We start from the raw sequence: 144,179 nt of genomic DNA, 5'->3' as shown, positions 1-144,179 counted from the left end.
CATCGTAAGAAAGTTTTAAGACATCTATCGTTAATCCATGTATTTGGTTGTGTATTTCTAGCCATGAACAGCTTTAATAAGACAAGTCACTCTCATTAAAACATGGTTGACCTTGTGTTGTTTAATAAAACGAACTCGTACTGTACATTCGCGAAATTAACTTCATTTGAGGAACGTCGAGTATAAACACTTCCCTCCCACTGTGAACTTCTGAACAAAAACTTATGATTCTAAAGGTACTTGAGCATTCACATATAAATTTAACGACGACACTCACCCTACCTCTTCATCCTCCATCACTGCACAGCGTCACCATTAATCTGTTGTTGTCCCCGAGGTCTGACAAGTTGCGTTACTACCGCCATCTTTGCTTTCTCACACTAAGAGAACATTTCCTCCTCCGCTTAATAATTGAACGGGTCAAGTCCCTTATCTCACATTTTAAGAGTTACAGGAGGCAATATTGTTAAAACAGAAGAATAATCAATATAATCAGAAAACAGTATTGAACACATACGTATAAAGACTCGGTGCGTTCGTCAGCCAGAAATGTGAAGAGGCGGATTCACGAACGACTCTGAATGGATTTTGACTTTGATTACCTCCGAGTTACTCTATTTCCGCTATTCACTGCATAAATAACTCGTATATCTATGAAACATTAACGTGATTATTCTTTGATTATTTATAGCTTAGATTAAATTAACTTAACCTGGAAGTTATTTCAGGTTAATTTAAACTTAACTAGAGTGTTTATACCAGTGAGCTCATTAACTTTAGTATAATCAACTCATCCAAATAGTTAAAGCTAATAACTATCCTTGTCATTTGTGATTTAATTAATTAACTAAATTAAAAATAAAATAAATAATAATACGTACAGAATTGTGTCGTGTTTATATCCTGTACGAGTCATATTAAGTGTTGAGAGAGTCGTGTTTTGGACGGAGTTATGACGTCATATAGTACAGGAGATATTTATTTTGTGTATGTTATATTAACTTGTATATTGTAGGTGTTTTTGTTGTGACAGTGACAACAAAGTTTATTATTGTATAGATCTTCCTTTGGGCTGTGTGTGTGTGTGTGTGTGTGTGTGTGTGTGTGTGTGTGTGTGTGTGTGTGTGTGTGTGTGTGTGTGTGTGTGTGTGTTTTGTTCTTCTTATCTCTCTTTCTTTCTCTCCATTCCTTTTGTTTTTCCTTCTTGCTTTTCTCTATCTTTATTTATTTATCTTCAGTTTACATTAATTTTCTCTTTCTTACTTTCTTTTATTTCACTTTATTTTTTTCCTTCCATCTATCTCTCTTATTTATTCCATCGCTCCTCTCCTTCCTCGCCTCTCCTCTCCCTCCCCTTTTCCTCCCTTCCCTTTCTTTTCCTCCCTTTCTTCCTTTCCTTCCCTCCCTCTCCCTCACCTTTTCCTGCCCTCCTCCTTTCCTTCCTCATCTCCTCTTTCACCTCTTCTTACCCTCTCCTTCTTGTCCCTTCCTCCTCTCTTCCTTCTTCCCTTCTCTTTCTCTTCTTCCCTCCCCCCCCTCCTCCTATTTCCTCTCTTCCTTCCTTTTCTCCCTCCACTCATTTCCTTTCTCCCCTCCCATTCATTCCTCCTTCCGTCCTCCCCTCTAATTCTTTCCTTCTCCCCTTCTCTTTCTCTTTTCCTTCCATAATTCCTCTCATATGTCAACAACAACAACAACAACAACAACCTTTCGTCATTGACCATCACATACTGAAATATCTCTTCCTTCCTTCCTTCCTTCTTCCTTCCTTCCTTCCTTCCCTTTTCATCCCCTCCCAGGAAATCAACAGAGTTCCTCAAGTAGAAAATCAAGACATTTATCTTTCTCCTTTCCTTCATTCCCCCCTCGTTTCTTTCCTCCTATCCTCCCCCTCTCTCTCTTACCTCCGGTTTCCTCCTACTTTCCTCCTCCCTCCTCTACCCCTCAGAGAGACAACACCAGCCTCAGAAAATCCAACAAAACCAAAATATTGGTATCTAATTCTCCCTTCCTTTTCCACTTTTCCCTCTCTCATTTCTTCCCCATTCTCTCTAACCTGTTTCACCCCTCCTCTCCCTTCCCTCCTCTCCCTTCCTCCTCTCTACCCCTCAGAGGACAACGACAACATCAGGAAGGCAACGACCAACACGTCTGGCCTCCGGTGTTCCAAATTATCTGGAGTAGATTAAAATGGCGTCGTTGTCATCGGAGACATAAGGCGCTCAGTGGGGAAGCCTCGAGTTGTCGCGACCACAAATCTTCCTCGTCTTCCTCCTCTCCTCTTCCTCCTCTCCTCTTCTTCCTCTCCTCCTCCATTTCCTCTTCGTTGTTTGCTTCCTTCTCTCTTCTCTCTCTCTCTCTCTCTCGTTCTCATACTTAATTTATTTTTTGTATTCTTCTACGTTTTATTATTTATTTATTTGGTTTTTATTTGGTTTTTTTTATCTTATTTTTTTTCGAATCGCTACAGCCATAAGTCTCTTCTTATTCTTCCCTCCTCTTCCTTATTCATTCCTCTTCCTTTTCCTCTTCTTTCCACTATCCTTTGTATTATCCCCGATTTCGCCTCTCTCTCTCTCTCTCTCTCTCTCTCTCTCTCTCTCTCTCTCTCTCTCTCCCCTTAACACAACAACCACCTGTGCCTCACCCCCTTAGCACCTCGACCCAGGAGCCATCCACCCCTCCTACCTCCTCTCCCATCTACCCTCCCCTCCTCTCCCCCCTTTCCTATCCTCCTCTCCCCTTCCCTCTCCCCCTTTCCCTCCCATCCCAACCCCTACCTCCCCCTTCTCTTTTCTAACCCTCCTCTCCCAGCCTCTCACTTTCCTCTCCTCCCCCCCCACAGGAAAGTCAAGCGGTCAGAAAAGTGTTCAGTAGACAAGGTTGGGGAGAAACTTTTGTCTACTGTGTGTACTCTTGTGGGTCAGTGTGTGTGTGTGTGTGTGTGTGTGTGTGTGTGTGTGTGTGTGTGTGTGTGTGTGTGTTGTGAATAGTTTTCCAAATACTTAAATAGAAATGTATGCATATTTACGCGACACACACACACACACACACACAAACATATTCATGTATATACCTGTATGCATATATTAACAATAATTAACTAAATAAACAATATTCGTAAACAATTTACCTCCACATAAACAAACAAAGAACAACAAAAGAAATAAATAAATAAATAAATAAATAAATAAATAAATGAGACATTACGAAAGCGTCCAATTCGATCAGGTTTCATAGAGCTTCCACCACCCCATCACTGAGGCTTCCATACCCATCACAGAGGCTTCCATACCCCCATCAGGGCTTCCATACCCCATCACTGGGCTTCCATACCCCATCACTGAGGCTTCATACCCCATCACTGAGGGCTTCATACCCCCATCACTGGGCTTCCATACCCCATCACTGGGGCTTCCATACCCCTTCTCAGAGGCTTCATACCCCATCACTGGGGCTTCCATACCCCATCACTGGGGCTTCCATACCCATCACTGAGGCTTCCACCCCATCACTGGGCTTCCATACCCCATCACTGAGGCTTCCATACCCCATCACTGAGGCTTCCATACCCCATCTGGGGCTTCCATACCCCCATCACTGGGGCTTCCCATACCATCCTGAGGCTTCCATACCCCATCACTGAGGCTTCCATACCCCATCACTGAGGCTTCCACTCACTGAGGCTTCCATACCCCATCACTGAGGGCTTCCATACCCCATCACTGAGGCTTCCATACCCCATCACTGAGGCTTCCATACCCCATCACTGAGGCTTCCATCCCCATCACTGAGGCTTCCATACCCCATCACTGAGGCTTCATACCCCCCCATCACTGACCCCCATCTGGGCTTCCATACCCCACCAGAGGCTTCCATACCCCCATCACTGAGGCTTCACACCCACCATCACTGAGGGCTTCCATACCCCATCACTGAGGCTTCCATACCCCATCACTGAGACTTCCATACCCCTCACTGAGGCTTCCATACATCACTGAGGCTTCCATACCCCATCACTGGGAGCTTCCATACATCATGAGGCTTCCATACCCCATCACTGATGCTTCCTACCCATCACAAGGATACTTCCCTACTCACTGAGGCTTCCATACCCCATTACCGAATTATCATGTTTTTGCTGTTGTTCCGTGAAGCAAATAAAGTCATCCTTACCTGACAAGTACTCACCTGAAGTAAATCACCTTGTCTTTGTTGAAGTGAACCAGTTAATACAGACACACAACTCACAGGACGACAAACACAGTGGATCGCTAGTGCTGGGGCCTCGTCTTCCACCTGTTGCGGGGAATAATAAGGTAAATGTAGTAAAGATAATTAGAAGAATATTGATGATGAAAGAATAACAAGTAAGAGGAGAGGAGGACGACTTTACTCCCCTCTTCCTCCTCCTTCTCCCCTCTTCCTCCTCCTTCTCCCTCCTCCTTCTCCCTTCCTCCTCCTTCTCCCTCTTCCTCCTCCTTCTCCCCTCTTCCTCCTCCTTCTCCCTCTGTGATGTTTGCGGAGAGAAAAAGAGGAGAGAAGGAGGAAAGAAAGAAAGAAAAAGGGAGGAAGAAGGAGGAGAAGGAGGAAAAGTCTGCTGGACACACACACACACACACACACACACACACACACACACACACACACAGGGGGAGAAGGAGAAGGGGGATAGGGAGAGGAAGAGGAGGATAAATAAAAGGAAAAATAGGAGGACCAGAAAAGGAATAAGTAGGGAGGAAAAAAATGAGTGGAGGAAGAGGGAAGAAGAACAAGAGGAGGTATTAAGAGGAACATTAAAACCTTCACTTCCTAAAAAAAAAAGTCAAAATTAAGTAAAAAAAAAAAAATAATAATAATATCAGGGACACAGAAGACATTCTCTCATGCCCCCTCCCTGACCCTGTCAACCCCCTCCCCACCCCCCCCTCCCACACCCCCCTACCCCTCCCCGCCTGGCTCTCCTCCTGACAAGATCCAAGACAAGATGCAGGGAGCAGATAGCGACTGTCATCTTAGATAAGCGGGCTACAAATGCGGCCATTCCAGCGGGTCTTACTTATCATTGGGTCTTTCTCTTGCTGGACAAACACCATAAACTCGCCTTTATGACCTTTACATGTCGCTATCTCAGGCAATGTACGCTTAAAACACCGCTGCCGCCACCACTAGTTTACCGAGACCATTCCGTGGACATAACCTTGGCTGTCGGGAGGAGGAGCTCCTGCTGTCGGGGAGGGAGGAGCTGCCTGCTGTCAGGGAGGAGGCCTGCTGTCGGGGAGGAGGCTGCCTGCTGTCGGGGAGGGAGGCTGCCTGCTGTCAGGGGAGGCTGCCTGCTGTCGGGGGAGGAGGAGGCTGCCTGCTGTCGGGGAGGGGGAGGCTGCCTGCTGTCGGGGGAGGAGGGGCTGCCTGCTGTCAGGAGGAGGCTGCCTGCTGTCAGGGGAGGGGGAGGGGGAGGCTGCCTGCTGTCGGGGGGAGGGAGGGCTGCCTGCTGTCGGGGAGGGAGGAGGCTGCCTGCTGTCAGGGGAGGAGGAGGAGGCTGCCTGCTGTCGGGGAGGAGGCTGAGGCGCTGCTTATAGTGAGGAGGAAGGGGTTAGGAGGTGGGGGAAGTGGAAGGTAGGTAGGTGGATGATTCTGGTGAGTGGGAATGAGAGGGATGGGAGACGGAAGGGGAGGGGGGAGGGGGGAGGAAGGGGAAGGGGAGGAAGAAGGAGATAGGAAGACAGGGGTAGAGGTGCTGAGCGAGCATATTGGCAAATAAAAATAATTAAGAGAGTAAATTTTGAAGAGAGAGAGAGTCATGCAGTAACACCTCCTTCCCAAGTAGAGAACATGGAGGAGGAGGAGAAGAGGAGATGAAGGGGAAGAGAAGAGGAGGAAGAAGAGTGAGAAAGAGGAGGGAAGAAGAGGGAATGGGAGAACGGTGGTGAACAGGGAGGAAGGAATTAAAAGGAGGGATGGAGATGAGGGCCAAGGTGGAGGGATAGAGGCCAGGGATGGAGGGATAGAGGCCAGGGATGGAGAGATGAAGGCCAGAGGTGGAGGGATAGAGGGATAGGGGGTGGGAGGGGAGGGAGGGTTGCCAGTTGACACTTTAATTAACAAATGGTAATATGTGAGGCAGGTATCAGCTGTGACTCTGTTTTGTTGTTGTTTACTTCCTGTGTTTGTTTATTTGGGCGTATTTGTTGTTTACGTGTGTGTGTGTGTGTGTGTGTGTGTGTACGTGTGTGTGTGTGTGTGTGTGTAACGTGTGTGTGTGTGTCCGTAAATCTATTTGTTTACAAACACACACAAGTCTTCATCCTGCATATTCTCACCCCCCCTCTCCCACCATCACCCTCCTCCCCCTTCCATCTCCCCCACCTCCCTACCCCTATCCTACCTACCCCATCATCCCTCCCACCTCCTCACACCAACCCTCACCCTATCCCCCCACCCACCCCTCCCACCTCCCCCCATACACAAAGTTGTATGACTGAGAACACAGGAACGGAAGGATAAACAGGGACACGTTATACCATTCACGTCAACATAACACGGAAATAAAGTAACCTGAAATTGCCCATTATAATTATCTTTTATGTGAGTGTTAAATAGTGGGTAGATTCAGAATATATATATAGTATATTATTTAGGATTGCTGGGGTTATGTTGTGATATGTTATGATATACTAACATACAGGAATGGTATTGATATTATATTGAGAAGTGTATCGTGGTGTGATAGTTATTATTCCACTGAGTATAATTGTTATGATACAAGATAGGTATATTAAACTACCTGTACATCATCATTATCCACTACTACTAACTACCACCACTACCAGCACCTACCACTATTACCACCGACCCTACCACCATCACTACTACCACCCATCACCCTCCTACCTTCTCACCATCACCCATTACTACCACCCATAACTTCCCTCCTACCACCTCCCCCATCCTCCCTACCACCTCTCCTACCACCTCTCACACCTCCTCTACCTCCCCCCATCCCTCCTACCACCTCTCCACCACCTCCCCTACCACCTCTCCCTACCACCTCCCCTACAACCTCCCCTACCACCTCCCCTACCTCCCCTACCACCTCCCCCTACCACCTCCCCCTACCCACCTCCCCCTACCACCTCCTCCCTACCCACCTCCCCCACCTCCCCTGCCACCTCCCCTACCACCACCCCCTACCACCTCCCCTACCACCTCCCCTACCACCATCTCCGGGACGCTACAATGGAGGTGTTGAATAATATACTGATTTATATATACGTAGAAACAATAGATGCGGCCCTTTACTTTACCTACCTCCTCCTCCTCCTTCCCCCTACTCCTCTCTCCCTCACCTCCTCTTCTTCTTCTGCCTCCATCCTCCTTCTTTGTCACGCACCTCCTCCTTCCTCCGCCTCTCTCCTTCCTCCTCCTCGTCCCTCTCCCTACTTCCTCTTCTGCCTCTTCCTCCTTCCCTCCCACCCTCCCTCTTTCCTCCCTCCTCTTTCCTCTTCCTCCTCCACCTCCCTCCACCATTCGTTCCTTCTCACCTCCTCTCCTTCCTCCCTCTCTTTCCTCTTCCTCCTCCACCTCACCTCCACCATTCGTTCCTTCTCCACCCCCTCCTCTCCTTCCTCCCTCCTCTTTCACTCTTCCTCCTCCACCTCACCTCCACCATTCGTTCCTTCTCCACCCTCTCCTCTCCTTCCTCCCTCCTCTCTCCATTCTCTCCTCACCCTCACTGAGCCTCTACCGTAAAAACATTGAAATTGGACCAATACTGCACCAATATGGCGTCGAAATTACCCTGTGACTCTTTATTTGTAGCGTAATTAACACAATACTACCTGCCTGTCTACCTGTCTGTCTATCTATCTGTCTACCTGTCTGTCTATCTATCTGTCTACCTGTCTGTCTATCTATCTATCCATCTATCTCTGGCTCGTGATTGGTGACTCAGGCCTACACAACACCGTACCTTACCTCTGATTGGAGAAGTCACTGCTACCTGGTCTAGGATTGGTGAATCATATAACAGTGATTAATATCCTAGTGGTGATTGGCTATTCAGTGTCAGCGTTATAAAGGTGATAGAGCTGTTGTTTTAAGTAATGAATAGTTGTTTTTATGTTAATACTAAAAAAAAATCGGTACGAATCTCATTAAAGTAATCGGAAATATCTCTTGATTAATATTCCTAATGATAGGTAATACAGGTAAAATAATAACACCGTTTTATAGTAATTAGTTATGGTATTAATATCTCACCTGGCAGCTAAAATACCAAGCGTAACGACAGGTAAACAAAACACGCTCGTATCTCAACAGTGGAGGTATGACGTAATACCACCATGACGTAATCCCACCATGACGTAATGCCACCATGACGTAATACCACCATGACGTAATACCACCATGACGTAATACCACCATGACGTAATACCACCATGATGTAATACCACCATGACGTAATACCACCATGACGTAATACCACCATGACGTAATACCACCATGACGTAATACCACGACGTAATACCACCGCGACGTAATACCACCATGACGTAATACACCATGACGTAATACCACCATGACGTAATACCACCATGACGTAATGCCACATGACGTAATACCATCATGACGTATTAACACATGATGTAATGCCACCATGACGTAATACCACCATGACGTAATACCACCAGGCGTAATACCACCATGACGCAATACCACAGGACGTAATACCACCATGACGTAATACCACAATGACGTAATACCACAATGACGTAATACCACCATGACGTAATACCACCATGACGTAATACCACCATGACGTAATACCACCATGACGTAATACCACCATGACGTATTAACACAATGACGTAATACCACCATGATGTAATACCACCATGACGTAATACCACCATGACGTAATACCACCATGACATACCTCCATGACGTAATACCTCCATGACGTAATACCACCATGACGTAATACCACCATGACGTAATACCACCATGACGTAACACCAAGACGTAATCCTGTCACTTTGATATTAATGGTTCTTACGTCAGAAGTTGTTATCAGTTGTTTGGTGTTAATCTTCCTCACTCGTCTCTAAGATAAAGATGAGACATAATCTTATCTTTTATCTGTGTGAGTCAGGTTTATATATTTGTAACACTCGTATATTGTCTAATCCTTCCCTTACTCCTCACTTCTCCCTCATACTTCCTCATACTTCTCATACTCCTCCTTCCCTCATTCTTCCTCATACTCCCTCATTACTTCCTCATACTTCCTCCTTCTCCCTCTACTTCCCTCCTTCTCCTCCACCTCCCTCACACTCCCCTCATACTTCTCCTTACTTCCTCATACTCCTCACACTTCCCTCATACTCCCTCCTTACTCCCCTCACACTCCCTCACACCTCCCTCACACACTAATAACACCTTTCCTTACCCTTCTTACACTCTCCTTATCCATACACCACTAGCATCACCCTCTCCCTCCCTGACACACCTCTCCTTCCCTCCTTCCCTGACACACCTCTCCCTCCCTCCCTCCCTCCATCCTTCCCTCCCTCCCTCCATCCCTCCCTCCCCTCCATCACCTTCCCTCCCTCCCTCCATCCTCCATCCTTCCCTCCCTCCTCCTCCCTCCTCCCCTCCCTCCATCCCTCCCTCCCTCCACCCTCCATCATCCCTACATCCTTCCCTCCTCCCTCCCTCCCTCCCTCCCCCCAATACCAACCCTTAACAATAGCAAAATACACAAGTTTTATCACATAGTAAAATAGATCAGCTGAAATGACGTAACCAACAGTATTTTACTTTGGTCATAAAGGGGTGGGGAGAGGTCAGGGGTCACAGTGGGGGCAGGGGAGGGTCAGGGATCATAGGGGCGGGAGGTCAGGCATCTGTGGGGGGCAGGGGAGGTCAGGATCATAGGGGCAGGAGAGGTCAGGGGTCACAGTTATGGGCAGGGAAGTCAGGGTGCAGTTGGGGGCAGGGAGAATCAGGGATCATAGGAGAGGTCAGGGGTCAGGGCAGGGGGAGGTCAGGGCATAGGGGCAGGAGGAGGTGGGGTCCCAGTTGTGGGCAGGGGAGGTCCAGGGGTCTAGTTGGGGGCAGGGGAGAGGTCAGGGGTCTGATTAGGCAGGGAGGTCAGGGGGTCTAGTTGGGGCAGGGAGGTCAGGATCATAGGGGGCAGGAGGTCAGGGTCTGAGTTGGGGCAGGGAGAAGTCGAGGTCATAGTTGGGGCAGGGGAGAGGTCAGGGGTCAGAGTTGGGGGCAGGGGGAGGTCAGGGGTCATAGTTGGGGGCAGGGGAGGTCAGGGGTCTGATTGGGGGCAGGGGAGGGTCAAGGGTCACAGTTGGGGCAGGGGAGGTCAGGGGTCATAGTTGGGGCAGGGAGGTCAGGGTCATAGGGGGCAGGGGAGGTCAGGGGTCATGGGGCAGGGAGGTCAGGGGTCACAGTTGGGGGCAGGAAGGTCAGGGGTCATAGGGGGCAGGGGAGGTCCAGGGTCAAGTTGGGGGCAGAGGAGGTCAGGGGTCACAGTTGGGGCAGGGGGAGGTCAGGGGTCATAGGGGCAGGGAGGTCAGGGGTCTAGTTAGGGGCAGGGGAGGTCAATGGGTCAGGGGTCAGGGGTCAGGGGTACTCATAGACACAAACATCTCCGTAATTTGGCTAAATTTGTTCCCATTGACCATGTTTATACCAGTACTCTCTCTCTCTCTCTCTCTCTCTCTCTCTCTCTCTCTCTCTCTCTCTCTCTCTCTCTCTCTCTCTCTCTTCTGTTCATTTTTACTTTTTTTTATTTCTCTCTTCTTTTTATATTTCTGATTCTCTCTCTATTTCTCTCTTTAACCCTCTTTCTTTCTTTCACTATATCCCCCTCTCTTTCCCTCTCTATCCCTCTCTCTGGCTCTTTATCTCTCTACTTTCTTACTTTCCACAGTGCACCCTCTCCAACCACCTCCCTATCTACTTCTCCAAGCCTCCTCCTCTCTCCTCCTCCTCCCTCCTCCTCCTCCTCCTCCTCCTCCTCCCCTACTTCTCCTCCTTCTCCTACTTTTCCTCCTCCTGTTGAGATGCCCCTTCTCTCCCCTTCCTCCTTCTCCGCCTCCCTCTACAATGACACCCAGTTCTCCTCCTCCTCCTCCTCCTGCTCCTCCTCCTCTTCCTCCCTCTACAACGACACCCCGTTCTTCCTCCCCCCTCCTCCTCCTTCTCTCCCCCCTCCTCGTCTTCCCACACTTTCTCCCCTCCTCTCCCCTCTCTGTACACTTGACACCCAGTTGGCAAAGGTGTCACGAGTAATTGGTGTCACGGCTGACAGGTGTTGGGCATATACCTTGAGGAAGTGAGAGATGAGGGGAGATGCTACCTAAGTGAGGAGAGATGCTACCTGAGAATGAGGGGAGATGTTACCTAGGTGATGAGGCGAGGGGAGACAGACAGACAGACACACACACACACACACACACACACACACACACACACACACACACACACACACACACACACACACACACACACACACACACACACACACACACTCACACCATCTGCAAATTTGGTCAGAACCTTCTGCGCCATCCTCGACACCATCCTACTACCACCGAGATCCCTCGTCCGAGAATTGCTGTTCGCCACAACCGCATCCAGCCCATACGAGCACAAGACGAGTCGCTGTAGAACAGCCCAGTCCCAACCATTGTAAAAATTATCAACAACTTGTAATCAACCAGTGTATTCACTCCCAGTCAATCTTACTTTTTGCACTGTCACTTTGTTGAAATGCCCTGTAGTATAACCTTCTCCCCACCTAGTTATTATATATCATATTTATAGTATAGTATAGTATAGTATATATCATAGTATAGTATATTATTTGTAAATCAAGAGACCCATTCCCCAATTATGTAACTGTATATTTTCAGCCTTCCGGATGCCATGCTCTTTCAATAAACCGTTCATCATTTATTATTATTACACACACACTCACACACACACTCACACACACACACACACACACACACACACACACACACACACACACACACACACACACACACACACACACACACACACACACACACATTCATATTCGTGTGCCTCTCCCTGACCAGCGATTCGATTATATGCACTAAATTATGGCATAGATTCTCTCTCTCTCTCTCTCTCTCACTCTCTCTCTTGCTGCAGCGACTGGAAGAAGGCAGGGAAAGAAGAGCCAAGTTGATATGTGTAAAGTGTTTCCTCCTTCTCCCTCACCTCCCTCCTCTCTTCACCTCCTCCCCCTCCCCTCCCCTCCCTCTCCCTCCTCCTTCCTCACCCCTCCCCCTTCTCACCCCCCTCCCCTCCCTTTCCTCCCCTCCCCCTCCCCTTGGCAAACGTGTAACTTAAGAACAATGCAAAATAATTTCAAAGTCAGTTCATCCTATCTCCCTTGAAACTCAGGAGGCCTCGAAGTCTTTAACATTCACTCATTCCCAAATAGTTTCGTTCACTTCCGACATCACCCAACAGAGGAGAGGAAGGAGGAGGAGGAGAGGAAGGAAGAGAGGAGGAGGTGAGGAGGAGGAGGAGAGAGAGAGAAGGCCTTAGAGGGGAGGGAGGAAATCTGAACAACGAAGGTTAATGCAACGAACGAAACATTACGACACGCCACTATAACCACGAGGCATATTTGTTATAATTTGCTTCCTTTGCCCGACTGCATGTAAATCGAAAAGTGGACAGCATCAGTGAGTCGATGTAGAAGATTCAACAGCAGGAGAGTTTTTTTTATGTTCGTGATTATCATTTTTTGTTGTGTGTGTGTGTGTGTGTCAATATCTTCAAATTCTACAAGGTGAGATATATTTCTCTCTCTCTCTCTCTCTCTCTCTCTCTCTCTCTCTCTCTCTCTCTCTCTCTCTCTCTCTCTCATTATTTCCTTTGACACACACGCCTATGAAGACCAGTGTTGTCGCATTTGTTAATGGAAGTTCGGTCGAAGTCAGTGATTCCTAAACCGCAGGGGGGAGAGGATGAATGAGGAGGGGGTAGAGGAAGAGAAGAAGGAGAGAAGGAGGAAATAGAAACGGAGGAAGGACGCTAAAGAATGGAACGAGTGGGACAGGGGGGAATGAATGAGAAGGAGTGGGAACGAGGGGAACGGATCTAGCCACGAACGCTGCCATCTGGGAATTTCCTACCACCGCCCCCACCTGCCCACCTCTCGGTCTCAGCTGCATTGTTGCGATGTTGAGAGAAGCCTTTAATTATTCTCACTATTAATATATCACCTCCTCACTCCATTTCACTCCATTTCACTCCATTTCACGGCCAATCGCACCTGTGGACAAGCGGGGAGGAGGTGTGACGGCAGTGTTCGGCTCAGGTGGCCAGTGGTGATATGATGACGACCAAGGGTGAAGGATTGTTGGTGTAGTGTGATGGAGGATGTACAGTAGCTTCCTTCCTTCCTTCCTTCCTTCCTTCCTTCCTTCCCCTTCTTCCTTCCTTCCTTCCTTCCTTCCTTCCTTCCTTCCTTCCTTCTTCCTGCCTTCCTTCCTTCCCTCCTGCCTTCCTCCTTCCTTCCTTCCTTCCTTCCTTCCTTCCTTCCTGCATTCATTCCTTCTACATTTCCTCTAATCCTTCAATTCTTATTTATATTCTTCCTTCTACTTATCTATTCTTTTACTCCTTCCCTCCTTCCTACCTCTCTTCCTTCACTCCTTCGCCAGCAGCTAAAGTTACGGGTCCTTAACTTCCTCCGTCAGCTAACTCCAGTATGGTGGTGGAGAGTTGAACCTTGTACCCCTCCGTTGAGTTGAACCTTGTAGCCTCCAGTTGAATTGAACCTCGCCTCCTCCTCCAGGTTGAACCTTGTAGCCTCCTCCTTGAGTTGAACCTTGTGCCCTCCCGTTGAGTCGAACCTCAGTAGCCTCCTCCTTGAGTTGAACCTTGTAGCCTCCCCTTGAATTGAATCTCGTAGCCTCTCCTGAATTGAACTTCGTAGCCTCCTCCTTGAGTTGAACCTCGTAGCCTCCTCCTTCAGTTGAACCTTGTGGCCTCTCCTTCAGTTGAACCTTGTAGCCTCCTTGAGTTAAACCTCATAGCCTCCCCTTGAATTGAACTTCATGCCTCCCCCTTGAGTTGAACCTCGTAGCCTCCTCATTGAGTTGAACCTCGTAGCCTCCTCATTGAGTTGAACCTTGTAGCCTCCCCCTTGAGCTGTACCTCCAAGAGCTAAAATCCTGTAGAAACGTTGCAGAAGACAAGGTCAGCTAATCTCCCTCACTCCTTCGGCAGTAGCTGTGGTGTATCAAGAGGCACAGGGTAGAGTAGTCCTTGATAGCTTTCCTTCAGCTAACTCCGCCAGCTGTATGGTAGACGGGGGGGGCAGAGGGGGCGTTCAATCCTTCCTCCCTCTGCCCCCCATCTCCCCCTCTTCAGTAGATGGACGTCCTTTCAGTCGTTCTCATTTTCAGCCGTTCTTTTAGGATTTTATTTATTATTTATTTTTTGCTACAGGAGAACACCCATCCGTTTAGCTTTTTCCTACAGCTACAAAAGGAAACCAATAAGTAAAAAAAACTTTCCAATCAAAATCACTTAACTTTCTCCTCCAGCTAAACATCATCCTTTCAACAAGAACAAAAGCTATCAAATCATCCTTCAGCTAAACCCTCCCCATCACCTCCTACCTTACAGCTGATCACCGTTCCTTCACCTATTATGAGAGAACGTCTGACTCAGCCTCTCCTTGAACTAAATGCTGTGAGAATGATCAAAGAATTACGGGTGCGGATGGGTGGGTGGGTGCGGCTTGAGCAGCAACTGCGGTGTGTATTAATAACCAGTTGCTATTTGCATTTATATGGTGGGTAAATGAACGGGTTTCTGGTACAAGACCGTACGTACGTCAACACCCGGGTGATTTACCACGCCTGTCTGGGGTGGTAGGGTGTGGTGGAGGTGGATGGGAGGGGAGGGAGAGATAGGGGGGGTGTAGTAGTAGTGGTAAGGGGATGGAAGGAAGGGAAGGAGGGAGGAAGAAGGAGGGAAAAGGAAGGAGAGGGAGAGGGAAGGATAAAGAGAGGGAGTAGTAGTGTTAGTGGTGGTAGAGGGTGAAGGGGAGAGGGAGGAAAGAATGGAGGAAAGGAAGGAAAAGATAGGATTAGAGAAAGAAAGGAGAGAGAGAGAGAGAGAGAGAGAGAAAGAAAGAGAGGAGAGAGGGAGAGAGAGAGAGAGATAATATCAACGTTATTTTGACAGGACAACCAGAGACGGAAAGACAGACAGAGACAGACAGACAGACAGACAGACGGACAGACAGACAGACAGACAAACTGAAAGAAGAAAAACACATACCTAAACTATACCTCATTACTCGTAAGCTTTTCTGTCTTTCTGTCTGTCTGTCTGTCTGAGGGTCCAAGGGTTCAACTTAAGAGGTTCACACACAAACACACAAACAAACCAGACACACATACACACATACACACACACACACACACACACACACACACACACAACATCTAAGGGTCAACTTAGGGGGTCACACACACAACACACAAACACACAAACACAAACACAAACACAGACAAACACACACAAACACACCCCAAAACAGCCTCACACATATATTAAACTCTTGAACTGACTGGCTGACTGGCTGACCACTACCGCCTCTCTACTCTAGTGTTGGCTGTGGGCAATTAGTGGCGCGAGCGACTGATACTCCACGTAATTGACTGTGTTAATGGCGTCTGAATTTTGATCCGCCGTCTCCATATTGATGATGGTTTAATGTCACCACCGAGTCGCTAGGTGGAGCATTACTATTTTGTGTGTGTGTGTGCGTGTGTGTGCGTGTGTGTGTGTGCGTGACAGGTGTACCCCCCTTGCCTGGCTTATACTAGTCTATCTGGCTTATTCAGTGCTACCTGGCTTATTCAGTGGCACTGGTTATCAATGTCTATCTTGGCTTATACAGTGTACACTGTTATTCAGTGTCTACCTGGCCATGCAGTGACTACTCTTTATTCAGTGTCTACCTGGCCTATGCAGTGGCTACCTGGCTTATTCAATGTCTACCTGGCTTATACAGTGGCTACCTGGCTTATTCAGTGTCTACCTGGCCTATACAGTGACTACCTGGCTTATGCTGTTAAGTGGATTAATTTTACTTTATTTTTTGCAAGTTTAGAAAATCCTGTAGATGTGAATTATGGTTTTACTTCTTATAAATGAAAATAAACCTTTATTTACCCCATGAGGATTTATTTTTGCCAGTTAGAATAAATGGAATAAATCCTGACAGATTACTAAAAAATCTGATAAATTTACCTGGATTTAGATGGTCAAATGAGCAACTGACTTGATGGTAGATGACAAATGGATTTTTTTTTTGACCGTCACAGAATTTGTTTTTGTCCATAACCATTTCAAAGTTACTATTAAAATTGACCCCCCAATTAAAAAAACCAATTAATTCTTTGAAAAAAAAAAAAATGGTTAAAAATGAAAAAAGAAATATACCAGAAATAATGTCATCAGGAGGCGGAAAATTATTATTCAGGATTTTTAAATTAAATCATTTGGGCTGAATATAATATTAAAATGAAGGCTTAGGGCATGGTTAGTTCTGTACTGTGTTTGTAGAGAGGGAGGAGGAGAGAGAGAGAGAGAGAGAGGAGAGAGAGAGAGAGAGAGAGAGAGAGAGAGAGAGACATAAATTAAGTAGAACAGGAAGAAAATAAAAGAGATAAAGGAGGAAGGGCACACACCAGCTCACAGTGGTGGACAGACTGACTGGAAACCGATTGGGTATTGGTTGTGGCCGAGTGGCTCCAGTGGAAGAGAGAGAGAGAGAGAGAGATGTAGGAATATAGATAAAAAAGAGAAGAGACAGACAGACAGACAGACAGACAGACAGACAGACAGACAGACAGACAGAGAGAGTAATAGTGAGGAATACACAAATTTAATGTAATTTATCTTGCTCTATTTATCTAGTAACTGGAGTAATATTTCTCTTTGTACTAGGAAGACAGCTATTAATTCATGGATGCTAGTAGGGGCGTCTCTCTCTCTCTCTCTCTCTCTCTTCTTCTCTCTCGTATCATTATCTCCTCCTCCTCCTCCTCCTCCTCCTCCTCCTCATTCCCCTCTCTTCTTCTCCTTATACACCTCTTCCTACCCTCTCTTCTTGTTTACCTCCACCTCTTTCTCCTTTCTTTCTTCCTTTCATCCTCTGTCTTGTTATCCTCTTATTCCTTCCCTTCCTTCCTGTCTCTCTCTCTTAATTTTTCCCAATTCCATTCTTTTGCTTTCTCCTCCTTCATCCAGTTTCTCCCCTTCTACTTCTTCATTTTCTTCTTCTTCTCCTTTCCCTCTTTCTTTTTTATCTTATCTCCTTCCCTTCCTTCCCTTCTCTCCTTCCCTTCCCCTCAATCTCTTCCTCATTTATTGTCTCCTTGACTTCCCTGTCTCCTTTCCTTCCTTCTCACCCTCTTCCTCATCTCTTTCTAGTTCTCTTCTTTTTTCTCGTCTCCCCTTTCTCTCACCCACATACGATAAGGCGAACAAGAAACGTTTTCCTCCTACTCCTACTTCATTCTTCTACTCTTCTTTCTCCTCCTCCTTCGCCTCTTTCCTCCCTCTTACCTCTTTCCTCCCTTCTCCTTCTACCTCTCCCTCTTCTTTCCTCCCTCCCTACTGCCTCTAGCATCAACATGTACCTTACTCTACCCCCCACCATACACACTTCCCCTACACATACCCACATGCACATATAAGCACCCCCCACACACAGGACCATCATGGGTCACTATGCCTTGACCAGAACAGGAACTTGATTTCCCCAGAGAGTTCTTACACTAAGATACAACCACAGCCCCGGGGTCACCTGTATCTCCTGCAGGTGAACTAGAGCGCCCTACCTGTACACTTACCTGGGGATCACTCGGGGGTTAACAGGTTCCCGGAGCCATTAACACCTGTTTATCCCCAGACAGGTGAATCTTGCAGGTGTGTTTCGCTACGGTCTACCATCGTCTGGTAATGCCCCCACTTGTGCCTGTTAGTACGACGGCTGAAGGAACGACCACCTGGTGAAATGGTCGTGGTTGTTGTCTCCTGCTGATACGACTGCGTAGTTTGGCTGTAGTTCTGGAGAGTTGTAGGGGTGTTTGGTCTCTGGTCACTCGGTATTTTCGACGTCTAGGTCCTGGGGAGATATAATAGAAATTGGTCTCTGATTTTACGAATTGGTCTTTATGATCTTGAGATTTTTCGACGCCAAGACCTAAAGACTTATGGATTGGTCTTTAAATAATTGTTTTATTTTGTATTTTCTTTTTTTTTAATTGTTTGAGACCTGAAAAAAAGACGTCTTGAATTGGTCTGTAATTTCAGGGTTTGTGCTTGACTTCACACTAAGAAATATCAATTAATTTCTTATTTCCCAGAGTTTTTTTTTTATCTCATCCCCAAAGTGGAAATAATACCAATTGATTTCTTCCTATTGTCCCTCTCTCTCTTCCTATCTCCAGCCCTTCTATTCTTATTTCTCTTCCCTCCTTCTCCCTCTCCCCCACCCCCCTCTCCTCTAACCACCCTTCCTCCTCCTACCCCTCCTCTCCCCCTACCAAACCACTATGTATATTGAGGGTAAATTGGAATTCCTTCGTTCTGTTGTATATCTCCCTACAGTCTTAGGCTCCTACAGTAATTAATAAATAACTCGAATATTCTGAAAAAAAAGTTTGATAAATTTTGGTGAGTGAAAAAAAAAGGTGTTTGAGAAATAAATGAAAAGGAATTATTTGTTGTTTTATTAATGGTATAGTTTAGTAGAAATAGAAAAACACACACACACACACACACACACACACACACACACACACACACACACACACACACACACACATACACACACACACACACACACACACACACACATACACACACACACCACACACACAGAGGGGAGGACTTGTTTAGTGTATAAGAAAATGAAGGCATATTCATTTAAGCCTTCCCTCTCAATCCCCTCTCCCCCTCTCACTTCCTTCTCCTTCTCTTACTCTTCACTACCTTTTCCACCTACTCCCTCTCCCTCTTCCACTTCCCCTCTTCCCTCTCATCCTCCCTTCTCTCTCTTACCTCTTCCTCACCTCCTCCCTCTCATTCCTCCCACACACCCTCCCTCCACTCCCTCTCCCTCTCCCACTCGCCCCTCTCCCTGCAGCAAGTCACCACCTTTATGACGCAGCTCCAACATTCTTCAGCAGCTAAAATATGTGGCAGGTTATTAAGGTGACAGCCAGGGGAGGGTCCTAGAAGGTCACCTTCACCTGTGTTACGTCACCTTCACCTGTGTTACGTCACCTTCACCTGTGTTACATCACCTTCACCTGTGTTACATCACCTTCACCTGTGTTACGTCACCTTCACCTGTGTTACATCACCTTCACCTGTGTTACATCACCTTCACCTGTGTTACGTCACCTTCACCTGTGTTACATCACCTTCACCTGTGTTACATCTTCACCTGTGTTACGTCACCTTCACCTGTGTTACAGTCACCTTCACCTGTGTTGTCACCCTGTGTTACATCACCTTCACCTGTGTTACGTCACCTTCACCTGTGTTACATCACCTTCACCTGTGTTACGTCACCTTCACCTGTTACTCACCTTCACCTGTGTTACGTCACCTTCACCTGTGTTATATCACCTTCACCTGTGTTACGTCACCTTCACCTGTGTTACATCACCTTCACCTGTGTTATCACCTTCACCTGTGTTACGTCACCTTCTGTGTTACGTCACCTTCTGTGTTATCACCTTCACCTGTGTTACATCACCTTCACCTGTGTTACATCACCTTCACCTGTGTTGTCACCTTCACCTGTGTAACATCACCTTCACCTGTGTTACGTCACTTCACCTGTGTTACGTCACCTTCACCTGTGTTACATCACCTTCACCTGTGTTATCACCTTCACCTGTGTTATATCACCTTCACCTGTGTTACGTCACCTTCACCTGTGTTACATCACCTTCACCTGTGTTACATCACCTTCACCTGTGTTACGTCACCTTCACCTGTGTTACATCACCTTCTGTGTTACATCACCTTCACCTGTGTTACGTCACCTTCACCTGTGTTACATCACCTTCCATCACCTTCACCTGTGTTACGTCACCTTCACCTGTGTTGTCACCTTCTATGTTACATCACCTTCACCTGTGTTACGTCACCTTCACCTGTGTTACGTCACCTTCACCTGTGTTACATCACCTTCACCTGTGTTACATCACCTTCACTGTGTTACATCACCCTTCACCTGTGTTACATCACCTTCACCTGTGTTACATCACCTTCACCTGTGTTACGTCACCTTCACCTGTGTTACGTCACCTTCACCTGTGTTACATCACCTTCACCTGTGTTACATCACCTTCACCTGTGTTACATCACCTTCACCTGTGTTACGCCACACCTTCACCTGTGTTATCACCTTCACCTGTGTTACATCACCTTCACCTGTGTTACATCACCTTCACCTGTGTTACATCACCTTCACCTGTGTTACGCCACCTTCACCTGTGTTCATCACCTTCACCTGTGTTACATCACCTTCACCTGTGTTACGTCACCTTCACCTGTGTTACGTCACCTTCACCTGTGTTACGTCACCTTCACCTGTGTTACATCACCTTCACCTGTGTTACATCACCTTCACCTGTGTTACATCACCTTCACCTGTGTTACGCCACCTTCACCTGTGTTACATCACCTTCACCTGTGTTACATCACCTTCACCTGTGTTACATCACCTTCACCTGTGTTACACCACCTTCACCTGTGTTACATCACCTTCACCTGTGTTACATCACCTTCACCTGTGTTACATCACCTTCACCTGTGTTACATCACCCACCTGTGTTACGCCACCTTCACCTGTGTTACATCACCTTCACCTGTGTTACATCACCTTCCTGTGTTACATCACCTTCACCTGTGTTACATCACCTTCACCTGTGTTACATCACCTTCACCTGTGTTACGTCACCTTCACCTGTGTTACATCACCTTCACCTGTGTTACGCCACCTTCACCTGTGTTACATCACCTTCACCTGTGTTACGTCACCTTCACCTGTGTTACGTCACCTTCACCTGTGTTACGCCACCTTCACCTGTGTTACGTCACCTTCACCTGTGTTACGTCACTTCTTCACCTGTGTTACGTCACCTTCACCTGTGTTACGTCACCTTCACCTGTGTTACGTCCCTTCACCTGTGTTGTCACCTTCACCTGTGTTACGTCACCTTCACCTGTGTTACGTCACCTTCACCTGTGTTACGTACCTTCTGTGTTTGTCACCTTCCCTGTTACGTCATCTTCACCTGTGTTACGTCACCTTCACCTGTGTTACGTCACCTTCACCTGTGTTACGTCACCTTCACCTGTGTTACGTCACCTTCACCTGTGTTACGTCACCTTCACCTGTGTTACGCCACTCCTGTGTTGTCACCTTCACCTGTGTAACGTCACCTTCACCATTGTTACGTCACCTTCACCTGTGTTACATCACCTTCACCTGTGTTACGTCACCTTCACCTGTGTTACGTCACCTTCACCTGTGTTACGTCACCTTCACCTGTGCGTCACCTTCCCATGTTACATCACCTTCACCTGGGTTACATCACCTTCACCTGTGTTACGTCACCTTCACATGTGTTACATCACCTTCACCTGGGTTATCTTTACCTGTGTTACGTCACCTTCATGTGTTACGTCACCTTCACCTGTGTACATCCACCTTCACCTGTGTTACATCACCTTCACCTGTGTTACATCACCTTCACCTGTGTTACGTCACCTTCACCTGTGTTACATCACCTTCACCTGTGTTACATCACCTTCACCTGTGTTGTCACCTTCCTGTGTTACGTCACCTTCACATGTGTTACATCACCTTCACCTGGGTTACATCACCTTCACCTGTGTTACGTCACCTTCACATGTGTTACGTCACCTTCACCTGTGTAACGTCACCTTCACCTGTTACGTCACCTATACCTGTGTTACGTCACCTTCACATGTGTTATCACCTTCCCTAGGTTTACATCACCTTCACCTGTGTTACATCACCTTCACATGTGTTACGTCACCTTCACATGTGTTACATCACCTTCACCTGGGTTACATCACCTTCACCTGTGTTACGTCACTACATGTGTTACATCACCTTCACCTGTGTTACATCACCTTCACCTGTGTTACGTCACTACATGTGTTAATCACCTTCACCTGGGTTACATCACCTTCACCTGGGTTACATCACCTTCACCTGGGTTACATCACCTTCACCTGTGTTACGTCACCTTCATGTTACATCACCTTCACCTGGGTTACATCACCTTCACCTGTACATCACCTTCACCTGGGTTATCACCTTCACCTGTTACGTCCTTCATGTGTTACATCACCTTCACCTGTGTTACATCACCTTCACCTGTGTTGTCACCTTCATGTGTTACATCACCTTCACCTGGGTTACATCACCTTCACCTGTGTTACGTCACCTTCACCTGTGTTACGTCACCTTCACCTGTACATCACCTTCACCTGTGTTACGTCACCTTCACATGTGTTACGTCACCTATACCTATGCTACACAAACATACACATACAGACATACACACAAACAAACCTACACATGGACACATACAAAGACGAACTCAGCCACCTCCCCCCCCCTCCAACACACACACACACACACACACACACACACACACACACACACACACACACACACACACACACACACACACACACACACACACACACACACACACACACACACACACACACACATATATTTCTAATAGACTGTACAGTATATCAGGTTAGGGCAGCAGCGGGTCTGGTGTGGGTCAGGAGGAGGAGGGAGGGAGGAGGAGAGTTAGTTTACCTGCCACGACATGAACCGCTAAAGGGGTGCCAGGTGGTGATACAGCACCACTGTCCAGGCCAGGTATTTCTTGTTGGGTGTGTGTGTCTGTGTGTGTGTGTGTGTGTGTGTGTGTGTGTGTGTGTGTGTGTGTGTGTGTGTGTGTGTGTGTGCGTGTGTGCGTGTGTGTGTGTGTGTGTGTGTGTAGTTATATTTCTTCATTAGGGTCATTAGGCTACCTGGCTGGCACTGTACTCGACCGTCTTCACTCCTAAAACTGCAAAGTTAGGCACCAATTTACACCTAACCTACCCTAACCTAACCCAACCTAACCCAACCTAACCTAACCTAACCCAACCTAACCTAACCTAACCTAACCTAACCTAAGAGTAACATTGATTTATAAAGTGACGCAACATGCAAGAGTTAAAGGAACACTAACAACTGAAATTATATACAGTAAAATTTTCCTTCGAGTTGAACATATTTAAGCAATGAAAAAAATTAAATATTATTACAAATTCCCCAAAACAGAAGAATGAACCATCTTAGATTTTTTTTTGGGGGGGCGATCCATAATGTCAACAATAACAACAACAACAACAACAACAACAACAACAACAACAACAACAACAACAACAACAACAACAACAACAAAAACAAACATCAATTACAACAACCACCACCAATAAATAACAACAACAATAACAATAACAATAACAACATTACTCAATTAATAACAATAACAACAACAACAACAACAACAACATTCACCACCACCATCACCACTCAATTAATAAATAACAACAACAACAACAACAACATTCACTACCACTACTACTCACTGCCACTAATAATAATAACAATAATAATAACAATAATAACAATAATATCGTTAATTACCACTACTCACTGTTTTACTACTCACCACTCACTATTCAATAAATAAATAACAACAACAACAACAATAGTTTTATTTATAGGAGATGAGGGTGATGACTGGATATTAACCTGACCCACACAGCAGCTTTGGTTTAATATTTCCTAACACACAAACAACTTCTTGAAATAGTAATACTAGTGTGTGTGTGTGTGTGTGTGTGTGTGTGTGTGTGTGTGTGTGTGTGTGTGTGTGTGTGTGTGTGTGTGTCTGTATGTGTGTGTGTTGTGTGTGTGTTGTATGTGTGTGTGTGTCTGTGCATGTGTGTGTGTGTGTGTGTGTGTGTGTAAGTAGTGTTGTGTGTGTGTTGTATGTGTGTGTGTGTGTGTCTGTGTATGTGTGTTTGTGTGTGTGTTGTGTGTGTGTGTGTGCTGTGTTGTGTGTGTGTGTCTGTGTATGTGTGTGTGTGTGTGTGTTGAGTGTGTGTGTGTGTGTGTGTGTTGAGTGTGTGTGTGTGTGTATGTGTTGTGTGTGTGTCCGCCCGTGCATGGAATTGTCTAAGTTAAGTCTATCTATATTCAACTCTCTGAACAACACACACACACACGCACACACACACACACGCGCGCGCACACACACACACACACACACGCACACACACACACACACACAGGGTATATAATATACAAATATTTATTGATTAACTCACTTCATTGTCACTTTAACTAACTCAAAACACAAGAAAGACTTAGCCCACACAATAGAACAACTACCAAAACGACCCTTAATACCTCCTCTCATAAGGTCTTCTTCCTATCCCTTACCCATCATGCTAAGCGGAACTAATAACACTATGTTAACTTCTGCGGCCCCAATTTCGTGTAAGAAAGCCATAAGCAGCATTAAGGGGTTTTAAGCCTTATGGTGTATGACCTAGAAGGGTTGTTTTTGCTCGGGTATTGTGGGTGTTGGTTGGTCTTATGTTGACCCGGTGAAGCTGTTCATAAGGGCGTAATAAATCAGAGAGAAATTACTGAAATAATCAAATAGTTTAGTTTTTATCAGTAATTTATCTCATAAGTTGTAATAATATCGTAAGGTGAATAAAAGGGAATTATTGCTATGGCAGATCACTTGTTACCTGTCCACATACCTGGTCCTGGGAGAGCTGAGAGACGTGCAGGTGAAGTGATGCTGAGGAGAGAGGCAGGAGGGAGTGGCTTTATTTGTCGTGTACTTGTTAATATTATTATAAACATACAAGTATCTCCACCAGGTAAATAAGGTAAATTGTCACCATCATCACCATCATCACCATCACCATCATCACCATCATCACCATCATCACCATCACCACCACCATCATCATCACCACCACCACCACCATCACCACCACCATCATCGCCACCACCACCATCACCACCACCACCATCACCACCACCACCATCACCACCACCACCACCATCACCACCACCATCACCACCACCATCATCATCACCACCACCCATCATCGCCACCACCACCACCACCATCACCACCACCATCACCACCACCATCACCACACCACCACCATCACCACACCATCACCCACCATCATCGCCACCACCAATTGCCAATTACATCACCACCACCATCACCACCACCATCATCGCCACCACCACCACCACCACCTCACCCATCATCGCCAACATCATCACTACTCATCACCACCACCATCACCACCACACCACCACCACATCGCTCACACCACCATCACCATGCTCACCACCACCACCATCATCACCACCACCACCACCATCACCACCACCACCACCATCACCACCACCATCACCACCACCATCATCGCCTCCATCATCGCCTCCACCTTACATCCGCCGCCGCTCATCAACAACAAAACTTACCTGCCAGTGACCTCGTTAACCTGACCTCACTCACACCTTTTGTCACGCCACCTGACGAAGGAACTCGACCACCGCCTATCCAACCAGCGGATAAGTGCGTCCTTTCACCTGGCTAGACCCACTACTGACGGTGAATAGAGGATAGAGAGACAGTGGTTGGTAGTCTTGTAAACATATTCTTGGTCTTTGTCAACAGAAAATATACAGAGCGTAATTTCCTGGATCTGTAAGGGGGTGAATGGTTGTATCTAGGAGGGAGGTTTTCGACCGTAAGAAATATGTGTGTTAGGGATGTTTTTTTTTTTGGGGGGGGAGAGTGGTATGTGTAGGTATTTTTTTGTAGTGTGTAGAGGGGTGTAGGGTGGGTGAGGTGGTGTGGAGGTGTGGGTGTGGTGAGGGTGTGGTGAGGTGGTGTGGGGTGTGGTGAGGGGTGTGGTGAGGTGGTGTGGATGTGGTGTATGGTGAGTAGGAACGTCATTAATGGAATTCCCCAAGGCTCAGTACTTGGACCATTATTATTCATTATATACATAAACGACATTGATATCGGCATAGACAGCAACATAAGTCAATTTGCTGATGACACTAAATTAGGACGTGTAATTAAATCTGACGAGGACTCCGCAAAACTACAGGAAGATCTAAAAAAAAATTTCGAATGGTCCGAAAAATGGCAGATGAAATTCAATGTGGACAAATGTAAAGTACTCAGTATAGGAGATGTAAACAGGGAAACCAGTTACCAGATGAACAACGATGTTATTGAGAAATCCGACTGCGAGAAAGATTTAGGAGTAATGATAAGTAGGAACCTTAAGCCAAGTAAACAATGTGTATTTGCTCGAAACAAGGCGAATAAAGTACTTGGGTTCATACAAAGGAGTGTTAGTTACAAGACTAGCGAGTTCATCAAAAAACTACTATATCTTGCGCTTGTGAGACCCCTCTTGGATTACGCAGTTCAATTCTGGTCACCGTATTACAGAATGGATATAAAATCCTTGGAAAAAATTCAGAAGAAAATGACAAGACTAATCCCGGGCATTAGGAACCTTGAGTATAGAGACAGGTTAAAGCATCTTAATTTGCACTCCCTCGAGAGACGTAGAGTGAGGGGCGATATGATCGAGGTGTATAAATGGAAGTCAGGGTTAAACAAAGGGGACATTACAAAGGTACTCAAACTATCCAACCAGGCGTAACAATGGTTTTAAATTAGACAAATTTAGATTTAGGCGCGAAATAGGTAAACGTTGGTTTGGAAATAGAGTAGTGGGTGAGTGGAAAAAGTTACCAAACATCATCATTAACTCGAATATGCTGGATAACTTCAAACATAGGTTGGGTGGATATATGAGCGATAGGGGTTGGGTGTAAACGAGACTGTCCAGTATGGGCCAATAGGCCCGCTGCAGTTTCCTCCATTCTTATGTTCTTATGGTGTGGGATGTGGTGATAGTGAGGGGTGTGGTGGTGAGGTGTGTACTGTGTAATGTGTGGTGAGGTAGTGTGGTGTGTGGTGAGGGGTGTGGTGGTAGTACAGAGTGTAGTGTGTGGTGAGGTGTGTAATGTGTGGTGAGGTGTGTAGTGTGTGGTGAGGTGTGTAGTGTGTGGTGAGGTGTGTAATGTGTGGTGAGGTGATGTGGTGTGTGGTGAGGTGTGTAATGTGTGGTGAGGTGATGTGGTGTGTGGTGAGGTGATGTGGTATGTGGTAAGGTGTCGAGAGGCAGATCAAGAGAGAGAGACACAAACAACAGCAATTGACTCTATCCAAACAGCCATCAAACACTCCCCAGCGAACAGCACCAGCCTTTAGGAGAACAGTCACACGCACGGGCACACTAACATACGGACACACGAACACGAATGAACGAATGCAGAGATCCACGGTAAGTAAACAAAGAGAGAGAGAGAGAGGAGAGAGAGAGAGAGAGAGAGAGAGAGAGAGAGAGAGAGAGAGTACTTGAGAATCTCTCCCTCGTGTGTGTGTGTGTGTGTGTGTGTGTGTGTGTGTAGATCGGTGGTGACGGGACGGCATCATACACGTACACACAAGGTCAATGGCACTCTCAATGGCACTGAGACGTGGGCCATTGTCTTAAGGTAATGGCTTTTTGGGGGGTCGTATAGTGAGGTTGGAACTGGGTATAAGCTCTCTCTCTCTCCGCCTCCAATTCAACGTTCTCTCTCTATTTTCTCACAATTCTCTCTCATCTGTCTTTCCTCTTATCCATCTTTTTCTTCTTTACTAAACCTCATTGTCTCTCTCCTTCCTTATCTCTTCCTCGTTCCTCTTCCTCTCCCCTCCCTGTTCCATTAATTATCTCACATTCTCTTTTTCTTCTCTTTCAATCTCTCCCAATTGTGTTCTCTTGGTAAAAATTAATCTCTCTCTCTTCACTACCAGCCATCTATCCTCGTCCTCTCCCTCCAACACTCACTCATTCCATACTCTTTTACCATCCATCCTCTTTCTCCCCTCCTTCCCTCCCTCCCTCCCTCTTTTTTCCCCTCACTCTCCTCCACCACCCCCTACCACTAACCATTTTCCCCTCTCCACCATCATTCCCCTCTCCTCCAACATTCTCTCTCCATCTATCCTCTTTATTATATTTCCCTCACCTCTCCCGTCTTTCCCCTCACTACCATCCATCTAGCAACTTTCCCCTCACCCTCCCAGAAAGTACCCCCCCCACACCCCCCCCACCCCCCACACCCCACACACACACTACATAAACACTTAAAATCCTTAGTTTTCTCTGGTAATACGACAGTGGACCCGTGACCAACTCTTTTGTTCCCCTCACTATCCCTTTCCCCTTACTGGCTTATCTCACGTGAGGGTTCTGGACACCTGTTTTTCAACCCCTCGGAAGTGTCATCCTTCGAAGGGGAAAGGTTCGAATGACTCCCACCATCATCTATCACACGGTGTAACTATCTATTTTTTTTGGGTGTGTGTATGTGTGTATGTGTGTGTGTGTGTGTGTAGGTTCTCCCCTCAGCCGTTTCCCCTCATCCTGGGTAATGAATGAGGTGCCAGGAGCTACAACAATCCTCTACTAGTTCTCTTCCTTCAGTTGATGGTAATATAAAAAAAAAAAATTAATTGATTATCCCAGAAACCATAATTATAGATATCCTCATCTGTGTCTCACACCTGTGTCTCATTTCACTGTGTCTCCTTCCAATTTCACATTTCACCAAACTTAATGCCACTACCACACCTGGTGTCTCACCAGCTCACCTGCGTCCCTCACCTCAGGCTCACCCAGGTTCACTTTCACCATTTCACACTCTGTCTCAAATTTCGTGTTCTTACCTGTGTCCTGTATGCGCGGAAGGAGATACACAAGTGAGGGAACACACAGGTGAGGGAAAACACAGGAGTGGAGACACAGGTGAGGGGAGACACAGGTGAGGGGAGACACAGGTAAGGGAGACACAGGTGAGGGGGGCACCACAGGTAAGGGAGACACAGGAGGGGAGACACAGGCATAGGGAGACACAGTGGTGAGGGGAGACACAGGTGAGGGGGGGGCACATGTGCAAGGGGAGACACAGGGGGAGGGGTAGACACAGGTGGGAGGGGAGACACAGAGGGGAAGAGACACAGGTGAGGGGAGACACAGGTGAGGGGAGACACAGGTAAGGGGAGACACAGGTGAGGTAGACACAGGTGAGGGGAGACAGGTGAGGGAGACACAGGCAAAGGGACACAGGGAAACACAGGTGGAGTGGAGACACAGGTGAGGGGGGGAAAAACACAGGTGAGGGGGAGACACAGGTGAGGGAGACAGGTGAGGGGAGACACAGGTGAGGGGGAGACACAGGTGAGGGAGACACAGGTAAGGGGAGAGGACACAGGTGAGGGGAAAAACACAGGAGTGGAGACACAGGGGGTGAGGGGGAAAAAAACACAGGTGAGGGGAGACACAGGTGAGGGGGAGACACAGGTGAGGGAGACAGGTGAGGGAAGGACAGGTGAGGGGAGACACAGGCAGAGGGGAGACACACAGGTAAGGGGAGACACAGGTGAGGGACACAGTGAGGGGAGACACAGGAGGGGACAGACACACAGGTAAGTGGCACAGGTGAGGGGGGAGACACAGGTGATGGGAGACACACAGGGGTGAGGGGAGACACAGGTGAGGGGAAACACAGGTGAGGGAGACACACAGGTGTGGGGAAAGACACAGGTGAGGGGAGACAGGTGATGGGAGACACATGGGTGAGGGGAAAAACACAGGTGAGTGGAGACACAGGTGAGGGGAGACAACAGGTGAGGGGGAGACACACAGGTAAGGGAGACACAGGTGAGGAGACACAGGTGAGGGGAGACACAGGTGATGGGACACAGGTGAGGGGAACACACAGGAGGGGGCAGCACAGGTGAGGGGAGACACAGGTGAGGGGGAGCATTACAGGTGAGGGGAGACACACAGGTAAGGGGAGACACAGGAGGGGGAGACATGCAGGTGAGGGGACACACAGGTGAGGGGAGACACACAAAGGGGAGACACAGGAGGGGAGACACAGGTGAGGGAGACACAGGTGAGGGGAAAAACACAGGTGGAGTGGAGACACAGTGAGGGGAGAGACACACACAGGTAAGGGAGACACAGGGGTGAGGGGGGAGACACAGGTGAGGGAGACACAGGTGAGGGGAAACACAGGTGAGTGGGAGACACAGGTGAGGGAGACACAGGTGAGGGAGACATGGGGTGAGGGGAGACACAGGTGATGGGAGACACACATGTGAGGGTAGACACAGGTGAGGGAGACACACAGGTGAGGGGAGACACAGGTGAGGGGAGACACAGGTGAGGGGAGACAGGAGGGGAGACACAGGTGAGGGGAGGACAGGTGAGGGGAGTACAGGTGAGGTAGACACAGGTGAGGGGAGACACACAGGTGAGTGGAGACACAGGTGAGGGGAGACACAGGTGAGGGGGGAGACACAGGCAAGGGGAGACACAGGTGAGGGGACACAGGCAGATGGGGAGACACACAGGTGAGGTAGGACACAGGAGGGGGAGACACAGGTGAGGGGAGACACAGGAGGGGAGACACACAGGTAAGGGGAGACACAGGTGGAGGGGGAGACACAGGTGAGGGGAGACACACAGGTAGAGGGGAAAAACACAGGCAGTGGGAGACACAGGTGAGGGGAGACACAGGAGGGAGACACACAGGCAAGGGAGACAGGTGAGGGAGACACAGGTGAGGGGAGACACAGGTGAGGGGGAGGACACAGGAAGAGGGAGACACAGGTGAGGGGAGACACACAGGTGAGGGTAGACACAGGTGAGGGGGAGACAGGTGAGGGAGACAGGGGTGGAGGGGAGACACACAGGTGAGGGGAGACACAGGTGATGGGAGACAGGTGAGGGGAGGGCTACAGGAGGGGAGACACAGGTGAGGGGAGACACAGGTGAGGGGAGACACACAGGTGGGGGAGCAGACAGAGGGGAGACACAGGTGAGGGGAGACACACACAGGTGAGGGGAAAACATGCAGAGTGGAGACACAGGTGAGGGGAGACAGGCAGGGGAGACACACAGGCAAGGGGGAGACATAGGGGTGAGGGGAGACACAAGCAGATGGGAGAGACACACAGGTGAGGGGAGAACACACAGGTGAGGGGGAGACATGCAAGAGGGGAGACACAGGAGGGGAGACACACAGGTAAGGGAGACACAGGTGAGGGGAGACACAGGGTAGATGGGAGACACAGGTGAGGGGAAGACACAGGTGAGGGAGACACAGGTGAGGGGAGACACAGGTGAGGGGAGACACAGGTGAGGGGAGCATTAATAAGAGGGGAGACACACAGGTAAGGGGGAGACACAGGTGAGAGGGAGACACAGGTGATGGGAGACACAGGTGAGGGTAGACACAGGTGAGGGGAGACACAGGGGGTGAGGGGAGACACAGGTGAGGGGAGAGACACACAGGTAAGGGTACAGGCGAGGGGAGACACAGGTGGGGAGACACAGGAGGGGAGAAGGCCATTGGGGTGTAAGGGGAGACACAGGTGAGGGGAGACAGGCAGGGGAGACACAGGCAAGGGGAGACACAGGTGAGGGGAGACACAGGGGAGGGGGAGACACACAGGTAAGGGGAGACACACAGGGTAGGGGGAGACACACAGGTAAGGGGGAGCACACAGGTGAGGGAGACACACAGGTAAGGGGAGACACAGGTGAGGGAGACACAGGTGAGGGGAGACACAGGTGAGGGAGACACACAGGTAAGGGAGACACAGGTGAGGGGAGACACAGGTGAGGGGAGACACAGGTGAGGGGAGACACACAGGCAAGGGGGAGACACAGGAGGGGAGACACAGGAGTGGAGACACAGGAGGGGGAGACACAGGTGAGGGGAGAGCACACAGGCAAGGGAGACACAGGTGAGGGAGACACAGGTGATGGGGAGACACACAGGAGGCAGACAGGTGGAGGGGAGACACAGGTGAGGGGAGACACAGGTGAGGGGAGACACACAGGTAAGGGAGACACAGGTGAGGGAGACACAGGTGAGGGAGACACACAGGTAAGGGGGAGACACAGGTGAGGGGAGACACAGGTGAGGGGAGACACAGGAGGGGAGACACAGGGCAAGGGGGAGACACAGGTGAGGGGAGACACAGGCAGAGGGAGACACACAGGTGAGGGGAGACACAGGTGAGGGAGACACACAGGAGGGGGAGACACAGGGGAGAGGACCCACCTTCATCATCATCATCAGGTCAAAAATATTGGAAAACTCCGAGGGTAAATTAATTTCTGGCTCTGTAGGGTGGTTTTGTCCTCCCCACGCCCCACGCCCACGGTCACGCATGGTCTCTCATGTTACTCTGCACGTCTTCCGTCACCAACATCTTATAGAGTGAGGTGGATATTGATGTCGGTAGTGATGGGCGTGGATGGGTGTTGGCGTGGGTGTGGTGGTGGATGTGAGGGGGTGTGGGTGTGGCAGGCGTGAGTGGTGGTGATGGGAGTGGGCGCGGGCGTGATGGTGGATGACTGTGGGCGTGGGTGTGGGTGTAGGCTTGAGTGTGGTGGTGGGCGTGGGTTGTAAGGAAGTGGGTTTAGAAAACACACACACATACAGTGTTTGGTTGGTGAGTGTTTGGTGGGAGTGTTTGGTTGGTGAGTGTTTGGTTGGTGAGTGTTTGGTTGATGAGTGTTTGGTTGGTGAGTGTTTGGTTGGTGAGTGTTTGGTTGATGTTTTAGTTGTGGTTCCAGAAGGTTCAGGATTAAGGATAAAAGTTCTTTTGTGTTTCTACATATGAGTTAAAATCTCTCTCTCTCAGGAACCTTCTAGAACCACAACTAAAACACCAACCAAACACTCATCAACCAAACACTTAAAAGCAACGAAGTTTCCCCTAACATAATATTCCGTTTTCTATCATTGCCGTAACGTGAGGTGAGACGTCCCAGGTGAGCCCTTGATGAGTCCCAGGTGACCATTAGAGTGTCCCAGGCCGGCCCCTAGACGGTCCTAGGGGTCACTTGATGGTCAGGGATCTTGCTAGAGGTAAGGGCTCACTGCAGGGTATTAGGGAAGGTAATATGGAAGCGAAGAGACGCGAAGAAAATGATAATTCCCTCCGTCATGTATTAGGGAGTTTGAGGTACAGTACTCTGAGGTCACGGTGAGGGGAAAGGGAGAGGGAGGGGTGAGAGATGGAGAGGGAGGAGGGAGGGAGTAGATGAAAGAGGTTGTGGGGTTGGGTAAGAGGGGGTGAAGAGGGAGGAGGTGGTGTTGGAGTAAGAGGGGTGAGGGAGGAGGAGGAGGAAAATGAAGAGAGGAAGAGGTGAGAGGAAGGGATGAGGGAGGAGGTAGGAAGAGGGAAGAGGTGAGGGAGGAGGTCAGGAAGAGGGAAGGGGTGAGGGAGAGGTCAGGAAGAGTTATATCTCAATTACTATGGTCCTTCTGTTGTTCTTCTAAGGTTGTTTTTAGTTGTCACTGTTTTCCAAGTCCTCGACGAGTATGCATCACCTGACCTAACCTCGGCCAACCCAACCTAACCGAACCTAACCTAACCTAACCTAACACAACCAAGTTAATAGTGCTGTTGTGGTTCACTTTGTATATGGAAGATTATGGGTAAATATTTTGCTTAAATTTCAGTTTCAAATTCGATGGATATTTTATTATACGACTGTTTGTTGATCTGAAGACTAACGCACGTAGGTGGATAACCCGCTGGCCGTAAGGAGATGATGGATTGATTATACACTGGACGGATCCACCAGTTATAGGTTAACTTAATCTCCCAAGAAGGGCAGTGAGAGCCATCGACCACTGGCCCATGTTAGGTGTACGAGGAAACTGGAATACCTGGAGAGAACCTGAAATATTCAGTAGAGTTACACTGGACAACACCATTCTCACACCCGGCTTCAGAAGAGATCGAACCCGGGACGTTCTGGTGAGAGGCGAGTGTGTTACCACTGTGCTACAACACTTTTATATGTACTGTACACGCTTAGAGGCGGTGGACGGCCTGTGTAACAAGTGAGGTGCTCAGACTATCAGGCCGTGAGTGTGCGGGTATTACTACGGTGACCCTCGGACTATTAACTTAAGGTCCGCGTATATTATTCTCTGTGTATATAAAGTTAACTTGTGTCTTTGTATCTGAACTTAATATCTTAGTCGAGACAGATAAATACACCTCACGTTATGGTTGAGGAAATGGATGAAGCATAATTCTCATTCTCTTTGTCTGTCTATGTAACTCTCTCTCTTTACATAGGCGCACCTCCTGGCCAGGTAAGGATAAAGCCTGTTAGTGGTAGCAGGGGAGGCGGAAGAGGAGCCGGGGGCGCTGGTGGCGGAGTAGTGACCATAACGCCTGATTAAGCGACTCGGTGTCATCGAAGACGGTCATAACTCCAGCATCGCCAGCCACTTGCTCCAGCACCATCCTGAAGGGGCAGGAGCTCCTTCTCACGCAGCACACGACGGAGGGCGCGCGACCTTCTTCCTCGCAGGCGCCACCTCTCGGAAAGGACTAGTTAAAAATTGAAGCCACAGAACGCGATCTCCCGTCTCCCCTGGCCAGCCCTGAAGTGGTCTCCTGGGAGCCTCGAAGCCATTCAGGACTTTCCATGAGGTTTTACTGGGTTCCAGCAGCCGATATTGGCCGCTGCGGACCAGAGTCTTGAACCAGTTTACCGACGGCTGACTGAGGCGCCGCTTTACAAGATTATACGTTTTCCTGAGAGCCGCGTAACTTGTTCTAAATACTCTGAGGGGGGATTAGACGCCCCTCGTATCAATTAAGTCTGCTTTAAGGTTCTAAGCACTGAAGGAAGGAGTGGGGGAGGGAGGAGGAGAAGGAAGATGTGAGGGGTAAGGGAGAGTGGGAGAGGCCTGACCAGAAACGGCCAACAGTTAGCCAAACCTGACCAGGCCAGACTGTCACTATAGGGGGAGACGTTGGGGTGAGGAAGGAAGGAGGGACGAGGAACACGAGTCAGCCCTGAGGCTCGGATCACCTTATCCCCAAGCCGTAAAGATTTTACGAGGGAATTTAACTGCCATATTTCCCTAAGGCGACACACTTTTCAACTTTAATGGAGATATACAGATGGGTTTACTCTGGCAGGATGAACGGACGGACGGACGCGGTGCTCCTGGCGGGATGAGATCGATGGTGGAGCGACCCTCCTCTTTATGGCATCGTCACAGCTAAGAGCAACTAGTAATGAGTGGCTCAGGAGACGGAGGGGTGAAGGGGGTAAGTGAGAGGGATGGTAGGTGGTGAGAGGGATGGTGAGTGGTGTGAGGGATGGTGGGTGGTGTGAGGGATGGTAGGTAGTGAGAGGGATGGTAGGTGGTGAGAGGGGTGTGAGGGGTGGTGAGGGGGATGGTAGGTGGTTGGATTGATGGTGAGTGGTGTGAAGGATGGTAGGTGGTGAGGGAGGGATGGTGGGTGTGGTGGGAGAATTATGAGGGGTGGTGAGGGGAAGGTGGGTGGTGGGAGGTGGTAGGTGAGTGAGAGGGATGGTAGGTGGTGAGAGGAGGGGTGTGAGTGAGGGATGGTGGGTGGTGGGAGGATGGTGGTGGTGCCAGAAGGATGGTGGGTGGTGGGGAGGGATGGTGGGTGGTGAGAGGGATGGTAGGTGGTGAGGGAGAGGGGGGTATGAGGGGTGGTGGGGGGAAAGGTGGGTGGTGGGAGGGGGATGGTGGTGGTGTGAGGAGGTATGGTTGGGTGGTGGGATGGTGGGTGGTGGGAGGGATGGTAGGTGAGTGAGAGGGATGGTGAGGTGGTGTGAGGATGTTAGGTGGTGGGAGGGATGGTAGTGGTGTGAGGATGGTGGGTGAGGGAGGGATGGTGTTGGATGGTGTGAGGATGGTGAGTGGTGAGAGGGATGGTAGGTGGTGAGAGGGATGGTTGGTGGTGTGAGAGATGGTGCAGGTGGTGGGAGGGGATGGTGGTGGTGCCCAGGATGGTACATAGGTGGTGGGAGGGGATGGTAGGTGGTGAGAAAGGGATGGTTGGTGGTGTGAGGGATGGTAGGTGGTGGGAGGGATGGTGGTGGGTGTGTGTGAGGGATGGTAGGTGGTGGGGAGGGATGGTGGGTGGTGTGAAGGATGGTGGGTGGTGAGAAGGACAGTGGTTAGTAAGAGAGGTAATAGCTAGTGAGAGGAACAACGGCTGGTGAGAGGGATGATGTCTAGAGAGAGGAATGATGACTAGAGAAAGGGATAGCTAGTGAGAAAGATAACAGCTATTGAGAGGGAGAGCGACTGGTGAGAAGGAGAGTGGCTGGTGAGAGGGATGGTGGGGTGGTGAGAGACCAATGACTGATGAGGACAGTGACTGGTGAGAGGGACAGCGACTGTGGGAGGGACAGTGACAGGTAGAGGGACGGCGACTGGTGAGAGGGACAGCGACTGGTGAGGAGGGACAGCGACTGGTGGGAGGGACCGCTGAACTGGAGGGAACAGTGACTGATGGGGAGGGACAGCGACTGAGTGAGGAGGGACAGCGACTGGTGGGAGGGACAGTGACTGATGAGGAGGGACAGCGATTGCTGAGGGACAGCGACTCACCCTGGTGGGAGGACAGCGACTGGTGAGGAGGGACAGCGACTGGTGAGAGGACAGCGACTGCTGGGAGAGGGACAGCGACTGCTGAGAGGAACAGCGACTCACCCTGGTGAGAGGGACAGCGACTGGTGAGAGGGACAGCGATGTGGTGAGAGGGATAGCGACTGGTGAGAGGGCCAGTGATGTGGTGAGAGGGACAGCGACTGGTGAGAGGGACAGTGATGTGGTGAGAGGGACAGCGACTGGTGAGAGGGCCTGTCAACGTAAACATATTCATCCCTCACAAACAGATGAACACACACACACGCAGGATGGCGGAGTGACTGTATAAAGAAACGTACTTGTGAGATTATTATTATTATTATTATATGTAAACGAAGCTTCAAGGGTAAGAACGTTTGTATACAGTATCTAACAGTAGCGCCATCTGTTACTGAAACACCCAATTATAACATCTGATACCATTCCACGGGGTATTTAGAAACTTAATATATCTAGTTATGAATTTTTATTGTTGAAAATACTATAAATATCCCGTTTTTCTACAAATTAAGTCAACACATTATATTAACTGGTTATAATAAGTAAACAAAGTAAGGAGACATGTAAGAATGTCAATATGCTCGACGGAGACGCCATCTAGTGTCGGAATATCAAACTATAACGTAAAAAAAAAATTACCATACTATCTCCCCATTACACACATATTACGTTACTGGTTATTAATGTTGGGGTTTATGCTGATCTTTACTGTCTTGTCTAATATGTTTAGTCTCATAGATCACTTACACTGTGGACGTCAACCTTACCATACGTCACCAAATAACCTAAGAGCCGAAGTTATAGAAGGAAGTCGTGTTTGCCTTATTACATTGGGTGAGTTTTTTGAATAGTACTACTTGGTCAACATCTCTGGGAAGGTCGTCTCTTCCAAGCAGAGTTCAGGGAGTGGATGAATCTATACCAACACGACGAGCAACTGTAGCTTAACCCAACACCAAGGACGAGGGAGAACCGGTAAATAGAGAAGAAATCAAGGAGACATAAAGTTGAATCTGAGGTAAAACAGGTGAGGTGTGAGTGTGTGAGGTAGGTGTAGGTGGTGTAGCGGTGGTGGTGGTGATGGTGTAGGTGGTGTTGTAAGTAGTAATTGTGGAGGTAGTTATAGGTGGTGGTAATAGTGGTGTAAGTGGTTGTGGCGTAAGTGGTTGTGGCGTAAGTGGTTGTGGCGTAGGTGGTTGTGGCGTAGGTGGTTGTAGAGGTGGTGTAGGTAGTGGTGGTGGAGGTAGTAGCCGGTGCAGGTAGTAGCCGGTGCTGGTGGAGGTAGTAGTGCAGGTAGTTGTATAAATTGTTAGCGCGCGCGCGTGTGTGTGAGACAGTGATGACATCGTTATTCCACAATGTTACCGCCAAAGTTACCAATATTGCTACGTTGTTGTGGAGCCCATGTAAATATTCTCCTTGTTGTCAGTTATGTTTTGTCGAATTCATTAAAATGTTATTCACCTTATAACTGGGAGCAGTGTTGGTCTAAACTGTTTACAGCCATACTCCTAACACTGGTCAGCTGGTATGGACGTGACGCTCAACACTTAACGTCAATAGTAAAAGAAAACAAAACTCTCAACACACCCGAGTCTGAAATTGTGTGAATATTACCAGTTTGTTCGGGGACTGATGAAACACTAGCCAACCAAACGAATAAATTGTCAGTTTATTGATTCGTAGTTAACAATATAATTAGAAACGATTTAATTCATAGGACCTGCGACAAATTAACGTATCTAATCATATTTAGTTTAGTTAATGTTAAATATTTTTCGTTTTCTCTCAATGTTCATTTTCTTTAAAGTTTTAAGGATAACTATAATAGATGGATTCGGAATAGGGGGACAGAGTAGACGGTGGATTTGTCAGTTCATTAAGGAACTGTAATGTAGGAATTCATATTTATTTAAAGTATTATAAATGCATGAGGTAAATACTGTTTTTTATGAAGTTATTGGTGAAATGTTTATAGATTATCCAAAAGGCCTATGACGAATTTTTTTTTTTTTTCATCTCCTTCGTTACTTGACAAAATACTACATCCAGGTCATAGTACCTCTTCTTTCACGATTTTATCTTTACCTCTGTTCCTTCTATTATTCTAATTCTATTTCTATATCGTCTCCTTCGCTTCCTTCTTCCTTTTCTTCCACCTTCTCCACCCCTCCTATTCCTCCTCCACCACCACCACTCCTTCTCCATCTCCTCCACCACCACCTCGTCTCCCTCCCTCCAGTACTACCACCACCTTATTCATCCTCCCTCCTCCTCCACCATAAACAAAAACGAATAATCAGGATATCGATATTTCAGATGATGGCCGCTAAGGACACCACCACCACCACCACCACCCCCTCCAACTCACCTAGCCTGCTGCTGTGGGGATGTCTGTGGCTCTTTGGTATCCCACAGAAGGAAGCGAAGGCCATAGGATGCCAAGGATATACAGGACTCAAGACCGTGCTTTATCTCGCCCTGATCCACGTCGGGTTTTTCTCAGTAATTATCCTCTTCTTTGACTACGAGGTACTGATCGTCTTGGTCTGCATGGTGAGTCGAGGAGGAGATTAAAGATTGGGTGATAGGAGAGGGATGAGAATGTTATAGACTGAGAATGTTAGACTGAGAATGTTAGGCTTCTTTTGCTGTTGTTGTAAGAAGTTGTGATGGGTTAGATGCAGAGAATTGTTTTGGTCGTGATTATGGGTGCTCTCTCTCTCTCTCTCTCTCTCTCTCTCTCTCTCTCTCTCTGTCATGTTGTTAAAAAGCGAATCAATAATTTCCACATTGTCTTATCAAGCTTGAGGGAAAGTCACTGTCTATACCAAATTGAATGTAATAACTAGATGGTGAAGGCTGACAGACACAACTAGATGGTGAAGGCTGACAGACACAACTAGATGGTGAAGGCTGACAGACATAACTAGATGGTGAAGGCTGACAGACACAACTAGATGGTGGTGGCTGACAGACACAACTAGATGGTGGTGGCTGACAGACACAACTAGATGGTGGTGGCTGACAGACACAACTAGATGGTGAAGGCTGACAGACTCCTCTCTCCTTCAGATGGTATTGATGTTGATGTACCGCAGCTACTGTGAAGAGGGACCTCATCAGCACAATATTGACTGGATCTTGCATAGATTCCAGACCAAACCCAGGCTACCCTCGGCGCCCAGCAAGTAGGAGACTTTAATGTGTTGGTGGGGTGGTGTGTGTGTGGGTGAGAGTGTGGATAAGGGGTAGTGGGTGAGTGATTGAGTAAAAAAAAGAAGAGAATGAAGATGAGGTAAATTAGCGAGGATGAGAAGATGATATGCAAGAGACGACAAAGACCTGGAATGGCTGAGGGTTTTGATAATTATTTATGCTTAGATATTTAATTTGCTTTATCTCAGAAACCTGGAATGAGCTGGAGACAAATTGTTTATTCAGGAATAGTTTTGGTTTATATATTGTTCAGTTTCATGTAAAGCTGTTGTTGTTGTTGACAGGTCCGGGACGAATGGTGGAACGGAATTTCAATGTCTTGTCAAAAGGATTCAATTGGGTAACAAAAAGATGCCACCAACGATGCTTAGTCCAAGAGCTGATGCCCCTTGATCCAAACAACGTACATGATCCAAGAGCAACGATGCGCCAGTCCAAACAACGATGCTGCGCAGTCCAAGAGCAACAGTGCTTGAACCGACAACGATGCCGCTCATCCAAGAGCAACGATGCCAATCGAACGACAACGATGCCACAGTCCAACAGCAACGTCTGCCTGATCGAACGACAACGATGCCGCTCAGTCAACAGCAACAGTGCCGTCCAATCGGACGACAACGACCCCACCCAGTCCAGCAACGACCCCACCCAGTCCAGCAACGACCCACCCAGTCCAGCAACGACCCCAGTCAACAGCCCACCCAGTCCAGCAAGACCCCACCGAATCCAGCAGCAGCGAACCACCCAGTCCAACAACGAACCCGCCTACAACACCCAAGAAAAAAGGGAAGATGATTTGGAATCAATATTTCGGAAACAGTTGCCGAGTTTTAACTGACTGTAGAGAAGATGTAAGACTTGTGAGGGAAAATATCTTGGGTGGGAAAAGTCGAAGAAAATTACAAATAACCTTAAGTTGTGTAAGTTGATTGATGTTTAATTAAAGGTGTTATTGTTTAATTTGTTGTTTATTCTGTACATCTACCTCTGAAGTTAACGATCTTGGCCACATATACCCTTAAAGTTAATGTTTCTGGCCACATCTGCCCCTTGAAGTTAATAATCATAGCTCTACGAGTTAATATAGCTCTGTCTCGTTTTAATTTAACCCTTGTTTATGTGAGTTGCCTGGTGTTTATGTCTTCACGGGATGACTACTGGCTGAGTGTCTACCTTATGTCTTGCAGGAGAAACATTACATGGTATGGATCGCCTCGTGGCAATGTCTTAATCAGTAATTTCTTCACAGTAACTTGTTCACAGACCTCTATGACAACTTACTCCGTGACGCGATAGAGTTAAGGTAGTAGTGTGTGGTGGTTTAAGTTACAACAATAGGCTGATTCATTAGCTGTGAGGTGGTTAAATTGTGTTATCATTTTCGCACTAGACGATCTATTGGATGTGATATAACGAGTGGACGGGAGAGTTTGGTCTGTCAGCCCGTGAAGACATAAACATGTTTTGGTCGCTTACCATAACTTTGATGCTTTATCTCAGGTCTTTGTCTTGGTCTCGTCCGCGCAATTACTTTTTTTCGGGGAGGCATCGACCTCCTCCTCCTCCCTGGTGCATTGGACGGTTACCACCTGCGTGAATCTCAATTCTCATTGATCCAGTGTTGGCATGTTGATGGCTGAGAGAGAGTGGCGGTGTTGGACGGTGTGTGGCAGGTGCCGTGGGAGAGGCAACACCTCAGCAGGGGAGCGACAACTGGATCACCATGCAGAAGCCTTCCAAGTTCCTCCGCACCTTAATGACGACCATCCAGGTGCTCGGGCTGTTCCCCTACAGGTGGCCAGACTCTCTGCCTCACCTCCTCCCGGAGTTCAGTGTTGTTTTCCTCCTGTGGATGATCTTCACTAAGATGATCATAGTAATTGGCATCGTTCTCACGTTCTCGGACATCCTGGCGATGCCTCAAGACAGTGTGGGCGGCATCACGCTGCTGGTGAGTGTCGCTGTGAGTAACGGCTCAATGGTGCTTAGTTGTTTCCTCTTTGTGATCAAGAGCCCGAGTCTCAAGGCGTCCTTGCTGGAGCTGGACAAACTGTTCCCCATAGACCGTCAGGTGAATGTCAAGGATACCAAGAGGAGCCTCTGGGAGGAGTACATGATGCCGATGGTGCTGGTGTGTTCTCTGGCTCCGACAAACGTCAATGCCCTCTACATGGAGCTCATCAACGACCAGAGATCCATCCCGCTGAAGCTGTTACGTTGCTGTTACTGGGTACTGCTGCTGGGGTCCTGCCAGGTCGTGTACTTCCTCTTCGACGCTGTGTTGAAGGTTCTTGGCAGACACCTGGTGGAGTCGACGACGCAGCTGACGGAGAATATGAAGCTACACATGTCTGTTTGTCAAACACCCGGTCAGGACGCGACACACACCGCACTACTCAGGACACACAAGATGCTTCAGCTCTTCGCGCTTGAAGGTCACATAAGAAAGGTGAGGAAATACATTTTAGGTCCGTAAACACATCCTGGGTGATTTTGTTGTAGTAGACCAACCTAATAATAATCGTCTGACATTATTCACAAGGAGGAACCTGTACACAGTGTTAGTAGACTGTCTCCCCTAAACTCCTGTCTAGTTTAGAGGACTAACCCCCAGCCCAAGGTGGACCCCATAATTAAAAGACGTCTAAACTTGGGGGGGATCGGCCCCATAGGAGCAACCCCCCACCTAAAAGTAGGCTAGGCGCTGCCCCTCTAAAACAAACCCAAGGAATATAATAAACAAATAACTAATAAACTGACAAATGAAAAGAATATATAATGATAAAAAATAATAAACATAAGAGAAAGATAAGATTAACAGGTGTGGTGGTACAGGTGGAGAAGCTGAGGGAGGCAGTCACCACCTTCACCGGTGGAATGGTCAGCATCCAGCTCCTCAACAACACCATCCTCCTCATCTCCGGCCTGTGTACACTCTTCCACAAGGGCATCACCAATGAGACCTTCATCCCCCTCTCTGCTGCCGGCTCGGTCTGGTTCCTGTGCGCCTCTGCCCAGAATTTTGTCAACAAGGTATTGTGTTCACGTCAGATGCTGGGTTTGTTTTCAGTATCAGAGAGAGATGATGGTGAGTATGTTGATGATTGTGGTTAATATTCTCAATTTAATGTTTAAACTTATGGAAGTACTTCATAAACCTTTTCTATGTAACCTAAAAACTAAAACTAAAATAAAATCTGTCATACGATACATTGGGTCAGATTCGTCCACCGCCTCGCTAAATCTATCGCTTTTCTTTCATTCACCAATTAACACCATGACACAGGTACAGAGATCAGTGAGCCACCTGAAGGAGTTCAGCTGCCAGGAGTCAAACGTCGCCATCAAGGCCCAGGTGAGTAAAAAAGGTAAACGTTTATATTCGACGGTGATGACAGGTGACTTCAATACACCATTAAATTGATACTTTATTTCATTGAAGGAAACAGTCTGGATCTTAGGTGGAAGCAATACTCTCTCTCTCTCTCTCTCTCTCTCTCTCTCTCTCTCTCTCAGCAACAGTGTCTTTCTCACAGTTACAGTTACTTGTTCTCCGCCTGGAACACATCACCACCTTCGACGTGGCCGGATGGTATAGCTTGGGCTCCTCCACCCTCGTGTCGGTAAGTGTGTGTGTGTGTGTGTAATAATAATAATAGTAATAATAATAATAATAATAATTAACGGTTTATTCAAAGAGCAAGGCAGCCGGAAAGCTGAAAATATACAGTTACTTAATTGGGGAATGGGTCTCTTGATTGACAAATAATATACAAGTAACATAAGTGATACAAATATGATATATAATTACTGAGTGGGGAGAAGGTCACACTACAGGGCATTTCAACATAGTGACAGTGCAAAGAGGAAAGATTGGCTGGGAGTGAACACACTGGTTGATTACGAGTTGTTGATAAATTTTACAATGGTTGGGACTGGGCTGTTCCTATAGCGATCAGTGTGGCTCGTATGGGCTGGATGCTGTTGTGGTGTTGAACAGCAATTCTCAGACGAGGGATCTCGGGTGGTAATAGGAGCCTGTGTCGAGGATGGTGCAGAAGCTTTTTACCAAATTTGCAGATGAGGTCGTGGTGATGGTCAGTGAGAGCCGAGAGGGTCAGTGTGTTGAGCGCTTCTTGATATGTGGAGTAGGAAGGGGAGAGAATAATCTTGCATGCCCTCTTTTGCACTTTTTCTAGGTGTTTACGTTGTGTGGCATTTAGGGAGGAAGACCAGGCATGGGAGGCATAGGTAATTTAGTTTGTTATCTATAGTGACGCCGATGAGCTTAGTGGAGTCCACAACCTGGAGTGTGTTGGAGCCCCAAGTAATGGAGGGGGTGGAACAAGGTCGGAGGAGAGGTTGATGTGCATAACCATGGTCTTGGCGTGGTTGATGGCGACATGGTTGTTGTTGGCCCAATTTTGGAGACTGTTCAATATATCCTGGAGGGCGGTGTAGTCGGGAAACGATTTGTTGACACTAATCCCAATGGTGGAGTATTCGACATATTTCCAGCGAGCAGGGGTTTCTCTTGAGGCATCATTGATAAGCCTAAGGAAGCAGAGCGGTCCCATTTTGGTGCCTTTGGGGACGCCACAGGTGAGTGACTGAAAGGTGGAGACAGCCCCTCGGAAGCACATGGCATGGCGTCGGTCACTAAGGAAGTCTGTAAGCCATGGTATAAGACTTCTTCGAAACCCGAGGTCGATAACTTTGTTGATGATTAAATTGTGGTCGACTAGGTCAAATGCATTGGAGAAGTCAGTGAAGGCGACAGCCACAGACGTTTTCCGTTTTTCCAGATGGTGGTATATTGAGTCGAGAAAGCTGACAAGACAGTGAGTGGTGGAAGAAGTTTTCATATTGCCAAATTGCTGAGAATCTACGGCGCCTGCAATATCAGCATAAGCCCAGTCAAACACGAAACTTTCACAGATTAAGCTGGGTATTGGGGTGACGGTAATGGGTCGTAGCTCATATAAGGATTGTGGGCTGGTTGACTTGGGCACTGGTGACACATACGGCGTTTTGTGTGTGTGTGTGTGTGTGTGTGTGCGCACTTTCCCATCTCCGATTTACATTCTTCTTTAGTAAGCAATGAGTGGAAATCGTCTGTATACTTATATATATAAACACCTGAAGATTCTCCAGCACCCCATCCCGCTCCACCTGAATAATCCCCCTCCACACCCACTCCACAGCCCCCACCCATTTATCCTGACCTCACCTGAAGAACCCCCCCCCACCCACCCACCACCACCACCCTTCCCACGGTGTTACCTGGGAAAACAGAGAAGGGGGGGGGGATTCTTCAGGTGATCCCTTATACACGAAACAGCCGTCACATTGTTTACAAAATCCAATAGAACCGACACATACCGCTTTATCCTTCTCCCTCTCCTCTTCCTATCCAACATATCCGTATCCTGTCCAGCCATTATATACAGTCCCCTTCACTAGTGCGTTTACAGGGGCTCGTCTCTATGGCAGCCCTGTGTTTGTCTACACTCGACAGAAGGAACCTCCCAATAGTAAACATACTATAGAATCAAATTTAAACAATATTATAACAAATATCTCAATGTAATGATTTGTGGAATGTTTATATAACGAGCCCCTGTAAACGCAGTAGTGAAGGGGACTATACTTGTCCTCCCAACTCACGTATCCGTCTAGCCACCTCATATGCGTGTCTCCGTGTCCTCCAGGTGGGGAGCTTTGTGGCCACTTACCTGGTGGTGCTGCTACAGGTAGGCTGGCAGCCCCACAACTCCACCAAGACCTCAACACCAACGCCTCAACATCACCACTAAGATCTCACAATTATTATCACCACCATGAAGACCTCACCATCACTACCACTAAGACCTCACCACCAAAAACCTCACCATCACCACCAAAACCTCACCTCCATCACCACCACTACCACCAAACCCTCACCACTACCACCAAGACCTCACCACCACTACCACCAAGACCTCACCACCACCAAGACCTCACCACCACCAAGACCTCACCATCACCACCACCACCACCAAGACCTCACCATCACCACCACCACCACCAAGACCTCACCATCACCACCACCACTACCACCAAAGACCTTACCACTAATGAGACACTCCATCACCACAGAAAGACCTCACCATCACCACCCACCAAGACCCTTACCACTAGCAAGACCTCATCTGCAAAGACACCCCACCATCACCACACCACCACTACCACCAAGACCTCACCACTAGCAAGACCTCATCACCACCAAGACCTTACCATCACCACCACTACCAAGGCATCACCACCACCTAGACCTCACCATCAAGAACTCACCACCACCAAGAACTCACCACCACCAAGACATCACTATCACCACCAAGACGGGCTAGGGGTGTAGAGGGTAAATATCCTATCTGTTAAAAGTGTCAATAGATGAATTTGTTAATCGAAATAAAGCTTTTTTTTTTATTTATATTTGTGTGGTGTTAATAGACGATAATACACACCTGCCAGAGTATACAACTACCATGGGTGTATTGGTGTATACTTTGCTGTATTTCTGTAGTGTTAATAACTTAGTATACACTATAGTGATGTATTAATGAATTTGTGTATATTGATGTATTCACTGTGTATTAAAGATAATGTATAATGTGTATATCATTAAAGTTGTATATCTATGTTGTGTATAAAGTTTATTATATTCTCTCTCTGTATTAACTGTAACCGTGTATGTATTTTTCTGTAATGACATACATGTAATACTGTATGGTGTATTCTTACAGTGCCAAAGGTGTTAAGTGGTGAGGATAAATAGCTGAAGTGATTAGTGGTGTTTGGTGATTTGACTTAGCCATCTCCCACTGTATTCTGCTTGGTGATCTGAGTGGTGAATTGTGCTGTCTGTCTATTTGGCTGTCTATGGTGAGGTGATTGGTGATTATAGTGGTGCACAGGGTATAATGGTGATTTTGTGAACATAGAGGAGGAGAGGGGGGGGGTTATTTTGAGTTTTTTACGTGCACTGTGAAAAGATTTACAGTATATTATGGAGTTTTGTGCACTTGATACGGTGCACAAGTGTATTCTGATCCTTTGGAAATACTTTAAATGGTGCACTTTATATTTTAAGACTGCGTGCACATATTTACGTGCACATAATAAGCATACAGAAATCTTTACGTGCACATAATACTGTTGGTTGTAACCGAGTGTTTTGGGTGCATATTACAAGGTGCACCAATCGTTTATGTGTTAGTGATTAGCTAAAGGGGTGCACATTGGGGAAGGTGCACTTTGTAGGCTAATGGTGATATCCTTGGTGCACGAGACAGTCAACTCTAGTTATTGTGTTAGTGGTACTGGTGATATCCTATATTGGTGATATTGTTGACAAAGCAATAATGATAACTAGATGTAATAGTGGTGATATTAGTGACATCGTATTATAGTAATGGTGATATTGGTGACTTATTTTATATCGTGGTGACTTGAAGATGTGATATTGGTGTCTTGGTTACTGTAGTGGTGATAGTGGTGATGTGTTCTTAAGGATGGTGATTTCACTGTGTAGTTTCGATTATATTGGTGATTTGGTGTTGTGGTGATCTCAAATGTTCATGGTGTTACAGTGGTATTATTGGTGACTTAGTTTTTATAGTGGTATCGCTAATACAATAGTGATCTTAGCGTCTTGGTGTAATAATAGTGACTTTTGCTGTTCTCATGTTGTTAGTGGTGATAGTGGTACCTTGGTGTTGTGGCTGAGTGGATAGGGCGCTTGTCTCTTACTTTAACGTTCACTGGCTCTAACCCGGGAACCCTAAGCCGACCCAGATGCTGTATAGTATAGCTGTATTTTTTTGCTGTATTTAGGGTGATTTTTTGTTGTACGCTTGCTGTATATTTACTGTATTTTCTGCTACAATGTTTACTGTTCCTTGTCTTCAATGTAAACAATTACAAATATTTACCTGTGATGTATTGACTTATATTGTAAACCAAATATACATACAATTGTTCTTGTTGTTTTAATGTGTTCAGGTGAGTCAACGTCCAGGTGTGTGTGTGGGGGGGGGATAACACACTCCCTAACTCACATAAGCTTTGATACAGGTTCAAAGCTCATTTCAGGAGTTTCAAATTACCCTGACGATTATTTGTGGTCATACTGTAAGCATCTTTGTTACACACCTACACTCACTCAGACACTAAAATCGTATCGTGTCTCCTCTGATCTACTGAAATATTCCCCAAAGTCCAGTTAATGTAAGGGAATGTCTTTTTATTGAGGACTTGGCCTCCAACCTCGTCGTCGCCTTCTTCAGCTGAGCTACGAGGAACTATCAGCTTACCCCAGCAACAGACTACACCGCGCCCTAGGGCCACTTAGGCGTGAGTTTGTTTAAGGTGTAGAAGCTGTCGCCAACACAACAACCACACACCCTAAGTTAACGAGCTGCATGACCCAGTGTCAAGGAATAGTCAGAGAAGACCGGGCAACTCACCAACTGCACTGGCTAACCATTACCCCGGAACACGATCCACAATATCGATTAACATCCAGGTTCCCAATTACTGCAATGGCGTCAAGAAACTGAGTAACAGGGTCTTACATCTACCCTACCACGCCTAAGCTTTCTCACACTGATTTTAGGACCCTTGGGTCTACACCATACTCACAGGTTTACTCATACTGTACAAGCTTAACCCCCTCATATTTACTCATACTGAACTACAGATACTGACCTCTGCTCCTTAAAGACTTGACCTGATCACACGCCGGATACAAGACCTCTGACTTCTTCCCTCTCATAAGCCTCGATTCCATCCGTTCACCCACACTGTTTACTGATCACTGACCGCTTCCCCCTATCACAACCCTCCCTCCCCACCTCTCAGTTACCACACAACAACTGAACTACCAATACCGACTCTGACAAGGTCACACCTGCTTAAATTGCCCTTCAAACAATTCGACAACTTAGAACACAAATTCGTCACAAACAGAGAGTGTTTCGGGAAGCAGCCATTCCCCTGGACTCCCCGCCTACCTGGTACGATGACCTCTGTAAACTTCCTGACTTCTCGTGTGTGTACGGGGAAGGGTCGAGTACGATTTTGCTTGGGAGATTGGTATCCCCACCTCCCTAGAGCACCGTGCTTGTGTATCATGCAAGTGAGCAGACAGCCGCACACTCATCCACTACATCCTGAGACGTCCCGCACACAACTCTTCCTACTGGACCACCGCTCAGCGATCTCCTGACGGCTGCACGATGCTTAGCCTTCTTTCCTTAGGGTTCAGTAAGCCCATTTCTATTATCTAATTTATATGTACTTGAGACTCCGGCCAGATGCTGCTGGTAACTCTGTACGTGGGTACCTGATGACAGCACTAGCATCCCGGCTCCTGTAATATAGAATAAACTGTTGAAATAAAAAAAAAAAATAACAGCTGAACAACTCAACACTAGCCTTCTCTTGTACACACACACAGGTAAATAATAGTCTTTCTTGAGGTCCTTGTGTTGTTTGTTCTGTGAGACATACATACATACATACTGTACATGCATACACACACACACACACACACATCAATACCGCCATCATTCCAGTGCAAGCTCCAGCAGTTACAGTGGGTGCCATCATCTCCAGTTAGTGCAGTCTGTCAAACTCCTGGGTGTAACGATAGACCACAAACTGGACTGGAAGGCCCATGTAAACAACACAATCTGGGCAGCTACCGACTCAACATGCTACGACGACTCAGGTCACTTGGGACACCTGCTCCAGAGCTGAGGACCATCTACAACGCCTTTATTCTCCCCAAACTAACGTATGCGTCACCAGCCTGGTCGTCTTCTCTCAACTCTACCCAACAACGTCAGCTAGAGAAGGTACAGAAGAGGGCCTGCAGAATCATGCTCGGCGCAGACTACTCCGGCTACACCAACGCTCTCTCCACCCTGGAAATGCCATCCCTCAGTGACCTCCACCACCACGCACTAGCAGGGTTTGACAATGGACTACTGCACCACCCTCGTCATCCCCACCTACTGCCACCTGCAGTCCCCCGCCCACCTCTTGCAGTCCGCCACTACAACAAAATTCAGCCCATAAGAGCCCACACTGATAGACATAAGAACAGCACCATCCCATCTATTGTTAAAATAATAAACAACTCCTGATTTATGTACTGTACAGCCCTGTAAATGTATTGAACGTATATTATTATGTCTAAATCACTCGTAAGTCTGTATATTTTCAGCCACCGGCTGCAACTCTATTAATAAACCGTTTATTATTATTATTTACATGCATGCATACATACATACATACATACATACATACATACATACATACATACTCAGGATTAATAAAACATAAAGACAGTTGTATCATATTTATTATTTACTGAACACTGTCACTTGTTTCACACGACAGAGAGTTCTTCAAATGCTCCCCTGATGCCTTTACTATCATTTTGTACAGAAAACGGCCTAGTAGTAATAATAGTAGTCGTAGTTGTTGTAGTAGTAGTAGTAGTAGTAGTAGTAGTAGTAGGAGTATAGTAGTATCCCTTTTTGCACTTTACTCCCACGGAAATTCATAATATATAGACAATATTTTACATTATACCACTACATCATAACCTTTGACACCATCTCATTATGAATCGATCATTCCATCAGATTACTTGGACAGACTTGCAGACATTACACCGACAGATCACCACAACACACAGCCATGTTAAATTATCCAAGACAAGTCAACTTCTACGGGACTGCTGGTGTTTCGCCATGAGTGTCGACCGTAGGTATGGATATGGGTGTCTGACGGTACTCAAACCCATAAGGCTCTCAGACAGTCTTCTAGTAGTACCTTGTATATATTGTAATATTATCAGTGTTATTAATATTTGCCCTATTGACTCACATAGTTTTATAAGATGTCTATACAGATACACTTTGTCTAACCGATATGAAGTGTCTCGAGCATTGTTTCAGTGATATTCCTTTTAATGAAATTGATTCGAATGATACTTAATTGTTTCGAGCTCTGAACTGTTCAAAATAAATGGAACAGTAGTGGAAATAAAGTACAAAAGAGGGCAGCAACATCAACAGTGTTCTAACTATCTCTTCAGCTTTTCACTATAATAATTTAATGTAAAAAAAAATATATATATTAATGGGACAAATAAACTCAGAGAAAATGAATTAAGAATAAATTTCACTTCCATATAATATCAAGAAAGACATAATTACATTAGTGAAGAAATATGGTACAACGAAAGTCAAGATTGTGTTCTAATATGTCTGGTTTACGTCATATATGTCTACTGAACTGAGAGAGAGAGAGAGAGAGAGAGAGAGAGAGAGAGAGAGAGAGAGCTCACTGGTAGAGCAAAATTGACTAGCATTGCAAAAAAAAAATGGTCTATGTATATGTATATATATTATGTATTTATACATGCCTAACATATTTTCTTGGTTGATTCTGTTTTCTTTTGTTTCACCTTCAAGACGTTACCCGACACCCCACACACAGGCTGCACCCTCCAAGGCTCTACACCTCCCTCTACAGCTTCACCTCCTCCACGGCCTACAGCAGACGTCTTTCTACTCCAAGGTTCTCTGTCATCATCATCAACCATCATCATCAACCATCATCATCATCCTCATCATCATCGTCATCGCCTTGCCTAGTAAGCTTAGCAGACTGTTATTCGTTGTAAACACTAACTGCCGAACCTTTGTGGTAATGCCAAAAAATTGCCATTTGCAGTAAATGTATCTACAGAAAGCAGGTTGAATAATAATAATAATAATAATAATAATAATAATAATAATAATAATAATAATAATAATAATAATAATAATAATAATAAATCAATAAAATAATACTAATATTAATATTAATAATAATAAATCAATAAAATAATACTAATATTAATATTAATAATAATAAATCAATAAAATAATACTAATATTAATATTAATAATAATAATTTTAATAATAATGGAAATTATAATAATCTTAATATTAATATAAATAAATAAAAACATTTGCATGTATCAATCTTGGTATATACTTTGCCTAAAATTCTGTTGATAAACATTTAAGTCTATTTCAATGTCTACTGCACAGCTGTGTTGAACTACAGACCTCCAAGCAACATTTGTGTTTCAGTGACTCTACATTACTGCGCTAAGCTAACACATTCTGGCCATGAGGGAGACTCGGGCTCTAAGGAAGCAATAACCATGTCTTCTACTGGAGAGAGGCGGCGGTCTACGTGTTGACCTCTGAAGGAGCACAGAGGCCATCCATCACTCCTCCTGTCTGAGGTCTCTAAAGCTTCTGCATCTTACATAACAACAGCACCGAGGATGACCGTCTTAGGAGTTCTTGCCTGAGACCAAAACTTTTACAACTTGTCCTCATTCCAAGGCTAATGGTTCTTATAAGTTGTCTCCGTGGATGTGGGTCGTCAGTCTCCTCCAGCGGGTAGTAGTGGAGGGTATCAGTCACGTGGTTACATTACAACCTGGGAGATGCTTAAGCCAACTCCTTACTATACCAAGAGGCTCTCCTCGTCGGTAGTTCCCTAAACTTCCCAGCACGGATCTAGAACTATTATTTTCCTTCGGTTCTCTGCGTTAGTCTTAAGGATAGAGAGAAAAAACCCGAGAAGCGATCAAGTCCTTCTAGTCACTGAGGAAGAGAATCTGATCTCTTCTTGTTTACATCTGGTACTCTGCGCCGTATCCGTTCAGACCATCTCTCTTCAGCTGCCTCTTCCTGATGGTGTCCGTCGGGGCGTAGTTTGTCTTCCTGAGGAACTGTCTGAAGTTGTAAGGTCCGGTATCTTCTACCTCAACTTCAGCACCTCCTTGAGAACCTTGGGAGGCGGCGTCGTTTGACGTTCTAGGTTGATCTTGTTTGGGGGGCGTTGGCGCTGGTGTTCGAGGAGCTTGTCTTTTCGGGGGCACGGCGCCATTGGAGCGTAACATCTGTCTGAGCTCTGAGGCCGCCTGCATGTTGGTGGTGGATGTGGCGGGTCTTCCCCTGTGACAACGAGGTGACAGTTAACACCCATATACACAAGACAATGTAATAATGACACCCTTCAATAACATGGCTCTGATGTGGCCAGTACAAGAATCTATCAGAATCTACAGGACATCGGCGGGTCTCGACAAAAAATGGACTTGGGGACAAAAGGGTTTTCAATATTAACTCAGGCAGTATGTGGGATGCCGCCAGTGATCATGGACTTATGTTAGTTAGGTGTTGGAATAATAATAACATGACTTTAAGTGAACAATTATTCATCATCACAATATTCTCTGTTAACCAAACACGTGAACCCGCGAGGCGACACAGACTCTCCACACTACTCACTTCCACTCCGGGGGCGATACTCCCGCACCGACAGCCACCGCACCTTTCCACTGCCGCAGCTTCATCTCTTCGGTCTCTTCGTTGACCATATTCTGGGTCTTGAGTCCTTCCTTCACCTTCTTCACCTTCTCCTTCCTGAGGTCGACCTTAACGCCCGCGTTCTCTGCCGCTCTGGGTGAAGGGAGAAAATATTTGGTTCGTTAAAGCGAGAGGAACTTTGTAGATCCTAACTTGTGGTGGACACGATGATAAATATACATCACAATAATAAATGCTCGTGTAATATACTTTAGTAAGGTAATAAATAGAAGCTCTTAAATTCTATCAACAATTCACTAACACAACATTACAACTCAGACGCCAGGTAAAGCCACAATGCTCTACACAACTGCAACAGGACACAAGAAGCGTACGGAAGCCATAACGGGATACCCCTGATCCACTGCTACTACTGCTGGAGGTTGACCCCCACACTCACACAAGAGGGACAACACTGGCGTATACGAGGTGTCATACACAGGACGTCATCAGAGTCATATAAGGGCTGACTGATCACAGGTTGTCATGGTACTGTCACTGAGCTGCGTCATACTAACAGTGTAAATATGGTATCAGTTGTGTCCCAGGTGCGGTCTTTATGTAAGTCTTTGTGTATTTTTCCCATAGATAATTTCTCTATGACGATCTTAATAGGAATAAAGTGATGTTATTTTGTGGACACCTCCTCGTCCCCATCTGTGAGTCGGTGTCACTTGTCTGGCATGTGTCGTAATCAAGTCACGCGGATACAGATTCAGAACAGCATAAGTTTATAATCAAGTCCGTCACTAGCAGAGGTCGTCAGCATTAACATAGATGTGATGTATCATAAGGTGCAGCAGCCAGCCATGATCTCCTCACGGCGGTACAAACAGCTCCACGATGACTCAGTTAATACAAGGGAGAGAGAAAAGCGTATTAGAGACCCCAGTACAGACCCTGTGTAAGTTTAGCTTCTCTACAGTGGTGCCAACTACTCCGTCCCCCAGCTACTGTGAGGTGAACTAACCTCTGCCGCCCGCTCTGACGGTGGATTTTCGAGGCCAAGGGAGCATCCCACGGCGTTTCAGGGTTGTATTCCGGTGTAGGACTAGAAGGTGCCAGGAAGGGCGTTGTGTTAGTGGCATGCGAGACAAGGTCTTTAAAACAAGGAAAAAGGAGAAATACCATCTAAATGACTTCACCAGTTAGAGAGTAATGTTGCTTAGGTAGGGAAGTGGTTAGTCTAGTGGGCAGCTGAGAGTGCTCACTGCCTCAGGGGTAGAAGAAAACCTTTAGAAGAACATTGGTAATAACACAGATGCTTATAGTTGTCTACGTGAAGAGAAATAAGAGACACATGCACTGTATCATTGACCACTCTCAAGCTGTACTGGTAAATGTATAATAATATCCCCGGAAACTTTAACCACGAGAGAGAACTTCCTTGGGCCAGACCACCGTCCTCCCTCACTGTGTGTTATATTAGTCGTCACATATAGGCTAACATTGGACCTCCATTTAGTTCTGTTGTTTTACATAGACAATTAAGGTGACTATATAATTTATGTATGTTCTCTAGGTAATAAAATGTTCTATGTAATAATAACAGTGTTTTTCTTTGTCTAAAATTAATACAATGACATAGAAACACATCACTTGTGAAATAAGAGTGGTACTTAACACAACCTAACCAAATCTTAACTTATGCCAATCTAATGTAACCTAACCTAACCCATTCTAACTTAGAATAGATTAGGTAAGATTAGGCCCTCGTGTTAGGTTAGGTTAGGTCAGGTTACAATAAATTAAGTTAGATTTTGTTAGGTAAAGTTAGGTTCCACTCCAATTTCTCAAGTGACGTGTTTCTATTCCGTTGTATTCATTTTTCAGGGGTGTTGGTGGAACGGCGTTGACGTCTATCTCTCACCAAATTATCAAGGGTTCGAATCTCAGCCCAGACACACGTGAGAAGGGTGTTATCTAGTGTGACCCTCCCAAACACCACACGAGTCCGATACAGGAGTCCTATACAAACTCCTTTTCTTCATAAACCAAAGGACTTTTACCTAAGATAGATCCTCTCTAAGAACTTCCTCCCCTGTTCATAATCCTTTCCTTATCAAATAACTAAATTCCTTCTGCAATGCCAATAACATCTTTACAGACTCCCAGTTTGGATTTAGAGCTAGAAGGTCGACTGAGAGTGCTCTGCTATCCTTTACTAATGACATCTTAAATTCCTTTGATGACAGTCAATTCACAGTCGGTATATTTTGGACCTCTATAAAGCCTTCGATACTGTCGACCATACCATCCTCCTTTCAAAGCTTGAACATTACGGCGTTAGGGGCCTGTCCCACAATTGGTTTACCTCATATCTGTCCAACAGGATGCAGTGTGTCTGCTATAATCACCAATCTGACTCCTCGCCAATCTTGTATGGAGTCCCCCAAGGTTCCATTCTCTGTCCAATACTGTTTTTTGTTGTACATAAACGACATACTCCACGCCAGCTCACTCATAAAATACAATTTATATGCAGACGATAGTAATCTCTATGCCAGCAACTCAGACCTCCATTCCTTGATGAGAACTATGAACACTGAATTAACTAAAGTCAGGACCTGGGTAATACGTAATAAACTGACCTTAAACCTTGAGAAAACCCACTACACGATCTTTCACAGAAGAAAAAACTTACCCCCAGACTTGGACCCCCTGTACCTTGGAAATACAGTCCTCAAACGCAAACAAAATACTAAATTCCTCGGAGTTATTGTTGATGAGAAACTTAACTGGAGAAACCACATACACGTCATTCACAGTAAAGTCAATAAAGAGTGCGGTATCATGTATCACACTCGACAGTCACTCACTCTCTCAGCAATGAAAGAAATCTGTCATGATCTTGTTTACCAACACCTGATACACTGTCACACACTATGGGGGAGCCTCTGGTTCTTCAAAAACACAATCTCTGGTTACTGCACAAAAGAGAGTTGTATGGACAATGATCTCTTTGAAAAACAGATCACACACACGAGAAATTTGCTATATTGAAAATTTTAAAATTCGAGGATATTAACACCTACTGCTGTGCCCTCTTTGTTTACAAATCTAATAATCACTTGCTTGACAATAATTATTTCCAGTTCCGAAATAATCAGAGATACAATTTAAGGCACCCAGAGCTACTAAGACCACCCCCCATGCGCTCCTCTCAGTCCCAGACCTCCATAAAAAATCATGGTGTGAAGGTGTGGAACAACTTACCCCCACCCTTCCGAGCAAAGACTACGCTCCCTTCCTTTAAATCATCTCTTAAAAAATATCTATTGCCTGATTATTACTGTACAGCCCATCTTGTACTGCTCCCCCATTATACTTACGTTTTTAAATTCCACTGTAATTTATGTATAAAAAATAAATAAAAATAGATATATAACGAAGTGATAACCGAGGTAACATGTTCTTATCACCACCATGCTATTGCACTATTCCAGATGATACTAAATGTTACATAATACTTCCTTGACATAAATGTATAGTATATATCAGGTGCCTCAAAGAGAGCTCAGGTCCTCAACTGGCTCAGCCATGTTAATATTGTTATTATTATCCACTCTGTATCTGTGTTTTTAACGCTAAATAAACTGTTTCACTCCAATTCACACATCATCTCGTTTTAAGGGAGATGATCGACCTGTTACCCCACGCTTTATATCTGCCAAGACGAGGAACCGCCTGGTGGGGGATCCAGCTGCCTCACCTGCGCATCTCCTCCTGCAGGAAGTCATAGTAGTTGGACACACTATCGTCAGTAGAGGTGATCTTGATAAGCGGCCGAGTGTTGCCGCTGCCAGGCTGAGGGGAGAGGAAGACGATAACACAACACTGACATACATAACAAACAAAGAAGTAAATATGTATCGTTATATTCTTGTTTAACTCATTACTGTCAGTCATTAATGTGGTACAAGCTAAGACAATATTCTTGTATATATCTTCAGCTGCATCAGTCAGCTTTATGTGTGTCATTCCTTAATGTCACTCTGGGAAAAAGTTCTTCTCGACCCTCGGCTCGCTCACTCCTCAGGCTCCTTACTACTATACTACTCTCTCTCTCTCTCTCTCTCACCGGCTGGGGCGCTGCTCTCTTCCTCTGCTCATTTATCACTTGAGGAATATGATCGAAGCCTCTAGGACGTATGTAGTCTTTGTCAGGGGTCGTGACCTCCTCCAGACGCACCCCAGCCTTGTGACGCCTCAGGAACTTGTGTGTCTCTTGGTTCGACATGTGTACCTGTAGTGATGATGGCAGGTAATGTACAGGTGGTCAGGTGTGGGCAGGTAATGTACAGGTGGTCAGGTGAGGGCAGGTAATGTACAGGTGGTCAGGTGAGGGCAGGTAATGTACAGGTGGTCAGGTGTGGGCAGGTAATGTACAGGTGGTCAGGTGTGGGCAGGTAATGTACGGGTGGTCAGATGAGGGCAGGTAATGTACAGGTGGTCAGGTGTGGGCAGGTAATTACAGGTGGTCAGGTGAGGGCAGGTAATGTACAGGTGGTCAGGTGTGGGCAGGTAATGTGGTGGTCAGGTGAGGCAGGTAATGTACAGGTGGTCAGGTGTGGGCAGGTAATGTACAAGTGACCAGGTGTGGGCAGGTAATGTACAAGTGACCAGGTGTGGGCAGGTAATGTACAGGTGGTCAGGTGAGGGCAGGTAATGTACATGTGGTCAGGTGTGGGCAGGTAATGTACAGGTGGTCAGGTGAGGGCAGGTAATGTACAGGTGATCTACTGTTTACCATTGTATCTACAGTATACCTACACTGTCTATACACATACTGAGTCAATCTAAACCCGTATGATGATTTTACTGAATGAATATAATATCGTTTAAAAAAAATAACATACAGTATAAGAGAAACTAGTATTTTTTTTCATTAATTGGGAGAAAATACAAGTAAAAAACCCAACACCAAGGAAAAAGAGGAAATTTTGAAGAGAAAGAAAGGAAGATATCATTGACTTTTCTATTAGTTATGAGGAAAATAAACACCATCACAGGGTAATTAAACATTATCTTCCAAAACACACATAAAATTTCCAAAACAGCCTTAAATAATCAATTACGTTATTTTGTTTTTACATAATGAGCTAAAATAAAGCAAAAACTCACTAACTTCAACTAATTAATCCACTATAACTTCCTTCTTATAGTTTACAAAGAGAGTATCATAGAAAACAAAAACTATCACAAAACAGAGAAAACGAATATATTTTAAGGGTAACTCATATATTCCTTACATTCTGGGAAAACATGATGAGACTGGTCATTCTCTTGCTGTTCGTGTATCGTCCGAGCTCTTCGTTGGTGGCTGCTTCAGTCCGCTTCTTCTTCTTATGTCTACCCCAGAACTTCTGAATCACCAGCGCTGCTTCATCTGGTGATAGTCCCTCTGCCTGTAAGGAGTGAGTGAGTGAGTGAGTGAGTGAGTGCTGGATGTTTGAACTCAAATTCTGGAACAGGGTGGCAATATGAACAATATATACCTGGACTTTGCCAAGGCTATCGACAGCGTTGCCCATAAGAAGCTAAAAATTAAACTGGAAGGGTAAGGGATGCGGGGAAGAGTGGTGTCCTAGTATGGATCAGAGACATTTTTCATGACTACTACCACAATCACTCCTACCAACTACAATCACAATTACTACTACCACCAATCACAATTACTACTACCACCAACCACAATCACCACCACCACCAACCACAATAGCCACCACCAACCACAATCACCATAACCACAATCTTACCTCCAAGGCTTTTGACGCTTCTTCGGGGTTGTCGATATGTTTCTCCACCAATTTCTTGAGTCTCTCCTCCAACACTGGTCCCCATTCCTGCCTCACCATGTGTCCGCGGTAGTCTGTGGGTAGTGAGGGAGAGGTGAGGGAGAGATACAGAGGTGAGGTAGGGAGGGATGGAAGGAAAGGTGATGGATGATGGAAGGAAGTAGTTGTGAGGGAGGGAAGGAGAGGTGAGGGAGAGAGGAAGAAGAGTTGAAGCAGAAAAGCAGAGGTGAGGAAGGGATGGAGAGAGGAAGAAAGGGGGAAGAAGACGAACAAATGTAGAGAAGAAATACAGAAACTGGCAAAAATAACTCAAATAACAAGATAAAGTGAATAACAGAGATAATAACAGTACACATAACACTAGACTACACATGTAACAGCTGTAATAGCCAACAAGACTCTCTTAACAAACGAATGAAGTATTACAGATATACGGAAGAGTTCTCCAGGGGTCAGTCACAGGTGTTCTGTCATTAACACCTGTACTAGGAGATGCACGATTAACCCCGGTACAGGTAGAATGATACAGGTTCAAGGATTACATTCTGCATGAAACAGGCTGCCGGTTTACAGTTAACAGGATACAGACTCGGCAGGCTTGGTATAGAGTAGAATGATCATTACAGGTCCATCAGGTTACAGGTTGGGTAGGCTGGGATGTACAGTGAAATCTTGTTACAGTTCTTGGTGGCAACATGCTGTGCTGTAGACTGTAAGCTCAGGCGGCTGCAGGATCAACAAGAGGCTCCGTCTGGCATGCAGTTTGGTCCAGAAGCATATCAAGATCTTCAGTAAATCGTCTTATAACTTTCCAAAGGTCTTTTAGTCCTATTCATCATCACTACTGGTTCATCAGGCAACACAGTCTTACAATACGTCACTACAGGTACAGTAAATTACAGTTTCAGTAAATTACAGTTTCAATAAATTACAGTTTCAGTAAATTACAGTTTCAGTAAATTACAGTTTCAGCAAGTTATAGTTTCAGAAAGTTACAGTTTCAGCAAGTTACAGTTTCAGCAAGTTACAGTTTCAGCAAGTTACAGTTTCAAGTGGTTCGTGGAGAGCCAGCAAATGTCTGTAATATATCTGGTTCTGGTCAGTGTCACAAGGAGCTCGTGTCCTCCTCCTAAGACTATCTGAAGGAAAGTCCTACAATAGTCCTACAGGAGAATCTGAACACAAGACTGAATTCAATAATGTCCTGAAATATCCTGTAAGGGATAAGTCTACAGTTCAACAACACGACGGGAGAGGAGTCCTACAGGACACAGGTGGAATAATCTACAGGATAAGATGCACTGAAGGACGGGTCTTCCACCAGGGTCACTCGTACAGTTTCTAAAGGCAGGAGTCTACAGGGTGAAGGAGCACAACTGACAATGTTTCTACAGTCGTGGAAATCCTACAGACAGAAGCAGAAAGGTTTAAAGGATCTCCCTGTGGCTTCTCTTACAGGCTTGGATGATCAGGGCGGCTTCCTCCTTCGTCAGTTCCGAGGCATTTTTAACCTTGTGGTCGTCGGTGTGGTCCTGGGAGGCCACTTGATCAATGGAGGACTGTGCTCCGAGGGCCCCTATCATCTTGGCCTTCCCCCACTGACCTACAGGAAGTAACTGTACGCTGAGGGTGAAGCTGGATGGACTGGGCTTCTAGTGTCGAGGTCAGTGTAAAGATGTTTGATTATTGACACAGAGATTACATCCAGTCAACCCAATAGACGAATAAATGCATAAAAAAGTAATGAATTTATATGTTTATAAAAAGAAGCTATTAAAATAAATAATCTTTTTGCTGTTGGAAATATTGTATAATGTATTGTAGAGATATTCCATATATAAATGTTTTTGATTTTAACGATAACAGTGAATGACAAAAAAAAGTTACCCAACTAACATAAAGAAAATGGAGGAAAATGTAGATAAATTAGGATTATTACCAATGATAAACAGAATAAATAAACACAATGGTATAGGCTACTGTATAGAAGACACATGTCGTTACGTAATTCTAGAAATATTAATACAGGCAATAATATTTTAGGTGTATTTTGCATTTAGGAAAGAATTAGAGAATGAAAAAAAAATTCTTAAGTCTCGCTGGACAAAACTGAGTTTAATTTTAGTCTATGTGATTCATAAGAGCCTATGTTGACTCTGCTTGATTAAGAGTCTTATCTTAAGCTTTGTTGGGCTTTAGTGAGCCTTCCCATTGATTTAACTGGAGTCTTCACGTACCTGAGTCCTTGTGGATGAGTTTCCTCTTATCAGGTGGAGGGGGGGAGGGAGCCTTCATGGCAGGGGGGTGTCGGGCCTCCTCAGGAGTCTTCTTGGAGCACACTTCCTGGTACTTCTTCCTGATGATCCAGCCTCGGGTAAACCTATCGGCGGCACAGGTGTGTTGAAGGTGTTGACAGGTAGTTTTAGGTTAAGTACAGATATTCAAGGTATTTACAGGTGTATTCAGATCAGGTACAGGTTTTACATATGTTTTAGGGCAAATGCAGATAATTTCAGCACAAATACAGATAAAATAATGAAAATACTGGAGATTTAGGCTAAGTACAGATGTTTAAGGGCAATTCCTTGTATTTTTAGGACAAATACAGGTGGTAATGACAGGTGTGTTGAGGAGCAAAACGGTAAACTTAGGTGTTATGAAGGAAATACGTATGTTTTTAAGGCAGTTTAATATGAATGGGGGCAGTTACATCTCTCTCTCTCTCTCTCTCTCTCGTGGGTGGTAGGGACACTTACCTCTGCAGGGTGAGGACGGAGCGAGCTATTGCCCACTTCTGCTTCTGGTACCGAATTCTGGCCAGCCACATCCTGACGCACGCCTGAACCTGTATGATGCGTCGTATCTGTGGGAGGGGGTGGCGTTAATGATGTGGCGCTGGTGGTGAGGGTGTGGCACTGGTGTTCATGGGTGTGGTACTGGTGATGAGGGTGTGGTACTGGTGGTGAGGGTGTGGCACTGGAGTTGAGGATGTGGTAATGGTGTTAAGGGTGTGGCACTGGTGTTGTGGGTGTGGTGATGGTGTGAATGGGTGTGACACTCTGCTAAGTAATTGTCAAAGTTTATATACAGAATAATTAAACAAAACACAATAAGCTGAGAGCAAGAAGGGGATAAGATTAACACGTTAATCCCTGTTCTTACGACCGTATTCTCTCGAACAGGCTCTCTTGACTTGACTTCTGACCTGACATTCATTCTCCTCGTTAACCAACATGAACTCTGACCTGACCTTCTCATTAACGATTATGACCTCTGACCTGACCTTCTCATTAACTATTTTAACCACCTACCTGACCTTCTCATTAACTATTTTTAACCTCTGACCTGACCTTCTCATTAACTATTTTAACCTCTGACTTGACATAGTTAACTATCTTAACCTCTGACCTGACCTTCTCATTAACGATTATGACCTCTGACCTGACCTTCTCATTAACTATTTTAACCACCTACCTGACCTTCTCATTAACTATTTTTAACCTCTGACCTGACCTTCTCATTAACTATTTTAACCTCTGACTTGACATAGTTAACTATCTTAACCTCTGACCTGACCTCGTTAACTATCTTGACCTTTTGACCTCACCTGCTTCTCGTAGATCTTGGTGAGGTACTCAACATGGTAGTACTTGAGGAACACCTTAGTCTTGCCCAGCGCCCAGCCGTCCATCTTGAGTCGCAGCAGAAGGAGGCGACAGTTCTCCTTGGAGGCTGTGACTCTCTCGTCGAAGTTGAAGGCCAGGAAGCAATACCTGGAGGAGGAGGAGAAGTAGGATGATGAAGAGGAAGAGAAGGGAGGAAGAGGAGGAGGAGGAGGAGGATGATGAAGAGGAAGAGAAGGGAGGAAGAGGAGGAGGAGGATGATGAAGAGGAAGAGAAGGGAGGAAGAGGAGGAGGAGGATGATGAAGAGGAAGAGAAGGGAAGAGGAGAGGATGATGAGAGGAAGAGAAGGGAGGAAGAGGAGGAGGAGGATGATGAAGAGGAGGAGGAGGAGGAAGAGAAGGGATGAAGAGGAGGAGGAGGAGGAGGAGGAGGAGGATGAAGAGGAAGAGAAGGGAGGAGGAGGAGGAGGATGAATAGGAGCAGGATTGAAGACCAGTTGATTTATGGGGATATAGAGACAAGTTACTAATGGGGGTAGTGCTAATTAACCCCATAGAACCCATAAAACCATCAACCCATTAACTCATCAACTCATCAACCCACCAACCCACGAACCCATTAACCCACCAACCCACCAACCCCTTCCTGTGTTACTGTTAGATACTGAAGCTTCCCCTGACCCATTTCACATCACACCTGAGACAGAGGACAGGTATGGTGTTGTAATTAACCTGTTGTGTTATGAAGAGATGAACAGAATCAATTATTATCTCTATTTTAATCTTAATCCATACTCTCTCTCTCTCTCTCTCTCTCTCTCTCTCTCTCTCTCTCAATAGTAACAGAGACGAACACCAGCGCCATCTACTAACCTGCGTAGGAACTCAGCGAAGGGGATACGATGTGGGAAGCCGTGTTGCCTTATCCTCACTGTTTCCATGACGCCAGCGTACTTGAGCTGCCGTAGTACCTGGCAGGTGAGGGAGAGGTGATCAGTGACATACATAAATACATACATACATAAACGCACATGTTGAGTTATCTATGTAAAGGACTACACATAGACACACACATATAGCTTCACACACACATACACACACACACACACACGCAGTACCTTCTTCTTGTCGAAGCTGTTGGGCGCCTTCTCGTCGTTGGGCTTGATGCACCTGACGAAGTGAGGCGTCCCGTTCACCATCTTCTGCAGGAGATCCATGAGAGAGTACCTGAAGTATGTGGCCACCGTCTGCTGCGCCTTCGTCTGCGAGGCCAAACCGCGGCTGTCGTACTGCGTCTGGAGAGATAGAGGGAGGGTGAGAGGGAGAGGGAGAGGGAGAGGGAGAGGGAGGATAAGAGAGAGGGAGGTAGTGTGAGTGGGGTGCTGTAATAAGCCAGATTTTTCTTCTCTGATACAATGACTCTCACTTAAGGTTAGGTTAAGTTAGGTTAGGTTAGGTTAAGTTATGTTAGGCTATCTATCTATTTATCTATCTATCTATCTATCTATCTATCTAATATTTTCATCAGGTGTCCTAAAAGTTCTCTCCCCCCCCCTCCCCCCACAGTCTCCTGGTGGGGGGGAGGGAGGGTGGCTAGTGACCGCTCCAGTACTCACGCTGGTACTGCCAGAGGTGCTCTTGGCCTGTTTCTGCTTGGTGAGGGTGGCCCTGGGGGAGTTCTTAGGGGTGGCGTAGTAGAGGTTGCCCGTCTTAGTCAGCGGACACTGGAAGAGGTACCTGGCGGAGGCACAGAAGAAGGTGGTGACTGTGTTAGTTAGTGCATATGATCAGTTATAACAATTCATCTTAAATTTTATTCATCTTGTCCATCATTCTCCCTCACTCTTTCCTCATCACCTTCCATCTTCTCCTCACTATTCTCCCTCACTCTTTCCTCCTCACCTTCCTTCTTCTCCTCACTATTCTCCCTCACTCTTTCCTCCTCACCTTCCTTCTTCTCCTCACCACTCACCCTCACTCCCTTTATCATCTCTCACTCCTCCCTCATAAATCCCTCATTTCTCATCCTTCACCTTCCCTCCCTCACATGTCACCCCCACTCCTCTTTACCTCTCACCCCCTTGCTGTCTCACCCCTCCCTCACTCCCTCACCTCTCCATCACTCCCTCACCTCTCCCTCACCTGATAATATCGTGGGAACTCTGCCTCAGGAGTTGGATGACCTCAGTGGGGAGGAAGTTCTTGTTCTTCTCGAGGAACCGGTGAGTGTCATAGGCGACCCTCCCGGCGAAGTGGCGGATGGTGAAGTCATAACCCTGGGCCTTGGGCTTCATGTAGTACTGAGACTTGATGTTGTCGTGGAACTTCTCTGAGGACGAGACAGTGAGAGGAGGACTTAATTTGGTTTACTTTCTTGTTGTTAAATATATTACGTAATTAATGTTATGCACATATAGTAATGGTTGCCCCTCGTGTAACCAGGATGGCCGGCCCAAGGACCACCAAAGAGTGAATTTGTTTAAGGTGTAGAAGCTGTCGCCAACGCAACAACTACACCCTGAGTTAACGAGTTGCATGACCCAGTGTCAAGGAATAGTCTGAGAAGACCGGACAACTCGCCAACTGCACTGGCTAGCCATTACCCCGGAACACGATCCACTAATCGATTAACATCCAGGTTCCTAATTACTGCTGGGCTGACAGAGGCAAATGGCGTAAAGAAACTTGCCCATAGTTTCACCCTGCCCGGGGATCGAACCCGAGACGTGCTGACCATTACACCACAGGTCGCCATACATACAGACATAAACACGTTCATACACATACACTTATATTGTGCACATACATAAATATACACCTATACATGTATTGATACGTACACAGGTAAAAACACATACATACTATGCACGGTCATTAGTTATCACTTCAATACTACTACGAGCAAGTTCTCTGATGTCGTATTTCTTCATTTATCATTTATCTCATTCACACACACACACACACACACACACACACACACACACACACACACACACACACACACACACACACACACACACACACACACACACACACACACACACACACACACACACACACACACTTACCCACTAAGGACTGGTCCGTGGCCTTAGGGAAGCGACTCTCCTCGTCCAGCAGGGCCAAGAGACCCATCGGCTTGGCCAGAAACATGTCCAACACGGGCCGGTTGTCTGAGAACTCGATGATGTTCACCTGCGGGAAAGAGCAGGTGTTTCAGACAGGTGTTTACAGGTGCTAAGGAGGATTTATAGAGGTCTTAAACAGGTAAATAACAGGTGTTTATTGACAGGTGTTTGGGATTTTACAGGTGGTCTTAAACAAGTAAATGATAGGTGTTTGTTGACAGGTGTTTGGGGTTTGTTTGCAGGCGGTCTTAAACAGGTAACTGATAGGTGTTTGTTGACAGGTGTTTGGGGTTTGTTTATAAGTGGTCTTAAACAGGTAAATAACAGGTGTTTGTTGACAGGTGTTTGGGGTTTGTTTATAAGTGGTCTTAAACAGGTAAATGATAGGTGTTTGTTGACAGGTGTTTGGGGTTTGTTTATAAGTGGTCTTAAACAGGAAAATAACAGGTGTGTGTTGACAGGTGTTTGGGGTTTGTTTACATCAAGGGGACATCAGATCTGACAGGTAAGCGCTAAAAGGTATTTCATATCATTTTGAATTCATTTTCATTAACACAAAACCTCAGTCCCACCCATAATCCACCACGCCCAAACTACACCCATACCACCACCACACCAACCACCACATCCATACCACCACCACACCCACACTACACTACACCCACACAACCATTTTACCCACACAACCACTGCACCACAAAAACACCACCAAACCACTACACCCACACAACCACTACACCCACATCCATACAACCGCTGTACCCACCACCACAACCACACCACCAAACCATCACACCACTACTACACCCACACAATCACCATACCCATCCCACCCCACACCCCACACCCAAACCTCCACACCCCACCCCACCCCACCCCACCCCACCTCACCTCAATACCCTCGGACATATATTCTTGCTGCTCCCAGGTAAAGATGTGTTGGTTGAAGAAATATTGGATCTGTTCGTTGGCGATGTTGATACACAGCTGTTCGAAGGAGTTCATTTCGAAGTTCTCAAAGCCGAAGATATCCAGGAGGCCCACTGCTATGCTCTCACCACTGCAATGTAATACGGTAGGTCAGGGTGTGTGTGGGGGAGGGGGAGCTAGCTAGTTAGATGTGAGAGAGAGAGAGAAAGAGAGAGAGAGACTGAGAGTAACAATAGAGAGAGAGAAAGAGACACCCCCACCCACACTCACTAGACAATCCTGCAGAAGGAGAGGAGTCGATTGATGTTGTTGACGATCCAGTCGAACAGTCTCCCGTACATAGCCTTAGCCATGGCGTCCCTAGTGGAGATGGCTTCCTCCACCGTGTTGTTCCTCGTGATGATCTCCCCCTTCGTCACCACACTGTTCGACGTCAGCGCCTCCGTCAGATCTGCAGGGTCGATTCCCAGCAGCTCCGACACTGTGAACAAGAGGCAGGGAAGAGCGAACTTAGAGACGATAATAATGAAGTTAATTATCTACGTCATATTGTCTGTAACCTCGTCAGCGTCTTCGTCAGGAATCAGCCCTAAAGCGCCAATCACTCGTTAGATCAATAAATCACCAATAATCACAATAAAACACCAATCAAAATTAACATTATAGTTAAAAAATATATTATAAATAACTACTCACAGTTAAAGTTAAATTAAAGGGTTAAAAATCACCAATTAACATTCAAAATCACAATAAAAAACAACAACACCGATAATGACGCATCACCAAACCAAACGACGATTAACTTTACGTATTATCACCATCACCATCATCACCACCCCCTCCACACCACACCCCACCCCACCACACCACACCACACCACACCACACCCCACCACACCACACCACACCACACCACTACCATTATCCTCACCTATCTTAATCTGCTCGACATTCTTCACCGCCGCTTGCTCCATATTATCCTTGTCGATGGTCTGGTAGAAATCGACGTCTCCCAGGTTGATGATCGACGCCAGGATCCTGTACACTGAGTCGAGTTCATCATCACGGAAACCCAAGGACTTGAAGCCTTCCACCACCTTCTTGAACTGTGCCACGTTGGCCTGTAGAGAGAGAGGTGGATAGTGTGAGGTGGATAGTGAGAGGTGGATAGTATGAGGGGTGGATAGTGTGACGTGGATAGTGTGACGTGGATAGTGTGAGGTGGATAGTGAGAGGTGGATAGTGTGAGGGGTGGATAGTGTGAGGTGGTGGATAGTGTGAGGTAGGTAGATAGTGTGAGGATAGTGTGACGTGGATAGTGAAAGGTGGATAGTGTGAGGTGGTGGATAGTGTGAAGTGATAGTGTGGAGGTGTGGGAAGGTGAGGTGGATAGTGAGGTGGTGGATAGTGTGAGGTGGTGAGAAGAAGGTGGATAGTGTGAGAGGTGGTGGATAGTGTGAGGTGGGATAGTGTGGTGGTGGATATGTGTGGTGGATAGTGTGAGGTGGTGGATAGTGTGGTGGTGGATAGTGTGAAGGGTGGATAGTGTGGTGGATAGTGAGAGGTGGATAGTGTGAGGTGGTGGATAGTGTGAGGTGGTGGATAGTGTGAGATGGGTGGTGGGTGGATAGTGTGAGGGTGGATGGTGTGAGGGTGGATAGTGAGGGATGGTGGTGGATAGTGTGATGGGTGGATAGTGTGAGGGTGGATAGTGAGGGTGGTGAATAGTGTGGGGTGGATGTGGGGTGGATGTGGGGGGGTGGATGTGTGAGGATGTGTGTGGATGGTGGGGTGGATGGTGTGAGGTGGATGGTGTGTGGTGGATAGTGTGGTGGTGGATGTGTGGTGGTGGATAGTGTGGGGTGGATAGTGTGAGGTGGATGGTGAGGTGGATGGTGTGGGGTGGATGGTGGGTGGATGGTGTGAGATGGGTAGTGAGAGGTGGATAGTGTGAGGGGTGGATAGTGTGGGGGTGGATAGTGAGAGGTGGATAGTGTGAGATGGATAGTGAGAGGTGGATAATGTGAGGGGTGGATAGTGAGAGGTGGATAGTGTGATGCGTGGATAGTGTGATGGGTGGATAGTGTGAGGGGTGGATAGTGAGAGGTGGTGGATAGTGTGAGGGCTGGATAGTGAGGGGTGGATAGTGTGAGGAGTGAATAGCGTGAGGAGTAGATACTATGAGGTGGATAGTAAAAGAGGTGGATAGATATAAGTTATCTTTATCATTTATTCCCCCTACTCTCTCCCTTCCATGACCTCCCTTCCCTCCTACACCCTCTTTCCCCTCCTACATCCACCATTCGATCCCTCTCCCTCCCACACCCCCCACTCCTTCCCACCCCCCACTCCCCCTCCTTCCCTCCCTCACCTCACTCTTGCTCTTGCTCCAGTTGGCTCCTGAGAGGTAGTGGTGTTTGTCCCTCTTATTCTTGTCGAGGCAGTACTGAAGCAACTTGTCCTCTGCCTCTAGGCCATCGTGCAGGTAATAGAAAATGTGGAAGTTCTGCTCCCCTCTGTAAGATATGGGAGAGTGAGTGAGAGTGTGTGAGAGTGAGTGAGAGTGTGGGAGAGTGAGTGAGAGTGTGTGAGTGTGTGAGAGTGAGTGAGTGTGTGAGAGTGAGTGAGTGTGTGTGAGTGTGTGAGTGGGAGTGGATGAGAGTGTGTGGGGGTGTGTAAGAGTGTGTGTGGGTGTGTGAGAGTGTGTGTGTGTGAGAGTGTCTGGGTGTGGGAGAGTGTGTGAGTGCGTGTGAGAGTGTGTGAGAGTTGGATAGAGTGTGTGGATGAGTGAGTGAGAGACATACAGTAAAGAGACATATACAAAACAAACAAACCAAAACAATAGAGATGAACTTAACAAAAACAAAAATAAAAAAATAAAATAATAAGAAAATAATCCACTTAAAAATATAACCAATAAACAGGACAATAAAAACAAAAGAATAACAAGAAAAAAAACAAAAACCAAACAGAAACCAACACTAACAGAGGAACAACCTGCAGAAGGAAGACCTCAACTTACTCAGCCTGATGGACGACGCGGGACTGTTCCAAGAGGTAAACAGAGATCTTAGCGCCCGTCACCTTCCCCAGACGAGTGTACGTTAGCTCCAGATATTTGCCAAACCTGGAGGAGTTATCGTTAATCCCCGTTTTAGCATTACCGAAGGACTCCATGATGGGATTTACCTGCAGGATCTTGTCTTCTAGGTTCCTGTTAGGTGCCTGTAGGAGGAGAGGATGATGGAGATGAGAGGTGGAGAGGTGGAGAGGTGAGGTAGGATAAGGTGAGAATTGGAGGTGTTGGTATAGTTACTGTGATATAAGGAACACTACTGTTACTGTGATATAAGGAACACTACTGTTACTGTGATATAAGGAACACTATTGCTACTGTTACTGTGACATAAGGAACACTATTGCTACTGTTACTGTGATATAAGGAACACTATTGCTACTGTTACTGTGATATAAGGAACACTATTGCTACTGTTACTGTGATATAAGGAACACTATTGCTACTGTTACTGTGATATAAGGAACACTATACACCCTCTAGCCACCCCTTTACCTTGCCCAGGGTGACGAGTTGCTTAAGTAGAAAGTTTGCACTCTCCGTCTTGCCAGCGCCAGACTCGCCAGATATCACGATACACTGTTGTTGTTTTTGATGTAACATGTTGTGGTAGGCGTTGTCTGCCATGGCGAAGATGTGGGGAGGGTTCTCACTCTTCACCATCCCCCGGTGTAAACGAGACTCCTGCAGAAGGCGTCGAAGAATATGATATTAGACGTGAAGTATAATCTTTCGAGGTTTATAGACAAACTTGACGTATAGTACTTAATAAATTGATATATATATATATATATATATATATATATATATATATATATATATATATATATATATATATATATATATATATATATATATAGAAAGCCTAAAAGACAATTAATTTAAACTAAGTCTACGAAAATTTCTCAAACCCCCCCCCCCCAAAAAAATATAAACTACCATATGAATGTCTGTCTATCTGTGAAAATAATAACAATAGACTCTTGAGAAATTTAATATATGGGCCATCAATTTATCCCTATGCCTTTAATAGTGATTTAATAAAAATGATAATAAACACTCTGTCAGTATCTGTGTCTGGTCAAGGAACACGAAGAAAATTGTACCCAAAAGAGTTACATCATAAATGTGGACTGACATACTGACAAACTGACAGAGTGATAGACTGACAAACTTACAAATTGACAAACTGACAGACTGACAGACTGACCTTATCACCATACACGCCGATCTCCCTGAAGGGATTGATTGCTATGAGGATGTCGCCCATGTATGTGTAGATCTGGTCAGTCTCGTAGCGTCGGCCGAGGTGGTCTACGATAACTTCCTGTAGGAGGCGAAGAAGGAGGAGGGCTTGTTAGTGGAGGGTATCTCTCTCTCTCTCTCTCTCTCTCTCTCTCTCTCTCTCTCTCTCTCTCTCTCTCTCAGTCTTTCCTCATTTTGTCTCTGTTCTCTTTTCTCTACCTCTGCCTATCTCTTTATTTCTCATTCAATCTCTATTTCCCATTCCCTTTCAAAATAAAGAGAGAGAGAGAGACACACACACACAAGCACCAACCCACACACACCCAATACACAATCACCACAACCCTCCCACACTGGAGTAAGCTACGCCAGACGAACCATCGATCGAAGCCTCATCTTACCTCAGACAGCTTCTCTAGACAGGCCAAGTCATCCATCCACAACGGGACTCTCTTGGTCTTCCTGTCAGCCTTCAGTGCCCCGCCCTTGATGGTGGTCTCGGGCTCCTTCTGTATGAGCTGGTTCTTCTTCCTCAGATCGTCCTGTAGCAGCGTGAGGGCGAGGCGCATCTGCAGGAGAAGGGAGATGTTATAAGGTTGGGATGTGTTGAAATGTGTTGGGATGTGTTGGGATGTGTTGGGATGTGTTGGGGTGTGTTGGGGGTGTGTTGGGATATGTTGTGATGTGTTGGGATGTGTTGTGATGTGTTGGGATGTGTTGTGGATGTGTTGGGGATTGTGTTGGGATGTGTTGGGATGTGTTGGGATGTGTTTGCAGGGGTGTGTTGGGGTGTGTTGGGTTGTGTTGGGATGTGTTGGGATGTGTTGGGATGTGTTGTGGTGTGTTGGGGGATGTGTTGGGATGTGTTGGGATGTGTTGGGATGTGTTGGGATGTGTTGGGATGTGTTGGGGTGTGTTGGGATGTGTTGTTGGGATGTGTGTTGTGGATGTGTGGGGATGTGTTGTGGATGTGTTGTGATGTGTTGGGATGTGTTGCAGGACGTGTTGGATGTGTTGGGATGTTGGGATGTGTTGTGGATGTGTTGGGGGTGTGTTGCAGGATGTGTTGTGGATGTGTTGGGGTGTGTTGGATGTGTTGTGGATGTGTTGCAGTTTGTACAGTGACCTATGTTTTTGGTTGAGTTTTTGGTGTTTTTAAAGCTTTTATTTGTTTCTTCGTCTTGTTCTTGTCATTGTTCTTGTTCGTCTTCTTCTTCGTCTACGTTATGTTCTTGTTCTTGTTCATGTTCTTGTTATTATTCTTGTTATTGTTCTTGTTCGTCTTCTTTGTTTACATATTCATTGTTTATTTGTTCATGTGTTTTTGTTTCTTTTGTTATTGTTTATCTCTCTCCTCACAGTCACGTGGCCTCCTGGACCTCATGATGTATCTTTGTTCTTTTACCTCACACTTCTCCATCACCTCTCCAACACCTCTCCACCACCTCTCCAACACACCTCCAACACCTCTCCACCCACCTCTCCAACACACCTCCTCTATCACCTCTCCAACACACCTCTCAACATCTCTCAATACCTCTCCACCACCTCTCTCACCCTCCTCCAACACACTTCTCCAACACCTCTCAATACACCTCTCCACCACCTCTATCACCTCTCCAACACACTTCTCAACACCTCTCAATACACCTCTCCACCTCTCTCCATCACCTCTCTATCACCCTCTCTCAACACACCTCTCAACACACCTCTCAACACTTCACCTCTCCTCACAAACTTCCCAATGCCTCGTTCCCACTCTCATCCCTCCTTGCTTCCTCCATCCTCATCCCTCAAACATTCCTTCCCACTCACTCCACCTCCCCTCCCCACTTCCTCACCTCCAACTCCCCAATCACTCCTCCCCACTCCCCTCCTCTTCTCCCCTCCTCCTCCCACTCCCTCCTCACCTCCAAACATTCCTCCCCACTCCCCTCCCTCCTCTCCCCCCTCCATCACCTCCTCTCCCCTCCCCCTCCCCTCTCCCCCACTCCCCTCCTTATCCTCCCCCCTCCCCTCACCTTATTTCCCCTCCCCTCCTTATCTCCCCCCACTCAATTATCTCCCCACTCCCTTACCTCCTCTCCCCCTCCCTCTTCCACATCTCCCCAAACACTCTTCCCCTCCCTCCTGCCTCCTCTCCCCACTCCCTCCCTTCAGCCCCTCCCTCACCTTATCCTCCCCCCACTCCCTCACATATCTCCCCTCCCTCACTTCATCTCCCCACTCCCTCACCTCCTCTCCCCACTCCCTCACCTTATCTCCCCACTCCCTGACCGCATTAGTACACACATTCCACCACTGCCATGCGTGTCGTCTCTCATTCAATAGCCAAAAAAAATAAACTTTTCCCACTATATTCAGACCACTTTCCAACCACTTTTTATCACTACTCCACCTTACCATCCTCCACCATTATCCCATCTCACCACCACCTCACCTCCTCGGGGTTATTGGGTACGGCCTTGATGAATGGGTGCTGGAGTAGTTCCTTGGCCCCGGCTCGTTGCTCGAAGTCCTTGACCAAACACTCGGAAATGAAGTCATTGAAGTCAAATGACCACTCCACCGGGCGTTCCAAAGTTGGTGGTGGATTTCTGGGGATCTGGAAGGGAAAGATTTGGTTAGGTTAGGTTTGGTTAGGTTTGGTTAGGTTTGGTTAGGTTTGGTTTGGTTAGGTTTGGTTAGGTTTGGTTAGGTTTGGTTAGGTTTGGTTTGGTTAGGTTAGGTTTGGTTAGGTTTGGTTAGGCTTCAGGGTTAACCTGGAATACTAATTAGCATTCTGGATCATCTGAGAAGCCAATTAGCTGTCTAGGTCAACAGGAGCGCTAAGTAAAGGTGTGTATATACCTGTAGCAAAGACTCTCATTACCTGTGAACCCAACTATAACACAAATTACCTGTCTGGACTACCTGGGACAATAATTAGCTTTCTCGATCACCTGGAAAGCTAGAATTACCTGTCTAGATAAACTGTAACAATATGTGGCACACTAATTAGCTCTCTGGGTCACCTGGAAAGCTAATTACCTGTGTGAAAGTATATGGAAAAATAGGTGGACCAATAATTAGCTCTCTTGATCACCTGGAAAGCTAAAATTACCTGTGTATGAACGTACCTGGAACAAGGCTCTCATCGGGTGTATCTCTGAGAGGGGAGGCTCGCCGTCAGCCAGCTCTATGGCCGTGATACCTAGAGACCACACATCACACCTCACGTCATAACTGTAGTCCAGCTGTTGTTCACACGCGATCACCTGAAGCCGGATTCATAGCGGATTAATTAAGTGGATTTACTCGGATTTGTTTTTCTTTAGGATTTACTAAATTAAGGATGATATATTTGTTTAACCTACTTATATCAAACACCCACCACGTGCACAAAACACCCACCACGTACATGAAACACCCACCACGTACACAAAACACCCACCACGTACACAAAACACACACCACGTACATGAAACACCCACCACGTACACAAAACACACACCACGTACATAAAACACCCACCACGTACCCACCACACCCACCACGTACCTCAGGAGCCATCCAATACGGAGTACCGACGGAAGTGTTACGGCGGCCCCAGGTGGAGGCCAGGTGAGAGCTGACACCGAAATCGACCAGCTTGATGTTACCGTGTTGGGTGAGAAGGATATTGTGACCCTTGATATCTCGGTGCATACACTTGTTCTGGTGTAGGTAAGCCATCGCCTGTATCCACCAACATCACCATCCGTCAGTAGTGTCAGCAGTAGCGTCAGCAGTAGCGCCAGCAGCAACATTAACGTCGTTAGTGTCAGCATCAACGTCAGCATCAACGTCAGCGTCAGTGAAAAGGTGAGATCGTTTTACATTAGAGATTAATATTATTTAGACAGGAGAGGAGGAGGAGGAGGGGGAAGGTTGAGAAAAAGAGAGGCTGGGAGAGTAGAAGGGAGGGACAGAGATACAAGGAGGGAGGGAGGGAAGGAAGAGAAAAGGAAAGGGAAGGAGGGGGGAAGGGAGGGAGGGAGGGAAGGAGGGGGAGGGAAAGAGGCAGCATTAGTCGGACTTCCTTCGTCTCTCCTCCAGTGTTTGCTTTTCACCTGCTTCCTCCTCCTCCCTCCTGTTTCCTCCTCCTTCCTCCTCCTACCTCCTCTCCTTCCTCACCTTCCTCCACACTCCTCATTTCCTGGTAACAACAACTTACAAAAACGTTAGAAACAACCTGAAAAATATATACCAGTAAAAAAAAAAATAATGAATCTTTTCTCACTCAAAATACAAAGTCTTTTGAAAATATAATGAAAGAAGAAAAATATCACCTCTCTCTCTCTCTCTCTCTCTCTCTGTCTCTCTCTCTCTCTCAGACGCATTATATACTCGTTATCGACAGGTATATTGGTCATTATACCTTTGTGACCTTTAACGAGCAGGACAAGACCACATTCCGACGTGACTACCCTGCCCTGACCTCACCTGCCATGGCCTCACCTGCCCTGGCTTTCTCCCGCCTCCCTGAGTGTCACTGGGTCAGTAGTACCCGTGTGGCAATACTTTGGTACTGGCACATGTGGAGAATTTCCTGATTCCTTCCGTGATATAAGAACATAAGGAGTCTGCAATTGAAAGGTTGGCCTGTGCATGGCAGCTCCTGTCGAGAGTTACTACCACTCTCTATCATCCATGAATCTATCTAGCCTCCTTTTAAAACTTTCCAGCGTTCCAGCATTTACTACAAAGTTGCTAAGCTTGTTCCACTCGTCAACCTCCCTATTTGTGAACCAGTTCCTTCATATCTCCCTCCTAAACCTAAACTTATTCAACTTAAATCTGTTGCTACGAGTCCTATCCTGCTCGGATATTATAAGAACTTTATCTATATCCCCTTTATTCATTCCTTTCACCCACTTAAATACTTCTATCATATCTCCCCGCACTCTTCGTCTTTCTGGGAATGCAAGTTTAGTTTCTTTAACCTATCTTGATATGGAAGGTTTCTAAGTCCCGGAATCATTTTCGTCATTCTTCGCTGCACCGACTCCAGTGAATTGATATCCATTCTATAATAAGGACACCAGAACTGAACCGCATAATGGAGGTGCGGCCTGACTAGCGGCCTGACTTACAAATTATATGGTATTATTGTAACAAGGAACAGCTTTTTATATACTTTTTCCTCTCTCTCTCTCTCTCTCTCTCTCTCTCACCACCACCACAGATGGAGGGAGAGGAACACCTACGTCAATAGTCTCCTTCAGAATGTACGCCAGCTGCTGCTCCGTCAGCCTCTGTCCCCGCCTGATGAGTGCTTGAACCAGGTCAGTCACCGACCCTCGAGGACACAGCTGTAAGGAACATAAGAACATAAGAATGGAGGAAACTGCAGCGGGCCTATCGGCCCATACTGGGCAGTCCCGTTTACACCCAACCCCTATTGCTCATATAAGCATCCAACCTATGTTTGAAGCTATCCAGCGTATTCGAGTTAATGATGATATTTGGTAACTTGTTCTACTCGTCCACTACTCTGTTTCCAAACCAGTGTTTACCTATTTCACGCCTAAATCTAAATTTGTCTTATTTAAAACCATTGTTACGAGTTCGCTCCTGGTTGGATAGTTTGAGTACCTTTGTAATGTCCCCTTTTGTTTAGCCCTGACTTCCACTTATACACCTCTATCAGGTCGCCCCTCGCTCTACGTCTCTCGGGAGAGAGTGAGAGTGAGTGAGGGAGAGAGTGAGGGGGAGGGAGAGAGTGAGGGGGAGGGAGAGGGTGAGGGGGCAGGAGAGAGTGAGTGGGAGGGAGAGTGTGAGGGGGCAGGAGAGAGTGAGATAGTGAGGGAAAGGTGGAAGGTGTGAGGGAGAGAAAGAGGGTTTAAATGAGGGAGTAAGGGAGGAAGAGTGAGGGAGTGAGGGATGGTGAATGAGGGGGTGATACTGTGAGAGAAAGGGAGATAAAGAGTGGGGGTGAGTGAAGGAAAAAGTGAGTGAGGGAAAGAGGGAAGTTGAGAATGAATAAGATCTATTTCTTTGTGTATGAACCTCTGTCCTACGTGGCAGTGATACCACCCTCAAGACCTGACTGAATTACTTACAATAGGCAAACTGTACTATAAGCTTTGTCAATAAATTTGTTAAACTAAAAAACTGCCCCTCCCCCCCTTTCTCCTCCTGCTTGCTTCCCTCTTCCCTTCCTCCTCCTCCTCCTTCTCCTCCTTACAGACCTTCCTCTTCCTCCTGCTTACTGCCCCTCCCCCTTTCTCCTCCTGCTCGCTTCCCCTTCCCTTCCTCCTCCTCCTCCTCCTCCTCCGTATCCTCCTTCTGCTTACTGATCTTTCCTCTTCCTCCTGCTTACTGCCCCTCCCCCCTTTCTCCTCCTGCTCGCTTCCCTCTTCCTTCCTCCTCTTTCTCCTCCTCTTCTGCTTACTGATCTTTCCTCTTCCTCCTGCTTACTGCCCCTCCCTTTCTCCTCCTCCTGCTCGCTTCCCTCTTCCCTTCCTCCTCCCTCCTCCTCCTCCTCCTCCTCCTCCTCCTATCCTCCTTCTGCTTACTGATCTTTCCCTCTTCCTCCTGCTTACTGCCCTCCCCTTTCTCCTCCTGCTTGCTTCCCTCTTCCCTTCCTCCTCCTCCTCCTCCTTCTCCTTCTGCTTACTGATCTTTCCTCTTCCTCCTGCTTACTGCCCATCCCCCCCTTTCTCCTCCTTGCTTGCTGCCCTCCTCCCCCTTTCCTTGCGAGTTACCCCATCCTCCTCCTCCCCCTCCTCCTCCTCCTCCTTACCTCCATGGCGAGCCAGGCCTGGTCTCCTCTTGCTTGACGCCCTTCTTGAAGAATATGCCGTGGAAGGCTGGCAGGTTAGGGTGGAGGCTGAGGTCCCGGAGGATGAGATACTCCTCCTCGATCTCTTCCAGGTTCTCCCGATGTTCTCCATGATCTTGATAGCCACCTGGGTATCTGAAGGAGTAGGAGATATTAGTGTTGGAGACGTTAGTAGTGTAGGAGATATGGATGTAGGATTTCTCTCTCTCTCTCTCTCTCTCTCTCTCTCTCTCTCTACCTTAACAGAGTCTGTTGGGGACAAAAAAAAAAAAAAAAAAAAAAAAATATATATATATATATATATATGCTGATAACCAAATGAAAGAAAAACACGAAGTTCCCAAGCGTTTCGTGTAATTCACATCTTCAGGGGTGAGTACAGGCATGCTCACCCTGAGTAATTACAACTTGTTGTTCTTCTTTCATTATTTATCTTTTATATATATATAAATAAAATAGAAGGGACCCATATCCCGACCTCACTGACTTAACTGATTCCTTCCCCTCCTCCTTATTTTGTATTTCTCACTATCTCTCCTCTCCTTCATTCTTCTTCCCTCCCTTCTCCCCCCTCCTTCCTTACTCTGTCTATCCTCTCCTCCCCTCCTTTCTTATTCTCTCCTCCCTCTTTCTCTGTAATCCTCACTCCTACTCCTCCCTTCCTTTCCCCTCGTCCCTCCCCTTCCTTCTTCTTCCCTCACCCTCCCTTTCCTTCTCACCTTTACTCTATCCTCCCCTCCCTTTCCTTTTCCTCCTCCCTCTCTCGCCTCCCCGTTCCTCTTCCCTCCCCTCCCTTTCCTCTTTCCTCCCCTCCCTCTTCCCTCCTCCCTTTCCTCTTTCCTCCCTCCCTCCCTCTCTACTTCCCTCCCCTCCCTCTCTACTTTCCTCCTCATTCCTCTTCCTCCCTCCCGTTTCCTCTTCCCTTCCCTCCCTTTTCCTCTTACCTCCCCTCCTCTCTACTTTCCTCCTCCTCTACTTCCCTCCCTCATTCCTCTTCCATCCCCTCCTCCTTTCCTTTTCCTCCTCCTCTCTACTTCCCTCCTCCTTTCTTCTTCCCTCCCCTCCCTTTCCTCTTACCTCCCCTCCTCTACTTCCCTCCCCTCCTCTCTACTTCCTCCTCCCTTTCTCTTCCTTCCCTCCCTTTCCTCTTACCTCCCCTCCTCTACCCTCCCTCTCTACTTCCTCCTCCCATTCCTCTTCCATCCCTCCCCTCCCTTTCCTTTTCCTCCCCTCCCTCTCTACTTTCCTCCCCTCCTTTCCTCTTCCCTCCCCTCCTTTCCTCTTCCCCCCCCCCTCTCTACTTCCCTCCTCCTTTTCCTCTTCCCTCCCTCTGTCTCTCCTCTCCTCCACCCTCCGTCACCTCTTCCCTCCCCCCGTGTTAAATTACTGTCATCCGGTAATTAGTACACCTGCCGTCTCCTGTCTAAGAGTATCATTTCCTTTCTCCCAACTGTCTCTTCCCTGTCTCTTACCTGTCTCACCTGTGAGGTCTCTTTGCCGTTTTCTCTCTCTCTCTCCTTGCATCATCTCTCTGCCACTCACCCATTTCTCTCTCCTCTCCGTCTCACATGTTTCTTTTTATCTCCCATTTCTCACCTTTATCTCTCTCCCTCTCACCCTCCTACATCCCTTTCCTCCTTTCCTTACCTCTCTCCCTCCCACCTCTGACTCTTCCATCACCTGTGACCTCTTTCCTCCCTTCATCCCCTTCCCACTTCTGTTTCCTTTTCCTCTTCTTCTCTTCCCTATTCACCCCTGTCCCACCTTCTCTCTTCTTAATCATCCATCTCCTCCTCTTCCTTCCACTTCTTCTTCATTAAGTATTCATAACCTCCCCTTCCATCCTCCCCTCGCTTCCCCTTCCTTTAAATCCCATCCCCTCCATCACCTACCCTTCCTTCATCCCCCTCCCCTCCCTTCCATTAACCATCCCCTACCTCCCTCACCTCCCATTCCTCCTCCTCTCCCCCCCTCCATTAACCATCCCCTACCTCCCTCACCTCCCATTCCTCCCTCCCTCTCTCCCCCCCTCCTTTAACCATCCCTAACCTACCTCCCTCACCTCCCATTCCTCCCTCCCTCCCCTCCCCCTCCTTTAACCATCCCCTACTTCCTCCCTCACCCTCCCATTCCTCCCCCCACTCTCCCCCCTCCTTTAACCATCCCTACCCTACCTCCCTTCCTTCCCCTTCCCCTTACCTGTCTCATGGTCCTGGCAGCAAACACTTCTGCATAAGTTCCTTCCCAATAATCTCCAGCAGCTCGAAGCGCATTGGGGTTTGGTAGGTTGTCAAAGTCTATGTGTTGTCATCCCGAGGTAAGACATCTTGATGGACGGTGAGAGACCTGGGGGAGATAATGGTGCTGGTGAGATGGAGAGATAATGGTGCTGGTGAGAGATGGAGAGGAGGGAGGAGGAGGGAGGGAATTGATGGTGAGAGATGGAGAGATAATGGTGCTGGTGAGACCTGGGGAGAGATAATGTGCTGGTGAGATGGAAGATAATGGTGCTGGTGAGAGAGATGGAGAGGGAGCGAGGAGGGAGGGAGGAGATAATGCTGGTGAGAGATGGAGAGAGATAATGGTAGTGGTGAGGAGGGAGGGAGGAGGAGAGGAAGATGTGAGATATCTGAAAGAGAGATAATGATGGTGGTGAGAATTATGTTGGTGATGAGGGAGATTCTGAGGGAGACTTTGTTGGAGAGAAAAAAAAAAGGAGAATTATCTTTTTCCAAATTACACATTTATGAAGCTCAAACGTGATATACATAGCTAAATAATAATATATATCATCGACCTTACTTATAAAATCACCACCTGAGTTTATTTCACCTGAAGATTAACCCTATCGCTGCGTGTCATTCACTTGTCATTTAATCTGCCTACGACCAGACGATTTTATTCAGCTTAGGCCCTTAGGGTAACCTTCCGCGGCGAAAGTGTTAACCATCCTAACGCTATTCAGGGGGTTAGGTTAGGTTAGGTTAGGGGTCAGTGTCGAGTGGATAGCTATTTATTTCTCCTATTGAAAGGTAAAATATTATACAGTGAGGTATTACATTCTTGGTCTCTGTTCATGTGTGTGTGTGTGTGTGCTTAACCTGCTGGCTGTGTGTGTTACAGGTTTCACCACATACATACACACACACACACACACACAGGAATGATCTATCAGTCTTTTTCTTCTCTTTGAACTTTCACAAAAGTCAAGTTTCTCTTGACGAGAGAGAGAGAGAGAGAGAGAGAGAGAGAGAGAGAGAACTATTCACAACCATGCAAGTTTGTCCACCAATTAACTGCCAGACAACCAAGATATTCAACCGGAAACCCTCGTAATTAACCTTCCGGAAGCCCTGTTATATTACTCTAAAGAAACCCGGGAATTAAGCTCTAGACATTGTAGGCCATTTTTCTTTTACTGTTAGTCCCGGAAACCAAGCTAAGAAGGAAGCCCCGGATTTTAAAACCCCCGAAAAAGCCAGGATTCTCTTTACCCCGAAGCCCCGGAATTTAAACTTAAGAAGCCCCCAAAAATTCAACCTAGGAAGCCCCGGAATACAGCCCCGGGCGACTTATTTAAGGTCATTGTTTGGCCTTCAAGTTTCTCCCGAATCGTACCTGAGAATTTCTACTTTTGTAGGTAGCCCCAGGTAGCCACAGGTAGTCGCAGATAACCACAGGTAGCACCCAGGTAGCCCCAGGTAGCCCCAGGTAGCCCCAGGTAGCCACAGGTAACCACAGGATCTCTACACCTTGCGAGAGTTCAAGAATTTTGCACAAACAAGTTCTGGTTTTACTTTCACTGGCAGTATTGTTTTTTTAAGTCTAAGTAAATCGTAACCTGACCTGACCTGACCTGACCCGGCCTGGCCACCTGACCTGACCTGACCCGGCCTTACCTGACCTGACCTGACCCGGCCTTACCTGACCTGACCTGACCCGGCCTTACCTGACCTGACCTAACCCCAACTCAACCCAACCTAACCTAATAAAATTCTGAAATCCTAGACATTTAGCTAAAAAAACTACAAACAAAAATACAAACTGAAAATCACGCCATAGGACTCGGGTCAGCTTCCAGCCAACCAACCGACCGTGTGATGGAAAGCAGAACGTGACCATCGAGAGAGAGAGAGAGAGAGACTTCAGAGGAACTAACCAAATTAGCTTCGTGAGGATGAGACGAATTACTTGCTCCTTTGGGTAAGTAGGTTGGGAACTCACGCCCGTACGCCCACCCCACCCGCCCATCATTCGTCACGGTCACACAATGCCAGCTCACGGATATATTCTAGTGAGTCAGTTTATTTTTTCCTACCAAGTCTAGTAAAACGCACCAGTAACACTCAGGAAAGCGAGACGAAGATGGATTAGCCTACGTTCAAACATTCAAAGAAAATGGGCATTATATCAAAAGAAAGAAAGTGAGAAATAGGGACAAATTAATAAATATAAGTAATACTATAATAAAAAATTAAAATAAGATTAATTTGCAAATATCATTATAAATTAAAACAAATGAGGAGTATTTTGTCTTTGGAATTTATTTATATATCTTAACGAAGCTCAAAATAACTGTGTCTTATAGTTTAGTAAAAGTTATCAAAAGAATAAGTGAATATAAATTTTTAGCAAGTGTGATATTTCAGTGTTTCTTATTCTCTTTTCTTTCTTTTGTGTTTTTCTTTTGTTTATCTGTTCTTTTCTGTCTTGATGTTCTTCTTGTTGTCTTCCTCCTTCACCTTCTCCGTCTTTCCTTTCCCTTCCTTCTTATTTTACTTCCATCCCTTGTACCCCTCTTCCTTCTCCTCCTTCTCACGACTTTCTTCTTCCTTCCTCCTCCCCTCCACCTGTTCCTCTTCATCCTCCTGACTTTTCCTTTCTTCCACTTCCTCCACCCTTCTTCCCTCTCCCCTTCCCTATATCTACACGTCTTCTACCCCATCCACGAGGAACTTACCAGACAAACAGACTCCTGCCAGTCATGTACCCACCCCAACCAACCCACCCACCCCAACCAACCCACCCACCCACCCACCTACCCACTCAGCCAATCCACGCTAAATGATTTGCTCGACTGACTTGTTCCATTTAACTCTTCTCACCGCGCCAGAATTTCTCATTATCTTCATCTGTTTCTCTAGTGATCGTCAATTGCATCTTTCTCACTACAACGTTTGTGTATTTGTCAGTATTATAGGTAAATATGTGACGACTTTATTCAATGTAGCGTTCGTGTAAATGTCAACAAACCTGGTAAATATGTCACGATTTTTTTTGTAAGTGAAGCGTTGTGGTGTTTGTTTTGGTAAATATCAGTACTCTTGCCAATGTAGCGTTCGTGCAAATGTCAACCAAACAGGTACAAATTTTCACAATCTTTATAAGTGAAGGGGTTTGGAAATGTCAACATACCTGATAAATATGTCTTTTTCAAATGTCAATAAAACTGGAAAATATGTCACAATTTATTATTTTAGTGTAGTAGAATTAATAAAAAACATTGGTAAATAAGTCAAGCTACCGGTGTTCCTGTAATAAAAATTGATTGCTATATCATTCTCATTACGACGCTCTTATATCTCTCAATAAATCACGTTGGTAAATACTCAACACCCAACAATAACTACGGTGCTTGAAAATAACAATAAACTTTTTTTTTTTACCAGATCTTTCTACAAGTGACAGCTAATGGCGTCTCTCACACTCCAACAGTGATCGACATTTTACCGATAACTAAGCGCCACCCTGTAAATAAGTCCAGCTCTTCACTGTCTTTAGAAACTATGTCAGGCAATAAGAAGGTTTTTTCGATGACAACAAGAATCATCAGCTTTTAGGTCATGACGGTCACTTTAATGTTACTGACACACTGAAAACCACAACAGAAAATGAGACAAAAATAAATTATAATTATAGTTTTTCTTGTTGCCTCACGTACTGTTTTGATGCTTCGTGTGTGTGTGTGTGTGTGTGTGTGTGTGTGTGTGTACAATGTCTGGTATCTTATGTTTTAATCGCTCATGTAATTATCTCTCTACATTAAATAACTCTTGTTAATGTCTCAAAGTTAAGAGTGGATGTGTTTTTTTTAATTGCTCTTTCAATGACGTATTTGTTATTTATTGTTATTTAAGTTCGTATTGGTTATTTTATTGCTCTCTTAAGTAAATAATTTATTGCTCTTTTAAGTAAGTACATATTTGTCATTTAATGTAATATACTTCAAATTATAAGTCTTATCATTTAACAACTATATGAATGGAAGAGAGAGAGAGAGAGAGAGAGAGAGAGAGAGAGAGAGAGAGAGAGAGAGAGAGAGAGAGAGAGAGTTTACCTTTGGAGACACGCCCGAGAGACACTGAGAGATAATAATGTCCGTGTTCTCCATTATTACGTTCGGGAAATTCCCTAAATCGGCCGTAATCGACGTCAGTTTCCCCGAGTACTTAATCTCTACCTACCTGAGTTTTCCCTCACCAAAGGAGATCTCGGGAGAAAAGAATCTCAATTTCACCAGGAGAGCTGTCAGCCAATGAGAAGTAAGGTTTAGCTAATGGTGAGAGATGATTGGCCAGACTCTGACACCCTTCATCAAGACAACGTAGTTAAGTGTTGATATTTATGTGTGTTATTTAGAGAGAGAGAGAGAGAGAGAGAGAGTGCAGATACTCATTTAGAGTTTAATAATAATAATGATAATAATAAAATAATAATAATAATAATAATAATAACAATAATAGTAATAATAATAATAATAATAATAATAATAATAATAATAATAATAATAATAATAATAATAATAATAATAAACACAAACTTAAAAAAAAAATCATTAACTTTTCCTAACTTTCGCCTCAAAACAATTTATAAAATCACGAGAAATAAATAAATAAAAACCAAAAAATCATATTTACTAAATAATTTTCCCATGGACTCGAATTCACGCTTCTGTTGACGTATTTTATCTCACATGAATCAGAGTCCAGGGATCTAGATGTAAACACAAGCGCGATATCCTTCACATGGACCAGGATCCGCCCGTCTATTGTTATTGTGCTGGGTTCCTGTGAGTCACTCGTCCTGTGGCCTTGATGAGGTGGGCGTTACGTCTGTCAGAGAGTCACGCTGACCTGACCTGACCTGACCTGATCTGCTTGTTATATGGATCCTATAGTGCCACCTATAATATAGTCTCTGTTTATTCATTCATCCGTCCATTCATCCATCCACCAATACATATCCTTCTGTCTACCAATCCATCCAACCATCCACATACCCGTACAGACCCACCCATCTGTCTACCCCCTATCCATCTACCCCCCATCCACCCCATCCACCAATAGCCCTGGATAAAACGCTCACACCCTCACCAGGTAATGTGGACCTTTTTACCACAACATAAGGGACGCCCAGGCCTTGTTATTCAATGGCCCGGAAGTGACGTCACAGGGAAATCGGATATCCGCAGAGGTCTGGACCGAGGGTGTTGTAACTCATTGGTTAGGAGGGGGGATGGGGGAGGGGAAGGGAGAGAGAGGTAGGGGAGGGAGGGGGGGAGGAGGGGGGACACAAACAAACAAACAAACACACATCCACCATAAACAAAACAAAAGGTGTTTCATCAAAGCCAATTATATTATTATTCCCATCACCCAATACAGTACTACCACGTCTGTCTGTCTGTCTGTCTGTCATTATATTGGAGAGACTCACTATATGTTTTGACACAGTGAAGGCTTAACAAAGACAGAGAGAGAGAGAGAGAGAGAGAGAGAGAGAGAGAGATAGAGAGATTCTTTCCCTTTCACAATAATCACGTTTTTCCTGTTAATATCTCTACTAATATCCCTATCTATCTCTATCTCCTCCTTTATCAGTGTGTCTTCCCCTCTCTTAATCCTTCTTATTATCGCTCAATCTTACTCCCACTCCTTTAATCACTCTCTCTCTCTCTCTCTCTCCTCCCGTTGTGAAATATTTCTCATAATCTGTATTTCACAAGTACTGTCATTATCCCTTCCTCTCCATCACTGCTTTTACTAAAGACTTTCTCAACTCTAATTATATCGTGTGTGTGTGTGTGTGTGTGTGTGTGTGTCTACATAGTTTTAACTCCTGCCCTCATACACGTGGATTATACCATTTCAGCCCCGCCCTCACCCCACTAGGACCAATCACCACACACACACACATGGTTCTAGCCCCGCCCACCTCCTCCACTACTACCGTGTATTAGTGATAAGATTCTGACGACACGAAAACCTGACCTGTTGCCTTATAAGACCTGACGCGGTGGGTGATCTGATTATGTGTGTGTGTGTGTGTGTGTGTTTGTGTTTGTGTGTGTGTGTGTTTGTGTTTGTGTGTGTGTGTGTGTGTGTGTATGTGTGTTTGTGTGTGTGTGTGTGTGTGTTTGTGTGTGTGTGTGTGTGTGCTTGTGTGTGTGTGTGTGTGTGTGTTTTGTGTGTGTGTGTGTGTGTCTGTATGTATGTCTGCATGTGTGTTTCTCTCTGCGTTGTTCTATGTGTCAAGGAGAGAGCAGAACTTTGTCTATTGTGTGTGTGTGTGTGTGTGTGTGTGTGTGTGTGTGTGTGTGTGTCCCACCTGTCCACCACTGCGGACATCGATGAAGAGATTCAACATCGGATCAGATGTGCATCTCAAACCTTTGGCAGACTCCGTACCCGTGTCTTCAGCTGTAGGGAGCTGAAATTATCTACAAAGTTGCACGTATATCAAGCAGTGGTCCTCCCCACCCTGCTATATGGCAGTGAGACGTGGGTCACATACAGGAGGCACCTCAAGGCACTTGAAAACTTTCACCAACGTAGTCTACGTTCCATCCTCCGAGTTCGCTGGTAAGACAAGAGAACAAATGCCAATATTCTTGCTGACACCAACTGTAGGAGCATAGAGACTACCATTATCCAAGAGCAACTACGCTGGACTGGTCATGTTACCCGCATGGACGACAGTAGACTGCCAAAGCAGTTACTTTACAGTCACCTAACGAATAGTAAACGTAAAAGAGGCGGGCGATTGAAAAGGTATAAGGATAGTCTTAGACAAACCTGAAAAAGTGCCAAATCGACCCCCTCACCTGGGAGACGATTACTCCACACCGTAGCGCTTGGAGGAGCACCATACGAGAAGGTGTCAATACTTTCGAGTTAACCCGACTGCAAACCGAGGCAGACAAGCGCCAACGCCGGAAAGACGCTGCCACCGCCCCTCCCGCACTAGATGCAGCCCTCCACATGTGCAACGAATGTGAAAGACCCAGCGGGTCCCGTATCGGCCTCTTTAGTCACCTCAAAACTCACCAACCTAGATGACAAATGTATTAACTCATATCATTGTATCATAGCTGGATGATCGTCATAGTCGATTCCGAGTGACAGCAAAGTAGTAGTAGTAGTAGTAGTAGTAGTAGTAGTAGTAGTAGTAGTAGCAGTAGTAGTAGTAGTGTGTGTGTGTATGTGTGCGTATGTATGTTAAATCATACTAATTCACCTTTAATTAACCTGTTTACCTGTCTCTTTATTTACCTTTTATAATTAGTCCTCCTCGTACCTGTGCTATGTGTCCCAGGTCCTGCGTCACCCGGAAGTGTATGTTAGGTTGTCTTGGATTTGGAACCTAACCTAACCTAACCTAACCTAACCCAACCCAACCTAACCTAACCTAACCTAACCTAACCGAACCTAACCTAACCCGACCCAACCTAACCTAACCTAACCTAACCCTAAAATAAACTTTTCACCCACCAACTTAACCTAACCAAACATGCTGTGTCAGTGTGAAATTTAGACCGGTTTGGCATCTAGGGAGAAGCTTAACATTTCGCAAAAATAAGATGATTGATAATAATAATCATACTTGAACTCCTCTGTGAACGAAAGAATAAGGAAAATAGGTAAAAATAAACTAAAGATAAAAAAGATAGGAAGATAGTGATAACCGGTGTAGGAAGTGAAATTTACACGTCTCTCACTACTGTGTCCCAGAATCGAGTTCTTTCCTTGGGTAGTTTTTTGAGATACTGTGTAGTGTAGTGTAGTGTAGTGTAGTGTAGTGTGGTGTAGTGTGGTGTAGTGTAGTGTAGTGTAGTGTAGTGTAGTGTAGTGTAGTGTAGCGTAGTGTGGTGTAGTGTGGTGTAGTATAGTGTAGTGTAGTGTAGTGTAGTATAGTGTAGTGTAGTGTAGTGTAGTGTAGTGTAGTGTAGTGTAGCGTAGTGTGGTGAAGTGTGGTGTAGTGTAGTCATGGCGAGTAAACCAAGTCAGGTTTTCTCCCGGTACTAATATTGGACCTAAGAAGAGTACCTATTACCTGGACACACACACACATACGCACACGCACGCACGCACCCGCACACACAGGCACACACACACACACACACGCACGCAACACACACACGCACATAAACCTCTCCTCCGACCTTGTCCCACCTCCCTCCATTACTTTAGGTACCAACACACTCCAGGTTGTGGACTCCACTAAGCTCCTCGTCGTCACTATAAATAACAAACTAAATTGGGAAGCACACGTCAGTTCAGTTGTCAAATCCTCCAGTTTTTGTCTCCACCTCCTCCGCCGACTCAAGCCCCTCGGAGTTCCTGCGCCCGAGCTCCTCAGTGTTTATTCATCTTTCATACTTCCCAAGCTCACCTATGCCTCCCATGCCTGGTTTTCCTCCCTAAATGCCACACAACGTAAACACCTAGAAAAAGTGCAAAAGAGGGCATGCAAGATTATTCTCTCCCCCTCCCACTCCACATATCAAGAAGCGCTCAACACACTGACCCTCTCGGCTCTCACTGACCATCACCACGACCTCATCTGGAAATTTGGTGAGAAACTTCTACACCATCCTCGATACCGGCTCCTACTACCACCCGAGATCGCTCGTCCGCGAATTGCTGTTAAACACCACAATCGCATCCAGCCCATACGAGCACGTACTGATGGCTATAAGAACAGCCCAGCCCCAACTCGTAATCAACCAGTGTGTTCATTCCCAGTAAATATTACCTATGTTGAAATGCCCTGTAGTATGACCTTCTCCCCACCCAGTTATTATATATATTTTATTTGTATCACTTATGTTACTTGTATATTATTTGTAAATCAAGAGACCCATTCCCCAATTATATAACTGTTCATTTTCAGCTTTCCGGCTGCCATGATCTTTCAATAAACAGTTAATTATTATTATTATTATTATTATTATTATTATTACACACACACATCTGATAGCTTTCACAAGGAGCTTTAATAAAGAAATAATAATAATAATAATAATAATAATAATAATAATAATAATAATAATAATAATAATAATAATAATAATAATAATCATAATAATAATAATAATAATAATAATAATAATAATAATAATAATAATAATAACAATAATAATAATAATAATAATAATAATAATAATAATAATAATAACAATAATAGCCTCAGTTATTAACATACACACGAACATAACACTCTACCTTTCTCAGTAGTTAATAATCATCCACGACTGTAGCAACAACATCCAGGCTCCCCCCTCCTGGTTGGCACTCTCACTAATTATCCGCCAAGTGCCCAAACGTGACGCACACAAATAGATCAAAACGTCTCTGTGAGTTTTATATAGAGAAGGTTAAACTTGTATCTAGTGAACGAGACGAATGTGAGAGACACCGGGTGCCAGACTGGTGTGTGGCACTACTAAGGGGCGGCCCCAGGAAGCTAGCGAGTGCCGGCCCTGGTGGTGTGGCACCCAGAGGCTTCGCGTGTAATGCTATTAGGGAATTACCAAGTTGACAATGTGCGTATTAGGAAGATCACTGGAAGATGTTGTCTGTCTGTGTCTGTCTGTGTCTGTCTGTATCTGTCTGTTTATGTCTGTCTGTGTCTGTCTGTCTGTCTCTACCGCCACCTCACTACATACCCAGCCTGGGAGATGTTTTCTCTCTCTGGCCGTCAGACTGTATCGAGATTGTAAGGTAAACTGTAGGGAGACTGAAGGCCGATTATATGGAACACACACACACACACAAACACACACACACACACACACACACACACACACACACTCACACACGTATTTATCATTTATCTTTTCCAAATGACGTCAACCACTTTACTACTTAAGTGACATATCAACACGTCCCACTTGTAAGGTGTTGTGGGATAAAGGGGGGAGAGAGAGAGAGAGAGAGAGAGAGAGAGAGAGAGAGAGAGACAAACCCCTAAAATTCACTTTCTAAATCATCAAATACCCCTTTCATAATTTTTTTTTTGGGTGTTAAAGTCAGCCAATCAGTGGACGAGTTTCCTCCAGTACCACATAATGGTCGTAACGTGATCACTTACACACACACATACATATAAGGTGTCTTTTAGAAACCTGGTCTCGAGTCCATATGCTCGACAAGGTTCACTTCCAGGTCTAGAGTCTCAGTGTAGTTAAGGTGTTATATTTACCTGTCCGTTATCCCCCACCTGAGTTAATTAGAAAACGTATCCAGGTAGGTAGAGTCTTAGTGCAGTTTAGGTGTCATATTTACCTGTCTGTTTTTATACCATAGCTTAATTAGGCCAGGTAGGTATATCGTAGTGACTGATGGTAAAAATTAAACTTTCTCTCCGTCCTCAGTCTTCTCACCTCCTCCCCCCCTCTCCTTCTTCTTCTCCCTCTTCCTCCTCCTCCTCCTCTCTCTTCTCTTCCCGTTCCTCCCACCCCCTTACCTCCCTACACTTTAGAACGGACCATACAGGAAGGGTGGGGTTATACACACACACACACACACACACACACACACACACACACACACACACACACACACTTTACATGCTTGATTTACACAAGACCCTTGGGGACGATTCAAATCTCTCATATTTGTATTCTTAAGTACTCTCTCTCTCCTTTCTCTGTCTCTCTCTCTTTCTCCCACTCACCTCCCCCACTCCTCCTCACCTCTCCCAACCAGTCCCTCACCCCCCACCTCCTTCCCATCTCTCTACCCTCCTCCTCACCCCCATCTCTACTCCCTCCTCCTCACCTCCTTGGCTCCTCCCTCACCCCTCTCATTCTCCTCCTCACCCCCTCCCCACCCCCCTCCTTCCTCACCCTCATTCTCCTCCCCTCACCCCCCATGAAGCTGCAGAGGAGCGAGAAGCTTCCTGGTGTTCTCAGGAGACGAAATTGTCTACTCCATGCCAATCTTTTTCCTGTCTCTGCTAAGGGGTCAAGGGAAGGGAGAGGTCAAACGGGGGGGAAGGGAGAGGTCAAAAGGTGGAAGGGGGGAGTTAAGGGGGAAAGGGGAAGTTAAAAGGTGGAAGGGAGAAGTTAAGGGGGAAAGGGGAGGTTAAAAGGGGGAAGGAGAGGTTAAAAGGGGGAAGGGAGACGTCAAAAGGGGGAGGAAGAGGTCATAATATCTTATCTCTCTCTCTCTCTCTCTCTCTCTCTCTCAGGTACCTCACGCCACTAGCTCTAGAGTCACTGTATAAACGGGGGTGAAACCTTACAGCTGAAAAGATACTGAAGGTACTAATACTACCACTACTTTTTTTTTTTTTTTTTTTTTGGCCTCCAGCCTCCCCTAATAGCCACACCTTCGCCACCATTTATTTACCTTAATATTAAATATCCTAATACATAAGAAGCTATCCTATCTGTGTTAAATTAGTTGAGCCGCAGATCTATGCGGCATTCAGTGACTGTAGCCTCATAGTCAATATCTGCAGCAGTTGTCGGAGTAGGGGCAGAAGCTCTCGTTCCCCTGAGGCAGAGCAAAGCCGACCGAAGGAGAGAGAAGGACAGTTGACATCTCATCCAGGCTGTAACATAACTTCTGGGCTGCTGCTTCTGTTCGGAGATCAGCTCCGCGAGTCTGGCGTAGAAACATCTTGCACTTGGGCCCATCCCACCCGAGGTTGTGAACACTAGAGGAGTGAAGCTGCCTTGATCAACATTTTGTATTCTCTCCCCATATGCCCTTCTCTTGTCGTTCTCGTTCCTCCTATGCGCAGCATCGAGAGCTAGGTTACGGTGACAAACGGCCATGGGATAAAAAATCCTGATGTCGAAGAAAGCTCGCTGTCCCCGCGTCCAGAATCCTCGAGCACTGACGTCCACACGGGCTTCGTTAGAAGTGTTTGAAGTCCTATGTTGGAAGATCTCGCCATCCAGTGGAAGGAGGGTCGGTTCTACCATGACGTCCCGGCAGATTTCCTTCAACATATTTGCTGTGAGATCCCTTACCTCGTCATGCCTCATGCATATGAAGCCCCCCTTCTTGCAGACCATGGCGTGATCGCCATCATAGGGAAGAGCCACACACGCATTGGGAGGGCAAACCATCTACTGGCCAACCGTACCTTAGAGCAATGGCATCTGTAAATTCTTGTTTGTTAAGGCTGAAACCATTTGCCCTTATCGGTAACGTAGTTAACCAGTTCGAGGCGCCCACCTCCTGCGCTATAGCTACTTTTTGTCAAATTTTCTGGAACCATGCAGCAATAGTTGCTGCAACATGTCATTTTGGCAGTGCTGCCGATCTGTTGTAATGGACCTACGGATCTTATTAACTTCGCTGGTGTCCACTTCCCTGTTGCATTCTACCACCACTACTACTACTACTACTACCACTACTACTACTACTACCACTACTACCCAACTACTACTACTACTACTACTACTACTACTACTACCACTACTACTACTACTACTACGACCAGCACACGACTTCCGAATACCTACATACCGTCACCCTTCCTTGTGTGTGTGTGTGTGTGTGTGTGTGTGTGTGTGTGTGTGTGTGTCCTTCGCTATTTAATTCGCTTTTTGTGTGTGTTTTTCGTTCATTCTCCATTTATTTTCGTTATTTTTTTGTCTCCTGTTCGCTCGTCTATGTCTCTCTATGACTCATCTATTTTGTCTTCTATTTATTCATCTATCCTATGGTATCAGCCGACAGACACCCTGACAGACGTTACGACAGACATCCCGACAGATACCCCGACAGGAATCACGACAGACACCCCGACAGATATCCCGACAGACACCCCAACAGATACCCCGACAGGAATCACGACAGACACCCCGACAGATACCCCGACAGGAATCACAACAGACACCCCGACAGACATCCCGACAGATACCCCGACAGGAATCACGACAGACATCCCGACGGACATCCCGAGAGTCACAATGCTTGGAGACCGTGTCCTTGTGTTTGGGTTCGTCAGTCATTCGTCAATCTCTGGTGCTTGGCCGTGCTTGAAGTCATAACGGAGGTGTTGTTGTTGTTGTTTGGCGGTGGTTATTGTTGTTGTTGTTATTATTTCAACGACAAAGACAAAGAGAGAGAGAGATAAAGAGAGAGAAAGAGAGAGAAAGACAGACAGACAGACAGACAGAGAAACAAAGAACCCAAATAAACTAACTCTCTCTCTCTCTCTCTCTCTCTCTCTCTCTCTCTCTCTCTCTCTCTCTCTCACCCGGTAGAGATAGCTTTTAAAAATCACCGTCTATCGTCACAACTAGACCAATTGAGTAACATTTTATGAGATATAACAAAAAAAAATATTAAACAATCTCTCTCACTCTAATTCCTCATAGCGTTGGGAGCAGAGGGCCGTGACGTCACATAGAGCGTGGGAAAAAAAGAGGGGACGTGGGAAAAAAAGAAAGGGCGTGGGAAAAAAATATGTATAACACAGGTGGGTGGACCATTGTTGAGGAAACAAAGGTGTGGCGAGAATAAATGTGTTTTCCTCTACCATTGTTTGTGTCATTTTCTGCCCTCTTTATAGTTGTGGTTGGGGTGGTTGTTGTGGTTGGGGTGGTTTGTGGTTGGGGTGGGTTTTGGTTGTTGTGTGGTTGGGGTGGTTTGGTTGTTGTGGTTGAAGGTGGTTGTTGGTTGGGGTGGTTTGGTTGTTGTGTGGTTGGGGTAGTTGTTGTGGTTGGGGTGGTTGTTGTGGTTGGAATTGGTTGTTGTGGTTGGGGTGGTTGTTGTGGTTGGGGTGGTTGTTGTGGTTGGGGTGGTTTTGGTTGTTGTTATTATTGGTTGGGGTGGTTTTTGGTTTGTTGTGGTTGAAATTGGTTGTTGTGGTTGGGGTGGTTTAGTTTGTTGTGTGGTTGGGGTAGTTGTTGTGGTTGGGGTGGTTGTTGCTGGTTGGGGTAGTTGTTGTGGTTGGGGTGATTTGTTGTGGTTGTTATGTGGTTGAGTGGTTTGGTTGTTGTTATTGTTTATGTTGTTATTGTTGTGGTTGTTGTGGTTTGGTATTGTTTGGTTGCGGTTTGGTTGTTGTTTGTTGCTGATCTAATACCATCCTAACTATACATATTTATCTTTCTATATATCTACTGCATATTCACCTATCTATCTATCTATCTATCTATCTATATCTATCTGTCTGTCTGTCTGTCTGTCCTTGTGGCTGGACAGTGACGCACGGACAGACAGCCAGTGACAACTAGTAAATGAGCAGCAGCAATATGTGGTAACATCTCTATGGCTTCCGTCGTCAGCAGTTCTGTACAGGCGACGACCAACACACACACACACACACACACACACACACAGGTTGAGTAAACAGGTAATGCGTCCCTTGTTCTCTTTGTCTCAACTCCGCCTCTTTCTCCTCACAACACCTCCACTTTCTTTTCCTTTACCCCTCTCCTCAACCCTCACTTCTCCTCTCGTTAACCCTCTCTCTCCTTTTCTTCCTTTCTACTTTTCTATTCTTTCCCTCTCCTGTCTCCCTTTCTTCTTAACCTATCCCCTTCTCTCCACTCTCTTTCTTTCCCTTAGCCTTCCTTCTCCTTTCCCCTTAACCTTGTCCTCTCCTCTTCCACCCTTGTCTTAATCCTTCTCCTCCTTCTCCCTCCTTCTCCCTCCCCCTCCTGTTGTTGTCGGGTATCAGTGGCAAGTCAAGGTAGAAAATGAAATCACCTGGGGAAAAAACTCACCTGGCAGGTAAAGGCAGGTAAAAAGTGACCTTAATTGGGAAAATATATATCAATTACCTGAGTTTTAAACCCAGGAGGAGAGAGATAGAGAGAGAGAAATGGAGAGAAGAAAATGAAAGAGAAAAACGAAAAAGAGGGAAAACGAAAGTAAGAAAGAGAAAAAAAGAGAAAGCAAAAGAAAGTGAGAGAAAACAAGAGAGGTAAAGAGAAAGAGAGAGAGAGAGAGAGAGAGAGAGAGAGAGAGAGAGAGAGAGAGAATGTTGAATGTAGAAAGAATGTGAATATTTTACTTATATTGAAAGAAATGTTTGGCTGAGACATACAAATACTGAGGAGATAACTAGTTGTTGTTGTTGTTGTTGTTGTTATTTTTATTGTTATTGTCGTTGGTATTATTGTATTTGTTGTTCTTGTTGTTGTTGTTATATGTTGTTGTTTTTATTGTTGTGGCTTTTGTTGTTTTTGTTGTTTTTGTTGTAGTTGTTGTTGTTGTTCTTATTATTGTTGTTATTGTCATTCTTATTGTTACTCTTGCCCACACACACACACACACACACACACACACACACACACACACACACACACACACTGACGCGGCAGTATTGTATTAATGACTTTATCATTTCCGTGTTATATCATCACACTCAAGTGCTTGTTGAAGCACTCTTGAGGGCGGCGAGAGAGTGAAAGTCTATCTGCCCAGGCCTCCATACTGAGAGCGGAGGTCCATACTAAGAGCGAGGTCCATACTAAGAGCGGTGGTCCGTACTAAGAGCGGAGGTCCATACTAAGAGTGGTGGTTCGTACTAATAGTGGTGGTTCATTCTAAGAGCAGAGGTTCATACTAAGAGCGGAGGTTCACACTAAGAGTGGTGGTTCATACTAAGAGTGGTGGTTCATCTAAGAGCAGAGGTCCATACTAAAGCGGAGGTCCATACTAAGAGCGAGGTCCATACTAAGAGCGGTGGTTCATCACTAAGAGCAGAGGTCCATACTAAGAGCAGAGGTCCATACTAAGAGCGGAGGTCCATACTAAGAGCGGAGGTCCATACTAAGAGCGGAGGTTCACACTAAGAGCAGAGGTCCATACTAAGAGCGGAGGTCCATACTAAGAGCGAGTTCACACTAAGAGCGGAGGTTCATACTAAGAGCGAGGTCCATACTAAGAGCGGAGGTCCATTCTAAGAGCGGAGGTCCATACTAAGAGCGGAGGTTCACACTAAGAGCGGAGGTTCATACAGAGCGTAGGTTCATACTAAGAGCGGAGGTCCATACTAAGAGCGGAGGTCCATACTAAGAGCGGAGGTCCATTCTAAGAGCGGAGGTCCATACTAAGAGCGGAGGTTCACACTAAGAGCGGAGGTTCATACTAAGAGCGGAGGTTCATACTAAGAGCGGAGGTCCATACTAAGAGCGGAGGTCCATACTAAGAGCAGAGGTCCATACTAAGAGCGGAGGTTCATACTAAGAGTGGTGGTCCATACTAAGACTGGTGGTTCATACTAAAAGCGGTGGTTCATACCAAGAGTGATGGTTCATACTAAGAGCGGTGGTTCATACTAAGAGCGGAGGTCCATACTAAGAGTGGTGGTTCATACTAAGAGTGGTGGTTCATATTAAGAGTGGTAGTTCATACTAAGAGTGGTGGTTCATACTTGCAGTGATGGTCCATACTAAGAGTGGTGGTTCATACTAAGAGGGTGGCTCATACTAAGAGTGGTGGTTCATACTAAGAGTGTGGTGGTTCATATTAAGAGTGGTAGTTCATATTAAGAGTGGTGGTTCATACTAAGAGTGATGGTCCATACTAAGACTGGTGGTTCATACTAAAAGGTTCATACTAAGAGTGATGGTTCTTACTAAGAGCGGTGGTTCATACTAAGAGCGGAGGTCCATACTAAGAGTGGTGGTTCATACTAAGAGTGGTGGTTCATACTAAGACTGGTGGTTCATACTAAGAGTGATGGTCCATACTAAGAGCGGAGGTCCATACTAAGACTGGTGGTTCATACTAAGAGTGATGGTCCATACTAAGAGTGATGGTCCATACTAAGAGTGATGGTCCATACTAAGAGTGATGGTCCATACTAAGAGTGATGGTCCATACTTTGTTTGTTTGTTTGTTTGTTTATGCAATACAAGCTCTGTTTACCCCGTCATCACCTTTCCTCTTCCCACACCTTTATCGTCCCTTCTTATACCTTATACAGTGCAGGTGTCTGAAAGTAATTAACACAGGTATTGTATGGTACCCCAGTTCGGCAGAGAGAGAGAGAGAGAGAGAGAGAGAGAGAGAGAGAGAGAGAGAGAGAGATGATGTTACGCCTTGCTGTTCTCTTATTATTGTTCTTTCATTTTTATTAGCGTCTTTATTCAGCTTTTTCCACCTCCCTGTTTCTGTCAGTCTGTTGTCTATTTGTCTCTCTCTGTCTGTCTGTCTGTCTGTCTGTCTATTTGCATAGCCTTATATTTCCTGTAACATCTCTCTCTCTCTCTCAGGACATGTGTGTGTGTGTGTCTCTCATCGTCTCTATCTCCCTGTGTCTCTCATCGTCTCTATCATTTCTTGTGTCTCATCATAGTTATCCTCCCGCTAAAACGGTCTTGACTGTGTCCATTCAATTACTAACAGTCTCTCTATCTGTCAGTTACTCTAACAGTTTCCCCCCCTCCTCCTACCAGTTAATTTAACAGTCACTTCCTCTAGCCACCACAATCATGCAGAGAGTTTCCCACAGTTAGTTTCCGTGGTCACACACTTAACTGTCTTGACCCAAAGGTGTTGCTACCCTGGTCACTGTACAGTACACACACACACACACACACACACACACACACACACCATGACTCGTTAGAACACAGTTTGCAGACCAACCTCTCCTCCCCATCCCCTGTGCACCTCTCCCCATCCCCTGTGCACGCTTCCCCATCCCCTGTGCACCCTTCCCCATCCCCTGTGCACCCCTCCCCATCCCCTGTGCACCAACACGGCATCACGCTTACCATCTCCAGTTCACATCTATAGCAGCATTACCTGCAGTCTGTCAAGCAATTCTGAAGATTGATATAATGACAGGTGATAGAGTGATTGTCTTAAGGTATGCATGACGCCAGGTAAGTTATCGCCAGGTAACGGTACAGGTGTATGTGTGTGTGTGTGTGTGTGTGTGTGTGTGTGTGTGATCTTTTTTGACAGTTAATTGACAGAACAAGAGAAAGGAATTTGATATTTTCTTCGTTATTGTGTAACTCTTTTGTTTTTCTTAATGTTCACAACGGGTTATTATTGAACTTGTTTTTAAGAAGTTCATTTGTTCAATGTCTTATAAATAATTCACCATTGACAAGTTCTAAATTGGCGATACAGATTAATAACAAAACAAAAAATATTATCCTAATTAGTTGAACTTTCTAACAAACGGCACAAACTAACTGATCTTACCTTAACATAATTATAGAACTTAACATAATTATTGAACTTTTATGGGAAAAAGTTCACAATAAGAGATCACTGAACATGTATTATAACTACTATAATTATGAGAATCACCCCGGGGAAAGTGTACTAAAGGAAATATAATTTATAGACCTCTTCTCCTGCTGTTATAATCGTGAGAAACTTTTACAATACACTAGACCATTAAATTATATTACCTAGTATACATATGTAAGGCAGTATACATATATAAGCTTGTATACATGTGAAGGAAGTATGTGTGTATATATGTATAACTTGATCTGTGGTGTAATGGTCAGCATGCTAGCCTCTCAAGCATGTGGACCCGGTTTCGATCCCCAGGCAGGGTGAAACTAGAGGGGTCAGACCATGGGTGAAACTAGAGGGGTCAGACCATGGGTGAAACTAGAGGGGTCAGACCATGGGTGAAACTAGAGGGGTCAGACCATGGGTGAAACTAGGGGTCAGACCATGGGTGAAACTAGAGGGGTCAGACCATGGGTGAAACTAGAGGGGTCAGACCATGGGTGAAACTAGAGGGGTCAGACCATGGGTGAAACTAGGGGTCAGACCATGGGTGAAACTAGAGGGGTCAGATCATGGGTGAAACTAGAGGGGTCAGACCATGGGTGAAACTAGGGGTTAGACCTAATGAACGGTGCTTCATAACCACACACACACACACCTTCACTCTATCAAATTACGTAAAGAACCAAAAACAATCACAATTCTCTAAACCAATTTCCCCGGAAGTCAAATTTTAGATTTTCACAAGACGACCAAATCATTGTTGTGTCGTGGTCCCCTGGTGATTGTGAAGGGAGTTACTCACTGTTGATTGTTGCCTAAGACTGATTTGTTGGTGGTGGTGATGGATGATAGGTTATGGGTGTTGATGGGTGAGAGGTGGATGTTTTGATTAGTTATGTAGGAGCTATATACATACATACATACATACATACATACACAACAGGAAACAAAACAGACAGAGAGAGAGAGAGAGAGAGAGAGAGAGAGAGAGAGAGAGAAAGTCAGGATTTATAACACTACATAAATACAATGAACTCTGACAAACCAACACGTTCCCCTATGTTAACCAGACCATCAGATAACCATCCTCCTCCTCCCCCCCCATAACTCCCATTGTCTCTAAACTCTTATGGCAGTACAGTACAGTCTCTATGGCCGGATACACGTTAGAGAGTTTGGGCGAGGCGCGGCACTGCCATGTTCCACTACCACCCCCCCTCCTCTCCTGCCAGACGCACGATTAACTCCACCACAATTTGAGCCATGAAAGGTAATTACCGTGAAGGGAATATAATTTCATTGAGATGGTGATAATAAAACAATGATGTATAATAAATTAGTATTTTTGTTCTGTTACGTCAATCTTTACCTTTTCGTTCAATGAGATTTTTTTTTTACTTTTTAGAAATTAATATTACAGGTGTGACGCGGCAGGAGTGTTGCCTCAAGGGGGAAGTTATACCAGGTGTGTTAATTATTATTCTCCTCAGGTGTAATATACGACTGTAGATTAAAAGTGAATGGTTAATGAGTTACTATGATATTTGTTGTCAATTATTATTATTATTATTGTTATTATTATTATTATTATTATTTTTGTTATTGTTATTATTATTTTTGTTATTGTTATTATTATTGTTGTTGTTGTTGTTGTTTTGACTTTAGGTGTGTTGTGAAAGAGAGATTGATTCCTCTATTGATTGAGAGACAAGAGATACCTGTGTGAGATAGTGTAGAGACCTGCAACCACAATCTTCACTACCGCTACCACTATTATTACAACCATTATGACAACCACTACCACCGTAACCACAATCTTCATTAACGCTACCACCATTGCAACTACTATTACTACCATTACCAACACTAACAGTACTGTACTGATAATACTACCACTACCACCACCATTACCACAACTACCAATACCATTACTACCACAATCACCAATATCATAACCACAATCATTGCTATAACAATTCTACCACTCCACCACCACACACTACCACCACCACTCACTAATACCAACCAGTACCACTACCACTCATACCACACACCACCATCACTACTACCACACACCACAACACACCAACCACCACCGAAATAAATTCTAATTAACACAGCTCTTCCCTTTCCACACTAATGACTCGTTTACACCGCCCCCCCCCCCTCAAGCGTAACACCTAACTACCAATTCCACTCTAATTACATAAATCGAGTAAAAAGCCTTAATAATCTGAGACAATATATGGTTGTAAGTTAATATAGATGGATATGCAGTAAATCATAAGGTCAAATGTTATGAGATTATTTAGATTGAGAAAAATTTGCGTTTTTAATTGACAATATTATTTAGTTTTATTTACTCTTTCTCAATATTTATCTTCTGTTCTTCTACCTTCCCTTTCTTCTCTTCTCTTACTTTCTTTTAGTTATTTATTCCTTCTTCTTCTTCCTCTATCTCTATCTCGTCTATCTGTCTTCACTTCTTATATATCTCTTCTTTCCACTTCTCTTCTCTTCGTCCAATTCTGCTCCTTTATTCTTTCTGTCTCTCCTTCTCTCCTTCTGTTCCCTCCTCCTGCACTTTTCCAACTCCTCTTTCTCCTCCTCTTCCACCTCTCCCTCTCTTCCTACCTCACCCCTCTGTCTCTACCTTCCTTTCCTCTTCCTCCCTCTCTTCTCTTCTTCCCCCTCCTCCTCCCTCTCCATGATGGCTTCCGACAGCACACTATACAGAGTCTCTCACCTCACGCAGAAGACTCCTACCAAGACACAAGATTCCTACCAAGACACAAGACGTCCTTTCATGTGTCCGTGCGTCCGTTTATGCGTCCGTGCGTTTATAGTTCGTGCGTCCATTTATATGTCCGCAATCTGTTATTATGTTCGTGCGTCCGCTTATGCGTCCATTTATGTGCCCGTGCGTCCGTATATGCGTCCATTCATGCGTCAGTTTATTCATCCGTGCACCCATTCAAGTCTCCATCCGTCCGTCCGTAAACACTGGACTCAATGACTCGAACAAAACACCAAGATATTTTTACCCAAACTTGTTTATATTGATATATGACGTCATCCGCTGAGACCAGTTAATTGTAATCAGTGCCACAATCTAGACCCTAGTGGCACCTTGCACTTTCTGTGGCACTGTCGGGGAACTCTCAACCTATAGGGCTGACCTTCTCCTTGTGGTACCCTGTTGGTGTGACCTTTTTGATGAGGCACCTTGCTGACACTTTCACTTAGAGAATTTATGTGATGTATTTAAGAATATATATGATGTATTAACGTATGTAAATAATGTATCGAAGAATGTATATGATGTATTAGCGTATGTATATAATGTATTTAAGAATGTATATGATGTATTAACGTATGTAAATAATGTATCGAAGAATGTATATGATGTATTAGCGTATGTATATAATGTATTTAAGAATGTATATATAATGTATATAGTTTCATAAGCCAATTATCATTTTAAAATAAATATAAATTAATAATAGAAACAATTTTATATAGATAATTTACCAGAATATTTCGTTATGTTTATTTCTTATTGCGATTAATATATTAGTGAAAATAAAATATTAAAATAAAAATATATTTACATTTTCTTATTAATTTGCATTGATAAAAAAAATAAGTATTGGATATATTTAGATCTGTACTGTTATAAATTAAATACTTGTTTTTGTTCAGATTTGATTTTTGTTTTTGTCATCGTGAAGGACAGACAGACAGACAGACGTTACTGTTTCTTCATGGTAATAAGTCAGGTTCTGGTAGTCAGTTTTGAGAGAGAGAGAGAGAGAGAGAGAGAGAGAGAGAGAGAGAGAGAGAGAGAGAGAGAGAGAGAGAGGGAGATCTTGATGGGGAAGTGTTTTATTGGTGTGGGGTGGAGAGGCCATGAGGGAAGGAGTGGACGGCAGAGATACTTGTTTCCTCTATTATTATATACCTGTACATTTCAACACGCTACTTCACCACTTGTCGATACACACACACACACACATATATACACACACACACACACACACACATACACACACATACACACTCAACTTTCTATTCCTACATGATGTTCCCGCGGTCACCCACATGGAGTAAATGATGCAACTTAATCACCAGGTGTAAACTGTTACTAATGGTTTGACCGTGAACGTGTGATGTGTGTGTGTGTGTGTGTGTGTGTGTGTGTGTGTGTGAGTCAAGTGTATATGTTGACAAGCGTAGTGTGTGTTGAAAAGATTTGTGTGTGAGTATGTGTGTGTGTATTTGTAACTTTAAATCCACACAATACATACATACATACATACATACAAGTTACCACGACCACACCTTATCTCACGTAAATTCCAAAGGTAACCAAATTACCTCATATCACCCCAACACCTTTACAAATGAACAGGTATCCTGCTGGGGTACGTAAGGTCTTCTCAGGGTATACCGTTGGGGTAGACGACCCTAAGCCAGACCTTGTGTTCTTTAAGGGGAACTCCGGCAGCAGGGAGCCAGGGACGTCAACTTCAGGTGTCTTGTATTACGTGACTCCTGAGATCTTTAATTACAGGTGAGCTGGTGACTGTTTGACCGCCTCAAGATGGTGGTGATAGGTGGTGGTGATGGTGGTAGGTGGCGGTTGGTGGTGATAGGTGGTGGTTGGTGGTGATAGGTGGTGGTTGCAGGGTGATGGTGGTAGGTGGTTGGTGGTGATAGGTGGTGGTTGCAGATGGTGAGGTGGTGGTTGGTAAGATAGGTGGTAGTTGGTGGTGATGGTAGGTGGTGGGTTGGTGGTGATGGTGGTAGGTGGTGGCTGGTGGTGATAGGGGTGGTGGGTGATGACAGGTGATAGGTGTGTGAGGGTTGGTGGTGATGGTGGTGGTGTAGGTGGTATGGGGTGATAGGTGGTGGCTGGTGGTGATGGTGATAGGTGTGGTTGGTGGTGATAGGTGGTTGGTGGTGATGGTGGCAGGTGTGGTTGGTGGTGAGTAGGTGGTGGTTGGTGGTGATGGTGGTAGGTGGTGGCTGGTGGTGATGGTGGTAGGTGGTGGTTGGTGGTATAGGTGGTGGTGATGGTTGGTGGTGTGACAGGTGGTGGAGTAGGTGGTGCTGGTGTGATGGTGGTAGGTGGTGGTTGTAAGATAGGTAGGTTGGTGGTGATGGTGATAGGTGGTACAGGTGATAGGTGTGGTGGTTGCAGGTGATGGTGGTAGGTAAAGCAGGTGATAGGTGGTGGTTGGTGGTGATGGTGGTAGGTGGTGGTTGGTGGTGGTGGTGATGGTTGGTGGTGGTAGGTGGTAGTGATGGTTGGCGGTGGTGGTCAGTTTACTGTGCGCCCCATACTCATCCTGTGAGCGGTAACACAAAAGCATTACAGAGTAGAGGCCACAAAGGGTGTTCATCAGACCCCAGTGATTTTGTTATTATGGGAATGAATGTCACAGAGTATTTCCTGTATATTGTTTGTTTAAGTCGGTATATAGACGTTTGGCTTGGCTACTAGATGTGGTAGTGTGGATACAGCCTTAGTATATCAGCTATCTTGTCACCAGAGATAAAGTGGTGTTGCTTGGATCTATCTCTATAAGGTTCTATTTTTTCACAGTCTAGACGTAGTGTGAAAGTGTGTGGCCATATGTCGGGCCACACACTTTAACATTTAGTCTTGTTCACATCTGCCTGAGGGACATACTGCCAGAGGTACTTATATCTTAACCTTAGTCTAGCGGTTACAACATCTTGTAATCTGGTGGTCTTGTTACTTCCTCTTTATACAGTGTGGTGGTGATGACTGGTACTGGTGGTGGATAGTGGTGGAGGATGGTGGGTGTTGGTGGTGACTGTATGTGGGCTTTCTGGTGGTGGTGATGGTTGGTAGTGGTAATGGTGGTTGTGGTGGTGATGGGTGGTTGTGGGGGTAATGGTGATAGTGTAGGGGTGCTGGTGGCAGTGGTGGTGATGGTTGGTAGTGGTAATGGTAGTTGTGGTGGTGATGGGTGGTTGTGGGGGTAATGGTGATAGTGTAGGAGTGCTGGCAGGTGGGTGGTGATGGGCTGGTGGCAATGGTGTATGTGGTGATGGGTGGCGTTGGGTACAGATAGTGTAGGGTGCTGGTGGCAGGCAGGAGGAAGTTGGTAGTGGTAATGGTGGCTGTGGTGGCGATGGGTGGTTGTGGGGGCATGGTGATAGTGAAAGGTGGTGATGACAGGTAATGGTGGTTGTGAAAGATGGGGTGGTTGTGGGGGGCTGGTGATAGTGTAGGGGTGTTAGGTGGTGGTGATGGTTGGTAGTGGTAATGGTGGTTGTGGTGGTGATGGGTGGTTGTGGGGGTAATGGTGATAGTGTAGGGGTGCTGGTGGCAGTGGTGGTGATGGTTGGTAGTGGTAATGGTGGTTGTGGTGGTGATGAGTGGTTGTGGGGGTAATGGTGATAGTGTAGGGGTGCTGGTGGCAGTGGTGGTGATAGCGAAGAATGACGTAAATGATTCCGGGACTTACAAACCTTCCATATCAAGATAGGTTAAAGAAACTAAACTTACATACCCTAGAAAGACGAAGAGTGCGGGGAGATATGATAGAAGTATTTAAGTGGGTGAAAGGATTAACAAAGGCGAGTGGAACATGCTTAGCAACTTTGTAGTAAGTGCTGAAACGCTGGAAAGTTTCAAAAAGGAGGCTGGATAGATTCATGGATGATAGAGAGTGGTAGTAACTCTCGACAGGAGCTGCCATGAACAGGCCAACCGACCTATTGCAGACTCCTTAGTTTCTTATGTTCTTATGATAGTGTTAGAGTGGTGGTGGTAATGGTGGGGAAAGGTTTGATTGTACGTGTTGCAGGAACCGGCAGAGCAGGTTCAGGCGAGTCACATGTTACCAGGGTGGTGTTAACTGGTTAGGTTCATTAAGTTAGATTAAGTTAATTAAGTTAGGTTAGGTGTTATATTTGCTCTTCATGAAGAAAAATATCGATACAATATATAAATTAGAGAACAATCATTACTTCCGCTTCGATACGTTCCGCGACGGTCACTTCCCACGATAACTACGGCCACGGACCCTCACCACCTGCAGTAACTGTAGCCAAGGACCCTCAGCACGTACGGTAACTGTAGCCACGGACCCTTATCACGTACGGTAACTACAACAACGGTCAGCCATCACGTACTATGCTAACTACACTCACTCACGTTTGACCTCATTCGTGCTGGGTCCGTTGGCCAGTCACGTTCCACACGGCGAGCAGAAAAGCGACCCTATAATCGCCTGTTTAATATAAGGTTTAAAAAAAGATAAAGCAACATATATCACGAGAGAGATAACAGGTGTGTATATGTCTCTTATGTGTCATATATGAGACAAACATTGGACAATATGTCTTCCAGTATCACACGAAACACAATAAAGGTACTCAAACTATCCAACCAGGAGAGAACTCGTAACAATGGATTTAAATTAAACAAATTTAGATTAAGGTGAGAAAATAGATGAACATTGGTTTGGAAATTGAATAATGGATGAGTGGAACAAGTTACCGAACATCATCATTAACTCGAATACGCTGGATAGCTTCAAACATAAGTTGGATGGATATATGAGCAATAGGGGTTGGGTGTAAACGGGACTGCACAGTATGGGCCAATAGTCTCGCTGCAGTTTCCTCCATTCTTATGATTTTATGTGTCAGGTGAGGTGAGGGGTGAAGAGGAGGGTGAGGTGGTGATAAAGTTGTCAGGTGAGGTGAAGAGGGGGCGCCAGTAAGAGTGGGGGGGAGGTCTCATGCAGTTAATATCTTGAGGAGGATAACTGTTGAACAGGTCAGTGATAGCGGGACCTGACACACACACACCGTCATCACTCTGTCTACCAGCTTTCTCGAATGCTTATCATTACGGAATGTGATAATATTAACATAATTTAACATAAGCGTCTTACCTGTACAAGAAAATTCTCTAACATATCACTTCCATCCTATATTTATTGGAGTCATGATTCTTAAAGTTTTCTAATGATTTTTAAATGTTAATTACAACAATGTGTTAAAATCGTCCAAATGTTAAAATTATATACTTTAATCTTTCATGATACAACATTAACATTACATCACTATTGTCATGTAATACCTAATAAAACTCTTGTCATTTTAACATAAGAACATAAGAAAATAAGGAGTCTGCAATAGGCCGGTTGGCCTGTGCATGGCAGCTCCTGTCGAGAGTTACTACCACTCTCTATCATCCATGAATCTATCTAGCCTCCTTTTGAAACTTTCCAGAGTTCCCGCACTTACTACAAAGTTGCTAAGCTTGTTCCACTCGTCCACCACCCTATTTGTGAACCAGTTTCTTCCTATCTCCCTCCTAAACCTAAACTTATCCAACTTGAATCCGTTGCTCCGAGTCCTATCCTGCTCGGATATTATAAGAACTTTATCTATATCCCCTTTATTGATTCCTTTCACCCACTTAAATACTTCTATCATATCTCCCCGCACTCTTCGTCTTTCTAGGGAATGCAAGTTAAGTTTCTTTAGCCTATCCTGATATGGAAGGTTTCTAAGTCCCGGAATCATTTTTGTCATTCTTCGCTGCACCGACTCAAGTGAATTTATATCCATTCTATAATAGGGGCACCAGAACTGAACCGCATAATCGAGGTGTGGCCTGACTAGCGCAAGATATAGTTGCAATAAGTATTCTGCATTCTTGCTACTTACACTTGTAGATATAAAACCCAATACTCTTGTTTGCCTTATTTCAAAACATTAACGTGCCTGTTTTCAGGCCGTAGGTCCGGGCTTGCAAGTACCCCTAGGTCTCTTTCAAAAGTCGACTTCTCTAGGTTGATGTTGTTAAGGCTGCATACATTATAAGTATTTGTTCTTCCAATATTAAGTACGCTGCACTTGCTGGTGTTGAATTTCATTTGCCATTTTTCAGACCACCCCTGCAGTTTATTTAGACCCTCCTGTAATGCATTTGCATCCTGCCCTGAATTAATTTGCCGCCCTATTTTGGTGTCATCCGCAAACTTGCTTATGTCACTACTGATCCCAGTATCTAGATCGTTTATGTAGATTATGAACAAGAGTGCCCAGCATCGACCCCCTGGGGCTCAGATTTAACACCATCTACGCTGACCCTCTGCGTTCTATCGGTGAGCCATGATTTTATCCAATTTAAAACTTTCCTCTCGATACCATGAGCCTTAATTTTTCTCAGAAGCCTCTGATGCGGTACTCTGTCAAATGCTTTGCTAAAGTCTAAGTAAATAACATCGTAATTTTCGCCATTATCTACTACCTCGAAGACTCTCCTAAAACGAGTTTCAACCCTGTGTTTCATCAGTGTTAATGATCCTGAAGAGTGTTAAATTGGTGTTAGTGGACGTAAGACTCACCTGCTAGACGATGCTCCTGTTAACACTGAAGAGTAATACCTGACCGAGTCTTGGGTTTATTGTGTCTGTTACTGGTTTAGTAGTGTGTTGAACTTGTGCCAGTACTAACACACACACACACACACACACACACACATCAACCTAAACTAATCCTTACATAGCAGCATAACGTAACCTAAACCTAACCTACCCTAAAAACAAATTTAACTTAAACTAAATAGCTATATTCCAACCCCCGTTACATTCCAACCTCCATATTCTCCCCCCCCCCCCCGATATATGTCAACCTGTAAGGACACCTCACTATAACGTGCGCTCACACACATAAGACTCTAGTCCATCCTCTCTGCCCTCAAGTAAGATAAGCCAATGACCGCTATGAACGGATTTTCTCCTCAAGAACAGGTTTAGTCTGTGTCATAGTTTATCGTCTGGTCATCTTGTTACGGGCTGTTGATGTGAACGTTCTTTTCTGATACCGGACGATGTAAGTTGATTCCGATACAGGCTGGTACCAGTGTGTGTGTGTGTGTGTGTGTGTGTGTGTGTGTGTGTGTGTGTGTGTGTGTGTGTGTGCTGGGTTTTGTGTGTGTGCGTGTGTTGGGCTTTTGTGTGTGTTTGTGTGTGTGTACGTACATGTAGTGTTTAACTGTGTGTATTATTATTTTCTAGAAGAGGAGGTGGAGGATCAGAAGAGAGAGAGAGAGAGAGAGAGAGAGAGAGAGAGAGAGAGAGAGAGAGAGAGAGAGAGAGAGAGAGAGAGGGAGGTGAGGGTGAATCACGAGGAGAGACAGCGTATGGCATCTCTCACGATATTGTCCGCCACGAAGAAGGAGGAGGAGGAGGAGAGAAGGAGGAGGAGGAGGAGGAGGAGGAGAAGGAGGAGGAGGAGGAGGAGGAGAGGAGGAGGAGGAGGAGGAGGAGGAGAGGAGGAGGAGAAGGGAGGAGGGAGGAGGAGGAGGAGGAGGAGAGAGGAGAAGGAGAGGAGGAGGAGGAAGAAGAGGAGGAGTGGGAGGTTCAAGTCATGGACTGAGAGAGCGCCTTTGTGTTGCTCCAAAAAGGGAAAAAAGCTCAAATGAATTCAAAGACTCCACAAAAAAGTGACCAATAACTGACTCAGGTATAAGACTCCCTAACTGACTCCGGTGTGATAAGAATTCCTCACTGACTCAGGTACAAGACTCCCTAACTGACTCCGGTGTGATAAGACTCCCATCATCTTCTGGATGTTATGAAGAATACCTGGAGAACTGAGAAGGTGGGGGAGGAGGACGAGGTAGGGAGGTAGGAGGAGGTAGGGGGAGGTAGGGAGGTAGGAGTAGGAGGAGGTAGAAGGGAGGTAGGGGAGTGTAGGAGGGGAGGTGCAGGGGAGGTAGGAGAGTGTAGTAGGGGAGGTGGGAGGAGGCAGGGAGGTAGGAGGAGGCAGGGGAGGTAGGGGAGGTAGGAGTAGGAGGAGGTAGGGAAGGTGGAGGAGGTGTAGGGGAGGCAGGGAGGTAGGGGAGGTAGGAGGAGTTTCAGAAACCGGTGTAAGGTTATAACGGACGTGGGAGTCCTCTTCTTGGTGTTGTCGCCGGCCACCTCCTCCCACACACACACCGGGACCTTGAGAGTTACCGGGAAGCAATATAGTGAAGATGATACTGTAGGACTTCCATGATGGTGAGAGAGAGAGAGAGAGACTCAGGTAGTAGGGTCTCTCTTGAGGGCGCCGAAGATCCTCCAACACAGTGAACTCCAGAAGACAAGAGTTTTAAGATGCTGGTGCAGACATTCACGTCACACAGGGTGGTGGTGGTGGTAGTGTGGGTCCAGTCAGATTCGGTGCGTGCGGGCGAGTGTGTGCGTGTGCGTGTGTGTGTGTGTGTGTGTGTGTGTGTGTGTGTGTGCTCTTAAGGTGTTTGCTATTTGACGTCTATTGTTGTTATTATTATCATTATCATCATAATTATTTATTGTTAATATTGTTACCATTAAGACTTTTATCAACATAATCACCATCATACATTCAGAACATAAGAATGGAGGAAACTGCAGCGGGCCTATTGGTCCATACTGGTCAGTCTCGTTTACACCCAACCCCTATCGCTCATATATCCACCCAACCTATGTTTGAAGCTATCCAGCGTATTCGAGTTAATGATGATATTTGGTAACTTGTTCCACTCGTCCACTACTCTATTTCCAAACCAATGTTTACCTATTTCGCGCCTAAATCTAGATTTGTCTTATTCAAAACTATTGTTACGAGTTCGCTCCTGGTTAGATAGTTTGAGTACCTTTGTAATGTCCCCTTTGTTTAGCCCTGACTTCCATTTATACACCTCGATCACATCGCCCCTCACTCTACGTCTCTTACTGTAACACGCGGCGAAAGAAACAGTGTTGGGGAGACCACCGAATTTACCGAATCGTAATGGTCGTCCAGTACTGTACCTGTTGGTCCGTCTGTTGGCTGGCTCGTGCGTCAGGTGGGAGAGAGAGAGAGAGAGAGAGAGAGAGAGAGAAGAGAGAGAGAGAGAGAGAGAGAGAGAGAGAGAGAGAGAGAGAGATACTACAATAATGTGACTGACTTTTCACGATAAGTTAAAACAATCTTATTTGTACTATACAGAACCCTACACCCCTCTTCACGCCCCCTACACCCCTCTTCACGCCCTCTACACCCCTCTTCACGCCCCCTACACCCCTCTTCACGCCCCCTACACACCTCTTCACGCCCTCTACACCCCTCTTCACGCCCTCTACACCTCTCTTCACGCCCTCTACACCTCTGGCCTCGTTAAACTAAATAAAACTATAACTGTTTGGTAAGGTCTTGTTTTTAACCCACACTCAAGGTAAACAATGAATTTGGTCATATAGTTAAAAAAAAAGACCCCATGTTTTTTTTTTCCAAGTATTACCTCGTGTTAATGTAAGGGTCGCGTAACTGAGTGTTCTAGGGAAAAAAATATATACTCCTGAAGGGGAAAATACTGAAGTTGATCTTTTGTACCCAGTGATGCGCACACACACACACACACACACACACACACACAGTCATGTATTCACGACACATGCGCGTTCGTTGCGTGTAATGGAGAGATGACCGTCGTGTTCAATAAGGTTTCCAACTTCTGGAGGTTTGTACCTGTAATTGTATCTATACCTGTACCTGTATGTATACCTGTTCCATCTCCTACACACAGTCTCCTCATCTCCAGCTTCGTGTATTGCCAGGCTACTATGACCTCTGTGTCAAGGGGCTGTAAGGACTGCGTGGTGAGGCTGTGGTCGCGTGAGGTAGGAGGAAGATAATGGTTTAACACCCAAACCACATGTTGGTTAAGTCTGGCTCATTACTTGTATGATTAAGTCACAGTTATTCGTAAGATCCCGTGTAATGATGACGATGAGGATGATGACGATGATGACTATGATGATGAGATATTTGCCAGAGTATTAAAGGAATGTAAGGATGAGTTTAGTATGCCCTTAGCAAAGTTGTTTAACATGTCATTAAAAACAGGTGTCGTGCCAGAATCCTGGAGGATAGCGATTGTAATACCGATTTTCAGGAAGGGGGATAGATCACTATCCTCTAACTACCGCCCAATCAGTCTAACATCAATAGTAGGTAAATTACTAGAATCAATTATTTCAAACTCTATTCGAAACCACCTGGAGAAGCACAAGTTGATCAATGATTCCCAGCATGGCTTCACAAGTGGGCGTTCATGTCTAACAAATCTATTAACATTCTTTTTATCAGTTTTCGAATCGGTGGACAAGGGGCACAATTATGATGTGGTATATCTCGACTTTAGCAAAGCCTTCGAACAGAGTCCCCCACGAAAGACTAATTAAAAAGGTAGAAGCGCATGGCATCAGAGGTAATATCCTTAAATGGATTAGGGCGTGGTTAAGGGACAGGAAACAGCGAGTGAGCATAAACGGCACTAAATCGCATTGGAGCAACGTCACTAGGGGAGTTCCCCAAGGCTCAGTACTTGGACCACGATTATTTATTATATACATAAACGACATAGATATCGGCATAGACAGCAACATAAGTAAATTTGCTGATGACACTAAAATAGGACGTGTAATTAAATCTGACGAGGACTCTGCAAAAGTACAGGAAGATCTAAACAAATTTTTCGAATGGTCGGAAAAATGGCAGATGAAATTCAATGTGGACAAATGTAAAGTACTCAGTATAGGAGATGTAAACAGGGAAACCAGATACCAGATGAACAACGATGCCATTGTGGAATCCAACTGCGCAAGAGATTTAGGAGTAATGATAAGTAAGAATCTTAAGCAAAGTAAACAATGTGTTTTTGCTCGTAACAAGGCTAATAAAGTATTTGGGATCATACAAAGGAGTGTTAGTTACAAGACTAGCGAAGTCATCTTAAAATTATATCTAGCGCTTGTGAGACCTCACCTGGATTACGCAGTTCAGTTCTGTTCACCGTATTACAGAATGAATATAGAATCATTGGAGAGAATCCAGAGTTGAATGACAAGACTAATCCCGGGCATTAGGAACTTTGAATACAGAGACAGGTTAAAGCATCTTAATTTGCACTCCCTCGAGAGACGTAGAGTGAGGGGCGACATGATAGAGGTGTATAAATGGAAGTCAGGGTTAAACAAAGGTACATTACAAAGGTACTCAAACTATCCAACCAGGAGCGAACTCGTAACAATGGTTTTAAATTAGACAAATTTAGATATCGGCGCGAAATTGGTAAACATCGGTTGGGAAACAGAGTAGTGGACGAGTGGAACAAGTTACCAAATATCATCATTAACTCGAATACGCTGGGTAGCTTCAAACATAGGTTGGATGCTCATATGAGCAATAGGGATTGGGTGTAAACGGGACTGCCCAGTATGGGCCAATAGGCCCGCTGCAGTTTCCTCCATTCTTGGGTTCTTATAACTAGTAGACGACATGCAAAACACTTCCTTAATGACGAAAGAAAGTCTGGGCTATCTATAGATTAGACACCTCTGACACACACACACACACACACACACACACACGTAAACACACAGACACATGGAACTAGATGTAAAAAGATCATCGTCACAAGGCCATTGTATTGTACACTGTTGTTGAGCTGTCATCTGTACCACAGCACGTGACTCTCTCTACCAGCTGACTCTGTGCGTGTGTGTGTGTGTGTGTGTGTGCGTGTGTGTGTGTCCGGGATGAAAACCACACATGACGCCCTTCCATCTTTCCTCCCATTAAGCAGGCAGCCACGTTAAGTCGCAATAGTTACATAAGATCATAAGAAAAAAGGAGTCTGCAATAGGCCGGTTGGCCTGTGCATGGCAGCTCCTGTCGAGAGTTACTACCACTCTCTATCATCCATGAATCTATCCAGCCTCCTTTTGAAACTTTCCAGAGTTCCCGCACTTACTACAAAGTTGCTAAGCTTGTTCCACTCGTCTACCACCCTATTTGTGAACCAGTTTCTTCCTATCTCCCTCCTAAACCTAAACTTATCCAACTTGAATCCGTTGCTCCGAGTCCTATCCTGCTCGGATATTATAAGAACTTTATATATATCCCCTTTATTGATTCCTTTCACCCACTTAAATACTTCTATCATATCTCCCCGCACTCTTCGTCTTTCTAGGGAATGCAAGTTTAGTTTCTTTAACCTATCCTGATATGGAAGGTTTCTAAGTCCCGGAATCATTTCGTCATTCTTCGCTGCACCGACACTAGTGAATTGATATCCATTCTATAATAGGGGCACCAGAACTGAACCACATAATGGAGGTGCGGCCTGACGCCAACATCAAGTAAATGCCAATGAAAATGTGCGTCTCAGAGTAGCTTTGGCATTTAGGTGTTTTGATTGGTAGTAAAGTATTCGTGATGATGTTATTGTCGTGTTTTATGGGAGACTTGAGTAGAGGTAGACGAGACATAAAATCACTCACCATACACCACACTTGTCACAACCACCATACACCACACGTGTCACCACCATACACCACACCTGTCACCACCATACACCACACCTATCACCACCATACACCACACCTATCACCACCATACACCACACCTATCACCACCATACACCACACCTGTCACCACCATACACCACACCTGTCACCACTATACACCACACCTGTCAACACTATACACCACACCTGTCACCACCATACACCACACCTGTCACCACCATACACCACACCTGCAGGTACTCACTCTCTATATGTTCCTTGACCCAGAATTAACAAAGGTGTCTCCGTTAACAGTCTACGCCACTAATGCTATAAAGAACGCGTCTAACTGGCTACCTGTCTAACTGGCTACCTGTCTAACTGGCTACCTGTCTAAAATGGCTACCTGTCTAAAATGGCTACCTGTCTAAAACTGTACCACTCAAAATAAAAACACACCTCATTATGATCAAACCTAACCTAACGGTATCTAACTTCCTTAACCTAATCTAACCTAACCTAACTTCCTTAACCTAATCTAACCTAACCTAAACTAGCTTAACTTAATCTAACCTAACCTATTCAGACTTTACCTAACCTAAACTGTACATGTCGTCTAATTAAAGCAGTTTAGTTCTCAGAATGCGGGAGCTTGTTCAGTGTCACATTATTGTAGGTGGCAGGTGGTACCCCTTGAGGCAGGTGGTACCCCTTGAGGCAGGTGGTACCCTTGAGGGAGATGGTACCCTTGAGGCAGGTGACACCTTGAGGCAGGGTGGGGTACCCCGCCAGGGCAGTGCTGTGCCAGAGGCAGGAGAGGAACCCCTTATTTACAGGTGGTGCTCACTTGTTACAGGTGGTACTCCTTCAGAGCATGTGGTTCTCCTTAAGGCAAAATTAGGTACTCCTTGAGGCAAATTAGAGCCTGAGACAGGTGTTTCCTCAGTGAGCACTCCTTGAAACAGGTCTGGGGAACCCTTGAGAGCAGGTGGGCTCCTTGAGACAGGTGGGTACCCCTTGAGGCAGGTGGGTACCCCTTGAGGCAGGAGGAACCCCTTGTTGCAGGTGGTACTCCTTGTTACAGGTGTTACTCCTTGGAACATGTGGTTCTCCTTAAGGCAGGTGGTACTCCTTGAGAACTTGAGTGGAAGCCCTTGAGACAGGTGGTACTCCTTGAGGCAGAGTGGTACCCTTGGGGCAAGGTGGCACCTTGTTACAGGTGAGTACTCCTTTGAGACATGCAGGTACTCCTTGAGACATGTGGTTTCTCCTTGAGACAGGTGGGTACTCCTTGAGGCAGGTGGCACCCCTTGAAGTAGGTGGTACTCCTTGAGGCAGGTGGTACTCCTTGAGAACAGGTGGTACCTCTTGAGTCAGGTGGGTACCTTGTTTACAGGTGGTACCCCTTGAGGCAGGTGGTACCCCTTGTTACAGGTGGTACTCCTTGAAACATGTGGTACTCCTTGAGGCAGGTGGCACCCCTTGAGGCAGGTGGTACTCCTTGAAGCAGGTGGTACTCCTTGAGACAGGCGGTTCTCCTTGAGGCAGGTGGCACCCTTTGTTACAGGTGGTACTCCTTGAGACAGGTGGCACCCCTTGAGACCCTGAAACCGGCATCTTGTTGGCTCTCCACCCCCGGGTTACGACTCTGTGGCTTAGTACGAGTCTGTTGTGTGTGTGTGTGTGTGCGTGTGTGTAGCTGGGTGCTCTGTGTGGGTGTGTAAGTGGCAGGTGTGTACGTGGCAGGTGTGTACGTGGCAGGTGTGTACGTGGCAGGTGTGTACGTGTAGCTAACGAAATTGTGTGTATTTAATGATTGTAAGGTAACACTTAGAGGCTGTGTGGGTGTGGGCGGGTTTGTGGGTGTGGGTGGATTTGTGGGTGTGGGTGGATTTGTGGGTGTCTGTACGTGTATATGAGTAAAGTATACATAACGGCTGTGTACGCCCATGCGAGTGTATGTATAGTACTGTATATAGGCTTATTTAACTGGTATGTACATGTGTGTGTGTGTGTGTATACGGCGACTGCTTAATTATAAAACAACAACAACAAAAACAACAACAACAAAAACAACAACAACAACAAAAGTAGTCATAAACAATAAGAAACAAGAACAGCAAAACAATAAAACATTACCAAAAACAATAACAGAAAAAATAGAACATCTAAGAGAAACAAAAACACGAAACAAAAACAACAATGACAGTTAAGAAAATCTATTCACTCACAGAGACAAAACAAACAAACAAACAAACACACTTACGTCTTTTGCTTTTCGGGGTAATCATCTTGGCGGCTGCTGGAGGCATTGCTAGTGTGGCAGGAGACCAAGGTGTGGCACTGGTGAGACGGAGAAGGATGTGGTGGCACGTTAGGGTTCAGGAATTTCTTCTTATTTTTTTGGGAGTATGGTCGAGATGTGGTAAGAGACGATGTGATGGATAAAGGGTGTGGCACTGTACAGGTGTTCAGGGTGTGGTAGAGATGATGTGGTCACGTTCGATTCTGATGATGGTAGTAGTGGTGGTAGAGATGGTGTGGCGGCGATTATAACGGTGTGGTAGAACGATGATAATTACCAACACGTTATAATAATACAATAACACTTCAATTACATCTACCAAACACTTCACTATTACACTTCACCTCTACACCATTATCACTCATCACTTTATCTCAATTTATCGTCTTTTTTCCTCCTTTTCTCTTATTTTATCGTATTTTCTATCTTATTTTTCTCTCTCTCTCTCTCTCTTCCTTAGTCTTTCATCCTTCACTTTCCACTATTTACTTTTTTTCAATAAATTTACACTTAAAAAAAAAACACTCACGAATTGCTAAAAAATATCCGTCTATTAATCTGTCTATCTGTCTGTCTATCTGTCTTTATCTATGTCTGTCTATCTGTCTATATCTACAATGCACATACAGAGAATTATCCTTAATTCTAATGTACATTTTTTTGTCTATTTTTCTATAATCGTCTTTGATTCTTTAGATCAATATTTATGATTATAATCCAGTATAATCACAACATGATCAGTTTCAGTTATTTTTTTTTAAGTCCTGATCAATTTTGTTTTAGTTTTGATCAATTTATTTTGGTTTTGATCAATTTATTTCAATTTTGCTCAATTTATTTCAGCTTTTACCCCCCAAAAAATCAGTTTTGATCAATTTATTTCAGTTTTGATCATTTTTTTTAGTTTTGATCAAAGATTCAGAGGTGATCAGACTTAGTTTATATGGCACTATAAGTTAACTGTTATTCACAGGCTCTTTACATGTTATTATTCCTGAAACTGCAATTAATTCATCCATTATTACACTTAATTATTACAGGTGAGATTATATGACCCACCAGAGAGAGAGAGAGAGAGAGAGAGAGAAAACAAAATTTGGAACTTCACTTAAGGAGGAGAAGCAGAGGAAGAAGAAAGGGGAAGGAGGGAAAGGAGGAGAAGAAGGAAGAAGGGGAGGAGGGAGTGAGGAGGGGAAGGGAGGGGGGGGAAGCAGGAAGAGAAGAAGAAGGAGAAAGGTGTAGGTATAGTCATTCCACCAGTGACTCATCAACACTAAATTGACTCCTTTACAACACACCACTTTACAATACACTTAAGTACCAGACCTTGAATTAGTATTATACACTTTCCAATGACTATGTAAAATACCTAACCTAACCTAACCAAACCTAACAGGAAAAATTACCAGCTACTAACCAAATAACGTATATTGATTAGTCTAACAGGTAAATATTTATAACTATTTCTATATGTATACATTTACCTTCACTAAATACCATAAGAAACCTCTAAAATAAAACTGTATCGAAATAACCTTTAACTCATAACCTATATCAATAATACACACACAAAAAAAAAATCAGGAAATATAAACGAATTGATATATAAAAAAAGGTGAAAGGAAATATGAAGTGAATGTCAATACAAGTCTTTAAATGCGAAGGAAAGAGATTAAATCCTTTTAATAAGAGGGTTTAAAGACCTTGGCTTATATTCAGGCCCAAAGACCAAGGAATTACTTTCATCCGTTGATAAAATATGACAGTTAACAGATGAGTGTAGTAATTATGTGTATGTTGAAGGATATGATGTAATTCCTTGAGTATGATGAGTTAACCCTTGACACCATATTCAAGAGGTTGGCACCATACTCAAAGATTTGCCACCATACTCAAGAGGATTGACACTATACTCAAAAGGATTGGCACTATGTACAAAGGGTTGGCACTATACATAAAAGGTTGGCACTATACATAAGAGGTTGGCACTATACATAAGAGGTTGGCACTATACATAAAAGGTTGGCACTATACATAAAAGGTTGGCACTATACATAAGAGGTTGGCACTATACATAAAAGGTTGGCACTATATTTGGCAGGGTTTGACACCATACGAAATTTAGTGGAGCCCGGAATACCACCAACACGAACTGAACATATGATGGTCTTCAAGATAACAAGAACACAATGATAGTCTTCAAGATAACAAGAACACAATGATAGTCTTCAAGATAACAAGAACACAATGATAGTCTTCCAAGATAACAAGAACACAATGATAGTCTTCAAGATAACAAGAACACAATGATAGTCTTCAAGATAACAAGAACACAATGATAGTCTTCAAGATAACATGAACACAATGATAGTCTTCAAGATAACAAGAACACAATGATAGTCTTCAAGATAACAAGAACACAATGATAGTCTTCAAGATAACAAGAACACAATGATAGTCTTCAAGATAACAAGAACACAATGATAGTCTTCAAGATAACAAGAACACAATGATAGTCTTCAAGATAACAAGAACACAATGATAGTCTTCAAGATAACATGAACACAATGATAGTCTTCAAGATAACAAGAACACAATGATAGTCTTCAAGATAATAAGAACACAATGATAGTCTTCAAGATAACAAGAACACAATGATAGTCTTCAAGATAACAACAATGATAGTCTTCAAGATAACATGAACACAGTGATAGTCTTCAAGATAACAAGAACACAATGATAGTCTTCAAGATAACATGAACACAATGATAGTCTTCAAGATAACATGAACACAATAATAGTCTTCAAGATAATAAGAACACAATGATAGTCTTCAAGATAACAAGAACACAATGATAGTCTTCAAGATAACAAGAACACAATGATAGTCTTGAAGATAACATGAACACAATGATAGTCTTCAAGATAACAAGAACACAATAATAGTCTTCAAGATAACAAGAACACAATGATAGTCTTCAAGATAACAAGAACACAATGATAGTCTTCAAGATAACATGAACACAATGATACTTTTTACTTATTAGGTCTTTGCAAGATAACAGGTGAGATAACAAGTTCTTATAACATCTTATATTCGGGTTATAAGTCTATTTTTTACTTACAATTACGTATAAAAAAAAACTTAAGTAATGATTATAAGTAAGATAACATAACACTTAAGTACAGATTATTACTTACAATTATTTTTAAGATATGATATAATGAACATAAGTATATAGATTTACATATACTTTTCTACAACAATACTTTACAACATATAAGTAAAGGTCAATAATTTACAGTTGGTCTCATGTAAGTAGTTGTAAATATACTTATAACCAAGACGTCAATATTAAGTAAAGCAACGAACTTTTAAGAATAAGGGAGAGAGGAGAGAATATTAACAGAAGAGGGAGATGATGATAATGAGGAGGAAGAAGAAGATGATGATGATGAGGGAAGGAGAAAGAAGAATAAGAGGAAGAAGAATAAGAAGGTACAAAAGAAGATAAATGGTGAACAAGAGAAAAACGAGGAAAAGAAAGAAGGAAGGAGAAGAAGAGAGGAGGATAACTGATTAAGAACAAGAAGAAAAAGAACAAAAAGACAATAAAGATAAAGAAGAAAGACAAAAAATATGAAGAAAAGGGAAAAAGAATAATCAGAAGGTAAATAATTATAAACACATATTTAAATCTTAATTACAGTAATTAGCTATACAAGGTAACACTAATTACCGTACACAGGTGACCAAGGATGTGGCTAATTAGGACAGGTAATTGAGCAAAGGTCCTGTGTTAAAATATGATGAATTAACCCTATGTACATGATAACTTAACCCCTTGAATACAATGAGTTAATCCTGTATGATGACTAAACCCTTTGAATACATATACTTAACCCAATGAGTATGATGATTTAACACGTTTGAGTATGATGATTTAACACCTTGAGCATGATGACTTAACAACCCCTTGAATACAATGAGCTAATTCCGTATGATGATTTAACACCTTGAGTATGATGATATAATCCCTTGAGTTCAATAATAGAGTATAATTATTGAATACATAAGATGAAAATTATATACGAGTATAATTATAGAGCATGCTAAAAACGAAAAAAAAAATTACACAGCAAGATGAAACAGAATTATTTAGTGCTGTTTCCCCTGTAATACAAACAATTGTTGGTGGCGGCGTTACGAGAGCTTCCGGCTGTAGGTGGTGCACGTGAGGGAGTGAGGGAGGGAGAGAGATAGAGAGGTGGGGAATGAGGGAGGTGGGGGGTAGGGAAGGAGGAGTGAGTGAGAGAGGAAGGAGGAAAGGTAAGGTGTGTGGGATGCCTCCTCCTCTGTTTATACCTGGTCCACCTCCCACCCCCCCTTCTCATCCACCCTCCCACTCACCTACACAACACCTGCCCGTTCCACTTCCCCCTCACTATTCCGTCACACTTTCCTTTCCTTTTACTCTGGGTCTATTGTTATTTTCTTTACTCTTTCCTTTGTCTCTCTCTCTCTCTCTCTCTCTCTCTCACTAACGACAATTTGCATAATCTGACGTACTGATGTTCACAAAATGTCCTTCAAGAAATAATCATATGCAAAAATCTTCGTAATTTCCCGAACCAAATCATCGTGTTTATGGAGCCAGTAAACTCATTCGGCAAATCACACATCACGTCTCTTTTTATCAGTTCATGGTATATTTTCAACACTGTTCTATGGAAAGTTGTAAAGGAAATCACTCTATTGCGAGTTATTAGTTACAGTAATGTTATTTTTGTTGTTTCTTAAATCAAATGACTCGCTTTCTTCTAAACACACGGCAGGGTTAAGCGTAACACGACCACACAAGTAGTTTCCACTTAAAATGACCAATTATACATTTCTTCGTTAATAGTTCATGATGAAGATTTCACTGTTTATATACCGTCAAGATATATATAGATAACACTAGAATTTAAATCTACCCGGGTTGAGATCACAGAGTATAGCGTGGTAGGGCGTAGGGTGGTATAAGTGAAGAGACGCGGTGTGGCCCAGCCGAGCGTCCACCCACCACGCGACGCCGCACAGTACTGGCTGGCAGGAGAGACTTCAACGGGGTCCTACACTACCACACCGACAGCTGTTGAGCGAATGACGCGGGCAGTGGTGTGATGTGCTGTTCCTCCCTCTTCCTCTCACCCTTTCTCCTTCTACCTCTCTCTCCCTCTCCCTCCCTCTCCCCCATTCCTCGACGAGTAGAGAATGTAAGAAGTTGATACGAAGAAGGGAAAAACAGAAATAATCTCACTAATAACTTACTAATTATCTATAGCATAATTTTCTTAATAATATGTGAAAGATAAATCAGTCATTATTACCCATATATTATTGGATCATATGAAGATCAAAACCCCCCAGGCTATTTTACCTGATGATTAAGCAACCTAACACTACTTTGGGAGGTTAGGTTAGGTTAAGGTAGGTTAGGTTAGGTTAAGGTAGGTTAGGTTAGGTTAAGGTAGGTTAGGTTAGGTTAGGTTAAGGTAGGTTAGGTTAGGTTAGGTTAAGGTAGCTTAGGTTAGGTTAGGTTAAGGTAGGTTAGGTTAGGTTAAGGTAGGTTAGGTTAGGTTAAGTTAGCGTCAAGGTGTTCACTCTTAAGGTGTAATAAGCTGGGGTGGCTAATCTTCAAGTGATTTCTCTTACCTAAACACTTTAATAAATGAAACTCTTAACTCAACACACGACAAAGAGAGGAACTTGCGTCATCACAACACCTACAGCCAATAGTTACGTCATCACAACACTTACAGCCAATAGTTACGTCATCACAACACCTACAGCCAATAGTTACGTCATCACAACACCTACAGCCAATAGTTACGTCATCACAACACCTACAGCCAATAGTTACGTCATCACAACACCTACAGCCAATAGTTACGTCATCACAACACCTACAGCCAATAGTTACGTCATCACAACATCTACAGCCAATAGTTACGTCATCACAACACCTGCAGACCACAGGTGTATCGTTGTATCTCACCTGTTAATACAATAAACTAACTAAAAAATACAAATAATACAACACATTCAACATACAACTATACACCCATACATAAACAGAATTATTAGTACGTATTAAATTCATATATAAAAATACAACTAATATACTTAACTGAAATACATAAAATAGATTATCATTGTTATTAATTTCCTTATTTTCATTATATTTATTATCATTGTGGTTGTTATCATCATCATCATCATCATTATCATCATCCTCTCAAGATATACACACAATCACTCCCTTCGTGTGATAAGAATTCTGATATTTTCGAGACAGTGAAAGTGGTCGCTGGCTGATGGTGGTGGTGGTGGTGGTGAAACAACGCACAAAACTGGTCGCTGGGAAGTGTTCGTTGCTCAAGTAGGAAAACTCGACCTGGGTGAAGTTGTGTTGATTTTCCTGATTCTTTTTTAGTGTTTTTTATTTTGTTGTTCACGGATGTTGGTTGTGTAAAAAAAAAACAGATAATACATTTGTTGCTTACCTGTCAATTAAGGTAACTATAGTAATTTACCTGATAATGAAAAATACCAGGTAGGTGGTTTTATCGAGGTTAGAGCTGGTAATTTGCATATCATTGTTGAGTGTCGCGCCGTGACGAACACACAAGGGCCTTCATGATCCAGTGCCACCCAGTGACCCGTGTGCCAGGGAGGGAGTGACACCTACGAGGTCACGGGATTCCCCTTACCATCACCACCTCATGACCTGGTATGACCTATTAAGTAATACAAGAGGTCATTCATCCCTCTACCTGTTATCTTAAAGGTCACGCGAATCCTTTCACCTCATGACCTGATATGACCTATTAAATTTCTTCTGAATTAACTATCTTTTAAACTAGATCCCTGGGAGATCAGGTCATGTACTAGTTCATTGCGTTATGTGCCTCAGGTGTGGTGCACAGAGGTAATAAATGACCTCTTTCATAACTCACCTGTTGGAGTACATGACGGGCACTATTTTATCACCTGGTTTAATGTCAGGTAATTGTGCCCACAGGTGTTCACTTTCCCTCCTTGTGTGCCTCAGGTGATAGAGGTCACCGGACGCAGGTAAGTCACCGTGACCCATTCAGGTGTAGGGACCAGTGCCAACTCTCTCCTCAGAATGAACAAGTAGAATGTAGATGGTAGTTGTAGTAACACCCCTCCCTCTTTATCTACTTCCTTCCCCTCCCCTTCCTCCTCATCTCCCCCTCCTCTTCCTCCTCATCTCCCCTCCTCTTTCCCCCCCCCTCCCCACCCTCCCTCCCCTCCTCCTCCTTCTTTCTCTTCCCCCCCCTCCCACCCCTCCCTCCCTCCTCCTCTTCTTCCTCTTCCCCCAGCTCCACTACTCCACCTCTTCCTCCTCTCCTCCCCACCTCCTCATCTCCCCTTTCCTCTTCCCCACCTCCTCCTCCCACCTCCTCTTCCCCACCTCCTCCTCCTCTTCCCCACCACCTCCTCCTCTCCCCCCCTCCTCCCCTTCCTCTTCCTCCTCCATACACCTGGACAAGGAGGTCAGGAGAATCACTCGTCCATAGCCACTACAAGTCTCCCGTGCGGCTCACCTGTCCGACACGTTTCCAAGGCTAAAGGAAATGTTGATATTATGTGTCCTACAGGTGCTGATATGTGGCTACGTGTCCTCTAGGTGTTGATATGTGGCTACGTGTACGACAGGTGTTGATATTACGTGTCCGACAGGTGTTGATATTGCGTGTCCTACAGGTGTTGTTATTACTTGTCCTACAGGTGTTGTTATTACGTGTCCTACAGGTGTTGATATTACGTGTCCGACAGGTGTTGATATTGCGTGTGCTACAGGTGTTGTTATTACGTGTCCTACAGGTGTTGTTATTACATGTCCTACAGGTGTTGTTATTACGTGTCCTACAGGTGTTGTTATTACGTGTCCTACAGGTGTTGTTATTACGTGTACTACAGGTGTTGTTATTACGTGTCCTACAGGTGTTGTTATTACATGTCCTACAGGTGTTGTTATTACATGTCCTACAGGTGTTGTTATTACATGTCCTACAGGTGTTGATATTGCGTGTCCTACAGGTGTTGTTATTACGTGTACTACAGGTGTTGTTATTACGTGTACTACAGGTGTTGTTATTACGTGTACTACAGGTGTTGTTGTGCATGTCCTACAGGTGTGCATGTCCGACAGGTGCTGATATTGCGTGTCCTACAGGTGTTGTTATTACTTGTCCTACAGGTGTTGTTATTACGTGTCCTACAGGTGTTGATATTACGTGTACTACAGGTGTTGTTATTACGTGTCCTACAGGTGTTGTTATTACATGTACTACAGGTGTTGTTATTACGTGTCCTACAGGTGTTGTTATTACATGTCCTACAGGTGTTGTTATTACGTGTCCTACAGGTGTTGATATTACGTGTCCTACAGGTGTTGTTATTACGTGTCCTACAGGTGTTGTTATTACGTGTCCTACAGGTGTTGTTATTACATGTCCTACAGGTGTTGTTATTACGTGTGCTACAGGTGTTGTTATTACGTGTCCTACAGGTGTTGTTATTACGTGTCCTACAGGTGTTGTTATTACGTGTACTACAGGTGTCCTACTAATCTAATATAATTATTTCTGATTTACATCAATTAAGAAAATCTTTAGTTTATTTTTAAGTAATTAACAAAAAGGGAATTGGTGAAAGAAAACGAGTGAAAAATGAAAGAAAATGAAAAATGAAAACAAAACAAAGATGGAATGAAAGAAAACCAACAATAAATGAAAGAAAACAAGGAATGAAACAAAATTAGGACATTAACAAAACAATAATACTAAAAATTTATTTATAATTCACATCTATATAATGAAAATAGATATATTAATAAACAAGATACCTGAATATTGACATGACACAAATATACAATTAATTATACCGCATATATAAGTTTTTAATATAATGCTATATATAGATTAATTATATACTGTATAAGAAATAATATAAAACCTTTCTATACTCTTATAAAGGATCAGATCCCTTTGTTATATCAGGGTTATGGTGTTCAATCCATTTTGTCTCTATTTTGTACTCTATAAAACAAAAGAATCACGCTAGATGTTTTGCTTGGGTTTTTTAAAGATCGAAAAATCATAGTGACTTGTATGTTAAACGAGGCTATTATCCTTGAACTAGGTAATAAACGAAGTCACTCTCCTTAAACATTATTGGAGATTTCACTCGTTATTGACACAGGTTTAATTATATACTAAACATATAAATGATTGAGATAACAAGGTTTATTTTACTTAATAATTTGTAAAACTTCCCAAGAAATTGTTGCTGTGATTTTAGCTGTGAGAAAGATATTGTGTTCTGTTGTAACCTGAGTGAGTGTTGCCTGAGTGAGTGTTGCCTGAGTGTGTGTTGCCTGAGTGTGTGTTGCCTGAGTGAGTGTTGCCTGAGTGAGTGTTGCCTGAGTGAGTGTTGCCTGGGTGTGTGTTGCCTGAGTGTGTGTTGCCTGAGTGTGTGTTGCCTGAGTGTGTGTTGCCTGAGTGTGTGTTGCCTGAGTGAGTGTTGCCTGAGTGAGTGTTGCCTGAGTGTGTGTTGCCTGAGTGTGTGTGTTGCCTGAGTGAGTGTTGCACAGAGTGTGTGTTGCCTGAGTGTGTGTTGCCTGGGTAGTGTTGCCTGAGTGTGTGTGCTGGTGTGTGTTGCCTGAGTGTGTGTTACTGGGCAGGTGTGGCTCTGTCTTTAGGGTTAGGGAGGGCCCTATTAGGATTCAGGGGCCCTAATAGGATTGGGGCCCTATTAGGATTGGGGCCCTAATAGGATTGGGGCCTATTGATTGGGGCCTATTAGGATTGGGGCCTATTAGGATTGGGGCCTATTAGGATTGGGGCCTGTTAGGAATGGGGCCCTGTGGGGATTGGGGCCTAATAGGATTGGGGCCTGACCCAGGAATGGGGCCTATTAAGTTAGGGCCTATTAGGATTTGGGCCTATTAGGATTGAAGGGCCTAATGGGATTGGGGCCTCAATGGGTTTGGGCCTAATAGGATTTGGGCCTATTAAGTTTGGGCCTATTGGGATTGGGGCCTATTAGGATTGGGGCCTAGTAATGGGATTGGAGCCATTAGGATTGGGGCCTATTAGGATTGGGGCCTATTAGGATTGGGCCTGTGGTTGGGGCCTATTAGGATTTGGGCCTATTAGGATTGGGGCCTATTAGGATTGGGGCCTATTAGGATTGGGGCCTATTAGGATTGGGGCCTATTAGAACTAGGATCAATTAGAACTAGCACCTATCAAGACTGAGGCCCTACCTGACCGTACACCCTCCTGCATAACAGTAAACAAACGCTATTATTTAACAGAATAATCTTCATAATTACTATTCTTATTCTATGTTTATTCTATCATATTTTCTTATATTTAATACTCTACATTTATCATTTTATCAATTAACGTAACTTTGTAAATTCTATTCACAAAACTAAGTAAATATTCGTTTATTTTCGTTAAGTAACTCATTAAACTCATTTAAATTTCTAGACATTGAAAAATAGATTTCTTATATCAGCATACGATTAATGTCTTCAATGTCTTATAAATAATATAATTGAAATGTCTTACGTGTTATAGCAATTTCAATTTTCACGACAACTTTCAAATAGTGACTTTGTGTTCTCACGGTCTGACACGTATTCATTTGTTTCTTACGTTTATATTCCAACAATACCTTAATGCCTATTTTTTCACTCTGTAAATTCTAAGACAATTATATTCTGCTATATTCTTCTTCTTCTTCTTCTCCATACCTTCGTTCATCAACTCTCTTCTTCCACTTCTCTGTTTATCTTCTCATCCTCTTCCATCCACTCTCCTCCCTGTCTCCTTCATTTACCAACCCTCGCTTCCCTTCCTCCTCCTTCTCATTCCTGGCGATATTTCAGCACCCACTCCTTCAGGTTCTGGATGCCCTGGACGATGGGGAGGCAGTGTTTATGGAGGAAGTCGTCAGAGAGATGGTGACTTGGGGACGGCAGATCATCCAGGGCTCTGAGGGCGCTGCAGCCATCGAAACAGACAAAGCAGAAGCGGGTAGTGAGCTCCTCGGCTGGTCGCAGGAAGGGGTGGGTGGACATGAGCTGAATGGAAAGAGAAGGCGACTTAGGTTAGTGTGTGTGTGTGTGTGTGTGTGTGTGTGTGTGTGTGTGTGTATGTGTGTGTGTGTGTGTGTGTGTGTGTGTGTGCGTCTTTATGAACACATCAGTACAGTACACTTATCTCAGGAACAACATATACATTTGTAAACATAAATAAAGACACGTTTTAAGCAAGTCAACAAATATTATCACCTCCTGACAGACATCACAACACACATGCAACACCACTCAACACATCTACCCAACATTACCAAAAGAAAGCACAAAGCAACACTTACAACACCCAACATTACTAACCACCATCCGTCGCCACTAGCCATACAACAGACACACCATCAGTACTATCACACTCCAGTACCCATCAGAACACACTGCCCATCGCCCATCACAACACAACACAACACACAGCTCCTGCAGTAGTAAACCCACGCCACCTACCGCCACGTCTGCCTCCTCCAGCATCGCCTGCGTCATGTGGTCCCCTGTGGTGAGGCCTCGAGCCCTCAGTCCTTCTCTCACCACCTCGAAGTCCGGGACGAAATAGTATCCTGCCTGGCTCCTGCAGCCGTCCACACCCACGCTGGCGAGTTCCCTGGGAGGGGGGTACAATTGGAACAGCCCAGTTAAGTACGGTTGGGTGTGGTCTGGCCACAGCTTCAAGAACACCCGCCTGTAGCCAGGTACTCACTTACTGACTCACTACTCAGCAGTCAGGATCAGTTCCGGCGGCGTTTCATGGCCGACTCCCTCCAGCAGTGAAGGTCACCACCAACAACATAAACATAATTGCTGTAGAAACAATGTCAACCATTGCCTCCGGAATTTAGTGCAGTAAAACTATTTACGAGAGCCGCTAGTTAAGTATTTGTTTTAGAAATAATTCCCAATATGAGTTGACAGACAAACACACTTAATATCATGGTAACCAGTAGAGCGAGGCAGAGAAAGTCTGGTGCGAGGTAAGGTGATTTACGCTTGTGAATTCTTATTTTATTTTTCCAGTATACGAACACTGTGCAGAGTGTACAATGAGAAGACGAAAGTGTCCCAAGGAGAGAGAGAGAGAGTCAATATAACACATAACATTTTGGCAATGTTTTTTATTTTAATATGTTGTGTGTGAACAGAGCTGCTGTCATGCTTAGCATTATTAAGAGAAAGTGTTTACCTAAATATCTTATTGTCATCTGGGGCATTATATATATAAAGGGCTATATTTGTTTGTTTGTTTTTGTTTGTTGGGTTGTTTGGCTGTTATATCTGGATACATTTTTTAAAATAGCTAAAATTAGCACCTGCCTTCCTAAAAGTGGAACTGGTAGCCCCCCCCACGTCTAAATTGGGAGAGGGAGCTGTTAGAGTAGTGGAAGGAGTGTAGCTGATAGTGTAGTGGAAGGAGTATAGCTGATGGTGTATAGTGGAAGGAGTATAGCTGATAGTGTAGTGGAAGGAGTATAGCTGATAGTGTAGTGTAGTGGAAGGAGTATAGCTGATAGTGTAGTGTAGTGGAAGGAGTGTAGCTGATAGTGTAGTGGAAGGAGTATAGCTGATAGTGTAGTGGAAGGAGTATAGCTGATAGTGTAGTGTAGTGGAAGGAGTGTAGCTGATAGTGTAGTGGAAGGAGTATAGCTGATAGTGTAGTGTAGTGGAGGCAGGGCCGGATTCAGGAGTGGGCAAAATGGGCAGCTGCCCTGGGGCCTCCACACATTACAATATTTTATTTATTTGTTTATGACTCCAGTCATGTCTCACTTGTGTGTGTGTGTGTGTTTGATGGGAATTTGTACACTATCAATAAATATACAGTTAATTAAAAAATTCTCAATGTTCTAATTTCCTCAATATAACTGCATATGGCTTCAAAATTCTCCAAAGAAGTGTTCATATTTCAAAATTTTCCCGGGGGGCTTACAGTGCCCCCCGGAACTCCCAGATGTTTAGGCTCGCTTCACTCGCCACCCCACCCTCTTGGGTAGTTATAATGAAGGGGGCCTCCACAAAGAGGCTGCCCATGGGCCTCCACAGGTGAGTGTAGCTGATAGTGTAGTCACCGACATAGGTTATGAACTGCCTTTTAAAAATACACTCAAGCAACTCCGGGCTCCCCAGCTAGTGTGTGTGTGTGTGTGTGTGTGTGTGTGTGTGTGTGTGTGTGTGTGTGTGTGTGTGTGTGTGTGTGTGTGTGTGTGTAGCATAAAACCATCAGAGCGTACAGTACCTATGGCAGTAGTCTCCCGCCGCTTGTAGTATTTTAGCGCAGTTGGTCATGTACTTGTCCAGCTCGTTACCGTTTTCTCTTAATGCCTGATAAAAATAGAAACAGGGGTAACTCTTTTATTTTGATTATGACTAAACTATGAATTTAATGTACAGTATAATAATGTTTAGGAGACGTGAATACCATATATTATGCATTGTGAAAATAAATGAGAATCCTAAGCATATATTCATCTCTTTACACGCCCACATGCCCACAAATCCACTCCACATCACGCCCACCTACTCACCCACACTTCCTCTCACCTTGGCTACACCATATTGCATAGGCGCCGGAGCACAGGAGTAGGTGTGGGAGGCGGCGTTTCTGACAGCTTCCAGGAGAGGGCGGAGGGAGGGTGGAAAGTGGGCGTAGCCGAGCCTCCACCCACCCGCTGACGCCCACTTACTGAAGCCGCTTATGAGGATGGTGCCTTCTGGGTAGTGCTGGAGGTGCAGGAAGAAGGGGCGGGTTAGGGGAGCTTCTCCAGACTAACTACTAAAAAAAATTATTTATTCAAGTATTTATGAGTCAATATTTTTCAATCTATGTTTGTCTTTATATATCAATTTATTATATTAATGGTTACCTAAATTTCTATGTTTTTGGTAAGAGCAAAAGGCATTTAGGCGACCATAAGTGATCTGTGAAGTGAAAGACACAGGATATTTGAATGTTTTATCATGTTTATTTAACTCCCCTCCCCCCAAAAAAAAAATACTAATAATAAAATGGTAAGCATATTTCCTCTAAAATCTGTTCAGTGTGCTAGAGTTTTTTCTGAAATGTTGAAAAACGTTGTGTGTGTTTGTGTGTGTGTGTGTGTGTGTGTAAACATCACTCACCATTGCCATAGAGGCGTGTTTCCTACTGAAGGTAAGGCGAGCGTAGATCTCGTCGCTCAGTACAATAATTCTTTGTTGCCGACACACCGAGCTGCCAGACGACAGAAGTTATTATTAAGGGGAAATGTATCCACAGTCATTCTGTCTGGCAGATTTTCTACAGGTAAATGACGAGTACAGTGACCATTAATTTACACAATACACACCTGAGGAACACCCAACGAGGGCATATACATTACACAGTTAACACCTGATAAATAGACTTTATCAAGGCCTTATTATACAAATTATATCATACACACGGCGCTTTCAACAACCAGGTGAAAGAATTAAAAAAATAACGAAAAATACGAGAAAACACACACACACACAGTTAAGGTTCACTCTTCACGTACAGTACAGACAAAGTAGCGAGAGACAAGGGCACAACACCTACCTGAGGGCGTCGAGCTCGTCGTCAGTGTAACAGGTGCCTGCTGGGGTGAGGGAAGACGAAGGTACTGAGTTAAGGTGTCATTCTCATCTATGTTATGAGTAAATAAATGTCTCTATACCTTGTTTGTCGATGAAAGAGTGTCCCAAGGAGGAAATATAGTCATTAAAATTTGGACCTATTAAAACAGGCACCCATTGGGACAGGGATCCATTAGGAGTTAAGCCCCTTAGAACGGGAACCCAATAGAAGGTGAAGAAATGTAATTAGTTACCATTTAATTCATACCTGTAATACTTCACTGTAACTTCTTATATGTGTACCTGTTATCTGATAATATACTCTCATATGTGACTCTTAACTACGACCAACACAAACACCTCCAGATATATCACGCGAAGACCCGTATTCACTGGTTGTCTTTTCAGGAGAGATGGTCTACCAAAATGTTATAAGACGCTGTGTGACTTACTCGGGTTGCCAGGGCTAGTGAGGACGAGGAGCTTCCAGCCATCGCCTCCCTGCCTGGCCGCCTCCTCCAGTGTCTCTGGCGCGAGTTTCCAACCTTTTGCCTGCTTCATCTCCAATACCCGCGGCTCCTTCCCTGCCAGGCGACACTGAGCCATATAGGTCGTCCACGTAGGTGCTGGCAGGAGGATATCTGAAGGAGGCAAATTAGGATATTATCTGCAGAAGCGTCTGTAGGTGATCTGTTTGTGGTAGCGTAAGGAGTTATTAAGGATGAGTTGTGGTGCCCTAAACGTCCTCACCTCCGTTGAAGGTGGCCATGACGAGGAAGATGAGCTCCTTGCTGCCGGGACCCACCGTGAAGTTGTCGCTACTCAAGCTGAGGTTGTCGTATCGGGCGTGGAACTTAACGAGCTCCTCACGCAGCTCGGGGATGCCTGCCGTAAGAGCAAATGTGTGTTAGAGGAAGGCATCCATATATTTTTCTTTCTGAGTTTACTAATTTTTGGGTGTGTACTGTCAAGCCTCAAATGACTGATGGATGTTTTTTCACTCATGAGGAATTTTTTTTTCCACTCTTTGGTGACTCTTGTTTCAACACCAAACCGGCAGGTAGCAGTACTCACCAACCATGGGCAGGTAATCGTGCACGTGGGCGTACTCCTGCACCGCCTTCGTCATACACTCAGGGATGGGGAAAGGCGACTGTCCGAAGGCGAAATGGTACACTTTCCGCCCAGACCTGATGAGCGCCTTGACCTGTAGTGGTGGAGGCTGGTCACTGATCATCAAGAGGACTATGTTATTTTGATAGTTACTAATCTAGTACAGTTTGTTGAGTAGCAGAACGATAGAAATAATGTAAGACATTTAGCTAAAGATTCATACATATATGTTGCATTTAATTTAGGTTATATTTAGATAAAGTAATATTTAATAGTTACCTGAATTATAAATAATTACTCCTGATTTATATATTACTCCTGCGCAAGTCTACGTTCCTTTATCAGCGGGCGCATTCTACCAGCTACCGTTGAATATCAAATGACCTACCATCGTCAGTTCCTTAACGATCGTGACCAGAGAAACACAACACTCAACACCTTCAGTAAACACCAGCGATCATGGAGGAGCTCACCAACCAAGCTCCACCATTAATTCCTGACCTCCATCCACATCAGCAAACCTTGAGTACCAGTTTATATTGTAGCATATCCTAACTTGATACTGTGTACGTAGTCTGATGTAATGATGTAATATAAACTCCGTTACTGTCACTTAAGGTAATCACTAGTTTCGAGTGTTTATGTAATTCATTTAACTTAATGTAAATATATCTTGCACTGATATCAACCAGCTCAGGACTGGGGGTGGGGGAGTGATCACTGGGTAATTTGTAACAGCCAGAGAAGTTATCCGATGTTACGTGACATTATGTGATCTACTCGGCTGTGTGTGTGTGTGTTGGGGGTCAGGGGTGTTACTGCAGTGGTCACACAAGTTCGTCTCTTCAGTCAATGTCCTTAATATTATACACACGATATAGTTGAGGCATAATTGAAGCGATTTTTATAGAACGTTTTGATAATACTCTAGGACACCTGACGATGGTTTTCTGTAGAAGTAACTTGTTCTTTACCTCAATAATATCCTAAATGTTATGGAGGAATTCCCACATTCTTGAATTATGTTTGGGTGATTCTCCTTGTTTTTGTTGTGAGAAAATTGTGTTCTGTCTGGTGATAAATGATCCCTTGTATAGTTTATACATGCTTAACTTATATTATGACTTTACTGAATTATTATTATTATTATTATTATTATTATTATTATTATTATTATTATTATTATTATTATTATTACCCGTATTAACACAGTTTGAATGATTCGCCATGTTTTAGATATTCTTGAGTTAAGAATCGAGTTTTATTAGCATAAATCATCTTAAAATAAAGAAAACACAGCATTTGTAATATTACTTTGATATCCTGAAGTTATATCAACAGTGCCGGATTTAGACCTGTGGAGGCCCATGGGCAGCCTCTTTGTGGAGGCCCCCCTCATTATAACTACCCAAGAGGGTGGGGTGGCGAGTGAAGCGAGCCTAAACATCTGGGAGTTCCGGGGGGCACTGTAAGCCCCCTGGGAAAATTTTGAAATTTGAACACTTCTTTGGAGAATTTTGAAGCCATATGCAGTTATATTGAGGAAATTAGAACACAGCCCCCTGATGGCATTCGTAATGGAAGTGATAATTTTTTTTTTTTTAAATCTCAATTTCGTTATTCCATGTAGTTCATTTTTAATCAATATATGTTTGTGGAGTTCTAAATATATTATTAGCAACACAAACAATAGCATTCATTAAAAATATTCGGTTCATAGGAAAACCAGGTATTCATGAATTTCAAGGAGTAGCTAGCCTAATTTCTATCACGCTTTTTGCTGAACATAGTTTTACGTGATGGAATAGATAAACATGAATTTTAAAGAATGAAAATAAAAATAATCCAAATGAATAAACAACTAAATAAAATATTGTAATATGTGGAGGCCCCCAGATTGTGGAGGCCCCTGGGCAGCTGCCCACTTTGCCCACTCCTGAATCCGGCCCTGTATATCAAACTTACCTGTTCGTTGAAGGCGAGATTAGAGGCTGCTGAAGAGTTAGCGAGGTCTGGCCTTACAAGACCCTTCAGTGTAGCGTTTTCTTTCATCTCGTCTCAGTGTGGAAGAAAACGGAGGGTCGCTGTGGAGGCATAAACGACTCTTAGTATGTGCTGTAGTGTATAGTCATCAACGCCCAGTGTTGGGTGGGTGACTTTATCGGGAAGTCATCATAATGTACAATAACATACAGCATAGAAAGGAATATAAACAAAAGTAAACACATATCATACAGTACATATTAGAACTCGGAGGAAAACAAACAACGATAAGTGTAAATATTGTACTGTAGTTAATTAGATATTACCGATGCGTAAACAAACATCTTTATTGTAGTTAGATATTTGTAAACAGTCTGTCTTTATCATCAGTGCTAAAAGGGTCCATAGAACATCTGAGAAGAAGAAAATAGACGTTCTCTCTCTCTCTCTCTCTCTCTCTCTCTCTCTCTCTCTCTCTCTCTCTCTCTCTCTCAGATGAATGGCCGGAACACCTGGTTGGCTACAGTGGGTAAACTTATGACCGCCAGTTTGTGTCAGCAACAGAAGTGCCAACTTATATCTGGCATCCCTTCAGTATTTCATCGGGGGGGAAGAGGAAAGGGGATAGGGAAGGAGGAAAGTGGGAAGGAGTTAGGAGGGAGGAACAGTGGGAGGGATAGGGAGGAGGGGAGGAGAAAAGAATGGGACGAGGAAAGGGGACAAGGATGATAGAGTAAAGGGAAGAGAAAATGTGTGAAAATGGAGGAGAGGATGATGGGGAGATGGAGAGCGAAAGGGAAAGAGAGGAAGGGGAGTTAAAGAAGAAGAAAATGGAAAGGAAGGGGAGGAGGAAATGGGGGATTGACATAGAGAAGAACTGAGAGGTGAAGAGAAATAACACTTATCTATTACCATCACTATGTAACCTGAAATGTACCTAATTTATACTGGATAATTATTTAATATATCTTATAAATTTATTGCTTTCATAAACCCCCCCCCCCTTGTCAACACACACACACACACACACACACACACACACACACCATAGGTTTACATGGCAGTATTAACAGTGTTGTGGAAGAGGGGGAGTGGGGTTAGGGGGTAGGGAGGGAAGAGGGGGTAGGGTGAGAGATGAGATATATAACATAAGGGAGACATGAAAAGTTTCGTACAATATAATAGTTTAGGGTGTATGTAAATGAGTCATGTATGTAAAAGAGTCATGTATGTAAAAGAGTCATGTATGTAAAAGAGTCATGTATGTAAATGAGTCATGTATGTAAATGAGTCATGTATGTAAATGAGTCATGTTGTAAATGAGTCATGTATGTAAATGAGTCATGTATGTAAATGAGTCATGTATGTAAATGAGTCATGTATGTAAATGAGTCATGTATGTAAATGAGTCATGTATGTAAATGAGTCATGTATGTAAAAGTCATGTTTGTAAATGAGTCATGTATGTAAATGAGTCATGTATGTAAATGAGTCATGTATGTAAATGAGTCATGTATGTAAATGAGTCATGTGTGTAAATGAGTCATGTATGTAAATGAGTCATGTTTGTAAATGAGTCATGTATGTAAATGAGTCATGTATGTAAATGAGTCATGTATGTAAATGAGTCATGTATGTAAATGAGAGTCATGTATGTAAATGAGTCATGTACTCGTATGTAAAAGTTATGGTCCTTTATTGGTGTCCTCGTATAGGTTGGTGGAGGTTGAGTGGTGGAGGATGAGTGGTGGAGGATGAGTGGTGGAGGATGAGTGGTGGAGGATGAGTGGTGGAGGATGAGTGGTGGAGGATGAGTGGTGGAGAATGAGTGGTGGAGGATGAGTGGTGGAGGATGGTGATGGAGGATGAGTGGTGGAGGATGAGTGGAGTGGTGGAGGATGAGTGGTGGAGGATGAGTGGTGGAGGATGAGTGGTGGAGGATGGTGTGGAGGATGAGTGGTGGAGGGGATGGAGTGGTGGTGGGCTGAGTGGTGGGGGTTGAGTGGTGGAGGATGAGTGGTGGAGGATGAGTGGTGGGGGTTGAGTGGTGGAGGATGAATGGTGGAGGATGAGTGGTGGAGGATGAGTGGTGGGGGTTGAATGGTGGAGGGCGAGTGGTGGTGCTGGGTTGAATGGACAGTATAGAGATAGTCAGAACAGCTTGGAGAGAACAGGAGAAGACTCAGTAAAGAACATTTTGAGAATAAGTAGAGGTGAGGGTCAGGCTCTTATCTCACTCTGAGACTTGGACCTATTAAGGAGTCGTAGATACTGTTAATAATGTTTACTTCTCTTCTTCCCTGCGTATTAATAATGAGACTACAAACATCAACAGTTTATAGGCGAAATATGGCAACTATTTTTTTCGAGATAATATGGCAACTTTTTTTTGAGATAATATGGCAACTTTTTTTTCGAGATAATATGGCAACTTTTAATAGGGCCAATATGACAACTTTTTATAGAGACAATATTCCAATTTCTTATTAACCAAATATAGAGACAATTCTATGCCAATTAAAAGATAAATTTTCCTAAAGCGTCTAAGATGTAATTATTCCCCGAATGACTCAATAATTAGTACTGTTGTGAGTTCAGTCCTAAAACTCACAAAAACGAATGAAAACTCATAAAAAACGACATACTCCATCAAAACGCACGACAATGTATAAATTATTAGTCAACCAAAAAATAAAACACTTGGACTCGCCCTCATAAAATTCTTCCCTATTACACGCATGATTAACCTAACCAACAGACACCTCATGGATAAACCTTAGTACACAAATAGGTCATAGGGTCGAAAAATATCCATCATAAATGTGTATTATCCTGCCGTCCTGTCATCAAAAAATACGACTTTATTTCCAACAAGACTCACCTCCAGGTTAGATAGATCTCTCACAAGTCTGGTGTTGAACGTCTGAAGTGCCACAGTACCAAGTTACGACTGGCTGGTACTCTATGATCAATGCGGGGACTCGGAAACCTGCGCGGGGAGGTCAGGCGCATCCTTTTGTTGTCATCTGATCAGCTGTTGTGTTGTTTTGATATTGTAATTTATTGATTTTATTTTTTTACTATATCCTGACGTCACAATAGTGTAGATAAATATTTAAACAACTGAATTGTTATTTTCTTGAGAGACGTAGAGTGAGGGGCGATATTCCAATGAAGGTGCTTAAGTGGATGATGGTGTTCAGTTAAGAGTGTAGAGCATAAATATACATATAAATGAATACCTTCGTGCATAATGTAACTTGACCAGCCCTAACCTAACATAACTTAATCTATCCTCACCTAACCTAACGTAATCTTCTTCTTCTTCTTCGTCTTCTTCGTCTTCTTCTTCTTCGTCTTCGTCTTCTTCGTCTTCGTCTTCTTCTTCTTCTTCTTCGTCTTCGTCTTCTCTTCTTCTTCTTCTTCTTCTTCTTCTTCTTCTTCTTCTTCTTCTTCTTCTTCTTCTTCTTCTTCTCCTTCTTCTTCTTCTTCTTCTTCTTCTTCTTCTTCTTCTTCTTCTTCTCCTTCTCCTTCTCCTTCTTCTTCTTCGTCTTCTCCTTCGTTTCTCTTCTTCTTCTTCTTCTTCTTCTTCTTCTTCTTCTTCTTCTTCTTCTTCTTCTTCTTCTTCTTCTTCTTCTTCTTCTTCTTCTTCTTCTTCTTCTTCTTCTTCTTCTTCTTCTTCTTCTTCTCGACCAAATTAAAATTCAAACGCCTTAACCTTACACACTGTGACCGTGGGTTGAGAGGGGGGATGGGGGAGGGCGGGGGACGACTCACCTAAATCACCCAGCAGGCGCTTTGTAACACCCAACATGTTTAAGAAGGAATAAGGCTCAGTAATATAAACGAGACGACCAAGTTCCCATACACCATCATTAACTCGAACTTATTGAGAAATCCATAAATATATACAAAAATATAATAAAATACAGTGTATGTATTGATGTATATTCCATATTTTGATACGTATTAAGTATATGTATAATGTATATATTCCTTATACATATAGGTGTGTGTGTGTGTGTGTGTGTGTGCAAAATCCCATCAGTTTAACACACAAGCCACTGAAACGATGGCGACCTACATTATGGCGGAAGAAATGAGTAGTGACTTGAGTTCATCAGTTATGGTCATTGGCAATATAGTGTACAGCAAGAGAATCAGTCAGGTAAGGCATTCATGGAGCTGTGTGACGCATATACAGTTCTCCCATGATAGGTTGAGAAAGTAATGTTGTCGTCGGTACTATAATAATTACGAAAGGCGGATGTGTACAGGTGAGTTGTTTACCTGTGGTCATTGCTTACACACACACACACACACACACACACACACACACACACACACACACACATGGCAGGATACAAGGGAGGGTTGGGAGCTGAATGCGTCCTTATCTTTTATCATACTTCCTGTGGGTTTAATTATAGGATTGTGTGATTGTGTGTGTGTGTGTGTGTGTGTGTGTGTGTGTGTGTAGAACATATACCAATGCGTCTCTGCCTTGGCTCTCCCTTCCTCTACTCACTGAAGTCTGTCCCCACCCACCCACCCATCCACCGCCCACTGCTTATCCCCCACCTCCTACTGCACACTTAACTCCTATCCCCACCCACCGCCCTCTGCCCACCTACCACCCACAACCCTCCACCCACTTTCCCAAAACTCAACCACCGGGGCCCCTTGCACCGCCCAGACAAACTGTCCCCCAGGTGTAAGGCTTCGGGCAGGTAGACACCGTTCACCTGCGTCGTGGTATGTGAGACAGGTGGTAGGAGGAGCTACCTAGGTCCTCTCTCTCTCTCACTCTCTCTCTCTCTCTCACTTCCAAAAGTTAGTGTAGAGTGATAGATAGATCATAGGTGTGAGGGTGTAGGATGAATTGACGCTAGAGAAGGGCCAGCGGGCAAGTGGGCAAGAGGGTAAGTGGGCAAGAGGGTAAGCTGGCAAGAGGGTAAGATGGTAACTGGGTAAGTGGGCAAGAGGGTAAGAATGTTAAGTGGGCAAAAGGACAAGTGGGCAAGAGGGCAAAAGAGTAACAGGGCTTTCAACAAAATGGTTACACAAAGCCAACTAACTCGCCAATGTGGGCTAGGAAAGATTACGTTATCTCAAGGTTGTGTTACTGCCCCCCCACACACCCATTATGTTATCAGAGAGACTACTTGATTCAGTTAAATCCTGAAGGGGTGTGTCGTAATGGTGAGGAATGTCTGACTCTATTATCTGGGGCTTGAGAGAGAGAGACAGCATCAACAGCCTTCATAAACCCACAGCAAGTAGACAGTAACTCCCCTCCCTTCCTCTCCTCACCTACTTCAACCACGTAGACAGTACCTCACTTGTTCCTGGCTGACGGGGGACTGTAGTAGCTGCCCTGATAACTGATGGTTGTTACGTTGGTTAATTCCCCAGCTAACCAGGTTGGAATACATATAATATATATATTGGGCTTTTAGTAACGAAACCCAATTGACGTTTCTTGTTTTATTATAAAAGGATTATGTCTATAATTCCTGAGTGTAGATCAACTGTAAGTTCCAGTATTTATGAGTGAATGAGAAAGAGGACGGCGTTTATTGTATATAAACGTGAATCAGCGTCCGTTCGATAAAAGTTGGTGTGAGTGACTGACTAAGGCATCTCACTAGTGCGCACTTACATAGATGCTGACATATGGGCTTCTCCCTCCTGGGAAATCTACCATTCACGTGTTCAACTCATGTCTTACTCATAGGTAGTGGAAAGTTACAGGGGGTGAATCTGAATATAAATCAGATGTAAGAACCCATTTATATAATACTTCTGTTGATGAGACAGGGGCCATTACATGGTGCTGTTGACGAGCTCTAGAGACAAGAGAGACAGTACCAGGCCCGTAGACAGCCGGGTGGTAGCCGACAGAAGGGCCGTACCTGGGGAGGGTACAGTAGAGTATATGAGGAGAGGAGGAGGAAGAAGGAAGGGAGGAGGAGGAGAAGGATGAGTATGGGAAAGAAGGGCAAGGAGGAGGAATAGGATGAAGGGCAGGTGCAGGGCGGAAGAGGATGAAGGGATGAAGAGGAGAAGGAAGGAGAAGAAAAAGAAAGGGCAGGGAGGAAGAGTAAGAGGAGGAGGAGGAGGCAGGTATTTCAATCAGGTGGACGGAAGACAGATTACCACCTTGCAGTCTGGCCATTGTTGTTGCATAGTGATCCCAGGTAGTGTTGTTCACCCCCATCTCTTCCCCTTCTCCTCACCCGCTACCCCCGCTTCCACCCTCCAGCTTCTATCCCCCCCTCCACTCCTCCACCTATCCCTTCCCTTTCCACTCGCTTTCCTCTCCTTCTTTACTACTATCCTCCCTCTCCTCCCTTGCTTCTCTTCCCCTCCCCTCTCTCCTGACTTAAGACCCAATAGGACTGGGCTCCATACCGAATGGTTAGGTTAGGTTAGGTTAGGTTGCTGTAGAGACTAATAATTCAGTAGTAACAGATCAGTCACAAGACATACTCTAAAAATTTTCAAAATTTCTATCTCAACCATCAACTCTCAGCGACACACACACACACACACACACACACACACACACACACAGAACAAACACGGGAAATATAACCCCAGTGCCGTTACCTGCTCGTCATACTACCAACAACAGGAGGCAATCACAGGGCAACACTCAGACCATCATAGTATCAATTTCTCCCATTTACCTTAGTCACCTGTAATAATCTACTGTTTACTGCCGTTTTCTCTCTGTGTGTTTTATGTACAGTTGCTTCAAGATGTCCACTGTCTCCTTCCCAACTAGATCAGTTTCGAACCATAAATGAGACAATGCTTTAAGATCCTGAACTATATATTGTATAGTCACCCAAAAAAGTACTGTCCCGAACCACGAACCCCGAGATTCAGACTCGTGAACCCGAAGTAGTCTGAATCTCGGAGTTCATGGTTCGCGACAGGACTTTTTTGGGTGACTGTACAATTCCCTTCACTAGTGCGTTTACAGGGATTCGTCATATAAACATTCCACAGATTATTACATTGATATATTTGTTTTAATGTTATTTTACTTAGATTTCATAGTTTGTTTACTATTGCGAGTTTCCTTCCGTCGAATGTCAACAAAGACAGAGTTGCCACCCCGCCCCCCCGCCCAAAAAAAATGGGAAGGAAGGAAGGAAGGAAGGAAGGGGTTGGGAAGGAAAGAAAGAAGGAGATAGAAGAGAAGGGTGTGGCCTCATAGTTGCACCCGGATATAACAGCTTTGTGTTATAAGGTTAATGAAGAAAGTATTACGTTATGTGTAATGATGTGTAATGCACCTCCTTCCTTGCTTGCTCGCTTCCTTCCTGCCTCTCTTCCTCCTCCTTCTCCTCCTCCTCCTGCTTTTCCTCTCTCTTCTGTTAGGAGTCATAGCCTCATTATCTCTCTCTCTCTCTCCCCCCTCTCTCTCTCTCTCTCTCTCTCTCTCTCTCTCTCTCTCTCTCTCTCCATCTTCCTACATTTCTTCCAACTCTTCTTTCCTTTCTTTCCCTTTCTCTTTTACCTTCCTCATACCTTTCTTAACCTATCTCTTCTTCCCTACTTCTATCCCTTTACACCCTACTTTTCGTCTTCTCCCTCTCCCTCCCACAATTCCCTCCCTCCCTCCCTTCCTCCCTCTCGCTCACACCTCAAATTCCCTTCCCATCTCCCTTCCCACTTGATGTTACGTGACGTTATGTAAGGATCATCTCGTGACCTTTGACCTCTGACCTCGCCTTATTACCTCACACACACACACACACACACACCTGCGTGATCACCTCCTAATTAACACACAGGTGAGTAGATGTCTTCCATACGGCCCCTCAGGTTGGTTATACAATGCATCCGAAATAACGTGTAGTAATTAGTTTATGTGAGTTATGGGTGAATACTATTTCGTTTTCTTTATTTACTTTCATTTCGTTTACTTATTGTTGGTAGTAGTTCTTGTTTGTGCTATCTATCTGTTGTAGTAGTAGTAGTAGTAAAACCGACCCTCCTTCCATTGGACGGTGAGAATTTTCAACATAGGACTTCAAACACATCCAACGAAGCCCGTGTGGACTTCAGTGGTCGAGGATTCTGGACGCGGGGACAGCGAGCCTTCTTCGACATCAGGATTTTTGATCCCATGGCCGCATGTCACCGTAGCCTAGCTCTCGATGCTACACACAGGAGGAACGAGAACGACAAGATAAGGACATACGGGGAGAGAATTTAGAACGTTGATCAAGGCAGCTTCACTCCTCTAGTGTTCACAACCTCTGGTGGGATGGGATCAAGTGCAAGATGTTTTTACGCCAGACTCGCGGAGGTGATCTCCGAACAGAAGCAGCAGCCCAGAAGTTATGTTACAGCCTGGATGAGATGTTGACTGTCCTTCTCTCTCCTTCGGTCGGCTTTGCTCTGCCTCAGGGGAACGAGAGCATCGGCCCCAAAGACGGCAACAGTCGCAAATATCGACTATGAGGCTACAGTCACTGAATGCAACATAGATTTGCTGCTCAACTAACTCAACACCGGTAGTATTGCTACTTTTGTATTAGGATAGTTGATTTTAAGGTAATAAAATGGAGGCAAGGGTGTGGTTATTGGGGGAGGCTGGAGGCCACTTTAAAAAAAAAAGTAGTAGTCGGGGTTATCATACAAATTATATAAAAAACAATCAGCTATCCAATCAAAAACAAAATCACATCAACCTATATACAATAACGTAGAAAATCCCCCCAAAACAACCACCACTGAATCGATTCCCAACTGACCTTATGTGTATGTAGGGTTAAATCCCCTTGTCCTTATAATGAGCCGAGTAAATAGGGTGTTGGATCTGATTTATGGCGTAGGTTACCCTCCCAAACACCACTTGTCCAGATGGGAGGCGTTCGAGACCCTATATTTTTACTGTTGGTGTTAGGAATGGGATTTTATTTTCATCTGTGGTTGGGGAATTTATTAAATTTTTTTGCTTCTATTTAAAAAATGGGGTATTATTATGATTTTGTTTTCTTTCGTTTCTTTCCTTCTTTCTTTCTTCCTTTCTTTATTTATTTATTTTCTGTCTTTCTATATTACTCTCTTCCTTTTTTTCATTACTTATTTTGAATCACCTGAAGAATTGTCACCCCAGAGTTTGGCAGGGTGACAATTCTTCAGGTGGGGTATCCTGGGGTGACGATTCTTCAGGTGGCAACAACTGAGGTGACAATTCTTCAGGTGGGGTCAGATTCCTGATTTGTTAAGTTAGGTCAGGTTGTTTTAAGGTTGTGTGACTTTCCTAGGTGACGGATGGAACCCTTCCTTAACTTTTTTTTTAAATGAAGGATTTTTAATTTTTTTTTTAGATTTGGAAGCATTTTTTTTTGTGGAGTGCGAGTCATGTTTTCTTTATCTCAGATTTTTTTAATTTATTGTATTTTGGAACACGGTGTATATTATTAATTTTTTCCTTTAAACTTTTCACAATACAGATGCATAACACAAAGAAATATATTTATATCATCCTAATTCTACCAATTATATTCACTGTGGGCTGGGGTGACGATTCTTCAGGTGGAGCAGGATGGGGTGACGATTCTTCAGGTGGAGCAGGATGGGGTGACGATTCTTCAGGTGGAGCAGGATGGGGTGACGATTCTTCAGGTGGAGCAGGATGGGGTGACGATTCTTCAGGTGATCCCTTATTTTCTTTCTTTATTTCCTTTTTTCTATTTTTTTATTTATTTCTTTATTTATTTGCTTTCTTTCTTCCCTTCTTTCTTTATTTATTTTTTATTAATTTTATTTTCTTTCTTTCTGTATTTATTTTATTTATTTATTTATTTATTTTCTTTATTTATTTTCTTTACTTATTTCTTTCTTTCTTCCTTCCTACACAACTTCCATTACTTGTAGTCAGGGTCGTCCCCAGGAGGGTGCGGGGCCTGGGGCAACTCAGCCACTGCGGGGCCCCACCAACCCCCAAGGGACTGTCGCTATGGATGGTAAGGTCACGGTTACGATGGTGGCGTAAGCCGTCAGGTCAGATTAACAAGTCAACAGGTAATGTATCCGA

At 44.8% G+C, this 144,179-nt stretch overlaps 2 protein-coding genes and 1 long non-coding RNA gene across 4 annotated transcripts; all 3 read right to left on the bottom strand.

Moving 5' to 3' along the window:
• Window positions 1-52,083: 52,083 nt before the first annotated feature.
• Window positions 52,084-78,585, bottom strand: LOC121859773 (myosin-IIIb-like). The gene is given in 32 exon segments (XM_042356761.1): window positions 52,084-53,140; window positions 53,477-53,647; window positions 54,525-54,605; window positions 57,267-57,361; window positions 57,636-57,800; window positions 58,807-58,962; window positions 59,314-59,426; window positions 60,809-60,955; window positions 61,590-61,732; window positions 62,109-62,215; window positions 62,960-63,125; window positions 63,850-63,947; window positions 64,095-64,271; window positions 64,593-64,713; window positions 65,119-65,305; window positions 66,045-66,171; window positions 66,996-67,164; window positions 67,305-67,515; window positions 67,965-68,154; window positions 69,405-69,549; window positions 70,056-70,258; window positions 70,605-70,793; window positions 71,320-71,436; window positions 71,756-71,923; window positions 73,795-73,959; window positions 74,474-74,611; window positions 74,895-75,071; window positions 76,583-76,687; window positions 78,121-78,146; window positions 78,149-78,259; window positions 78,262-78,294; window positions 78,552-78,585. Coding segments are annotated over 32 exon segments (4,560 nt in total). The 3' UTR covers window positions 52,084-52,815.
• Window positions 78,586-80,408: 1,823 nt separating this feature from the next.
• Window positions 80,409-121,409, bottom strand: LOC121859750. Its single transcript, XR_006087708.1, has 3 exons — window positions 121,257-121,409; window positions 116,241-117,279; window positions 80,409-80,505 (listed from the first exon to the last, which is right to left on the bottom strand). It is a non-coding gene; the product is annotated as an uncharacterized LOC121859750 (long non-coding RNA).
• Window positions 121,410-126,512: 5,103 nt separating this feature from the next.
• LOC121859749 (aspartate aminotransferase-like) lies at window positions 126,513-137,084 on the bottom strand. Of its 2 annotated transcripts, none has more exons than XM_042356735.1 (11): window positions 136,998-137,084; window positions 134,099-134,217; window positions 132,095-132,227; window positions 131,771-131,905; window positions 131,473-131,661; window positions 131,004-131,043; window positions 130,568-130,658; window positions 129,989-130,168; window positions 129,684-129,769; window positions 127,904-128,057; window positions 126,513-127,447 (listed from the first exon to the last, which is right to left on the bottom strand). In XM_042356735.1, exons 2-11 carry the CDS (start codon window positions 134,183-134,185, stop codon window positions 127,232-127,234), a joined length of 1,311 nt encoding a protein of 436 aa, XP_042212669.1. In that variant the 5' UTR covers window positions 134,186-134,217; window positions 136,998-137,084; the 3' UTR covers window positions 126,513-127,231. The 2 variants fall into 2 exon arrangements, with proteins under 2 accessions (XP_042212669.1, XP_042212670.1); XM_042356736.1 differs by having other exon boundaries at window positions 131,004-131,040.
• Between the last annotated feature and the right edge of the window lie 7,095 nt (window positions 137,085-144,179).

This window comes from Homarus americanus, unplaced genomic scaffold, assembly GCF_018991925.1.
Source record: "Homarus americanus isolate GMGI-L3 unplaced genomic scaffold, GMGI_Hamer_2.0 scaffold27231, whole genome shotgun sequence".
NCBI lineage: Eukaryota > Metazoa > Arthropoda > Malacostraca > Decapoda > Nephropidae > Homarus > Homarus americanus.
This window is presented reverse-complemented; position numbering and strand designations above follow the sequence as displayed.

Bases quoted from the DNA above. Each gene is read 5' to 3' on its own strand.
- LOC121859749 (XM_042356735.1), bottom strand. From the start codon at position 134,185: ATGAAAGAAAACGCTACACTGAAGGGTCTTGTAAGGCCAGACCTCGCT. The intron at 132,228-134,098 runs GTAAGTTTGATA...CCACCACTACAG, and splicing joins ATCTCGCCTTCAACGAACAG to GTCAAGGCGCTCATCAGGTC. The intron at 131,906-132,094 runs GTGAGTACTGCT...CTCTTACGGCAG, and splicing joins CGATTACCTGCCCATGGTTG to GCATCCCCGAGCTGCGTGAG.